The sequence below is a fragment of the Oncorhynchus mykiss genome, chromosome 15 (genome assembly GCF_057628025.1).
Source record: "Oncorhynchus mykiss isolate SJ-2025 chromosome 15, ASM5762802v1, whole genome shotgun sequence".
NCBI lineage: Eukaryota > Metazoa > Chordata > Actinopteri > Salmoniformes > Salmonidae > Oncorhynchus > Oncorhynchus mykiss.
In genome coordinates, this window is record NC_143036.1 from 68507923 (window position 1) to 68619208 (window position 111286).

At 45.0% G+C, this 111286-nt stretch overlaps 1 protein-coding gene and 1 pseudogene across 1 annotated transcript; one reads left to right on the forward strand and one right to left on the reverse strand.

Annotated features, from left to right (window-relative positions):
- Nucleotides 1-16930: 16930 nt before the first annotated feature.
- On the forward strand, nucleotides 16931-107066 carry LOC110499846 (protein O-mannosyl-transferase TMTC2-like). Its single transcript, XM_090200912.1, has 12 exons — nucleotides 16931-17417; nucleotides 60688-61309; nucleotides 80884-81778; nucleotides 82089-82203; nucleotides 82939-83024; nucleotides 84445-84629; nucleotides 85251-85329; nucleotides 88793-88914; nucleotides 96018-96099; nucleotides 98725-98839; nucleotides 100839-100902; nucleotides 105492-107066. The coding sequence occupies exons 1-12, from the start codon at nucleotides 17335-17337 to the stop codon at nucleotides 105672-105674; spliced, it is 2631 nt and encodes an 876-aa protein (XP_090057038.1). The 5' UTR covers nucleotides 16931-17334; the 3' UTR covers nucleotides 105675-107066.
- LOC149978162 (uncharacterized) lies at nucleotides 89467-93279 on the reverse strand (annotated as a pseudogene).
- Nucleotides 107067-111286: the final 4220 nt, after the last annotated feature.

A 111286-nucleotide genomic window follows, 5' to 3' on the forward strand; every position in this document is an offset into this window, starting at 1 on the left:
TGACAATTGAACTTTTACGTTCACTAATTCTCTGTTTGAGAGAATGAGAGGTTTTTCCTATATAATGCGGCCCACATTGACATTTAATCATGTAAATAACATGGGTGGAGAAGCACGTCAAAATGTCATTTATTTGGAACCGTTTTCCATATGTGGGTGGCAGAAGTATTCACAGTTCATTATATTGTTGCACTGTGCGCAGCCTCTGCATTTATAGCTACCATTCAGAAGAGGGCGTAAAAGAGCCTGGCTCATTTTCGTTTGTGGCTGGCAGTTGGCATGGACCAACTTGTCGCGTAAATTGCTACCTCTCCTATATACTATAAGTGGTGGGTTCTTAAATTCTGCTGGCAAAGCTGGGTCTGATGATAAAACATGCCAATGTTCCTCGACAGCATCTCCCACTTTGCGAGAGTTCAAAGTATCTGTGGAGCCCCACAAAAGGACATTATTACAGACAGACAAATACTCCTCAGCACCCCTCCCTCAGACAATCCTGCAGGTGAAGAAGCTGGATGTGGAGGTCCTGGATGTAATGCCAAATTCTCTCAAACAACATTGGAGGCAATTTATAGTAGAGCAAAGGAACATTCAATTATTTGGCAACAGCTCTTGTGGACATTTCTGCAGTCAGAATGCCAATTGCGCGCACCTTCAAAACTTGAGATATCTGTAGCAAAACTGCACATTTTAGAGTGGCCTTTTATTTTACCTAGTACAAGGTGCACCTGTGTAATGATCATGCTGTATAATCAGCTTCTTGATATGCCACACCTGTCAGGTGGATGGATTATCTTGGCAAATGAGAAATGGTCACTAACAGGGATGTAAACCAATGTGTGCACAACATTTGAGAGAAATAACCTTTTTGTGCATAGGGAACATTTCTGGGATAATTGTTCTTCAGCTCATGAAACATGGGACCAACATTTTACATGTTGCGTTTATATTTTTGTTCAGTGTATTTCTTTGAGAGGCTGTTGTGTCCATGCCTTCCTCTAAGTACATATGAACTACTCTGTATAACCTCTAATGACTGCCAACTAAAACATATTTGGGGGACAATGAAGTTGTATTGTATTGAATTTGAGGGACCAATATCTAGGGGCTGGTTAGGGGGGCCAGGATTCTTAGATTGGGATTGAACAGTTTACCCTCCCCCACCTGTCGCCCCTGATAGGGAGGTCTGGAAACCCCATCAGCCAGGTCCTAGCCAGGGGGAGCAGCGGAACGACTGAACAGAACAGGGGGCAAGAGGCACCCTCGACCCCTTTCAGTCCTCTGTCGTTTCCATCTTTTCATAAATCACTCCCGCTTTCCAGCTTTCCTTTTGAAGGCTGGTGCACTTCAGTACAGCCATGAATCAGGATAGTGGAAAGTACACATACACTTGAAGCAAAGGAACATGGACAGTAACCAGTAAGCAACAATCATTGCAGGATTACTGTGGTCCATTATAACTAGCCTACAGTATGTGTTTTTTACAGCAGGAAGGAATAACTGCAGCTAAAGTTATTAAATGAGGGGAGCTCATTGCTGGCTTCTTTTATTCAACATCCCCCAGTAAGACTTCAACACCAACCCCAGTAAGACTTCAACACCCCCCCCAGTAAGACTTCAACACCCCACAGTAAGACTTCAACCTCCCCAGTAAGACTTCAACATCCCCCAGTAAAACTTCAACACCCCCCAGTAAGACTTCAACACCCCCCAGTAAGACTTCAACCTCCCCAGTAAGATTTCAACAACCCAGTAAGACTTCAACACCCCACAGTAAGACCTCAACACCCCCCCGGTAAGACTTCAACACCACCCCCAGTAAGACTTCAACACCCCCCCCAGTAAGACTTCAACACCCCACAGTAAGACTTCAACCTCCCCAGTAAGACTTCAACATCCCCCAGTAAAACTTCAACACCCCCCAGTAAGACTTCAACACCCCCCAGTAAGACTTCAACTTCCCCAGTAAGATTTCAACCTCCCCAGTAAGACTTCAACAACCCAGTAAGACTTCAACACCCCACAGTAAGACCTCAACACCCCCCCAGTAAGACTTCAACACCCCCCCAGTAAGACTTCAACACCCCCCCAGTAAGACTTCAACACCCCCCCAGTAAGACTTCAACACCCCCCAGTAAGACTTCAACACCCCCCAGTAAGACTTCAACCTCCCTAGTAAGACTTCAACAACCCAGTAAGACTTCAGCACCCCCCAGTAAGACTTCAACCTCCCCAGTAAGACTTAAACAACCCAGTAAGACTTCAGCACCCCCCAGTAAGACTTCAACCTCCCCAGTAAGACTTCAACAACCCAGTAAGACTTCAGCACCCCACAGTAAGACCTCAACACCCCACCCCCCTCAGTAAGACTTCAACACCCCCCCAGTAAGACTTCAACACACCCCCAGTAAGACTTCAGCACCCCACAGTAAGACTTCAACACCCCCCCCAGTAAGACTTCAACACCCCCCCAGTAAGACTTCAAAACCCCCCAGTAAGACTTCAACACACCCCCAGTAAGACTTCAACACCCCCAGTAAGACTTCAACACCCCCCAGTAAGACTTCAACAACCCAGTAAGACTTCAACAACCCAGTAAGACTTCAACAACCCAGTAAGACATCAACAACCCAGTAAGACTTCAACAACCCAGTAAGACTTCAACACCCCCCCAGTAAGACTTCAACAACCCAGTAAGACTTCAACACCCCCCAGTAAGACTTCAACCTCCCCAGTAAGACTTCAACAACCCAGTAAGACTTCAGCACCCCACAGTAAAACTTCAACACCCCCCAGTAAGACTTCAACACCCCCCAGTAAGACTTCAACCTCCCCAGTAAGATTTCAACCTCCCCAGTAAGACTTCAACAACCCAGTAAGACTTCAACACCCCACAGTAAGACCTCAACACCCCCACAGTAAGACTTCAACCTCCCCAGTAAGACTTCAACATCCCCCAGTAAGACTTCAACACCCCCCAGTAAGACTTCAACCTCCCCAGTAAGATTTCAACCTCCCCAGTAAGACTTCAACAACCCAGTAAGACTTCAACACCCCACAGTAAGACCTCAACACCCCCCCAGTAAGACTTCAACACCCCCCCAGTAAGACTTCAACACCCCCCCAGTAAGACTTCAACACCCCCCCAGTAAGACTTCAACACCCCCCAGTAAGACTTCAACACCCCCCAGTAAGACTTCAACACCCCCCAGTAAGACTTCAACAACCCAGTAAGACTTCAACACCCCCCAGTAAGACTTCAACCTCCCCAGTAAGACTTCAACAACCCAGTAAGACTTCAGCACCCCCCAGTAAGACTTCAACCTCCCCAGTAAGACTTAAACAACCCAGTAAGACTTCAGCACCCCCCAGTAAGACTTCAACCTCCCCAGTAAGACTTCAACAACCCAGTAAGACTTCAGCACCCCACAGTAAGACCTCAACACCCCCCCCCCTCAGTAAGACTTCAACACCCCCCCAGTAAGACTTCAACACACCCCCAGTAAGACTTCAGCACCCCACAGTAAGACTTCAACACCCCCCCCAGTAAGACTTCAACACCCCCCCAGTAAGACTTCAAAACCCCCCAGTAAGACTTCAACACACCCCCAGTAAGACTTCAACACCCCCAGTAAGACTTCAACACCCCCCAGTAAGACTTCAACAACCCAGTAAGACTTCAACAACCCAGTAAGACTTCAACAACCCAGTAAGACATCAACAACCCAGTAAGACTTCAACAACCCAGTAAGACTTCAACACCCCCCAGTAAGACTTCAACAACCCAGTAAGACTTCAACAACCCAGTAAGACTTCAACACCCCCCAGTAAGACTTCAACCTCCCCAGTAAGACTTCAACAACCCAGTAAGACTTCAGCACCCCACAGTAAGACTTCAACACCCCCCAGTAAGACTTCAACCTCCCCAGTAAGACTTCAACAACCCAGTAAGACTTCAGCACCCCACAGTAAGACCTCAACACCCCCCCCAGTAAGAATTCAACACCCCCCCCAGTAAGACTTCAACACCCCCCAGTAAGAATTCAACACACCCCCAGTAAGACTTCAACACCCCCCAGTAAGACTTCAACAACCCAGTAAGACTTCAACAACCCAGTAAGACTTCAACAACCCAGTAAGACTTCAACAACCCAGTAAGACTTCAACACACCCCCAGTAATACTTCAACAACCCAGTAATACTTCAACAACCCAGTAAGACTTCAACAACCCAGTAAGACTTCAACACACCCCCAGTAAGACTTCAACACCCCCCCAGTAAGACTTCAACACCCCCCCAGTAAGACTTCAACACCCCCCAATAAGACTTCAACACCCCCCAGTAAGACTTCAACACCCCACAGTAAGACTTCAACACCCCCCAATAAGACTTCAACACCCCCCCAGTAAGACTTCAACACCCCACCAATAAGACTTCAACACCCCCCAATAAGACTTCAACACCGCACCAGTAAGACTTCAACACCCCCCCAATAAGACTTCAACACCCCCCCAATAAGACTTCAACACCCCACCAATAAGACTTCAACACCCCCCAGTAAGACTTCAACACCCCCCCAATAAGACTTCAACACCCCCCAATAAGACTTCAACACCCCCCCAATAAGACTTCAACACTCCCCGCAGTAAGACTTCAACACCCCCAGTAAGACTTCAACACCCCCAGTAAGACTTCAACACCCCCAGTAAGACTTCAACACCCCCAGTAATACTTCAACCCCCCCAGTAAGACTTCAACACCCCCCCAGTAAGACTTCAACACGCCCAGTAAGACTTCAACAACCCAGTAAGACTTCAACACCCCCCCAGTAAGACTTCACCACCCCCAGTAAGACTTCACCACACCCCCAGTAAGACTTCAACACCAGATTAAATCAGTGGAAACACAAGCTCCTGTCTTGGAGGAGTCTGAGTTGAGAAATAAATCCCAAGTGAACATGAGAAGATGAGAACACTTATTTTCCTCAGAGCAGGACAGAGTGAGCTGAGCGTTCACTATTGTCCTGAAAGACCAGGGTAATTTCCTTTACGTTGCCATCAACACTCTAATTTGTCTCTGTCCTCATAGCTCTGTCATCAGAGCTGCGTTCCGACTCTGTCTGCATCTTCAAATCCCAGGGCTTTATTTTCACCTCCGAAACAGATGAGGATGGAGAACCGAAGGCCTGTGGTATGTCTGTGCAGTGTTGAGGTCCTGCTCTGTGCACCGCGTTGACACTCCATACCAGTGGCCAAACCAGCTTACCCCGGCGGCCGTTGCTGGAGTAGTTCAAGATGTGAATGTGGCCGATTTATGACATCAACGTTGCAAGGTTCTCCGGGTTGTCTTGTGAGTCATGTTCTGTTGACCTGTCCTGCCACCAGCTCACACGCAACATGGACTGTACAGTATCGTACACACACACACACACACACACACACACACACACACACACACACACACACACACACACACACACACACACACACACACACACAGGAAACAGTCTCCATAAAAGAGAAATGTCTCAGTGAGAGCCATACCGCAATCGGCAATTGGTACAATTTCCTGACTTCACATGTAATGGGAAAGAGGAAAAAGGTTCAGGATATGGCGAAGGATGCACTGAGGACTACCGAGGGACAAAAATAGAGAGTGGATGGAAAACAGTCAAGACTCCCATCTCCGGCTGACTTTTCCTCTGTAAGATGGGATCAAGAGCAAACATCAGAGGAGGGAAAAATAGGGAGGAGACGAATGCATGCGCCAAGGATCTCTGTCACCACCTCGTGTCATCAACCATTCACACGCCACTGTTTGAGAAAAATGGTTCCATTTTAGTCACTTCTTGGCAAAACACCAGACACAAAGACCTGTCGACTCCTTCATTTGAAAGATCTGTTTGTGGTTCCTGCAGTGGAGCCACCTGCTGTGGAGTGGAGCCAGGATGCAACTTTGTTTTGCTATTGTCCAACCTCAGTAGCCTTTTCACTAAGTTTTGACAGTGTTGTTGCAATGTTTACCAAAAGACCTGGCTAATATAAATGTATTATGATTGAATGACTGACTAGATGGCATTTGTTACATTCAGTTACCTTCTCGGAGGATGATTCTGTTGCTCCATAGGGAGTGGGGAGAAGGAGGGGTTTCTGAGTGTGCAGTAGCTTTCGGGCTGTAGTTTTGATCTGGCCAGTGCTCTCATCTGTTCATAAAGCTGTATTGAATTATTCAACTGAAGATAATTGAAAAGGTTATACTACACTCAGAAGCTATCTCTGCTATTTGAACATCAGCCATTGACTAATATCGTCAATGTCAGACATCATTAGATACAGACCTAAGCCTGAACTGAGAATCAACATCAGATGAATGAAATATGTTGCTGACTACAGTATGAGGAGTCATCACCGAACTTGGTAAAATGTTACTTGACACCCAGCGTCATAACACATTATAACCGTATCATAATATGTCATAACAGCTGACATAACTTGTTATAACATGATCATAACACTGTCATGACACATATATTTAGATCTGTTGTGACACATATTGCATTATTTTATGGCTGGTTATGACACCTACTACACAAGGCAAAACATTCCATTACACCATAGCCTACGTGTCAACAGTATGTTTATGTTATATAACATCTTTTTTTAAATTTACCATATGAAATTACCATTGTAATTGCGCACACATTGATGACGGGATGCAATACCCCATAATGACATTTACATACAGTAAGTATTCGGTCCCTTTACTTTGTTGAAGCACCTTTGGCAGCGATTACAGCCTTGAGTCTTCTTGGGTATGACACTACAAGCATGTCACACCTGTATTTGGGGAGTTTCTCCCATTCTTCTCTGCAGATCCTCTCAAGCTCTGTCAAGTTGGATGGGGAGCGTTGCTGCACAGATATTTTCAGGTCAAGTCCAGGCTCTGGCTGGGCCACTCAAGGACATTCAGAGACTTGTCCCGAAGCCCCTCCTGCATTGTCTTGGCTGTGTGTTTGGGGTTGTTGTCCTGTTGGAAGGTGAACCTTTCCCCCAGTCTGAGGTCCTGAGTGCTCTGGAGCAGGTTTTCATCAAGGATCTCTCAGTACTTTGTTCCATTCATCTTTCTCTCGGTCCTGACTAGTCTCCCAGTCCATGCCGCTGAAAAACATCCCCACAGCATGATGCTGCCACCACCATGCTTCACCGTAGGATGGTGCCAGGTTTCCTCCAGATGTGACGCTTGGCATCCAGGCCAAAGAGTTCAATCATGGTTTCATCAGACCAGAGAATATTGTTTCTCACGGTCTGAGAGTCCTTTAGGTGCCTTTTGGCAAACTCCAAGCGGGCTGTCGTGTGCCTTTTACTGAGGACGGTCTTCTGTCTGGCCACTCTGCCATAAAGGCCTGATTGGTGGAGTGATGCAGAAATGGTTGTCCTTCTGGAAGGTTCTCCCATCTCCACAGAGGAACTCTGGAGGTCTGTTAGAGTAACAATCGGGGTCTTGGTCATCTCCCTGACCATGTCCCTTCTCTCCCGATTGCTCAGTTTGAGTGGCCAGCTCTAGGAAGAGTCTTGGTGGTTTCAAACATCTTCCATTTAAGAATGATGGAGGTCACTGTGTTCTCAGGGTCCTTCAATGCTGCAGAAATGTATTGGTACCCTTCACCAGATCTGTGCCTCAACACAATCCTGTCTCGAGCTCTACGGACAATTCCTTCGACCTCATGGCTTGGTATTTTCTCTGACATGCACTATCAACTGTGGGACCTTATATAGACAGGTGTGTGCCTTTCCAAATCATGTTCAATCAAAGAAAGAAAGAAAGAAAGAAAGAAAGAAAGAAAGAAAGAAAGAAAGAAAGAAAGAAAGAAAGAAAGAAAGAAAGAAAGAAAGAAAGAAAGAAAGAAAGAAAGAAAGAAAGAAAGAAAGAAAGAAAGAAAGAAAGAAAGAGAGAGAGAGAGAGAGAGAGAGAGAGAGAGAGAGAGAGAGAGAGAGAGAGAGTCAGAGAAAGTCAGTTTATTCTCAGTTTGGTGGCCAAATAGGAAGTTTGGCGGTGGAAAGAGCCATTTACAAATCAGAGGCCCTGACACTAGTATGCCTTACACACACACATATATGTCAACGCACACACACAGGCATGCACACATGTCCACACACACACACACACACACTTTCCCCACACACGCCCATCCCTAATGTCTTATGACATCTGCCTGACAGTAATCACGGTGCGTCGTCCTGTTTTCATTGTTAGGACTGGAAACATCCTTTTTGAAGACAAGCTCTGCCAGAAACCACCACAGAGGGAAGTCAAGAGAGACAAAAATAACTCTGCCGACCATCACACCTTCCAATCACACAAACTGGGCTATATGGAGCCAGATGTAATGGGTTGTTCTATGAGAGTGGATGTTTGGACGTATTTTGTGACAGACGTGTACGTCATGTTCTATCTCAGAATGTGTGTGTGCATTTCTCTGTCATCATTATGGGTGAAGTCAGAGTAGAACGAGACTAAGGCTGTGTTTACACAGGCAGCCCAATTCTGATCTTTGACCATTCAGATCTGACAAATATCTGATGTGAAACAAATCTGATGTGATTGGTCAAAGACCTATTAGTAGAACAAAAATATCAGAATTGGGCTGCCTGTGTAAACGTAGCCTACGATAAGGTACGCAGACACAAATGTTCTACCCACATTGCAACATACAACACAGTGACACGTGTGTAAGGAACTACAACACTGCAAGGTAAATATGTACTGCAGGCCAAGTCAATGTTTGAGTTTGAACCCTGTTGCCCTGAACAAACTTTGCTGAGTCTGAGCAAGAACATGCAGGCTGGACTTCATTATGGAAAAGATCCCGATAACAATATTAATGCAGAGGACAACCATCAAATATTTCCTAATCAAAATATTTACCCTAATTCACATTTTCCGTTCATCTCTCCATTCTCCTCATAACATGTGTTGAACATTCTTCCAGATGAATATCAAATTAAACAGATTTAAAGCATGGAAAATAGGGACCATCCGTCTTTATGAATGGTGGGGAGTTTATACATGTACAAACACACACACACACATACTCATACCACTTTGTATGACAAACAACTGCAGGAAATTGAACACACGAGAATTCCAATACCCCATATTCACTAAGCTCTTTAAATTCCACACATTGTTAAAGGGTTTACTTCCTGTGATTTGACCTATCAGAAGGAAGCTATCGCCTCATATTTCCCAGGGCAGCTGTTGTGTGTGGTGACACCAGAACTTGCTAGCCGATAGCCGTGGCTGTCTGAATATTACTGATAGGTACTTTAGCCTAATGGGCTGTTCTAAGTGTATCAATCTGTGGTTTGAAAATAGTGTCAAGTCTTATTGTTGGTGGTTATTAAGGTTTAGTGTTTCTCCTTGAATTGATGGAGAACACAGAGGTTCAGTGGATGTAATGAGGAGGGTTGGATTTCAAAAACTGCTCCTAATAAAAAATGGTAATGTGAAGTGTGCAGTACACATGGTGATGGAACAGGTGGGCTTTGGCCTGTATTTCACCATGACTTGGAAAATGACTGTGACATGTTGGCTCTGTATAATGATTTTTTAAAAGAGAAATATCCATCCTCAGACGTCAGACGGATAACACAGTTATTTTCTAACTATTTACCTTTATATTACAAAGAAAGTTTAACGGGAAAACGTTCTAAATTGAATTCGTTTGTGAAGGGAAAGTTTAGTAACTAAAACAAAATAAGATTGAGTTAGGGCTACTTTCCATGGATTTGCTTTTCTTTCGTGGAAGAAAAAGAACAATTCAAATAGAAACCTACACAGAAGATTTGACAGCTATAACTCAGAGGCTTTCAGTCATCCATTTAGCTCTAATTTGAGAAGTTATTTGACTACGTTATGATTATAAATGAAGATCAACAAAGCCTCAATTAGGAGCTTGATTTCTCTAAGCCAAATCCAAACAGTCCAAACAATCACAGCAGAGCCTTTTACACAGACGCATTTCTCATATTCATGTCAACGTTGAACGTAGGCTGTGTCACCTAGGTTCGGTTTAACTAACACCCTCGTCTTATCAGGCCCATAAAGGGAGGCTTGTTATTGGTGTGGAATGTAAACGTTCTGGACATGCTGTGTTAACGTTCTGGATATTATTCTGACTGTTTTGTTTTGATATTACTGATTTGGGTTCAGATTAATTCTAATTAGAGTTTAAACTATTTCTGTGAGGGAGTGGCTCAAGCTGTGTGGTTACGATTGTGATTTTCCTCTTTCCTGTCTGATGCTTATCTAGCGGGGATGAAAAAGCAGCAGTCTTGGACAAATAGCTAAAATACACATAGGGAAATTATCATTAGCCACTTAGGATGGGTTAAAAGAGAGGGGAAATCCTTAAAATAGGCTCCTACCAACTGCAATTAAAGGGATTTTAAACATAAATGGGAATATACAGTACTATGCTTATTTGTGTAAGGTTCTATTCCACCTTCCACTTTGTTTGATGTCCTTATGTATAAACGTGTTGGGCCTGTATTCAATAAGTGTTTTAGCATATGAGTACCGAGTAACTGCTATCAGACAAGGCTTTTAAATGATAATGAACAAGAGAGTGGACCTGATCCTCGATCAGCACTCCAACTCAGTCTGAGACGCTTTGTGAATATGGGCCCTGAAGACGTAAATACTGTACATGTCTGCCCTCTCTCTGGCTTACAGATGTTTGGTCTTCATGCAGGTGCATCATCTTTCTTTATATATCTTATAATAGTATACTTAAGCAATCAGGCCTGAGGAGGTGTGGTATATGGCCAAAATACCCACGGCTAAGGGCTGTTCTTAAGCACGACGCAACACAGAGTGCCTTGACACAGCCCTTAGCCATGGTATATTGGCCACATATCATAAACCCCTGAGGTGCCTTATTGCTAATATAAACTGGTTACCAACGTGATTAGAGCAGTTAAAATAAATGTTTTGTCATACCCATGGTACATATATATTTTACCTTTATTTAACTAGGCAAGTCTCAGACAAGTCCCAGACAGACTAAATAACTTTTATGCTCGCTTTGAGGACAATACAGTGCCACTGACACAGCCCCCTACCAAAACCTGTGGACTCTCCTTCACTGCAGCCGACATGAGTAAAACATTTAAACGTGTTAACCCTCGCAAGGCTGCATCCCCAGCCGCATCCTCAGAGCATGCGCAGACCAGCTGGCTGGTGTGTTTACGGACATATTCAATCAAACCTTATCCCAGTCTGCTATTCCCACATGCTTCAAGAGGGCCACCATTGTTCCTGTTCCCAAGAAAGCTAAGGTAACTGAGCTAAACGACTACCGCCCCGTAGCACTCACTTCCGTCATCATGAAGTGCTTTGAGAGACTAGTCAAGGACCATATCACCTCCACCCTACCTGACACCCTAGACCCACTCCAATTTGCTTACCGCCCCAATAGGTCCACAGACGACGCAATCGCAACCACACTGCACACTGCCCTAACCCATCTGGACAAGAGGAATACCTATGTGAGAATGCTGTTCATCGACTACAGCTCAGCATTTAACACCATGGTACCCTCCAAACTCGTCATCAAGCTCGAGACCCTGGGTCTCGACCCCGCCCTCTGCAACTGGGTACTGGACTTCCTGACGGGCCGCCCCCAGGTGGTGAGGGTAGGTAACAACATCTCCACCTCGCTGATCCTCAACACTGGGGCCCCACAAGGGTGCGTTCTGAGCCCTCTCCTGTACTCCCTGTTCACCCACGACTGCGTGGCCATGCACGCCTCCAACTCAATCATCAAGTTTGCGGACAACACTACAGTGGTAGGCTTGATTACCAACAGCGACGAGACGGACTACAGGGAGGAGGTGAGGGCCCTCGGAGTGTGGTGTCAGGAAAATAACCTCACACTCAACGTCAACAAAACAAAGGAGATGATTGTGGACTTCAGGAAACAGCAAAGGGAGCACCCCCCTATCCACATCGACGGGACAGTAGTGGAGGGGGTAGTAAGTTTCAAGTTCCTCGGCGTGCACATCACAGACAAACTGAAATGGTCCACCCACACAGACAGCGTTGTGGAGAAGGCGCAGCAGCGCCTCTTCAACCTCAGGAGGCTGAAGAAATTTGGCTTGTCATCAAAAGCACTCACAAACTTCTACAGATGCACAATCAAGAGCATCCTGGCGGGCTGTATCACTGCCTGGTACGGCAACTGCTCCGCCCATAACCGTAAGGCTCTCCAGAGGGTAGTGAGGTCTGCACAACGCATCACCGGGGGCAAACTACCTGCTCTCCAGGACACCTACACCACCCGATGTCACAAGAAGGCCATAAAGATCATCAAGGACAACAACCACCCGAGCCACTGCCTGTTCACCCCGCTATCATCCAGAAGGCGAGGTCAGTACAGGTGCCTCAAAGCAGGGACCGAGAGACTGAAAAACAGCTTCTATCTCAAGGCCATCAGACTGTTTTAAACAGCTACCTAACATCGAGTGGCTGCTGACTCATCTCTAGCCACTTTAATAATAGAAATTGATGTAAAAAATGTATCACTAGCAACTTTAAACAATGCCACTTAATATAATGTTTACATACCCTACATTACTCATCTCATATATATATATATATATATATATATATATATATATATATATATATATATATATATATATATATATATACTGTACACTATATCATCTACTGCATCTTGCCATCTTTATGTAATACATGTATCACTAGCCACTTTAACTATGCAGCTTTATGTTTACATACCCTACATTACTCATCTCATGTGTATATACTATACTCGATACCATCTACTGCATCTTGCCTATGCCGTTCTGTACCATCACTCATTCGTATATCATATATCTATGTACATATTCTTTATCCCTTTACACTTGTGTGTATAAGGTAGTAGTTGTGGAATTGTTAGGTTAGATTACTCGTTGGTTATTACTGCATTGTCGGAACTAGAAGCACAAGCATTTCGCTACACTCGCATTAACATCTGCTATCCATGTGTATGTGACAAATAAAATTTGACTTGATTTAAGAACAAATTCTTATTTTCAATGACAGCCTAGGAACAGTACCTTGTTAGGGGCAGAACGATAGATTTTTACCTTGTCAGCTCGGGTATTCGGTTACTAGTCCAACGCTCTAACCACTAGGCTACCTGCTGCCCCGATGGTCTGATGGTCTGATATACCATGGCGGTCAGCCAATCAGCATTCAGGGCTCGACCCACCCAGTTTATAATTGTCTTTAATAATGCAATGCCAATAGATCCATTGATGCTTTTGCACTACGCCCTCTGTGGGTGAATGTGTGCAGTTACAGTACTGGCTGTTTAATAAAAGGCAGCAGCAGCACCTTAAGGGTGGCAGGGTAGCCTAGTGGTTAGAGCGTTAGACTAGTAGCTGGAAGGTTGCAAGTTCAAATCCCTGACCTGACAAGGTACAAATCTGTCGTTATGCACCTGAACACTGACCCACTGTTCCTAGGCCGTCATTGAAAATAAGAATTTGTTCTTATTTAACTTGTTGCCTAAAGGTAAAAATAAAAGGTCCTCAAGTATGATTAAAGTGAAATGATGTTGCCACGAGCAGCTCCGCAGATATTCTGATGAGTGAGATGCCGGACAGTAGGACATGCTCTAACACAGTATCTGCCCATATGCACAGTTGGTTTCAAACTGTTACAGCGTGGTAGGTATAGGACCAAAACAGTGGAGAATTCTACCCTCGCTCTCCAACGCTCTTAGTTGTTGTGGAAATTGACACACTATGCTGTTTACTTTGTGCACCCATTGTCATATTGCTGAGTGTACCTTTACACCATATTGCTGAGTGTACCTTTACACCATATTGCTGAGTGTACCTTTGAGTGTACCTTTCCACCATATTGCTGAGTGTACCTTTCCACCATATTGCTGAGTGTACCTTTCCACCATATTGCTGAGTGTACCTTTCCACCATATTGCTGAGTGTACCTTTCCACCATATTGCTGAGTGTACCTTTCCACCATATTGCTGAGTGTACCTTTCCACCATATTGCTGAGTGTACCTTTACACCATATTGCTGAGTGTACCTTTACACCATATTGCTGAGTGTACCTTTACACCATATTGCTGAGTGTACCTTTCCACCATATTGCTGAGTGTACCTTTACACCATATTGCTGAGTGTACCTTTCCACCATATTGCTGAGTGTACCTTAAAGGGGGAGTGTTTGGTGAAGAACTAATGACTCTACACATGATGAACAATGATAGGGATACCTTTGGGCAAAACAAAAACAATATGTTTCAAAGATACGGAGAGCTTCTAGTTACCCGTCTAAAATGGTTGTCAGTCAGTGGTTTGAACAGAAGAAACCAGAGTAAGGTGAATGAATCAATGTAACAATTGTGTTTTAACAAGTGAAAAATAAAAGAGGTAAAAATATCACACACATGGTTTTAATGTGCAAATGTGGATTTTTTTTTGCGTGCAAATACTTGCAGATGTGGAAAACAATGTCTTTTTTGACTATGGCAACATCTGCCTTTGAGGACAGACTCCATGACCGCACCACATTCTATAGTGTGTTACCAGTAAAATGACAAAGAAAGAAAGAAAGAATGAAAGAAAAAAAGTATTGTTTTGCCTTCTACCAAAAACGGAGACTTAAAGAACAGACTGAATATTCATTAGCCCTGCAGGATGTAATTAGATCAGCGTGTAAACACCAGTAATAGTTTTTTTTCACCCTGGGCTGTTTACTTTCAGAGCAGGAATTGGTCTTTTTTTCCCCTCCACAAATCCCGTAATCACCCCCTTAGTCCCTATGGGGTTGTAGCCTATATAGTCAGGCCAGGTTGCTATGTTCATTTCCTTAAGTCCTGAATGTAGGCTTAGTTATTAAATATAATCTATACCGTTTTATTAGGGGGGCTAGACCAGTGGTTCCCTACTCCAGTCCTCCAGTACCCTCAACCGCACACATTTTTGTTGTAGCTCCAGACAAGCACACCTGATTCAACGTGAGTTTGTCCGGGGTTCCAACAAAAATGTGTACCGTTCGGTGTACTCGACTGGAGTTGGGAACCACTGGGTTAGACTCCTGCTTAAGCCTACTTCAGTTTCCACTTTCCTGCGGAGATGTTAACAGAAAATGTATTTGAGGGAAAAGAAACCTTCCAACCGGTTTGACTCCAGTCCTGGCATATCATACGATAAAAACACATGTCTGGTGGAGCCTAGAGGTCCACATATCCATGGTTTTTCATGGATGGTGTGTCTTCCTGAAAAATTAAAGGAGAGCTGCACACTCTAGGAGCTCAGAAGCAATCATTTTTTAACCAACGTTTTGACAGAAAAGCTGTCTTCATCAGGGTATGGTGTCTCTTCCTCTCTTCTTTCCAACCCAAAACCAGGGGCTGTGTCCCCTTCTCATGTGTCACATGGCTCCAACAGGGAATGATGGGAAAGAGGAAGCATCTCCCCATCAACTAGGGGCAAGGGAAACAAAACAAGGCTAAAGGTTCAACCGTAAAGGTTCTGTTGTGGTCAGGGGGGGTTGGGGGTCATGTTCAGGATCAGGGTCAATGGATGAGAGGGTTAGAAACCTTCTCTCTCTCTCTCTCTCTCTCTCTCTCTCTCTCTCTCTCTCTCTCTCTCTCTCTCCCTCTCTCTCCCTCCCTCTCTCTCTCTAACCCTCTCTCTTTAACTATTACGGTCCTTACAGTCTCCCCTCCGTCTCGTGCCATCTGTTTTCCCTCTCTTTCGTTCTTCCCTCTCTCTTTCCTGGGCTGTGGTGGATTTACACACACAGAGTTCCGACAGGAGAACAGGCCTGGGCCCAGCTGGTGCCCAGTGGGGCCTCGCCATTTGCAGCATGGTTTTCAAGCCACATGCTCGCCAGGATGAATCATATACAACAACAACGCCTCACAATATTGATCCTCCTCCTCGCCGCAGGGTGTTACTACAGTTCATTAATCATCACCTCTCCATCTATTCATCTACCACTCTTTTTCTGTCCCCCTTTAGCTCCCTCTTTATCGCTCATAGCTCTCTCTCTCTCTCTCGTGCTCTTCACCTTATATTTACCTCTCTCTACCTCCCTCTCTCATTTCCTTTTCTCCCTATCCATCTGTCTCTCTCCCTCTCTCTCTAGGGTTCCTCCCTCTCTCTTGTAGCTCCACAGGCGCCACTGTATAACCAATTAATCAATGCTATGCATAAACATACAGTAAAACAGGATCATTTAATATAGTGGGTCCATTTACATTGAGCAGAATCAACACTCTAGACTTTTGAACACACTTCACCATTAAAGGGGGTTGCAGGAGGCCAGACATCAACAGAGTGGGGCTTTGTCTGTTGTGGGGATAAGGCATAACTGTCATTAGTTAAAAGAGCCATTTTTTTTTTTTTACCTTTATTTAACCAGGCAAGTCAGTTAAGAACAAATTCTTATTTTCAATGACGGCCTGGGAACAGTGGGTTAACTGCCTGTTCAGGGGCAGAACGACAGATTTGTACCTTGTCAGCTCGGGGGTTTGAACTCGCAACCTTCCGGTTACTAGTCCAACACTCTAACCACTAGGCTACCCTGCCGCCCCAGCCATACATGCATGCTACAGCTTAGGCTATATATAAATCACATATATAGGCTATATTTGCTTAAACATATTCAATAAATCTCACAGTCAATCATTTTAATAAAAACATGACATTGGCATTGTTTTTGAATACATAGTTAGACAAAAAAAGATATTCCTATTTTACAAACTGGCAGCTATGGTATCTTTATATGACAGTGGGCTGGTTTATTTAGGCAGGCTAGCGCACTGAATATATGATTCGTGAGGCAAGAGTGCGTTAAATAAATAGCCTACGTATTTAAGCACCTATCACCTCTCTCAATGCTACGAGCTCGACCATTGAGAGCGGAGGAGGGGCTTTGCACATGCTCACGGTCTCTAAAACCACACGCGGCTCCTACCAGTGAGTATCTGTGACGCGGATGAGGATGCAAGCACAGAGAACAGCGAAATGCGCTCAGCTGTACGCTAACCAGGAGGCATGCCGCCCTAGTTTCGTCTCAAAATAGCCCTGACCCGACACGGCGCAAAATGGGTTAAAAGGAATATGGCGTGGATCGCGCAAACTTTCAGACACTTTGTTTGTACATGGGATTGGGTCTCTTAGTGTTGCGGAGCGGCCAAATGAGGAGAGGAGACAATACAGAAACGGAAATTCGCATCTAGTATTTTTCTTTACTTTCCCCCACCCTATTCTCTTTTTAAGACATGATTACAGAGTTGGTGTGTAGCGCGGTGGCATTGGTCCTCTATCTCAACACACTGAACGCGGATTTCTGCTACGATGACAGGTATGACCTCCCCTAGAGCCGTACCTATGGCAACATCATCAGCTCCACTTGTCTGTCATCTTTACAGTCTCAAAAACCCCTCGGGTGCAAGCAGTTTCTCGAGGTTCGCTGCGTGTCTGGGTGTTTGCATGTTCCATTGTCTATTCATGCTTATTTGTGTTATCCCATGAGAGCATTAGAGATAGAGTCATGGTTCACTCCCCTCAGAAAATGTCACTTTGTTTAATGTAAATGCGATTCTACTTTGTTTAATGCAAATGCTTTCTCCTGTTGCATTGAACAAACAAGCTACCCAAATAGGCTATAGAGGGGTTACTTGGTATTCCATTGTTATTGAAATCAATATACTGTCGCCTACAATGACGCATGAAGTGACACAATAACAACAACGGGGATATGTAGGTTATAAATTCATTATTATACATGCATGGTTCCTTCCTTTCTCTAATATCGGAGTAACCAGGACATGCAGCCTCTGTCATTCTGTGACAGAGTGAAGAAACGGGGACGGGAGCTTCTTTGTGTTGTCAAAGCACATCCCTGACAGGAGGAGAGGGATACTAACACGCTTCTTGCCCGGTTGTAATAATGCTGCTCTCTCCGGGGAAAATATCACATTTAAATGAAAAGACATGTTATAATTAGAATATATTTGTCGAGTGCAGCACGCTTGCATGGCTAAATATGTTGACACAATCCTGGAGTAGCCCATGCTTTCCAGGACTCATTGGAACGCTATTATCCAGAAAGCAAGCGGAGAGAACAATTCATTTGGATTGCAGAACGTTTGAGACTCCAATTTGGACATCCATCCACAATTGAGTGTAGGGTTAAATAGTCCAACTTTAGTTTTAGGCATTGGGGATTGTGATGAGAAATTAAAACTACAATAATCATTATCAGAATTGAAATTAGGCTGAAAAAACGATTGCAGCCTATACTGTACTTTAAGATGAGCAAGCCTTCAATGACATACTGGGGCAGCAGGTAGCCTAGTGGTTAGAGCGTTGGGCCAGTAACTGAAAGGTTGCTAGATTGAATCACTGAGCTGACAAGGTAAACATATGTTGTTCTGCCCCTGAACAAGGCAGCTAACCCACTGTCCCTAGTCCCTCATTGTGAATAAGAATTTGTTCTTAACTGACTTGCCTACTTTAAGATAAAAAAAAACCGACACACTAGTCTTAAGTTTTTTTTTCTCACTGTTTCTTGATTAAATCAATGTATCTTTGTGGCTCATCATGGGACCCTTGCTACTGGGTGAACTAAAAGCAGCAGGACTCCTACAGATGTAGGATCTTAATTTGATCACCCTGTTGTTGCAGGAAATGTCATTCACAGCAGGAAAGGCAAACTAAAATGTGTAGTCTATTCAAAGTTTAAAAAGGCTTCTAAATTTAGTAATTTCCACTTTCAAATGTCAGACTTGATTTGCCCTGACTAAACATGTATAAACCCTACAAAAATGTTCATTAATTATAATCAACACAATAATTCACATTCCCTGTTGCTGCAGGATTATTTTCCTGCTGTGAGAAACTGGTCAAATTAAAGCCCTACATCTGTATATGGGCATAAATTAGCTGGGCTCCTGGAATTCAGTGTAAAATCCCCATAACAAATCTATTTCTCTCTATTACAGCTCACACAGATAAATCATTGTTCCAAGTTTATACACATCATACCAACAGGTTTTGTCCCTGGCCGGCGACTCACCACTAGAGAGTTAGGAGCAGTTGGGGGCTCTGGTTAGCTTTACTAACACCTCCTTGGGGTCACAGACCCTTCACTGGTTGTCAGTACTGCTCGTTGAACCCTATGTGCAGCGGGTTGCACGGCCTACTCTGTTAGAGTAATGGAGTATCCCTCTGTGTGTGTGTGTGTGTGTGTGTGTGTGTGTGTGTGTGTGTGTGTGTGTGTGTGTGTGTGTGTGTGTGTGTGTGTGTGTGTGTGTGTGTGTGTGTGTGTGTGTGTGTGTGTGTGTGTGTGTGTGTGTGTGTGTGTGTGTGTGTGTGTGTGTGTGTGTGTGTGTGTGTGTGCGTGCGTGCGTGTGCGTGCGTGTGTCTCATGTGCAGTGTGCAGACACTCATCAAGCAAAACCTAGACAAATGTCTCGAGATGACCGAGCCTTGTGTGTGTGTGTGTGTGTGTGTGTGTGTGTGTGTGTGTGTGTGTGTGTGTGTGTGTGTGTGTGTGTGTGTGCGTGTGTGTCTGTGTGTGTGTGTGTGTGTGTGTGTGTGTGTGTGTGTGTGTGTGTGTGTGTGTGTGTGTGTGTGTGTGTGTGTGTGTGTGTGCGTGCGTGCGTGTGTGTTAATAAATGACGGAGAGAGAAAGAGAGAATTTGTTGGAGGGTAGTCTGTCTGTCTATTTGTCTGTCTGTCTGTCAGTCCAGTTACTCTCACATTGCTGTACACTTTTCCAGGATATGAGTGACTGTCTATATAATTACACAATTCTGAATGTACAAACAAAGCCCTCTACCGAAGCCCTCTACTGAAGCCCCTACTGAAGCCCTCTACTATGACTGCTTTCTATTACACTACCTGTATCTGACCATGTCACAGTGGAGTGAAGAAAGGCATCATGGCCCTCTCATGAGTTCATGACTAACTGTCAGTGTCCTAGCCACAACTCCCTGTGAGTCCACTCAGTGTAAGTTCAGCACTGGTGACCCTCTGTATCTATCAATGTCACTGTGATAATTTACACCCCTGGGAGAGAGAGAGAGACGGGAAGAGTGAAAGAGAGAGCGAGGAGAGAAGGAGAGAGAGACCGACTGTGTTCAGGCCCACTGCTCATGTACGGGGAAAGCTGAATACCAATCAGAATCCTGACCTCCATAGTCATCTATCAAACGGCTTCCTTTGACAGAGGTCAAGAGTCGCATGCTCCCTGGTCTCTCTCCCGATTGTTAGTGGAGAGAGCTGCATTTGTGTTTGTTAGGACAGGGCTGAAAGCAAGCAAGCACATCTGTCAAGTCTGCATTCTTGAGAAGACAGTCTTTGTATGTCTTCTTGACACTGTGCTGCTGTTCAGTTCTGTACAGGAGCGTTCTGGAGGCCGAAGAGGAGGAGGTGGAAATCACATGGTGGTTCTAGCTCAATGGGATGTTCTTGGTGCGTCTCTGTTTTCTCAATCACGTCAAATGTTTTTCCTGGGCACAGGGTTGGCCCTATGTCAGCCAATGGTAATATCAATAAAAAGCCATGTGTTTGAAATGACTGGAGTTTTACTGGCACGGGGGAAGAACGCGAGCCAATCATTCTTCTACAAGGGAAAATTGAGCTCAATTAGTATTGTGAGTATTCTGGTGTTCAGGAGCCAAGCTGAATGGTTTCTCTACAAACTAGATCAGGGACAGAACATAAAAAATACATTTGTATGTTATGTTTTTATTCTGTTGTCACTTATGAGGAAGGCCTTCCAGTACAAGAAGGAGGCAGGGTGATGTCTCAACAGGAGAAGATTGACAGCCTGAGAGCTGAGTTTATAGATTAGGAAACTCTCCCCTGAAAGCTCTTACAAAACGCATCATACTGTGGCACTTCCTGTATTTTGAAAGTTCTAGGTCTAGAAAACTTGATCGTTGACATGCAACACATCTTGGGACTGTATCAACAGGGGACTAAATCAACCAATACCAAAAGATAGTTTTTGAGTGGTATTTTCCTTTAACAAACAACATTGACAGCTGAGCTGGCATCACTAACAGACTGATCAAGTGGTATGTGTCTGAGGAATACGATAGTAGAGGAAGTCCTATTGACACCAAAGGTACAAGTGCGAATTGTTCTCTACAGACAAATGAAGCGTCTTCAGGAAGCATCCTGAAATGGAATGTCTAAGTGACTTTTAGTATTCCTAGTGATGTATCACCACACATCTGTGATCCCAATCGCGTCAGTCCCCCCCCCCCCCCCCCCTCCACCACCACCACCACGTAACCCAGAAATGCATTGTAGGTCCTTAGGGATTTGCAACAAAAACATCCCCCACACTTCTTTCAGAGGAGCAAAACAATTCAATCTGTGGGGAGTCGGGTGATGGCAGGGAGTAGTTTGGTGTGGCTTAACTGTGACCGAAATGGTTTCCATATGCATATCCACATGCATTTGGAAATTCTGATCCATATTGTATGTCGGAAGCCCTCTCTAACTGTTCTATCGTTGCCTCATGACACTGCCCCTTATTGGTGTAGGCTCCAATGAGTTAAGTCAGCCTCAATGATTGATTGAAGCGCTGTCTCAGGGAACAACAGAGGCATCGATGGGCCACACGCTTAGTCATCTCCCAGCACAGTTGGGCTTTTAATTGCGCAATTAATGACTCAACATTGCTTACTATGGAGCTCCTGGAATCATCGGGAGCTTTGTCACGGAATCAACTCCAACACTAGGGAACTCCTACTCTCACTCCCTCTTAAAAGTGCCAACAGTCGGACTTACGTCCATCGTAGCCCAGTCAGGGAAGGAAGTGGTGTTTCGTGAGGGCATTGTTGTGTCGGTGGGTGAGATTTACTTTAAATGTATCAGCGCCCATTGAAAAATGCAAAGGGCAAGAGAGTTATTTTCATCAAAACAGGGATGTATGAACTTGGTGTTCGCTCTATAACTTTGTACAGTTAGACTACCGGGTTTGCTTCTTTGTTGCTTTGTAAAGCAGGATACATTTGCCATTGATATGCCTCAACTGGTTGTTTGGGAAAGGCGTTCAATAGCCTTAATGGCACTAAGAGTCAGGAGTGTGACGGTTGCAGCTGCCTATTGATGAGTGTGATGGTTGCAGCTGCCTATTGATGAATGACGGTTGAAGCTGCCTATTGATGAGTGTGACGGTTGCAGCTGCCTATTGATGAATGACGGTTGAAGCTGCCTATTGATGAATGATGGTTGCAGCTGCCTATTGATGAGTGTGACGGTTGCAGCTGCCTATTGATGAATGACGGTTGCAGCTGTCTGTTGATGAGTGATGGTTGCAGCTGCCTATTGATGAGTGTGACGGTTGCAGCTGCCTATTGATGAATGATGGTTGCAGCTGCCTATTGATGAGTGTGACGGTTGCAGCTGCCTATTGATGAATGACGGTTGCAGCTGTCTGTTGACGAGTGTGACGGTTGCAGCTGTCTATTGATGAATGATGGTTGCAGCTGCCTATTGATGAGTGTGACAGTTGCAGCTGCCTATTGATGAATGATGGTTGCAGCTGCCTATTGATGAGTGTGACGGTTGCAGCTGCCTATTGATGAGTGTGACGGTTGCAGCTGTCTGTTGATGAGTGTGACGGTTGCAGCTGTCTATTGATGAATGACGGTTGCAGCTGTCTATTGATGAGTGTGACGGTTGCAGCTGTCTATTGATGAATGATGGTTGCAGCTGTCTGTTGATGAGTGATGGTTGCAGCTGTCTATTGATGAATGATGGTTGCAGCTGTCTATTGATGAATGATGGTTGCAGCTGCCTATTGATGAGTGTGACGGTTGCAGCTGCCTATTGATGAATGACGGTTGCAGCTGTCTGTTGATGAGTGTGACGGTTGCAGCTGCCTATTGATGAATGATGGTTGCAGCTGTCTATTGATGAGTGTGACGGTTGCAGCTGCCTATTGATGAATGACGGTTGCAGCTGTCTGTTGATGAGTGTGACGGTTGCAGCTGTCTATTGATGAATGATGGTTGCAGCTGCCTATTGATGAGTGTGACGGTTGCAGCTGCCTATTGATGAATGACCGTTGCAGCTGTCTGTTGATGAGTGTGACGGTTGCAGCTGTCTGTTGATGAGTGTGACGGTTGCAGCTGTCTATTGATGAGTGTGACGGTTGCAGCTGCCTATTGATGAGTGTGACGGTTGCAGCTGCCTATTGATGAGTGTGATGGTTGCAGCTGTCTATTGATGAGTGTGACGGTTGCAGCTGCCTATTGATGAATGACGGTTGCAGCTGTCTATTGATGAGTGTGATGGTTGCAGCTGTCTGTTGATGAGTGTGACGGTTGCAGCTGTCTATTGATGAGTGTGATGGTTGCAGCTGTCTATTGATGAGTGTGATGGTTGCAGCTGTCTGTTGATGAGTGTGACGGTTGCAGCTGTCTATCGATGAGTGTGATGGTTGCAGCTGTCTATTGATGAGTGTGATGGTTGCAGCTGTCTGTTGATGAGTGTGACGGTTGCAGCTGTCTATCGATGAGTGTGACGGTTGAAGCAGCCTATTGATGAGTGTGACGGTTGAAGCTGCCTATTGATGAGTGTGACGGTTGAAGCTGCCTGGTGATGAGTGTGAAGGTTGAAGCTGCCTATTGATGAGTGTGAAGGTTGAAGCTGCCTATTGATGAGTGACCATTGAAGCTGCCTATTGATGAGTGACCGTTGAAGCTGCCTATTGATGAGTGTGAAGGTTGCAGCTGCCTATTGATGAGTGACCGTTGAAGCTGCCTATTGATGAGTGACCGTTGAAGCTGTCTATTGATGAGTGTGACGGTTGAAGCTGCTTATTGATGAGTGTGACGGTTGAAGCTGCCTATTGATGAGTGACCGTTGAAGCTGTCTATTGATGAGTGTGACGGTTGAAGCTGCTTATTGATGAGTGTGACGGTTGAAGCTGCTTATTGATGAGTGTGACGGTTGAAGCTGTCTATTGATGAGTGACCGTTGAAGCTGCCTATTGATGAGTGACCTTTGAAGCTGCCTATTGATGAGTGTGGCCGATGCAGCTGCCTACTGATGAGTGTGACGGTTGTAGCTGCCTATTGATGAGTGTGACGGTTGAAGCTGCCTAATGATGAGTGACCGTTGAAGCTGCCTATTGATGAGTGACCGTTGAAGCTGCCTATTGATGAGTGTGGCCGATGCAGCTGCCTACTGATGAGTGTGACGGTTGTAGCTGCCTATTGATGAGTGTGACGGTTGAAGCTGCCTATTGATGAGTGACCGTTGAAGCTGCCTATTGATGAGTGACGGTTGCAGCTGCCTATTGATGAGTGACCGTTGCAGCTGCCTATTGATGAGTGACCGTTGAAGCTGCCTATTGATGAGTGACCGTTGAAGCTGCCTATTGATGAGTGACGGTTGCAGCTGCTTATTGATGAGTGTGGCCGTTGCAGCTGCCTATTGATGAGTGACCGTTGCAGCTGCCTATTGATGAGTGACCGTTGAAGCTGCCTATTGATGAGTGACCGTTGAAGCTGCCTATTGATGAGTGACGGTTGCAGCTGCTTATTGATGAGTGTGAAGGTTGAAGCTGCTTATTGATGAGTGTGAAGGTTGAAGCTGCTTATTGATGAGTGTGGCCGTTGCAGCTGCCTCTTGTTGAGTGTGACGGTTGCAGCTGCCTATTGATGAGTGTGAAGGTTGAAGCTGCTTATTGATGAGTGTGAAGGTTGAAGCTGCTTATTGATGAGTGTGGCCGTTGCAGCTGCCTCTTGTTGAGTGTGGCCGTTGCAGCTGCCTATTGATGAGTGTGAAGGTTGAAGCTGCTTATTGATGAGTGTGGCCGTTGCAGCTGCCTCTTGTTGAGTGACCGTTGCAGCTGCCTATTGATGAGTGTGAAGGTTGAAGCTGCTTATTGATGAGTGTGGCCGTTGCAGCTGCCTCTTGTTGAGTGACCGTTGCAGCTGCCTATTGATGAGTGTGAAGGTTGAAGCTGCCTATTGATGAGTGTGGCCGTTGCAGCTGCTTATTGATGAGTGTGACGGTTGCAGCTGCCTATTGATGAGTGACCGTTGCAGCTGCCTAATGATGAGTGACCGTTGCAGCTGCCTATTGATGAGTGACGGTTGCAGCTGCCTATTGATGAGTGACCGTTGCAGCTGCTTATTGATGAGTGACCGTTGCAGCTGCTTATTGATGAGTGTGACGGTTGTAGCTGCCTATTGATGAGTGTGGCCGTTGCAGCTGCTTATTGATGAGTGTGGCCGTTGCAGCTGCCTATTGATGAGTGTGAAGGTTGAAGCTGCCTATTGATGAGTGTGACGGTTGAAGCTGCCTATTGATGAGTGTGAAGGTTGAAGCTGCCTATTGATGAGTGTGGCCGTTGCAGCTGCCTATTGATGAATGATGGTTGCAGCTGCCTATTGATGAGTGTGACGGTTGCAGCTGCCTATTGATGAATGACGGTTGCAGCTGTCTGTTGATGAGTGTGACGGTTGCAGCTGTCTGTTGATGAGTGTGACGGTTGCAGCTGTCTATTGATGAGTGTGACGGTTGCAGCTGCCTATTGATGAGTGTGACGGTTGCAGCTGCCTATTGATGAGTGTGATGGTTGCAGCTGTCTATTGATGAGTGTGACGGTTGCAGCTGCCTATTGATGAATGACGGTTGCAGCTGTCTATTGATGAGTGTGATGGTTGCAGCTGTCTGTTGATGAGTGTGACGGTTGCAGCTGTCTATTGATGAGTGTGATGGTTGCAGCTGTCTATTGATGAGTGTGATGGTTGCAGCTGTCTGTTGATGAGTGTGACGGTTGCAGCTGTCTATCGATGAGTGTGACGGTTGCAGCTGCCTATTGATGAATGACGGTTGCAGCTGTCTATTGATGAGCGTGATGGTTGCAGCTGTCTGTTGATGAGTGTGACGGTTGCAGCTGTCTATCGATGAGTGTGATGGTTGCAGCTGTCTATTGATGAGTGTGATGGTTGCAGCTGTCTGTTGATGAGTGTGACGGTTGCAGCTGTCTATCGATGAGTGTGATGGTTGCAGCTGTCTATTGATGAGTGTGATGGTTGCAGCTGTCTGTTGATGAGTGTGACGGTTGCAGCTGTCTATCGATGAGTGTGACGGTTGAAGCAGCCTATTGATGAGTGTGACGGTTGAAGCTGCCTATTGATGAGTGTGACGGTTGAAGCTGCCTGGTGATGAGTGTGAAGGTTGAAGCTGCCTATTGATGAGTGTGAAGGTTGAAGCTGCCTATTGATGAGTGACCATTGAAGCTGCCTATTGATGAGTGACCGTTGAAGCTGCCTATTGATGAGTGTGAAGGTTGCAGCTGCCTATTGATGAGTGACCGTTGAAGCTGCCTATTGATGAGTGACCGTTGAAGCTGTCTATTGATGAGTGTGACGGTTGAAGCTGCTTATTGATGAGTGTGACGGTTGAAGCTGCCTATTGATGAGTGACCGTTGAAGCTGTCTATTGATGAGTGTGACGGTTGAAGCTGCTTATTGATGAGTGTGACGGTTGAAGCTGCTTATTGATGAGTGTGACGGTTGAAGCTGTCTATTGATGAGTGACCGTTGAAGCTGCCTATTGATGAGTGACCTTTGAAGCTGCCTATTGATGAGTGTGGCCGATGCAGCTGCCTACTGATGAGTGTGACGGTTGTAGCTGCCTATTGATGAGTGTGACGGTTGAAGCTGCCTAATGATGAGTGACCGTTGAAGCTGCCTATTGATGAGTGACCGTTGAAGCTGCCTATTGATAAGTGTGGCCGATGCAGCTGCCTACTGATGAGTGTGACGGTTGTAGCTGCCTATTGATGAGTGTGACGGTTGAAGCTGCCTATTGATGAGTGACCGTTGAAGCTGCCTATTGATGAGTGACGGTTGCAGCTGCCTATTGATGAGTGACCGTTGCAGCTGCCTATTGATGAGTGACCGTTGAAGCTGCCTATTGATGAGTGACCGTTGAAGCTGCCTATTGATGAGTGACGGTTGCAGCTGCTTATTGATGAGTGTGGCCGTTGCAGCTGCCTATTGATGAGTGACCGTTGCAGCTGCCTATTGATGAGTGACCGTTGAAGCTGCCTATTGATGAGTGACCGTTGAAGCTGCCTATTGATGAGTGACGGTTGCAGCTGCTTATTGATGAGTGTGAAGGTTGAAGCTGCTTATTGATGAGTGTGAAGGTTGAAGCTGCTTATTGATGAGTGTGGCCGTTGCAGCTGCCTCTTGTTGAGTGTGACGGTTGCAGCTGCCTATTGATGAGTGTGAAGGTTGAAGCTGCTTATTGATGAGTGTGAAGGTTGAAGCTGCTTATTGATGAGTGTGGCCGTTGCAGCTGCCTCTTGTTGAGTGTGGCCGTTGCAGCTGCCTATTGATGAGTGTGAAGGTTGAAGCTGCTTATTGATGAGTGTGGCCGTTGCAGCTGCCTCTTGTTGAGTGACCGTTGCAGCTGCCTATTGATGAGTGTGAAGGTTGAAGCTGCTTATTGATGAGTGTGGCCGTTGCAGCTGCCTCTTGTTGAGTGACCGTTGCAGCTGCCTATTGATGAGTGTGAAGGTTGAAGCTGCCTATTGATGAGTGTGGCCGTTGCAGCTGCTTATTGATGAGTGTGACGGTTGCAGCTGCCTATTGATGAGTGACCGTTGCAGCTGCCTAATGATGAGTGACCGTTGCAGCTGCCTATTGATGAGTGACGGTTGCAGCTGCCTATTGATGAGTGACCGTTGCAGCTGCTTATTGATGAGTGACCGTTGCAGCTGCTTATTGATGAGTGTGACGGTTGTAGCTGCCTATTGATGAGTGTGGCCGTTGCAGCTGCTTATTGATGAGTGTGGCCGTTGCAGCTGCCTATTGATGAGTGTGAAGGTTGAAGCTGCCTATTGATGAGTGTGACGGTTGAAGCTGCCTATTGATGAGTGTGAAGGTTGAAGCTGCCTATTGATGAGTGTGGCCGTTGCAGCTGCCTATTGATGAGTGTGATGGTTGCAGCTGTCTATTGATGAGTGTGGCCGTTGCAGCTGCCTATTGATGAGTGTGAAGGTTGAAGCTGCCTATTGATGAGTGTGACGGTTGAAGCTGCCTATTGATGAGTGTGACCGTTGCAGCTGCCTATTGATGAGTGACCGTTGCAGCTGCCTATTGATGAGTGTGACGGTTGTAGCTGCCTATTGATGAGTGACCGTTGCAGCTGCCTATTGATGAGTGTGACGGTTGTAGCTGCCTATTGATGAGTGACCGTTGCAGCTGCCTATTGATGAGTGTGACGGTTGTAGCTGCCTATTGATGAGTGACCGTTGCAGCTGCCTATTGATGAGTGTGACGGTTGTAGCTGCCTATTGATGAGTGACCGTTGCAGCTGCCTATTGATGAGTGTGGCCGTTGCAGCTGCTTATTGATGAGTGTGACGGTTGTAGCTGCCTATTGATGAGTGTGACGGTTGAAGCTGCCTATTGATGAGTGACCGTTGCAGCTGCTTATTGATGAGTGTGATGGTTGCAGCTGCCTATTGATGAGTGTGACGGTTGAAGCTGCCTATTGATGAGTGTGACGGTTGAAGCTGCCTATTGATGAGTGACCGTTGCAGCTGCTTATTGATGAGTGTGATGGTTGCAGCTGCCTATTGATGAGTGTGACGGTTGAAGCTGCCTATTGATGAGTGACCGTTGCAGCTGCCTATTGATGAGTGTGACGGTTGTAGCTGCCTATCGATAAGTGCATGAATCTATAGGGTTGCTGCCTAAGTATGCCATGAATTTCAAGAACGTGCAGCTTTTGCAAGGCCTTTCAAACGATATGTTTTGTTTAGACGTTTTGGAAGAGTTTCTATCCCTTTTTTGGTGTGAGAATATAATCAGAAGCCTAGTTGTTCATTTTTAGGAGAGGGGGTTTGGTGAATGCTGCCGATAAAAGTCAAACAGCAAAATACCCATTAGAGAAACCTGTAACGGCTTTCTTCCTGGGAAGGAGAGGCGGACCAAAACGCAGCGTGGTTAGAGTTCATGTTCTTTAATAAGAGACTAACTACAAGACAATAAATGTGAAAACCGAACACAGTCTTATCTGGTGCATAGACACAAAGACAAGAAACAATCACCCACAAAACCCAACACAAAACAGGCTACCTAAATATGGTTCCCAATCAGAGACAATGACTAAAACCAGCCTCTGATTGAGAACCATATCAGGCCAAACATAGAAATAGACAAACCAGACACACAACATAGAATGCCCACCCAGCTCACGTCCTGACCAACACTAAAACAAGGAAAACACAAAAGAACTATGGTCAGAACATGACAAAACCACAATACTCATCAGCTCATGTTCTTACAGAAGGGACTCCTCTCACACCCAACACTGTCTTTGAAGTGCCAGATCTGGTCTCGGTTACAGAGGATCTATGTTATGTGTCGCCTGCTCCTCCTTAACCCATTGTTGTGGCCCTGGTAAGGTTTCGGTTCATTATAGAAAAATGATGCCCAGAGTGAGTTTTTGTGCCCCCAGTACAGTTGTTGATAACCATCATTGAATACGGTCGACTTGACCACATTGAAACCATTATAACTAGACGCTCGGATCTAATACTTTTTTGGAGTGATGAGTAAGTGTTGGTTTAGTAAGTATTGGTTTAGTAAATATTGGTTTAGGACTATTGATTCAGTAAGTATTGGTTTAGTAAGTATTAGTTTAGGAGTATTCGTTTAGTAAGTATTGGTTTAGGAATATTGGTTTAGTAAGTATTAGTTTAGTAAGTATTGGTTTAGTAGTATCAAATGTACTTTATGAGTGAGAGGGCAGGTAAGTGAGCGTTCTTGTTAGTAGTTTGGCGACTGAGGGAGTAGGGAAGGGAGTGTTTACGATGGGTAATTTGAGATGGTTTGGAGGCGAGGGGACTTTCAACCACACCAGAGTACTACGTCAGGGATTATATGTTTTTTGGAGGGAAAGCAGGCGGGCCTGATGAAGTGTGGTTTTGGTGGTGAAAAACCCTCCGACTGTATGGCTATGATGGTGACGTGTTGCCATGGCTATAGCCATGCGGGTGGATATAGTCAAGAAGACTGGCTTCGAGCCTTAGGCCTTAAATGTCCTATCCCTTTGTTATAGAATTATAACACGTTTTTTAATTCATTGCTTTTCAAAAAAGTTTTCTCATTGATGTATGTGTATGTACACTCTGGGAGTTGGAGGGGGGAGGACATTAAATCAATAGGGGTAAGGCAGGGATGGAAAGGAGTAGAAGCCTTGATTACTTGCAGATTTACACTCGTAAGGTCTTAGTGGCCAGCTTCTCTGGGAAGTGTCAGCAAAGTCAGAAGATGTTTTTCAACCTGAAACATTATGAAAGATCATTTCGGGGCTTAAACACTTTGGATAAGTGTGGTAATGGAGTGAATTAGAGTTACTTAGAGTTAATATCAGGCTAGAAAACAGATTCCTGTAAAAGACAGATACAGTAGTAGCGAATGGTTGATCAGTTTTATTTGATCAGGAGCTGTGCTACATTATTGATGCTGTTTGAGTTACGCTGCCGTAACACCTCAAGCCTCCCACTGTTGCAGTTACGTGAGGTAATTACTCACATCCAAAGAACACTTTGTCACAGAAAGGGAATCTTTTATGACTGGACTTTGTGTGTGATGGGATTGAAGGTGGACATAAGAAGGAGATGAAGAGAGTCCTGCTGTTATATGAAACAGGCTCGGTGGAAGAAAGTTCTTCTGACAAGGCCGCCAGTACATTATGTTTGGTTTCAAACTACGTGAGATGTTGATGTTCCTAAAGTTCACATCAGCCATGACGTTCACAGCTGAACGTTCTCCCTCCCACACAGAGACATGGCTGCCTGGCAGACCACTGCAGTGATACACGGGGTTATAGAGGTCATTCAGGGGAGGGTTCGGGAGAGTAGGTGGGTGGTTGTGGGATACATTATGTCTTCTCACTTTTAGGCCTTTTTAGTGATAGTATATATTATTTATAAGAAGCCCTGAAGCATTGCACATTTAGATGAATCCTGACCTGAATATTAACAGGTTTGAAACAGCTAGACAACCACATTCACTCCGGTATCACAAAGTTGTTTCTGATCTTCTGATCTGTTTCTGATCTTGTTCTAGATGTTTTAGTTTGTTCACACTATGGTTACTAAAACCCAACCACCACAAATTGGTCCCCTTCTGTACATTGCATATAATGTACACAATGAATATAATGCACAGTAGGAGTTCACAGACCCTTTCCTCATGGGCCCCAGGCTAGGCACACATGGGGAGGAGATGGGCTCGTTTATTTTGAGGAGATCTTTCCTCATGCCATTAAACCCCAGTGGTGCGTGATGATGGGCAAGGTCCCTGGTAGCCCTTGGCTGGCCCTTATACCCGCAGGGCGTGGCAGACCCACCCATCTGCCAAGACCGCCCTCCCACCACCTTCCCAGTACACACAACCTACACATCGATGTGTACGTTCAACAGTGGTAACCATGGACAACCGGGCCCTGTGATTGTCAACAGCGCACACAATTCCCTCCACGGTCAGTCATGTGACCAATATGTCCCAATCAAAGCGGTTGCTGGTCTCACTTAAAGGCCAAAGGGTGAAACGCATAATTGGATATAATAGACTAGATCCTTGTAGTCGAGCCATACAAGTGACTAGCTGATGCAGATGATGTCTGGTTAACCACAAACGTTACTCTTATCCTCTCCTAATAGATGCAAGCCATATACTGTAGAACTGCATGCAGATGCCTGGGGTTGAATTTCTACCACGTAGCATTTAAGCTCTCCTGTAAGCAATGCTCCCTGTTCTGGTATTGCATTACACATTGGATCTGGCACCCACTTTCTCCCCTTTAACTACAAGGTTGGACTTCAAATGAAAAACACACAGCATTTGGGGCGTAATTTAACACGAGAAGCGATCCAGAGATCACGTGCCGGTCCCCGCAGTGGCCCCCATTTCTCTCCCTTTGTAATCGATAGTTGTTCTGTATCGTCTTTCAGCGACAGTGGCTTTTTTCCTCGCTGAACGACCAAACACTTTCTCTCTCCGGGCTTGACAAAGCTTCATATTACTCTGTCTCTCTAGCTAGTGTCAGATCCTGGGCTGAGTGGAGCAGTGAGGAGGAGAGCCACGTGGGCTGTGAAACAGACCAGGTCACTAACAGGCCCCAAGAGCACATGTGTGACAGTATGTTGCCTTTTCTCGTGGCGTAGATGCTGTCATTAGTCTACGGTGCAAATGATAGGGTAGAGAGAGGGGACTCGACGCTCGCCTCTGCGGTTCCTGTGATCTGCGATATGTGAATATGGGAGGTTGGTGGTGGGTGGTGTGGGTGCGGGATTAGGAGCGCTGAAACAAATGCCTGCTGTTTGAGTCACGCTGCTCAATCACTGCAGAGGTAGCACAGATCTAGGATCAGCTAAGGCTCCCGAATTCAAGCGTTAACAATTAAAGATGCACTATGTAGAAATCGCTCCCCCATTTCCTGGTTGCTAAAATTCTAATAGTTTGCCTAATTTCTATTTAGGTGACAAAACAAGCAAGTCTAGTGTAGAGAATCATTATACCATCTAAACCGCTGTGAAATATCTTTTCCATTACCAAAAATATTGTATTTCCAGCTGTTTGAAGCTGGTGTACAAAATCGAAAATACAAGAGGTAAAAATGTAAGTTAAGAACGGGAAGCCTAGAAATAGCGCACATAGAACAGATCTACCGCTTCTTGTACTTGCTTTCAATGAGAATGACAGATCTATACCACTAATTTCTATGTACATTTGGTTGGGTCGCCCATACGTAAAACATACGCACGCATGACTGTAAGTCACTTTGGATAAAAGCATCAGCTTAATGGCAAATATTATTATTATTATTATTATACTGTATATTATACTGCAGGTTTAAACTCAGCCTTTGGCGAGGAGCCTAATGTACCCTTTTCAGTCATTTGTCTCTCTGAAGACAGAGTGGAGTATCTTATACGTACAGATCATTGAGGGAAGATTCTGCTTACGTGAGAGAGAAATATTTAGGCTACTCCTTGTATGGTGTGATACATGAAGATAAGCTCAGTGGCTTTCAGCAAGGAGGCAATATAACGCTCACCTACAGTTATTCCTCACGTTCGAAAAGACACAGAGGTCATGGAGTGGAAAATTAATTCCTGCAAAATAAATATAGTAGCGAATGGTTGATCAGTTTTATTTGATCAGGAGCTGTGCTACATTATTGATGCTGTTTGAGTTACGCTGCCGTAACACCTCAAGCCTCCCACTGTTGCAGTAACGTGAGGTAATTACTCACATCCAAAGAAGCTCCAGCTCTGGACGTAAAAATACAAGAAGAGGCAACCCTAAAAGATGGAGGAAAATGTGAATTATTCATTCACGTTTCCAAGTAGATTTTTATTTAGCCAAAAGAGTTAATGCAGCGAGACAATTCATTATATGTATATGCCTTCCAAGTGAACTCTGTTGAGTCACTCTGCTCAATCACTGCAGAGGTAGAAATTTCCCTTAAGTTGAGCACAGATCTAGGATCAGCCAAGGCTCCGCAAATTCAAGCGTTAACAATTAGAGATGCACTCCTCCATTTCCTGGTTGCTAAAATTCTAATAGTTGGCCAAATTTCTGTTTATGTGACTAAACAAGCAAGTCTTGTGTAGAGAATCATTGTACCATCTAAACTGCTGTGAAATATATTTCCCATAACCAAAACTGTAGTATGTTCAGCTGTTTGAAGCTGGTGCACAAAACCTCAAATAAAAGAGCCAAAAACTACACTTAAGAACGGGAAGCATAGAAATTGCGCACATAGAACATATATTCCACATCTTATACTTGCTTTCAATGAGAATGACAGATCTATAACACACCTTTCTATGTGCATTTGGTCAGGTCACCCTGACCAAATGCGCATTAATTCACGTTTCCTAGTAGCTTTTTATTTAGCCAAAAGAGTTAATGCAGTAAGGCAATTCATTCTATGTATACGCCTTCCAAGTGAACTCTGTTGATAACGGCTGTAGGTCATTATGCTTGTCACAGCTCTATCTGCCTCTAATGTCATTAGAAGAAGGATAAAATAACCAGCAACGCACCACAGACTACAGAGTGTTGCGGAACGCTAAACCACAATGTAATGAAACGTTTTATAGAGCTTTTTCTTCTTCTAGGTATTTGGAGGGGATATGAGAGAATGGTGAAGCGCCCCGGGCTTTAAACGACAGTCTAACGGTAGAACCAGCTGCTCTATGAAACCAATAGAGAAACCAATGGAGATTCATTAGGCCTGGTCCAAGCACTGAACCTCAACCATACATGGCTCCGGTCAGATCCAGTTCCACGCACGGGCAACTGAGCCCACCCTTCTCACCGCTCGTAAAAGACACAATTATTCTGTAATAAAGGCCTTTTTCAGGTCAGGAGAGAACTCGTTTTGGAATGCCTGGTGTGTGGGGAGAATGGGTTTGTGCTTTGCACATAGTTAAAACCGGAGAGGGTTGGACTAAGCGAGGTGGTGCTTTTGAGGTTTTGGGGGTCTGAGGGGGATCCAATGACGGCCTAATAGGAGACCTGGGTAGACATAGGTATCCTTACAGTGTGTAATGTATTGAAATGTAGAGAGGAGAAGGGCTGTAACCTCTATCAGTGAAGTGTGATGTGAGAGGAGAGAGGGCTGTAACCTCTATCAGTGAAGCATATGGTGAGAGGAGAGAGGGCTGTAACCTCTATCAGTTAGGTGTGATGTGAGAGGAGAGAGGGCTGTAACCTCTATCAGTGAAGCGTGATGTGAGAGGAGAGAGGGCTGTAACCTTTATCAGTGAAGTGTGGTGTGAGAGGAGAGAGGGCTGTAACCTCTATCAGTGAAGCATATGGTGAGAGGAGAGAGGGCTGTAACCTCTATCAGTGAAGTGTGATGTGAGAGGAGAAGGGCTGTAACCTCTATCAGTGAAGCATATGGTGAGAGGAGAGAGGGCTGTAACCTCTATCAGTGAAGTGTGGTGTGAGAGGAGAGAGGGCTGTAACCTCTATCAGTGAGGTGTGATGTGAGAGGAGAGAGGGCTGTAACCTCTATCAGTGAAGCGTGATGTGAGAGGAGAGAGGGCTGTAACCTCTATCAGTGAAGTGTGGTGTGAGAGGAGAGAGGGCTGTAACCTCTATCAGTGAAGCGTGATGTGAGAGGAGAGAGGGCTGTAACCTCTATCAGTGAAGTGTGGTGTGAGAGGAGAGAGGGCTGTAACCTCTATCAGTGAAGCATATGGTGAGAGGAGAGAGGGCTGTAACCTCTATCAGTGAAGTGTGATGTGAGAGGAGAGAGGGCTGTAACCTCTATCAGTGAAGTGTGATGTGTGTGTTTATGATCCCATCTTGCCCAGGTACAGTATATTGATATCATTGGCTCAGATAGAAAAGGGATCCCCTGCATGCACCCTTCAGTATTGTAGTGATTTGGCAGTACTAATTTAATCTCAGTTCGACTGGAGAAATATACTAAAGTAACCCAAGACCAGCACGGTTAGTAACCACAGATGAAATACACCAGCCAACGAACCCCAGAAAACAGTCATTCATGATCAAGCATTCTCTCCATTGTGTCTCCCAAACCCTGTTCAGCCCTATGGGATTTTGAATGGGTAGTAGCCACACCAGCTTACATTTCACCCCCCTATTAAAAGTGATTTACAGTGTGTTATCCCATCTTTAGGGATGGGATAGTCTTTCTCCCTGTTCCTGTTTCCTCCAGATAAGCCCCTGGTAACTGTGTTAGGGGCCGGAGGGCCACAGCTGACACCATACACTAGATCACACAGATAGGTCAAGTAAAGAGGGTCATGAAGCCAAAATAAAGCTGTCTGTTGTGAGATTCTGGATACTATTTGGGGAGCGATGACAGTGGTTATTTTATGAAGGGAGGGGACAGTGATTATAGATGATGAAGGGAGGTTAACATTCACCAACACCAGAACTGGGATCCACCGTTATGATTCATCGTTCTTTGTTTGATGTGAGGAGGTTTGCCTGCATTGTGTCACCTGCCCAACGTTCCCTCTAAGCTTCCCGAGAGTTGCATGTGGCCAGCTGTGCACATTTGTTCATATTCTTTGCTAGTTAGTGAGTTACTAGCCCAGTTATTTCTAGTAAATAGCTTTTTTTATGTCTTAAAGAGGCAGTGTTGTATTTTGAGACGGTCTTGAATAAGCTAAGTAGCCAATATGCAGAGGGTAGCATCATTTGTCTAATTCTCTGTAATAATGGTATGGGAATAATAATACCTTTTATTTTGTTAAGTGGTTTACTGCATCAAACAACACAACATTTTCATTCACATCCCCTTCTGAATGATAGTGGATAAACAGGTTCATGTCAAGTCCTGTATGTTTTTTTACAAAAGTCTCATGGAATGTAGACCTACATTGAACACCACACATTGGCTGCTACTGTAGGCTGAATGATAGAACAGCTATTTCCATGTTAAAATGTTATGGGATGTATTTTCTCCATTGTTTTTGACGGTAGACCACTCTGATAGGCCTACATTATGGTCAAATAGCCACAGTAGCCTACTTGGCCACTGTTAAAACTAACTTAAAGTGAGTTCAGCCTCAGTGTTCACAGCAAACGCTCGCGGAAGTTGCACAGAATTTTCGCCATGTTCAAGTTTACGCTCAGTAGACGTGAAATTTGCCCAGTGCAGAATTTTTTGGGGAGGCAGCATTGCATCTGCCCCATTCACAATTGTAATGTCCTCCTCCAAAATCATATCTAAGTTTTTCGGCTGATGCTATCACCAAACCCTATATTTTACAGAATGCATTCTGCTACAATGGGGAAACCTGCTCAGTGTGCAGTTCACTGATCTTCAACAGACTAACATAACTATCCATTAAGCGCTGCTCAGTACTGCACTCGTCATGGGTTCAGTGACATCAGCCACCACTTCCCCCTGGGTTAGCCCTAGTGATTCCCTGATCACTAGCCCTAGTGATTCCCTGATCACTAGCCCTAGTGATTCCCTGATCACTCGCCCTAGTGATTCCCTGATCACTAGCCCTAGTGATTCACTGATCACTAGCCCTGATTGGAGGGATGCTTTAACCGCTACGCTACCTGGGGATGATCAAGATAAGGGGATCTGATTTAGAAATAAACACACGTAGTTGCCGTGATACACACTGTGGTTGCCGTGACAGTCACGGTGAACCTGATTGCTCTGATAAATAGAATGACTCTGAATTGGATACTGGGGTGGTTTCCCTCAGATTGTCTCAGTCAAAACGGGCGGCGACGTTGTTCTCTCTCCCAGGCTACTGGGGATTGTAACGGTTTTCTAGGTGTGAAGGAGAGTCGGACCAAAATGTGGCGTGGCTATTGAGATTCATGTTTAATAAAACAACGTAAACACGAATCAATACAAAAACAATAAACGTAACGTGAAAACCGAAACAGCCTAAACTGGCGCAAACTAACACAAGACAGTTACAAGGACACTAAGGACAATCACCCACGAAACACTCAAAGAATATGGCTGCCTAAATATTGTTCCCAATCAGAGACAACGATAAACACCTGCCTCTGATTAAGAACCACTTCAGACAGCCATAGACTTAACTAGAACACCCCACTAAGCTACAATCCCAATACCAACACACCACATACAAAAACCCATGCCACACCCTGGCCTGACCAAATAAATGAAGATAATCACAAAATACTTCGACCAGGGCGTGACAGGGATGTCATTCATTTCACCTCTTCTTGATATTCATGGTGGGCGGCTATAGGCGAGGTATTATCGTGATCCACGATGACTGTAGTCATTGCTTTTTCTATATTTTATATGTCATGAACAGATTCAGCATCACAAACAGATACTGTATATCTCTGACGTCTTTGTTTTTCTGCACTGAATCTCCCTGAATTATACATTTCTACTGTTTGATAAGAACACAGGCAGTTGGTATTCAGAGGGTTGTTCTGTGTGTCTGCTTTTTGATAAGAAAATGTACAGCTTGAATAACAGCTCTGTTGTCCCGCTTTAAAAGAAATAGGCCGCTTTTGGTTTCAGTTTAGTGTTATGTTGGAGTGTGAAGCCGTAAATGTTGATTTGGTGGCTTTTTAAACCAGCCAATAAAGACAATATTAGGGGAAACACTGTTTTATACAAAGCAGATGCCAGATTACAATGCATCTCTTCCTTTTTGATAAAAACAGACACAGTTAAAGTTATAACACTCAGCTGATCGGTTTTGGCACGAGGCGGCACTAACTCAACACACCAAGCAGGTGAGGCTGGGTTTCAACCAAATCAGCAAAGATGCTTTCTCCCAGGCTGGCTCACTACTCATCACCGTGGAAACCCAGAGTACATCCGTTACCCGGGGGAGCAGCCGACTGAGGCCAGACGATTTAATCTACACTCAGTCTCCTCTCCTGTTTTTTCTGCATCAACAGCACTTATTGACCGTGTTATCTGCGGGAAAGACAAAACAGCCACGTGACATCCCTGCCATCTCCATTCAGAGAGAGGAAGGGGTTGGTGGTTTGCCGGTAATGACATGACCTTTCCCACTTTCTCTCCCACTCTCTGCCTTTGTCAGAAGGTTTTCTGGAGGCTTCATGGTGTTTCTGGTCAATAACATTGATCGTACCGTGCTGTGCTCACAGGGGAGTCGAGCTCAGAACAGGTTGATCTATTTCTGTTTCTGTGAAGTGTCCAATTCTTCTCTGATGCTTCTCTATCAGTGGTGCTATTAGTAGACCTAGCTGTGGGTTTTTCCACAGTGCCTTGACAAAACTGTGAATCGCATGTCTTAACCAAATAATACATAGGCCCACTTGCAAACAAACTGTCATTTGTAAAAAAGTCCTTCATAAATACACAACAATGTCTTCTCTGATTACTGTATTATGTAATGTCTAGTTGCCCCCATGGCCCATTTCAAAGGGAGTATTGTACAGTTTTACTACTCTATATGATGTGTTTTATGGTTTTATAATGCTATATTCCCAGAGCGTTTAAAACGGGGCCTATATTTTTGGAACACCCATTGATAGTTTGACAAACTCGGTTAATATTAAACCCCCCTGCGGGGATATAGATTCAACATCCATTACGCTGAGTTCTGACGCCGTAATAATTTATTAGTCTCAGGCTCTTTAATCAATTGCGCTTGGATGTGGTTTGGTGGCGTAATTTATGTTGTCGGGGCGACCACGTGCTGTGTTTAGAACTGTGTCTGAAAACATTACTAGCCGTCAAATCCTTTGTTCCTCCATCCTGGTTTCCTCATTCCTCTCAAAGCTCATTGGAGGCTGAGGTTCGAGGGCGGGACCTTTGATCCTCTCATCCAGTGAGCTTTGAGAGGAATGGAGGAAACAAGGATGGAGGAATCAAGGATTTGATGGCTAGTTAGGTTTTCTGACACAGCCTGTGTATGAAAACAAGAAAGTTTGGTTTGGGGTCGTGGCTCGACTGAGGCCCTGTCATGGCCGCCGCGATGCCCCTAATGTTGGAATGTTAGAAGTGGTCACAGCAAACACAAAGAGGATTTGATACAGGGCTGTATGGTCGATTACCGCAGCCTGCTGGGGAATTAAACGTGGTATGAGTGTGTCTGACCATAGAGTGCTGTACACGCTCAGTTGTGTTACTGTTGTTGATAACGACTGATTGACATGGATTGAATCAGGGGATTTTTGGAGCCAATCTGAATCACTCTATCTAAAAATACATCTACCTCCTCTCTTGAAATAGCAGTGTTTTAATTTGATTTCTGATGACACATCAATTGCGGTGGAACAAAAAGCGACTCCGTGAGAGGTTGAGACAAAACACTCCTTTGTTCTCTAGCTGTTCCCCTGGCTAAGCCCACAACACTCAGATCCTCCATCGAGAGCTCCATTTGTCATCAGAAATGACACTTTTCCCCGTCTCAACCCTCCGACACAGACCTAGACCTAGAAGACTTCTCTCAAAAGACAGGCCAGATATCGTAAATCTGTATATTATATATAAAACATGGACCGCTCTCCTTTAATCCCCTCATCTTGGTGAAGAAATGGCCTGTTACCGTACCATGCCTTCATGTCTCACACTGTGTAGAATGTGTTACTTTATAGTGGAACAAATGGCAGTCAGATGTGTGTTACATTACTGTTTGACTAATTCAAACCGTTTCAGATCATGATGTAGCGTAGGCTGTCCGTGCAGCGAGGGAAAAGGGATGTGATCCCTTGGCAAAGGACAGTGGACACAGCTGGGTCCAGGGAAGAGACGGCCAAGTGGTGATTCCACTCTATTCCACTCTGTGCAGGGGCCCCTCTAGTGCCCAGGAGAGGAGAAAAGAGGGGGAATACTGTTGTCATGGAAGCACTTCAGAAAATGATGAATTGAATCAAGCTGCCCTCTCTCTATTTCCCCTGCTCCTGACTCGCAGGGTTTTATTTTGTGCTGTGTGTGTGGAGTGTGTGTGTGCCATGTGTGTGTTTGTTTTGTGTGTGTGTGGGTGGGTGTGCTGGCTCGCTGTGTGTCTGCCTGTGTGTAAGTCTGCTTGTGTGTGTACGCACCTGTGTGTTTGTGTCTTGTCTGTTTTGTAACCATTGGTCATTGCTGGACACTGGACAGACACGATATAGGCATGAAGACACACAGTCTGGCTGTTACTCTGAGCTATTTCTATCAGCCACTGTCTCAGTTAGTCTCAGTTAGTTGGCCTCAATACTTCAAAGCCTCCAGACTGATTCAAAGGGGGTTTTCCATAATGTCGTTACTGCAGGTGCCAGTTTTATAGGTCACTGTGCCACCAGCTTTCCATAAGTGGGCCAACGGGATGGATGGATAGTGGGGAGGATAGAGAGAGGAGGAGGAGGGAGAGTAGGAGGAGAAAGGAGAAGAGGAGGGAGAGTAGGAGGAGGAGGAGGGAGAGGAGGAGGAGGGCTGGCACCTGGAGCCAGAGAGAACTACTACAGCACTACTGTATTATGGTGGTTGAAGAAATAGTAGTAGTATTGGTAGTAGTGTTGATAGTAGTGGTGATAGAAGTAGTAGTAGTAGTAGTGGTAGTATTGATGATAGTAGTGGTAGTAGTAGTAGTAGTAGTATTTTTGTTAGTTGTAGTAGTAGTTGTGGTAGTAGTAGTAATAGTATTTATAGTAGTATTGGTAGTTGTAGTAGTAGTATTGGTAGTATTGGTAGTTGTAGCAGTAGTAGCTGGTAGCAGTAGTAGTAGTAGTAGTAGTTGGGGTAGTAGTAGTAGTTGTGGTAGTAGTAGTAGTTGTGGTAGTAGTAGTAGTAGTAGTAGTAGTAGTAGTAGTAGTAGTATTGGTAGTTGTAGTAGTGTTGGTAGTTGTAGTAGTGTTGGTAGTAGTAGTATTGTTGGTAGTAGTAGTAGTAGTAGTAGCACTATCTAGTAGTAGTAGTAGCTGGTAGCAGTAGTAGCTGGTAGCAGTAGTAGTAGTAGTTGTGGTAGTAGTAGTTGTAGTAGTAGTAGTTGTGGTAGTAGTAGTAGTAGTAGTTGTGGTAGTAGTAGTAGTAGTAGTAGTGGTAGTAGTAGTAGTAGTTGTAGTAATAGTGGTATTGGTAGTTGTAGTAGTGGTATTGGTAGTTGTAGTAGTAGTATTGGTAGTAGTAGTAGCTGGTAGTAGTAGTTGTGGTAGTAGTAGTAGTTGTGGTGGTAGTAGTAGTAGTACTAGTAGCTGGTAGGAGTAGTTGTAGTAGTAGTAGTTGTGGTAGTAGTAGGATTAGTTGTGGTAGTAGTAGTAGTAATATGTGTGGTAGTAGTAGTAGTATTGGTAGTAGTATTGGTAGTAGCAGTAGCCGGTAGTAGTAGTAGTATTAGCTGGTAGTAGTAGTGGTGGTAGTAGTAGCTGGTAGTAGTAGTGGTAGTAGTAGTTGTGGTAGTAGTAGTAGTTGTGGTAGTAGTAGTTGTGGTAGTAGTAGTAGCAGTAGTAGTAGCAGTATCTGGTAGTAGTAGTAGTGGTAGCAGTAGCTGGTAGTAGTAGTAGTATTAGCTGGTAGTAGTAGCTGGTAGTAGTAGTAGTATTAGCTGGTAGTAGTAGCTGGTAGTAGTAGTAGTAGTAGTGGTAGTAGTAGTCATTGTGGTAGTAGGAGTATTTGTGGTAGCAGTAGTAGTTGTGGTAGTAGTAGTTTTGGTCATGGTTGTAGTAGTAGTAGCTGGTAGTAGTAATTCTAGTTGCAGTAGCAGTAGTTGTGTAGTAGTAGCAGTAGTAGCAGTAATAGTAGTAGTACTAGTAGTAGTAGTGGTGGTAGTAATACTAGTAGTTGTTGAGGTAGTAGCAGTAGTAGTAGTTGTGTAGTAGTAGCAGTAGCAGTAGTAGCAGTAGTAGTAGTATTAGTAGTAGTACTAGTAGTAGTAGTAGTAGTTGTTGTGGTAGTAGCAGTAGTAGCAGTAGCTGGATGTGCTAGATGGTAGTTGATAGTAATAGTGATTAGCTAGAGTTCTGGTAGTCATAGTGCTGGGTATCTAGCAGTAGCAATATTTGTGTCATCATGAAAATGGTGGAATCTTTCCCAGTAGATGGGACAATAGCAGGAGAAGCAGCAATAGGATGAGGTATCCTGACAGTGATTTATATGCTGAGCCCGTGGATGGGGAAACTGCAGTGTCAGTTTTTAATCAAGCCTCTTGTTTATTACAGGAAACAATCCTAATTAGCCAGCCAGAAACACATACTGTAATTAACTGTTCAGACTATATGAGAGCCACTCTGAGATGCTTAATTGGATCGAAACACTTCAGATTCCGCCTCATTGTTCTGTTTGTGAATTATACCCTCCATGTCATAGTGGGGGTATTACTCCTAGTAGGGTGAAGTTGCCCCTAGACGCTGATCTTTTTAACATTTTTCCTGCTGGTGGTTAAGGTTGGATTGGGGGAGGGGAAGCTCATCCTAGATCTGTACCTACAGTAAGGGTAACTTCCCCCCGGAGCATACTAGTGAACAAGAGGTTGTTTGGTGGCTGGATTCCATGGGTGGGTTCTGGGTTGGATCTATGGTGTTAAAGTTGGCAGGAGACTGCCTCGATCGGTGGCCATTTAAATTCAATTTGATCTGGATTTGAGTGGAGCCAAGTATTCCAGAAACCCCATAAAACTCACAGCAAACTGCCCATTTAGACGTTTCTCTAAACATAGAGGACAGGTCTAATACAGAGGCCCTGACATTTATAGGGTGAGGAGTCCTCTTAAGTAGATCCACATACACGGGTTATTAAGTGCACTTCTCTAGAGGCAAGTGGGGGGTTACAGCACTCGTTGAGTTGAGTATGAGCACCCTAGTGCTTTTATGATCAGGTTCTGTTAGACTGTCTAGGGGAGGGGATGGGGGCAGTTCCTGGTGGTCTTGGGGTGTTGGAGGGGTGCAGAGTGAGAGTAGGCTGTCAGCTTCAGTGTCTCACTTCAACCTGCTCTCCTTCAGACATCAGGATATGCATGACTTTTTAAAGTGTAATATGCCTCGTGGAGTGTTACACTATGTTTTAACACTCCTTACACTTGAGGAAATACTTAACAATGGATATCCCCACTGAAAGCTGTTCCTTTAGTTTTTGATGTGGAGGAGAGAGGAGGAGTTTGGTTAAGATAAAATATCCCATATTATATTAGGTCAGGGCCTGTAGTCTCAAAGTAGGAGTTCTGATCTAGGATCAGGTTTGCCTATTAGAAAATGATGAATAGGATGACATGGACAGGGACACCTGATCCTAGATCACCAATCCTAATTTGATATGCTTTAAGAATATGGGCCCTGACACCATCTTTACGTTTTTAAAGGGCACAATCAGCAGTTGAAACAATAACAAAGCATTCTCCAAGAACCAGCCTGTTTTGGTATAAAGCTGAGGGATGGGGCAGGAGAAATATAACCACTCTCAAATTCATAGACAGAGCTATGGACGCAAGGACTGACCATATATGATATAACAATTATAGTTTGAACCAATAAGAAGAAGAGCCCAGTTGGGCTAATTAAAATACAGTAAATCAGCTTTGTAGAGGAACAACTACCAGTTTACCTTTCTCAGGCATAAACTTTATTAAGACATCTTGGTTTAGGGGAAAGTGCAAATTATGCCATGAAGTCTAAGTGCCGTCACTGCTCTGAGTAACTTTCTCACCATCCAGAATATTTACAGATGCACTTATTGACTGTTTATCAAGGTAACTATGTGAGTGTTTATCAAGGTAACTTTCCCACCGTTCTAAAAATACATACTAGGCTATGTAAGCAGAGGACAGCACTGGGCAGACAGACAGACAGACAGAGACAGACAGGATTTGCAGGATTCTATGCTATTAGAAAGGAAACCACAGGCAGTCTCTCAGCGACCTCAGATACCCTGCCTGTCTCCCCTCCCATCAACAGCACAGCATCCATCATTCAAACTAGTGGTGAGAGTCTCATACAGAGAGCTGGAGTGGTGGTGGTTAGGGTCCAACAGGCTTTTCATCAGAGAGCTGCCATTTCTAACGGCACACATGGAATGAGACAGAGCTATGGACTGACCATATACAGTTGAAGTCAGAAGTTTACATACACCGTAGCCAAATATATTTGAACTCAGTTTTTCACAATTCCTGACATTTAATCCTTGTAAAAATAGAGAGAATGATTTATTTCAGCGTTTATTTCTTTCATCACATTCCCAGTGGGTCAGAAGTTTACATACAATCAATTAATATTTGGTAGGATTGCCTTTATTTTTTTTTACTTGGGTCAAACGTTTTGGGTAGCCTTCCACAAGCTTCCCACAATAAGTTGGTCAGGTTTGTAGGCCTCCTTGCTCGCACATGCTTTTTCAGTTCTGCCCAAAAATGTTCTATAGGATTGAGGTCAGGGCTTTGTGATGGCCACTCCAATACCTTGACTTTGTTGTCCTTAAGCCATTTTGCCACAACTTTGGAAGAATGCTTGGGGTCATTGTCCATTTGGAAGACGCATTTGCGACCAAGCTTTAACTTCCTGACATCTTGAGATGTTGCTTCAATATATCCACCTAATTTTTCACCTCATGATGCCATCTGTTTTGTGAAGTGCACCAGTCTCTCCTGCTGCCACCCCTGTGCTTCACGTTTGGGATGGTGTTCTTCGGCTTGCAAGCCTCCCCCTTTTTCCTCCAAACATAACGATGGTCAATATAGCCAAACAGTTCTATTTTTGTTATATCAGACCAGAGGACATTTCTCCATGTGCAGTTGCAAACCGTAGTCTGGCTTTTTTATGGTGGTTTTGGAGCAGTGACTTCTTCCTTGCTGAGTGGCCTTTCAGGTTATGTAGATATAGGACTTGTTTTACTGTGGATATAAATACTTTTGTACCTGTTTCCTCCAGCATCTTCACAAGGTCCTTTGCTGTTGTTCTGGGATTGATTTGCACTTTCCGCTCCAAAGTACGTGTCAGCGTTCTAGGTGAATGGATAAGGCGGAGTCAGGCGCAGGACACAGGTATGAGTAACAATGTTCCAACAAGGATAAACATAAATATCCAGAGCACATAAATGGCACCACTTGACAACGACAATCACGCACAAAACAGAAGGGGAAGCCAGAGGGTTAAATAAGGAACACTGATTATGGAATGGAAACCAGGTGTGTACAATAAAATGAAGACAAAACAAAACGAAAAGGAAACATGGATCGGTGGTGACTAGAAAGCCGGTGACGTCGACCGCCGAACGAACAAGGAGAGGGACCAACTTCGGTGGAAGTCGTGACAGTACGTTCATCCCTAGGAAACAGAACGTGTCTCCTTCCTGAGCGGTATGACGGCTGCGTGGTCCCATGGTGTTTATACTTGCATACTATTGTTTGTACACATGAACATGGAACCTTCAAGCATTTGGAAATTGCTCCCAAGGATGAACCAGACTTGTGGAGGTCTACAATTTTGTTTCTGAGGTCTTGGCTGATTTCTTTTGATTTTCCCATGATGTCAAGCAAAGAGGCACTGAATTTGAAGGTAGGCCTTGAATACCTGAAAATAAAAGAGAGCCGCACACTCTAGGAGCTCAGATGCAAAAATGTAATTACCAACATTTCGACAGCCAAGCTGTCTTCATCAGGCCTTGAATACCACAGGTACACCTCCAATTGACTCAAATGATGTCAATTAGCCTATCAGAAGCTTCTAAAGCCATGACATAATTTTCTGGAATTTTCCAAGCTGTTTAAAGGCACAGTCAACTTAGTGTATGTAAACGTCTGACCCACTGGAATTGTGATACAGTGAATTATAAGTGAAATAATCTGTCTGTAAACAATTGTTGGGAAGATTATTTGTGTCATGCTCAAAGTAGAAGTCCTAACCTACTTAGGACCAAAACTATAGTTTGTTAACAAGAACTTTGCGGAGTGGTTGAAAAATGAGTTTTAATGACTCCAACCCAAGTGTATGTAAACTTCCGACTCCAACTGTATGATATCAACATTATAGTTTGAACCATGTTTTGAGGCTTTAGTGTTTGTTTATATTTACTCTAATTACAAACATTGGCGTAAAGCAAGCTTATATTTTGGGTTCTGATGGGCTATGACAGTTAATCTAAGCTCTTTAAAAAAACTAAAATGAAGCATTTTAAAAAATCAATGCGTACACCATTAATTTATTCGACCAAAAATGAATATGGCAACTGCAGATTGGACAATCGAATGAATCCAGGGTTCTATAGGGTGTGAAGTTCTGCTCCCTAGTCCTTCATCCCAGTGCTGTATTCCACTGTGTATTCTATCTGGTTTTGCCTTTAGAGAACATATCCCAGGGGCATTACTTTATTAGCTATTGATTTCCTGTCCCCTCTTCTTCGTGTGGCTGAGGACTCCTCAGGACTGTTTATAGACATCATCAGTCACAGAGCGGACAAGCGGGAGGGTCCCGGACCCCTTTTAGCTGAGGTGGCACGGAGGACATGGCATTAGCCTATCATCCGGTCCCGTTTGGTTGGATGCAGCTGGCTAACGTAGCTGATCAATCAGGCTCTGTGGTGAAGATAATGGCAGCGGGATTGATCTGATGAAATATAGATGATGGACCCTCACTCTCACTTGTTGTCTTCACCAGAACAGACCTCCTACCAAAAATGTAACACTGGGAAAGTCACAAAACAGCCACTCTACACTGCTTTTGTTAGGCCTGTAGCAAGGAAATTAGCCACTCATTACTTTAACATGACACTCCCAAATGATAACTAAAACAAGTCTATTTTAGGACCACTTCATGTTCATGTCCAATTGTCATTTGAAAAGTGAAAGAATATTCAAAGACTGTGTCATAGTTTCATGCACTGTACTGTTTAATGGTCACGTACACCGGACAGTAGTACGGCGCCCCTGGAGCAAATTAGGGTTAAGTGCCTTGTCGGCACGGGCACAACGCTCTAACTGCTAGGCTACCTGCCGCCCTGGCAGGTGCCCTGTGCAGAGTCCTTGGCCCTGGCTGTGCTGTGGCCTTGCTGCTAATCAGGAAACATGTTTTACGGGACATGAAAGGAGCCCCCTCTGACAAAGAGGAGACATCCACTTCCTGGCGCCTTCCTCCAGCAGTGCTTCCTTTGAAGCAAAAAGCCATCCGGAAATACATAATTTCCTCCGGATTGGTTGTTGGAGATGGCAGCTTTAAAGCCCCTGTAATGGGTTGTAGTAGTGGGGAGGGACGTGGACAGAGAGGGATAATGAATGTTAGTCACCACTGCATCCAGTACTAAGGTGTTAGTGAGAACAGCTGGGCGGCAGTGATACTGATGAATAATGTGTTGTGGAGTCTTTTGATCGTACACATTAACATTATTGATATCATGGCTGTGACGATGATGTGAACAATCTGGAGGATGATATATACACAGAGTTGTACACAGTGTCCTGTGACACAGAAGGAGTTGTGTGTGTGTGTGTGCACGTCAGTTGAAGACAACTCAGAATTCAGAGTCAAGTCTTTTGTCTCGTTAGTTCTCCAAAATCCAAAGGCCGTTAGAAATTGCAGCTGTCTGATGAAAAGCCTGTTGGACCCTAATTACCACCACTCTAGCTCTCTGTATGAGACTCTCTCCACTAGACAGGCAGGGTTATCTGAGGTCGCTGAGAGACTGCCTGTGGTTTCCAGAATGGTGGGAAAGCCTGCAAATCCTGTCCTCTGCTTTCATAGCCTAGTATGTATATTTTTACCCCCTTTTCTCCCCAACTTCGTCTTGTCTCATCGGACTCGGGAGGCCCATCCAAGTCGCACTGCTTGAAACACATCTAACCCGGAAGCCAGCCGGGTTAGAAATGCATACTAGGGGCCTCCTGGGTGGCGCAGTGGTCTAAGGCACTGCATCACTAGCTGTGTAGTGCCTTAGACCACTGCGCCACTTTTCATGTATCTTTTAGAACAGTGGGAAAGTTACCTTGATAAACAGTCAATAAGTGGATCTGTAAATAGTCTGGATGGTGAGAAAATTACTCAGCAGTGACGGCACTTAGACTTCATGGCATCGTTTGCACTTTCCCCCCAAACAAAAATTTCTTTAAAGTTTATGCCTGAGAAAGGTTAACTGGTAGTTGTTCCTCTACAAAGTTGATTTGCTGTATTTTAATTAGCCCAGCTGGGCTCTTCTTATTGAATCAGCAAAGTTAGCTAATTAGCCCACCCATTCAAGATGATGCTTGGATATACAGTCGAGTGGGACAATGCAGAAGCTGGATGGCTATTTTCAGTCTACTGCATGGGAAAGATGTACACAGTACACCCTCATTCATTACCACATGTCAGGATGGAAATATAGATTAGGCTAGAATAATATAGGTTAGACTGTTACGCACGCCTCCATGAAGAGGGAACGCAACACCCTGCTACAACTCACTCTCCGTGAAGTGAAAGAGGTATGGACTGTAGGTGTGAGTAAGGATGACAAAAGGCAGAGAATTGTACCGTTTGCAAGGAATTTATTCCGTCACACGGTAAATTTGGGGGAAAGGGGCAGGACGGAACCAAAAGAAAGTAAATATCAAAACCCCCTCTCCTACCTACCCACTACTTACCTTAACACCACCTGGCGCGCTAACCAGAATACAGGGGATGGTCCGCCCAGGTCTTTCCTAGTGTGCCTAGACAGTGAATATACTACAGGTATATGTATGCCCACGGGCCTCTTGCCTAAACACTCCCTAGGTGCCTTCCCCTTCCCCCCTGGGAACAAATGAAACAGAATACAAACTTCACAACAAAACCTGAGAAAAAAACTCAGGACATTAAAGAAGCTCTGACAAAGCAACAAACACAGAACATACCAAAGCTGCTCCCAACAACAGCTAACATAGTACATACCAACTCTGTTAGCAACAACCAACATGATATAACCCTCACCCATCAACCTCCTCTCTCAGCAATCATCTTCCAGCAATCATCTTCCAGCAATCATCTTTCAGCAATCATCTTTCAGCAATCATCTTTCAGCAATCATCTTTCAGCAATCATCTTTCAGCAATCATCTTTCAGCAATGAACTCCCACTGAGAACAACCAACACAGTATATAACCCTCAGCCATCAGCCTCCTCTCTCAGCAATGCTCTTTCTCTCAGTTATGATCTTTTTGCAATGAATCTCTCTCCTGAACAGAACACTGGCTTTAATATAGCTTCAGAAGGAGTCTAATCCGATACAGATGTTACTTGACGAGGGGGCGGGGTAAGCTCCAATTAGCCATGGAGTCGACCAATCAGCTGCTTGGGGGATTTTAGGAAGCCATCCTGAAACACACACATAACAAACCACAACACAGAAACTGGGGACGTAACATAGACTAATATAGGTTAGACTAATATAGGTTAGACTAATATAGGTTAGACTAATGGTTTAAATATATAGACAATACAGTACATATCATTTGAATGACTGTTATTTAATTCCTGCAAGACTAGCTGAAATGTCAGCCTACAGCTAAAACACTGTCAAATGTGCAGTCCCCTGTCTTTCTCCCCACACATCAACTACACTATGCTATCTTTTGATTAGCATCCAAGACCAGTTTATCATTTAACATTCCATCCTTTGAGAAGACAAACAACCATGTGTCGGAGTTGGCCGCCAACACACAAATTAATTTCACATTTCACACAAACCAGGAAACCAGAGAGAGAGGCTGGACTAATCTAATAATCTAAAAATAAACCCATCCAAGTGCTCTTGGCCCTCAGAAAGTGGCTGCGCCCCAAAGGGCACTCTATTCCCTATAATAATTCAAATATAATATTTTGACCAGGGCCAATAGGGCTCTGGTTAAAAGAAGTGAACTATATGTGAAATAGGGTGCCATTTGTGATGCATTAATAATTGTGTCAATGTGCCTATATGGATTTCTCTACTGAGTGTTTATACCAGTGTGGGTCAGACTGTGGGAAAGTGTTATGGCATGACTGGAGAGGGTATTGTTCTGCCCACGTCTTGTTGACGTGAGATGTTTAGACACACCCACGCCTGGCCACTTCCTGACTTGTGGGTTATTAGATATATAAACACCACCAGAGTTACAGTATGATGTATGATGTAAGGGGATGATGATAAGGAAAGGAAGACTGTGAGAGAGTACAGAAACATACAACATGGAGAAGAAGGGGCAGGCGGAGAGAGAGAGAGAGAGAGAAGAGAGAGAGGATTGCAACCTAGATAATACATTCAAGCAATCTAATATGCTAGCTGGAGAGTGACTATGCTAATGTTGCTATGCTAATGGTGAAGATATGTGGGCTTTGTGTAAAGGGCTCTCAGTATTCTGCTGAGTGGCCAGCCAAAATAGATGTCTGAGAAGTAGGTGGTACTCTGTGGCAGCCCCATCAATCAAAGGCCTCCATCTGCCCTCTTCTCTCTGCTGTGTGTGTTTGTGTGTGTGTTTGCGTGCGTATGTGTGCTTGCGTGTGTGTGTATGTTTTGCACGTGTGTGTGCGTGCGTGAGTTGATACCCCCCTCACCCCCACACATATGACGACTGTGTCGGACACATGCACATACCAAACCGCAGACCAGACAGCCAGTGAAGCAGTCTGGATCAGGGCTTTGCCAGACAAGTCTTTTCCAGTAGGCTAGGCAACAATGGCCTCCCTCCCAACAGCCTCAGTCCAGTCTGTCTGTCAACCCGGGTGAAGAGACAACAGGGTTCTTCTTTAGCAAGCTGGGTCATTCACTTGGCTTAGCCTGTGCCTCTGTACTTGCCATTAAGACTTAGTGCTCGTGTTTGGAATACATATTCTGCTGCTTCAACTTTAAAATGCCACTGTGCCCGTGTTTTATGTGTGTGCCTATGCACAAGTCACAACTAGGAATAAGGAATGTCACACACACACACATACATACAGATTTACCCCCCCCCCCCCTACACACACACACACACACAATTCCGCCCACCATTCCGCACACTATCACCACCCTACCCCAGTCGAGTCCAGAGAGCTTTAATCAGATTATAGGTTGACCTCTGCCCTCTGGGCAACGTCCCTAAAACACTGAGGGTCTATAATCACTCTCTAATCCTGTTAGGATTGGTTTAACTCAGAGAGAGGTGATATGGCCCCTGCGACTTGAGTTTGGGCCAGTCCACCAAGGCAGAACCAAAGGAGAAATCCATCAGTTAACTCAAGTAACTTCAAAGATCTATTGAATTAAAAGGGCTTTTGCCATTGAGGCCGAAGCATGCGTGTAGAGCTGATTGACATTTTAACTGTAGTGGATGGACAGACCTCTTTATTCAATGGATTGAAGAGGTGCATCTCTGCCATGTGTTTTATTGGAGACTGGATAGATGGTTGTTGTGGGGGTGTAGAATAGAGAGATGGTTGTTGTCGGGGTGTAGAATAGATTGTTGTTGTGGGGGTGTAAAATAGAGAGATGGTTGTTGTCGGGGTGTAAAAGAGGTAGATGGTTGTTGTGGGTTGTACAATAGATAGATGGTTCAGACAGGCTTTATCATCCGTTCAGCAGGGAGGCTGCTCATTTTAATGTGTAAAGCCATAGCTGTTTATTGCCCAATCCCTATATACACCGAGTATACAAAACATGATGAACACCAGCTTTTTCAATGACATAGACTGACCAGGTGAATCCAGGTGAAAGCTATGATCCCTTATTGATGTCACTTGTTAAATCCACTTCAATCAGTGTAGATGATGTGGAGGAGACAGGTTAAAGAAGGATTTTTAAGCCTGGAGACAATTGATTCATGGATTGTGAATGTGTGCCATTCAGAGGGTGAAATATTTAAGTGTCTTTGAACGGGGTATGGTAGTAGGTGCCAGGCGCACCGGTTTGTGTCAAGAACTGCAACACGGCTGGGTTTTTCACACTCAACAGTTTCTTGTGTGTATCAAGAATGGTCCACCACCCAAAAGACATCCAGCCAACTTGACACAACTGTGGGAAGCATTGGAGTCAACATGGACCAGCATCCCTGTGGAACGCTTTCAGCCCCTTGTAGAGTCCATGCCCCCATGAATTGAGTCTGTTCTGAGGGCAAAACGGGGAGGGGTGCAACTCAATATTAGGAAGGTCTTCCTAATGTTTTGCCCACTCAGTGTACTCTCCCACTCAAGCACAAAGCCTGGGAAACAAATCACATAGGGATGATAATGGTGTGGAGGTAGATTTTTATCAGTTGTTACATATGGAAGCTTCACTCATTAATGTGGGAAGCTCTTTATTACTTTACCAATACACACACACACACACACACACACACACACACACACACACACACACACACACACACACACACACACACACACACACACACACACACACACACACACACACACACACATGCACAAACACAGAGATGGGAGTTATTTCCCTTTGGCTCTGTGATTAGCATAGTGTGAATAGGCTGTCTGTCCACCTCAGCTCTATCTATGTGGTTAATTAGCTGGCCTTGTTTGCCATAAGGGGAGAGAAATCTAATAGAGTTGGACAGATGGCGGTATTCTAAAGCTTGATGTTGGGACTTTGTGGCCAGGCTGGAATTAATATACCAGACAGACAGACAAACAGACAGACAGACAGACAGACAGACAGACAGACAGACAGACAGACAGACAGACAGAGAGCATAAGAATTATCCTATAGTTGTTCAGCAAATCAGCAATCTGTTCGCTAGTTCACCACTCAACCTGTGTTGATTTACAGTTTGGTCCAATCAGAGTGCCGCGTGTGAGTTTCACTAGCTAATCTGTTGCAGGTTTTTTTGCAAGCGTGATGCTGTGGCTACTGCCTCTGTGGCTACTGCCTCTGTGGCTACTGCCTCTGTGGCTACTGCCTCTGTGGCTACTGCCTCTGTGGCTACTGCCTCTGTGGCTACTGCCTCTGTGGCTACTGCCTCTGCCTCTAATCCACGTAGACTCTGTGCCACAAAATGAGTGACAAAACATTACAAAACTTGGCCAGATAATTTCAAGTCATCAGTCTCAAGTCAAAGTCGAGTCCCGAGTCTTGAAGCTCCAAGTCTAAGTCAAGCCTGAAGTTATTTTATTTTCTATCAAGTCGAGTCTCAAGTCATCAAATTTGTGCCTGGAGTCAGACTCGAGTCCAAGTCATGTGACTCTATACCACAACTCTGCTCTGTACACATTGGGATTCATCAGTGGTCCATGTGCAGGACAATACACTCTGTAGACATTCAGGCTGGCCGGAGGACCAAATATTTACAGAAGGCTGGAGTGGAGTGTTTAGCAACGAGATATTGATGAATGTCCCCTGTTTGTTTTATGGGGACATAAAGAGGAACGTACACTAAAGGCTAATCCATCCCCAGATCTAAACACAGCAGGTGTGTCGGGGTCGTTGGGGTTGATGCGTGTACTTGTGTGTTTGTGTGCATTTGTGAGCACACTTTCATATGTGTGCATGTGAGGGTAACCATATATGTGTGTGTGTATGTGTGGGTGTGTTTACTTTAACTAGATAGCAGAGTGTCTCCCCTCTCTCCAGTCTGGCTGGGTCAGCATGTTTACCTCGGTCTGGAGTCTTAACTTAATCACTACAGCCTTACACCTCGATCACACCGACAGCAGCATGACATTTTTGTACAGCAGAAGTACATTCATTTCCAATGGAGCGCTGCGTTTTCCCTGCAGCATTGTGTTACAGAGGCAGTTGCAGTGCGTTCTGTGTTCTGTGTGGTGTATACCTCTGATTGATCAAATGTGTGCATCAAACTGCATGCGTAGACTTGACAGAAATAGTAGCAAAAGGTGAATGTTGACAGGCGTGGACCTGATCCTAGATCAGCACTCCTACTCTGAGATGCTTTGTGAATGTGGGTCCATGTCTAATACACACTGCTGGCTCAGTCCACATCACAGCAATCAACACTGGCACTAAATCCGAGCCTCTCTCAGTCTCACCACAGCTTTCTCCTTCAGTTCAGCAATCAAAACTTCCTCTAATTCATTCATAAGACAAATAATACCAGATTTGCTGATGAGTGATGATGTTCATTAGTATGTTATGAATGGCTGGCTAAACTGGTGTGGATGTTTCATTAGTGTACTATAAATCAAATGGTTCATTAGTATACTATAGATCAAATGGTTCATTTCTCCCTCACCACTTTGTGTCTGTGCTGACCTCAGAGCTCAGTGCAGCCTGTCGTCGCGTGAGGCAGAGAGGGAGAATGCCTCAGTTTCCCAGGATTGTTTTGTCAATGGGAAAAACAAGCGTCAGTTTCTCAGGCTCTGCACTGCTGAGAGACGGACGGGGCTGGGAGAGGGAGGAAGACGGAATACTGCCAATTCCTAAGTATTCCCTGCTCCACATCATCTTATCTCATCACTCAGTTTGTACAGGATTCATCTCGGACCATACTAGTGTATCTTTACTACCTGTCTTTCCACAGGTTAATTCATATTAATACCGTATTTGTTCTACCCTATATTTTTGTGCCAACGTTACTGTGTGTGTGTGTTTGGGTCTTGCATTAAGTAGTACACTAACAAGCTCCAGTGTAGCCACCCTTTAACCTCCCCTGAGTCTTGGTCCGTCTACGTCTCAATCCTCACCGGAGATAAATCATTAAAATATTTAAATCAGAACCCCTACTTCCCCCACTTCCGCTCTTCTCTCCCCATTTCTGCTGGCTGTAAGGGTCTGGACAGGAGCTATAGGGATCCGTCGCAAATGAGACCCTATTCCCTACATAGTGCACTGCTTTTGAACAGAGACCCTGGTCATTTGGGATGCTGCCTAGATATTGAAGGGGGAGAGTGACAGTAGTGCTGACTGGCTGTGCTGATGGCTTCATTGTCCCTGTCTCTGAAGTGGGAAAGAGTGGTCTCCCGGAGCGACTGACTTAGAGAGGGCTCTTTTGTATTCTACTGTCGTACGTGAGGAGGGGGGGGGGGGGGGGGGCACTCTCTCAGGCTGACGGGCACTCTCTCCCCTCAATTTAAAATCCCCAAATATAAAAGGGGTGTTCTTTTGAAAAAATGTATCCTTTTTTTATTGAGTTAATTTTATGGAAGTGAGGATACAGGAGTGATGGGTTGTGGGTAAGTACAGAGGAGAGGAGGAGAGAAGGGGGTAGCCTAGATGGTGAATGGGTGTGATTAACAAAGGTACACAGAGTTCCAACCGTCTAAAACATGATGTGTGTGCAGCTGGAGGAGAGAAGGAGAGAAAGGGAGAAAATACAGACTAACCCACTGCCATGGGGATGAACTAACACATCAGAGCTCTCTCTCTCTCTGTCTGTCTCTCTCTCTCTACTGTTACGTCTCTCTGGATCTCTCGCTCTAGACATTTCACTCTCTCTCCCATCATTCTCCTTTCTCCACATCTTATCATGTCACTTTCCCTCATTCTCTCTCATCTCGCTTTCTCCTGCTGTCTTTCCTGACCCCTCTCTCTCTATTTCTCTCTCTCTCTCTCTCTCTCGCTCTCTCTTTCTCTCTCTCTCATTCTAATTCATCTAGTCCTTGTGCTGGCACCGAGTCCTAATCTCCTCACAAAGGAAGTCCTGAGCTGCGCCCGGTCCAATCTCTTTTACTCAAACACAATGTTTGACTGGCGCTTGAGAAAAACGGAGCCCCCCAAGTCAAACAAACCGTGAGACAGAGAGGGTCGCCACTGGATCAAAATGAACCCAACATAATAAGTACACACATATATGGACATGGTGTCACACACACACACACGGACATTGTCACACACACAGTCACACACACACAGTCACACACACACACACACACACACACACACACACACACACACACACACACACACACACACACACACACACACACACACACACACACACACCTAGTGATATATCAGGTTCAGACTCTGTTGTTCTGTGATAAGGGAACAGAGTATCTGGAACATCAACACTAATTGCCACGTCTGTCATAGCAACTATGGTGAACAAGTGGTGGCCCTCTCCTCCATCACACTAATAGTCAGGACTCTACATATTAGACTACTGCAGTAAAGACCAGTGTCTTCTTAGGTTTATAGTGTCCCATTTTTAACATACGTCTTATCTAATCCCCAAAAACTGACTGTTAGTTTGTGTGTACTGACAGTATACATTATGCCACGTTTTTAATGCATTTAGCTTAGATGAAGCAATGTATACAAACACTTATTTTACTCTCCAAATAAGACATGTATTTCACATCAGACACCACCACTATCTAAGGCTATCACTGATACAGCTAAAGGTTCCATGTGTGTCCCCAGAAGGCCAAATGGTTGTGATCTGTGGTAGATAGACTGTGTTGATTGAGCTAGCTGCAGTATGGTCTGTGGTAGATAGACTGTGTTGATTGGGCCTGCTACAGTATGGTCTGTGGTATATAGACTGTGTTGATTGAGCTAGCTGCAGTATGGTCTGTGGTAGATAGACTGTGTTGATTGAGCCTTCTACCGTATGGTCTGTGGTATATAGACTGTGTTGATTGAGCTAGCTGCAGTATGGTCTGTGGTAGATAGACTGTGTTGATTGAGCTAGCTGCAGTATGGTCTGTGGTATATAGACTGTGTTGATTAAGCTAGCTACAGTATGGTCTGTGGTATATAGACTGTGTTGATTGGGCCTTCTACAGTATGGTCTGTGGTATATAGACTGTGTTGATTAAGCTAGCTGCAGTATGGTCTGTGGTAGATAGACTGTGTTGATTGAGCCTTCTACCGTATGGTCTGTGGTATATAGACTGTGTTGATTGAGCTAGCTGCAGTATGGTCTGTGGTAGATATACTGTGTTGATTGAGCCTTCTACAGTATGGTCTGTGGTAGATATACTGTGTTGATTGAGCCTTCTACAGTATGGTCTGTGGTATATAGACTGTGTTGATTGAGCCTTCTACCGTATGGCCTGTGGTAGATAGACTGTGTTGATTGGGCCTGCTACAGTATGGTCTGTGGTATATAGACTGTGTTGATTGAGCCTTCTACCGTATGGTCTGTGGTAGATAGACTGTGTTGATTGAGCTAGCTACAGTATGGTCTGTGGTATATAGACTGTGTTGATTGAGCCTTCTACCGTATGGTCTGTGGTATATAGACTGTGTTGATTGAGCTAGCTGCAGTATGGTCTGTGGTATATAGACTGTGTTGATTGGGCCTGCTACAGTATGGTCTGTGGTAGATAGACTGTGTTGATTGAGCTAGCTGCAGTATGGTCTGTGGTATATAGACTGTGTTGATTGAGCTAGCTACAGTATGGTCTGTGGTAGATATACTGTGTTGATTGAGCCTTCTACAGTATGGTCTGTGGTATATAGACTGTGTTGATTGAGCTAGCTACAGTATGGTCTGTGGTATATAGACTGTGTTGATTGAGCTAGCTACAGTATGGTCTGTGGTAGATAGACTGTGTTGATTGGGCCTGCTACAGTATGGTCTGTGGTAGATAGACTGTGTTGATTGAGCCTTCTACAGTATGGTCTGTGGTATATAGACTGTGTTGATTGAGCTAGCTGCAGTATGGTCTGTGGTAGATAGACTGTGTTGATTGAGCCTTCTACCGTATGGTCTGTGGTATATAGACTGTGTTGATTGAGCTAGCTACAGTATGGTCTGTGGTATATAGACTGTGTTGATTGAGCTAGCTACAGTATGGTCTGTGGTAGATAGACTGTGTTGATTGGGCCTGCTACAGTATGGTCTGTGGTAGATAGACTGTGTTGATTGAGCCTTCTACAGTATGGTCTGTGGTATATAGACTGTGTTGATTGAGCTAGCTGCAGTATGGTCTGTGGTAGATAGACTGTGTTGATTGAGCCTTCTACCGTATGGTCTGTGGTATATAGACTGTGTTGATTGAGCTAGCTGCAGTATGGTCTGTGGTATATAGACTGTGTTGATTAAGCTAGCTACAGTATGGTCTGTGGTAGATAGACTGTGTTGATTGAGCCTTCTACAGTATGGTCTGTGGTATATAGACTGTGTTGATTGAGCCTTCTACCGTATGGTCTGTGGTAGATAGACTGTGTTGATTGAGCTAGCTGCAGTATGGTCTGTGGTATATAGACTGTGTTGATTAAGCTAGCTACAGTATGGTCTGTGGTAGATAGACTGTGTTGATTGAGCCTTCTACAGTATGGTCTGTGGTAGATAGACTGTGTTGATTGAGCCTTCTACCGTATGGTCTGTGGTAGATAGACTGTGTTGATTGAGCTAGCTGCAGTATGGTCTGTGGTAGATAGACTGTGTTGATTGGGCCTGCTACAGTATGGTCTGTGGTATATAGACTGTGTTGATTGAGCCTTCTACCGTATGGTCTGTGGTAGATAGACTGTGTTGATTGAGCTAGCTGCAGTATGGTCTGTGGTAGATAGACTGTGTTGATTGAGCCTTCTACCGTATGGTCTGTGGTAGATAGACTGTGTTGATTGAGCTAGCTGCAGTATGGTCTGTGGTAGATAGACTGTGTTGATTGAGCTAGCTGCAGTATGGTCTGTGGTAGATAGACTGTGTTGATTGAGCTAGCTGCAGTATGGTCTGTGGTATATAGACTGTGTTGATTGGGCCTTCTACAGTATGGTCTGTGGTAGATAGACTGTGTTGATTGGGCCTTCTACAGTATGGTCTGTGGTAGATAGACTGTGTTGATTGAGCTAGCTACAGTATGGTCTGTGGTAGATAGACTGTGTTGATTGGGCCTTCTACAGTATGGTCTGTGGTATATAGACTGTGTTGATTAAGCTAGCTACAGTATGGTCTGTGGTAGATAGACTGTGTTGATTAAGCTAGCTACAGTATGGTCTGTGGTAGATAGACTGTGTTGATTGAGCCTTCTACCGTATGGTCTGTGGTAGATAGACTGTGTTGATTGGGCCTGCTACAGTATGGTCTGTGGTATATAGACTGTGTTGATTAAGCTAGCTACAGTATGGTCTGTGGTAGATAGACTGTGTTGATTGAGCTAGCTGCAGTATGGTCTGTGGTATATAGACTGTGTTGATTGGGCCTTCTACCGTATGGTCTGTGGTAGATAGACTGTGTTGATTGAGCTAGCTGCAGTATGGTCTGTGGTATATAGACTGTGTTGATTGGGCCTTCTACCGTATGGTCTGTGGTAGATAGACTGTGTTGATTGAGCCTTCTACAGTATGGTCTGTGGTATATAGACTGTGTTGATTGAGCTAGCTGCAGTATGGTCTGTGGTAGATAGACTGTGTTGATTGAGCCTTCTACAGTATGGTCTGTGGTATATAGACTGTGTTGATTGAGCTAGCTGCAGTATGGTCTGTGGTATATAGACTGTGTTGATTGGGCCTTCTACCGTATGGTCTGTGGTAGATAGACTGTGTTGATTGAGCCTTCTACCGTATGGTCTGTGGTATATAGACTGTGTTGATTGAGCTAGCTGCAGTATGGTCTGTGGTAGATAGACTGTGTTGATTGGGCCTGCTACAGTATGGTCTGTGGTATATAGACTGTGTTGATTGAGCTAGCTGCAGTATGGTCTGTGGTAGATAGACTGTGTTGATTGAGCCTTCTACAGTATGGTCTGTGGTATATAGACTGTGTTGATTGAGCTAGCTGCAGTATGGTCTGTGGTAGATAGACTGTGTTGATTGAGCTAGCTGCAGTATGGTCTGTGGTATATAGACTGTGTTGATTAAGCTAGCTACAGTATGGTCTGTGGTAGATAGACTGTGTTGATTGAGCTAGCTGCAGTATGGTCTGTGGTAGATAGACTGTGTTGATTGAGCTAGCTGCAGTATATGGTTCATGTCCTGCATTTCACAAGTCTTTGACTGACTCTTCCAGGAAGCTGTTGTGTTAGAGGAGTCATTTATCATGCAGAGTTTGATATCTCTGGGGTGAATCATCTCGTTTGTCACAGTCTGTTAGTGTACATGTGTTCCCCTTAATTATGTGTTAATTGTGAGATAGTGGAGAGGCCTCAGGGGCCAATAATCACCTGACAAAGTGTGTGTGTGTGTTCACACCATGCTCCATCCATCACAGTTATTATCACATCAAGGTTCATCTGCGCCATTCTCTCACGGTCGCTACATCAATGACTACCACTTTATCTCTCTCTCTGACTGAAAACCCCTGTTCATCTAGATGGTATCCAAACTGACACTGATCCTCCTCTTTCTCTCTCTTTCTCTCTCTCTCTCCGACAGCCGTGCGATCAAGACCAACCAGGACCTTCTCCCCGAGATCCCGTGGACCAACGTCCTGTATGATGACTTCTGGGGCACCCTGCTCACCCACAGCGGCAGCCACAAGTCTTTCCGACCCCTCTGCACCCTCTCTTTCCGCCTCAACCACGCCCTGGGCGGCCTGCGCCCCTGGGGCTACCACCTGGTCAACATGGGCCTCCACGGGGCTGTCACAGGCCTTTTCACTGCCCTCTGTCGCCCCCTCCTGGGGGGAGGTCCGTGGAGTCTTCTGGTGGGGCTCCTCTTCGCCTCCCACCCGGTGCATACGGAAGCCGTGGCGGGGGTGGTGGGGAGGGCCGACGTCGGTGCGGCACTGCTGTTCCTCTTGTCTCTTCTCTGTTACACAAGGCACTGCGGGCTCCGCTCGGCCTACACGGCCTCTTCTAGGGACTGTCAGACCAGGGGCTGTGGTAGACTCCGAGCCTGGACGTGGATGTGGCTGCTGGGGAGCCTGGTCTGCGCAGCGTCCAGCATGCTGTGGAAGGAGCAGGGAGTCACGGTGCTGGCCGTATCAGCGGCTTACGACCTCTTTGTGTTCCAGCGGCTCCGGTTCCGCCAGGCGGTGGTCGTGCTCCTGGGGAAGGTAAACAACATTGCCCTCTGTTTACAAAGTGCCACTCCTCTTTGTGTCTCTGCGTGTATCCAATTTCCTCTTCCCCCTGCGGAGGGGAAACCTCAGCCGACCACAAATGGTTCCTGTGTGTGTATACAATTCAGATTGTTTATGGGGAAGTCGTGTGTGTGTGTGTTTGTTTTTCATTAAGAGTGTAATTTGAAAGCATTTATCCTACCACTACCATGCGCACAGCTGAGGAATGAAAAATAAGTGAGTTTTTTCTTCCTCTAAATGGAAATCAAATATATACAGAGGAGGAAATGAGGGACAGAATCCAACAGTTTTGTCAGTTTCCACCGAGTCCTCCTCACTGAGGTAAACAGTTACACTGAAACATGCGTCTGGTTCAGAATCTTTCCCCGATGACGTCTGTCTGTGTAAGCTTGTGTGTGTGTGTGTGTGTGTGTGCTCCTGTGAGCTTTCTACGTGTGTGTGTGTGTGTGTGTGTGTGTGTGTGTGTGTGTGTGTTCCTGTGAGCTCACACACACACACACACACACACACACACACACACACACACACACACACACACACACACACACACACTCACACAGAGACACATAAACAGACATACAGATACACAGACAGACACACACACTCACACAGAGACACATAAACAGACATACAGATACACAGACAGACACACATACACACACTGCCTATTCTCTGTGAGAAAACACCCATCTAGAGCTGCTACATACAGGATGAGGACAGGCAGGGTGCATGAAAGACACAGTGACATACTGTATCTCACACAGGCACTCCTGCTCTCAGATCTATATAGCAGCCCTTGTAAAAACATCATGATAGGAGAATAAAGATTATCCTTGAGGTTTTACTGGGCAAGGACAGTCTGGTCCGTGTGTGTGTGTGTGTGTGTGTGTGTGTGTGTGTGTGTGTGTGTGTGTGTGTGTGTGTGTGTGTGTGTGTGTGTGTGTGTGTGTGTGACTGTGTGTGTGTGAGCGAGAGAGAGAGAGTGTTACCTTGTAACTCTGTGTAAGTGTGCTTACACACCCTGTGCTCTGATGCAGCTTTGCTGTAGTCCTCTTTGGCAGCTTGCTATCCTAAAGCTGTTATTAGGGGATTTTAGTGAGAGGCCCAGAGGATCAGAGTGAGGGAGGGAGGCAGCGTGAAGTCTCTCTGCTCAGCAGGAATGATCTGGTTGTGTATTCACAGCCAGTGGACCCTAGCAGAGAAACAGATGTACTTTAGCATCTGTCCTCAATTAAGACTGATACGATGGCATCTATCTACAACCCTTAAGGTTTTAGAGGAGACACACACATACATATATACACATACATATATACACACACTCACACACATACACTCACACACAGTACCCTCCTCCCCCTCTGGCCACATTCCTTGTTAATCTATTCAATAGTGCAGCAGGTATTTTCAACAGACAGTACCCTCCTCCCCTTACCCTTATACACAATGGACCTGGCCAGTCTCCCAGATCCAGCTGACAGATCCTGGTGCCAACCCCGCACCTCCTATTTCGCCTCCTGCCAGCACATCTGGCACATTTATCACCCTCGCCTCCTTGCCGTGCCCTCCTCTTCCTCCTCTCCCTCTCACCCCAGTCCTCCTCTCCCATGGCACCCCAGTCCTCCTCTACCATGGCACCCCAGTCCTCCTCTCCCATGGCACCCCGTCCTCCTCTACCATGGCACCCCAGTCCTCCTCTCCCATGGCACCCCAGTCATCCTCTCCCATGGCACCCCAGTCCTCCTCTCCCATGGCACCACAGTCCTCCTCTACCATGGCACCTCTGTCCTCCTCTACCATGGCACCCCAGTCCTCCTCTCCCATGGCACCCCAGTCCTCCTCTCCCATGGCACCCCAGTCATCCTCTCCCATGGCACCCCAGTCCTCCTCTCCCATGGCACCACAGTCCTCCTCTACCATGGCACCCCAGGCCTCCTCTCCCATGGCACCCCTGTCCTCCTCTCCCATGGCACCCCAGTCTTCCTCTCCCATGGCACCCCAGTCCTCCTCACCCATGGCCCCCCAGCCCGCCTCCTAATCTCTCAGATGCCGGGGCTGCGACCACGAGGCTATTGCTTGCCGATTACGACCCCAGACACCTCAAAAACAAATGTGTGGGAACACAGAGAGAGAGAGAGAGAGGAAGAGAGAGAGAGAGGTATAGGAAGGAAACTATGCTCTCACTTCCCCTCTTTTATCTGTGTCTCTCCACTCATTCTCACCCGCTGTGCCAGGAGAGCCCCTCACCTCTTTGTCTGCCCAGTCAGTGTGGTTTTACTGTGATGGCAGAATAACAATAATTCACTTCTGTTATTGCATCATATTGGGCAGTGAGACACTGCATTCCCATTCTATGTTAGCATTTGCTTAGCTATTTCCAAAGATTTCCTGACTATTTTAACTGATTGTGTTATTTACTCTGCAGTGAGATGAAAGGGAGGGGGAGGTAAAACCCACCCTTTCTTATTACCTGACTTATTAGTGACTCTCAGGAGTGAGGGTTGTGAACGATTTTGCCGGTGCTCCATTTCTCATCCTATTAGTTCTGTAATCAGACTGAAATGAAAGAGGTAGAGGGGCCTTGGGGATAGAGAGTGAGAGCGAGAGAGAGAGTGAGAGACAGAGAGAGCGAGAGAGAGAGCGAGAGAGAGAGACAGAGACACAGAGAGAGGGCGAGAGAGAGACAGAGAGAGAGACAGAGAGAGAGAGAGAGAGACAGAGAGAGAGAGAGAGACTGAGACACACACAGAGAGAGAGAGAGAGACAGAGAGAGAGAGAGAGACAGAGAGAGAGAGAGAGACTGAGACACAGAGAGAGACAGAGAGAGGGCGAGAGAGAAACACAGAGCGAGGGCGAGAGAGAGACAGAGAGAGAGACGGAGAGAGAGACAGACAGAGAGAGAGATACAGAGACAGAGAGAGAGAGAGAGAGAGAGAGAGACTGAGAGAGAGAGAGAGAGAGAGAGAGAGAGAGAGACTGAGAGAGACAGAGACTGAGAGAGAGAGAGAGACTAGGGAGAGAGAGACTGAGAGAGACAGAGACAGAGACAGAGAGAGAGAGAGAGACACAGATAGAGAGACAGACAGAGAGTGAGAGACAGAGACACAGAGAGAGAGAGAGAGAGAGAGAGAGAGAGACTGAGAGAGAGAGAGACTGAGAGAGAGAGAGAGAGAGAGAGAGACTGAGACACAGAGGGAGGGTGAGAGAGGGCGAGAGAGAGAGAGAGAGAGAGAGAGAGAGAGAGACTGAGAGAGAGACTGAGAGAGAGAGAGAGAGAGACTGAGACACAGAGGGAGGGTGAGAGAGGGTGAGAGAGAGAGAGAGAGAGAGAGACTGAGAGAGAGACAGACAGAGAGTGAGAGAGACAGACAGAGAGTGAGAGACAGAGACACAGAGAGAGGGAGAGAGAGAGAGAGACAGAGAGAGAGACAGAGAGAGAGAGACATACACAGAGAGACAGAGACACAGAGAGAGAGAGAGAGAGAGAGAGAGAGAGAGAGAGAGAGACTGAGACACAGAGGGAGGGTGAGAGAGGGCGAGAGAGAGAGAGAGAGAGAGAGAGAGAGAGAGAGACTGAGAGAGAGAGAGAGACTGAGAGAGAGAGAGAGAGAGAGAGAGAGAGAGAGACTGAGACACAGAGGGAGGGTGAGAGAGGGTGAGAGAGAGAGAGAGAGAGAGAGAGAGAGAGAGAGAGACTGAGAGAGAGACAGAGAGAGAGTGAGAGAGACAGACAGAGAGTGAGAGACAGAGACACAGAGAGAGGGAGAGAGAGAGAGAGACAGAGAGAGAGACAGAGAGAGAGAGAGAGACACAGAGAGAAGGAGACACAGAGAGAGGGCGAGAGAGAGACACAGAGAGAGGGCGAGAGAGAGACAGAGACACAGAGAGAGGGCGAGAGAAAGACAGAGAGAGAGAGACAGAGAGACAGACAGAGAATGAGAGCCAGAGACACAGAGAGAGGGAGAGAGAGAGAGACAGAGAGAGAGAGAGAGACACAGAGAGAGAGAGAGACACAGAGAGAGGGCGAGAGAGAGAGACACAGAGAGAGGGTGAGAGAGAGACAGAGAGAGAGAGAGAGAGAGAGATAGAGAGACAGAAACAGAAAGAGACAGAGAGAGAGACAGAGAGAGACAGAGAGAGAGACACACACACACGCAGGCACACATGTCCAGGAAACAACAGTCTGTGGGTCAGAGGTTGGAGTGTGTTTTCCAGTCAAAGTGGTAGAGCCATATAGCTTCTGTATTCTCCTTCTTTTTCCCGTTCTGTTCCACCTGTCAAATACAAACAATCAGCAGAGAATGATGGATAAGCACAGGAAGCAAATCAAAATAAAAGTGTGTGAAATGAAGGAGTGAAAGAATGACTGGTGGACAGGTGATTCAGGCGTCAATAAGAGTGTCAACTGCTTCCGAGCCCTTTATCAAAGCTTCAGAGGGGCTATCTTTTGGTTGTGCTTAAGCCTAGGGCTTAGTTCTTTCTGACCACGTCACCTGACCAGGAAAACTATTGTCCCTAGTCATAGCCTGTAGTTACAGTGCCTTGCGAAAGTATTCGACCCCCTTGAACTTTGCGACCTTTTGCCACATTTCAGGCTTCAAACATAAAGATATACAAATTAATTTTTTTGTGAAGAATCAACAACAAGTGGGACACAATCATGAAGTGGAACAACATTTATTGGATATTTCAAACTTTTTTAACAAATCAAAAACTGAAAAATTGGGCGTGCAAAATTATTCTCTATAGTAGGTCTCTATAGTACTGTAACTAGGGTCTCTATAGTACTGTAACTATGGTCTCTATAATACTACAACTAGGGTCCCTATAGTACTGTAACTAGGGTCTCTATAGTACTGTAACTAGGGTCTCTATAATACTGTAACTAGGGTCCCTATAATACTACAACTAGGGTCTCTATAGTACTGTAACTAGGGTCTCTATAATACTGTAACTAGGGTCCCTATAATACTACAACTAGGGTCTCTATAGTACTGTAACTAGGGTCTCTATAGTACTGTAACTAGGGTCTCTATAGTACTGTAACTAGGGTCTCTATAGTACTGTAACTAGGGTTCCTATAATACTGTAACTAGGGTCCCTATAATACTACAACTAGGGTCTCTATAGTACTGTAACTAGGGTCTCTATAATAATGTAACTAGGGTCCCTACAATACTGTAACTAGGGTCTCTATAGTACTGTAACTAGGGCATCTATAATACTGTAACTAGGTTCCCTATAATACTGTAACTAGGGTCTCTATACTACTGTAACTAGGGTCTCTATACTACTGTAACTAGGGTCTCTATAATACTGTAACTAGGTTCCCTATAATACTGTAACTAGGGTCTCTATAATACTGTAACTAAAGGTCCCTATAATACTTTAACTAGGGTCTCTATAGTACTGTAACAAGGGTCTCTATAATACTGTAACTAGGGTCCCTACAATACTGTAACTAGGGTCTCTATACTACTGTAACTAGGGTCTCTATAATACTGTAACTAGGGTCTCTATAGTACTGTAACTCGGGTCTCTATAATACTGTAACTAGGGTCTCTATACTACTGTAACTAGGGTCTCTATAATGCTGTAACTAGGGTCTCTATAATACTGTAACTAGGGTCTCTATAGTACTGTAACTAGGGTATCTTTAATACTGTAACTAGGGTCTCTATAATACTGTAACTAGGGTCTCTATAATACTGTAACTAGGGTCTCTATACTACTGTAACTAGGGTCTCTATACTACTGTAACTAGGGTCTCTATACTACTGTAACTAGGGTCTCTATAGTACTGTAACTAGGTTCTCTATAATACTGTAACTAGGGTCTCTATAGTACTGTAATTAGGGTCCAGAGTTTTTATCATTTCCTCGTTAGGTCATGTGGTCAGGAGAAACTCTGGGCCCTACTTAAGAGGATGCACGGGGCGAAGGACCCTGCATATGGTTGGATGTTCCCTTTCTTGGCATGTAATTAAAGTGTGACAGAAACAGTAGATTCCCTCGTTTGTCTCAATGAGGCCCGGGGCTGCAGATTAGCACGACGGCGGTTGACGACCGCTTGATGAATGCCGTGGCAATTATCCTCCACAGAGGCGTTCAGCTGTGAAATGATGCCTGCGGTGGTAATTCCCTCTCACTCACTCGCTTTCTCTCTTTCTCGCTCTTTTTTGATCTGTGTATGTGTTTGTTTGTGCCAGAGCTGAGGAGTCTCACACGTTCTGTATTTAGTGGCATGTCTACAGAAGTGGGGAAGGCTACTTGTTTTTACAACTACAACAATGTGCATGAAAGAGCAGTGTGTCATCAGTTAATGTAATGTAACAATCTATCTGCTGGCTAGTAGGTCTAACAAAGTGTCATATCTGAAGTAAAGTGATGGATAATGTTTGGCTTCCCTTTAGTTGCCTGACAACACTGGTTCAGTCTCTCTATTGCTCTATAGACAGCAATCCCAGAGAGAAGCAGGGTGGTCCAGAGGTCCCTCCATCCCAGTGGGGGACGTGAACCTATGACCTGTCCCATTATGTGTCCCCGTGCTAGTGCCACTTCAGCCTTTATAGTGAGTGGTATTCAGTAATAAGGTCCCTTCATCAACACTAACTCAAAAAAGTTCTGGGACACTGTAAAGTCCATGGAGAATAAGAACACCTCCTCCCAGCTGCCCACTGCACTGAAGATAGGAAACACTGTCACCACTGATAAATCCACCATAATTGAAAATTTCAATAAGCATTTTTCTACTGCTGGCCATGCTTTCCACCTGGCTACTCCTACCCCTGTCAACAGCACTGCACCCCCAACAGCAACTCGCCCAAGCCTTCCCCATTTCTCCTTCTCCCAAATCCATTCAGCTGATGTTCTGAAAGAGCTGCAAAATCTGGACCCCTACAAATCAGCCGGGCTAGACAATCTGGACCCTTTCTTTCTAAAATTATCTGCCGAAATTGTTGCCACCCCTATTACTAGCCTGTTCAACCTCTCTTTCGTGTCGTCTGAGATTCCCAAAGATTGGAAAGCAGCTGCGGTCATCCCCCTCTTCAAAGGGGGGGACACTCTTGACCCAAACTGCTACAGACCTATATCTATCCTACCATGCCTTTCTAAGGTCTTCGAAAGCCAAGTCAACAAACAGATTACCGACCATTTTGAATCTCACCATACCTTCTCTGCTATGCAATCTGGTTTCAGAGCTGGTCATGGGTGCACCTCAGCCACGCTCAAGGTCCTAAACGATATCTTAACCGCCATCGATAAGAAACATTACTGTGCAGCCGTATTCATTGATCTGGCCAAGGCTTTCGACTCTGTCAATCACCACATCCTCATCGGCAGACTCAACAGCCTTGGTTTCTCAAATGATTGCCTCGCCTGGTTCACCAACTACTTCTCTGATAGAGTTCAGTGTGTCAAATCTGAGGGTCTGTTGTCCGGACCTCTGGCAGTCTCTATGGGGGTGCCACAGGATTCAATTCTTGGACCGACTCTCTTCTCTGTATACATCAATGAGGTCGCTCTTGCTGCTGGTGAGTCTCTGATCCACCTCTACGCAGACGACACCATTCTGTATACTTCCGGCCCTTCTTTGGACACTGTGTTAACAACCCTCCAGGCAAGCTTCAATGCCATACAACTCTCCTTCCGTGGCCTCCAACTGCTCTTAAATACAAGTAAAACTAAATGCATGCTCTTCAACCGATCACTACCTGCACCTACCCGCCTGTCCAACATCACTACTCTGGACGGCTCTGACTTAGAATACGTGGACAACTACAAATACTTAGGTGTCTGGTTAGACTGTAAACTCTCCTTCCAGACCCATATCAAACATCTCCAATCCAAAGTTAAATCTAGAATTGGCTTCCTATTTCGCAACAAAGCATCCTTCACTCATGCTGCCAAACATACCCTTGTAAAACTGACCATCCTACCAATCCTCGACTTTGGCGATGTAATTTACAAAATAGCCTCCAATACCCTACTCAACAAACTGGATGCAGTCTATCACAGTGCAATCCGTTTTGTCACCAAAGCCCCATATACTACCCACCATTGCGACCTGTACGCTCTCGTTGGCTGGCCCTCGCTTCATACTCGTCGCCAAACCCACTGGCTCCTTGTCATCTACAAGACCCTGCTAGGTAAAGTCCCCCCTTATCTCAGCTCGCTGGTCACCATAGCATCTCCCACCTGTAGCACACGCTCCAGCAGGTATATCTCTCTAGTCACCCCCAAAACCAATTCTTTCTTTGGCCGTCTCTCTTTCCAGTTCTCTGCTGCCAATGACTGGAACGAACTACAAAAATCTCTGAAACTGGAAACACTTATCTCCCTCACTAGCTTTAAGCACCAACTGTCAGAGCAGCTCACAGATTACTGCACCTGTACATAGCCCACATATAATTTAGCCCTATCAACTACCTCTTTCCCAACTGTATTTAATTTATTTATTTATTTTGCTCCTTTGCACCCCATTATTTTTATTTCTACTTTGCACATTCTTCCATTGCAAAACTACCATTCCAGTGTTTTACTTGCTATATTGTATTTACCTTGCCACCAAGGCCTTTTTTTGCCTTTACCTCCCTTCTCACCTCATTTGCTCACATTGTATATAGACTTGTTTATACTTTATTATTGACTGTATGTTTGTTTTACTCCATGTGTAACTCTGTGTTGTTGTATTCTGTCGAACTGCTTTGCTTTATCTTGGCCAGGTCGCAATTGTAAATGAGAACTTGTTCTCAACTTGCCTACCTGGTTAAATAAAGGTAAAATAAATAAAATAAAATAAAAAGTCAGCCACTGAAGGCCGGACCCTAGTCCTGTCTGATTAACTGGGGGAATGTACCTAGTCAGGACCAAAGGCCCAACGTGTTAAGAGAAGTGTAAATGGCCTGGATGTCCCTGGTTGATGACATCAGAGTTCCATCAAAAGCATTGGCCCATGGACTGCATCAACACAGAGGCGATACTCCGGGTGAAGTTTCCCCTCGGTACAGATCTAGGATCAGCTTTCTCCCCCAATCCTTACCTTAAAGTGATGCTACAAAAGTTTTGTATCATTTCTGCCAGTAGCTTTGAAAGTAAGTCCCCTAAAAATTGTACACAATTGTGTAGAACGTCATCCATCCCATATGATATGTTACGAATTACAATTCGTACAATATGTTATGAATTTGTAAGTGCTTAAGATCCCGTTCAAATCAAATCAAACTTTTTTTGTCACATGCGCTGAATACAACAAGTGTAGACCTTACCGTGAAATGCTTACTTACAAGCCCTTAACCAACAGTGCAGTTCAAGAAGAGTTAAGAAAATATTTACCAAATAAACTGAAGTAAAAAATAATAAAAAGTAACACAATAACATAACAATAACGAGGCTATATACAGGGGGTACCGGTACCGAGTCAGTGTGGAGGCTATATACAGGGGGTACCGGTACCGAGTCAGTGTGGAGGCTATATACAGGGGGTACCGGTACCCAGTCAGTGTGGAGGCTATATACAGGGGGTACCGGTACCGAGTCAGTGTGGAGGCTATATACAGGGGGTACCGGTACCGAGTCAGTGTGGAGGCTATATACAGGGGGTACCGGTACCGAGTCAGTGTGGAGGCTATATACAGGGGGTACCGGTACCGAGTCAGTGTGGAGGCTATATACAGGGGGTACCGGTACCGAGTCAGTGTGGAGGCTATATACAGGGGGTACCGGTACAGAGTCAGTGTGGAGGCTATATACAGGGGGTACCAGTACCGAGTCAGTGTGGAGGCTATATACAGGGGGTACCAGTACCGAGTCAGTGTGGAGGCTATATACAGGGGGTACCAGTACCGAGTCAGTGTGGAGGCTATATACAGGGGGTACCGGTACCGAGTCAGTGTGGAGGCTATATACAGGGGGTACCAGTACCGAGTCAGTGTGGAGGCTATATACAGGGGGTACCAGTACCGAGTCAGTGTGGAGGCTATATACAGGGGGTACCAGTACCGAGTCAGTGTGGAGGCTATATACAGGGGGTACCAGTACCGAGTCAGTGTGGAGGCTATATACAGGGGGTACCGGTACCGAGTCAGTGTGGAGGCTATATACAGGGGGTACCGGTACCGAGTCAGTGTGGAGGCTATATACAGGGGGTACCGGTACCGAGTCAGTGTGGAGGCTATATACAGGGGGTACCAGTACCGAGTCAGTGTGGAGGCTATATACAGGGGGTACCGGTACAGAGTCAGTGTGGAGGCTATATACAGGGGGTACCAGTACCGAGTCAGTGTGGAGGCTATATACAGGGGGTACCGGTACCGAGTCAGTGTGGAGGCTATATACAGGGGGTACCGGTACCGAGTCAGTGTGGAGGCTATATACAGGGGGTACCGGTACCGAGTCAGTGTGGAGGCTATATACAGGGGGTACCAGTACCGAGTCAGTGTGGAGGCTATATACAGGGGGTACCGGTACCGAGTCAGTGTGGAGGCTATATACAGGGGGTACCGGTACCGAGTCAGTGTGGAGGCTATATACAGGGGGTACCGGTACCGAGTCAGTGTGCGGGGGTACAGGTTAGAGGTCATTTGTACATGTAGGTAGGGGTGAAGTGACTATGCATTGATAATAAACAGCAGTGAGTAGCAGCAGTGTACAAAACAAATGGAGGGTTGGGAGGGTCGATGTAATACTCCGGTGGCCATTTGATTAATTGTTCAGCAGTCTTATGGCTTGGGGGTAGAAGCTGTTAAGGAGCCTTTTGGTCCTAGACTTGGTGCTCCGGTACCGCTTGCCGTGTGGTAGCAGAGAAAACAGTCTATGTCTTGGGTGACTGTAGTCTCTGACAATTTTATGGGCTTTCCTCTGATACAGCCTATTATATAGGTCCTGGATGGCAGGAAGCTTGGCCCCAGTGATGCACTGGGCAGTACGCATTACCCTCTGTAGCGCCTTACGGTCAGATGCCGAGCAGTTGCCATACCAGGCGGTGATGCAACCGGTCAGGATGCTCTCGATGGTGCAGCTGTAGAACATTTTGAGGATCTGGGGACCCATGCCAAATCTTTTCAGTCTCCTGAGGGGGAAAAGGTTTTGTCGTGCCCTCTTTACGACTGTCTTTACGCAGTCGTGGGTGAACAGGTAGTACAGGAGGGGCCCCAGTGTTGAGGATGAGGGTGGCAGATGGGTTGTTGCCTACCCTTACCACCTGGGGGCGGCCCGTCAGGAAGTCCAGGATCCAGTTGCAGAGGGAGGTGTTTAGTCCCAGGGTCCATAGCTTAGTGATGAGCTTTGTAGGTACTATGGTGTTGAACGCTGAGCTGTAGTCAATGAACAGCATTCTCACATAGGTATTCCTTTTGTCCAGGTGGGAAAGGGCAGTGTGGAGTGCGATTGAGATTGAGATTGAGTCCAGACTTGTGGAGGTCTTGGCTCATTTCTTTTGATTTTCCCATCATGTCAAGCAAAGAGGTGGTGCCTCAGAAAAAAAATTGTAAACCTCCACAAGTCTGGTTCATCCTTGGGAGTAATTTCCAAATGCCTGAAGGTTCACATTCATCTGTATAAACAATAGTATGCAAGTATAAACACCATGAGACCACGCAGCTGTCATACCGCTCAGGAAGGAGACGCGTTCTGTCTCCTAGAGATGAACGTACTTTGGTGCGAAAAGTGCAAATCAATCCCAGAACAACCGCAAAGGACCTTGTGAAGATGCTGGAGGAAACTGGTACAAAAGTATCTATATAAACAGTAAAACAAGTCCTAAAAAAGCCAGGCTACGGTTTGCAACTGCACATGGGGACAACGATCTGACTTTTTGTAGAAATGTCCCCTGGTCTGATGAAACAAAAATAGAACTGTTTGGCCATAATGACCATCGCTATGTTTGGAGGAAAAGTGGGAGGCTTGCAAGCCGAAGAACACCATCCCAACCGTGAAGCACGGGGGTGGCAGCATCATGTTTTGGGGGTGCTTTGCTGCAGGAGGGACTGGTGCACTTCACAAAATAGATGGCATCATGAGGTGGAAAACTAGGTGGATATATTGAAGCAACATCTCAAGACATCAGTCAGGAAGTTAAAGCTTGGTCGCAAATGCGTTTTCCAAATGGACAATGACCCCAAGCATACTTCCAAAGTTGTGGCAAAATGGCTTAAGGACAACAGAGTCAAGATATTGGAGTGGCCATCACAAAGCCCTGACCTCAACTCTATAAAACATTTGTGGGCAGAACTGAAAAAGCGTGTGCTAGTAAGGAGGTCTACAAACCTGACTCAGTTCCACCAGCTCTGTCAGGGGGAATGGGCCAAAATTCACCCAACTTACTGTGGGAAGCTTGTGGAAGGCTATCTGAAACGTTTGACGCAAGTTAAACAATTTAAAGGCAATGCTACCAAACACTAATTGAGTGTATGTAACGTCTGACCCACTGGGAATGTGATGAAAGAAATAAAGGCTGAAATAAATCATTCTCTCTACTATTATTCTGACATTTCACATTCTTAAAATAAAGTGGTGATCCTAACTGACCTAAGACAAGGTCTTAGATTTAAGATTTAGGAATTGTGAAAAACCGAGTTTAAATGTAGTTGGCTAAGGTGTATGTAAACTTCCGACTTCAACTGTATGTACGGTCACTGTGGGGACAATGTCGTCGATGCACTTATTGATGAAGCCGATGACTGAGGTGGTATACTCCTCAATGCCATTGGATGAATCTGTGAACATATTCCAGTCAGTGCTAGCAAAACAATCCTGTAGCGTCATCTGACCACTTTCATATTGAGCGAGTCACTGGTACTTCCTGCTTTAGTTTTTGCTTGTAAGCTTGGAGTAAAGGTGGTCTATAGTTTTTTTTCCTCCTCTGGTTGCACATGTGACATGCTGGTAAAATTTTTATTTAAGTTTCTGAAAACTGATTTAAGTTTCCCTGCATTAAAGTCCCCGGCCACTAGGAGCGCCGCTTCTGGGTGAGCATTTTCTAGTTTGCTTATCGAGTTGGCCTTATAGAGTTGGTTGAGTGCGGTCTTAGTGCCAGCATCGGTCTGTGGTGGTAAATAGACGGCTACGAATAATATAGATGAGACTCTACCTCAGGCAAGTAATACCTCGAGACTAATATTAGACATTGCGCACCAGCTGTTATTGACAAAAAGACACACACTCCCACCACTCGTCTTACCAGACGTATATTCTCTGTTCTGCTGGTGCATTTAAAATCCCTCCAGCTCTATTTTATCCGTGTCATCGCTCAGCCACGTCTCAGTGAAACATAAGATATTACAGTTCTTAATGTCCTGTTTTTTTGTTGTTAACTTTTTTTTTTTTACCCCTTTTTCTCCCCAATTTCGTGGTATCCAATTGTTGTAGTAGCTACTATCTTGTCTCATCGCTACAACTCCCGTACGGGCTCGGGAGAGACGAAGGTTGAAAGTCATGCATCCTCCGATACACAACCCAACCAGCCGCACTGCTTCTTAACACAGCGCGCATCCAACCCGGAAGCCAGCCGCACCAATGTGTCGGAGGCTACACCGTGCACCTGGCAACCTTGGTTAGCGCGCACTGCGCCCGGCCCGCCACAGGAGGGAAACAAGGACATCCCTACCGACCAATCCCTCCCTAACCCGGACGACTCTAGGCCAATTGTGCATCACCCCACGGACCTCCCGGTCGCGGCCGGTTACGACAGAGCCTGGGCGCGAACCCAGGGACTCTGATGGCACAGCTGGATCTGCAGTACAGCGCCCTGAACCACTGCGCCATCTGGGTAGGATAATCTTAATCATAGGTCATCAATTTTATTTTCCAATTATTGCATGTTAGCAAGTAGAATTGATGGCAGTGGGAGTTTACTTGCTCGCCAACAGATTCTCAAAAGGCAGCCCGATCTGCGTCCTTTTTTCCTCCGTATTTTCTTCACGCAAATGACGGGGATCTGGGCCTGTGCCATCAGAGTATTTTCTTCACGCAAATGACGGGGATCTGGGCCTGTTCCCGGGAGAGTAATCCCGGTTCTGATGTCCAGAAGTTATTTTCGGGAATAAGAGACGGAAGCAGCAACATTATGTACAAAATAAGTTTAAAAAAATAAGTTACAAACAACGCAATTTAAAAAAAAAAAAAAAAAGCAAAATTAGTTGCAGGCATGTAAAACGTCAGCCATCCTCTTCAGCGCCATCTTAACAGTCTCTGAGTAGTGGAGAAACGAGGGACAACTTCATCCTACACCCAGATATAGTGGCAGCGATGCCATGTCAAGCATTGTAAGCATCTGGCTAGGGATAGGAGTGCAACAGTGGCCTGGATATCATACCCAATGTTACTGTTTTAACTCTAACTAAAATCGTATGGTCCAAGAAGGCCCAACCAAGGCTCATATACAAGGAGGATTTATGAGGAGGATGAGGAGTGTAAACGGGACATGACTTTATAGAGGAAGTCCATAGGCTCTTTCCCCCTGCTGCTTTCTGTCAGTCCACAGGCAGCTTTATGGGAGTCAACTAATGTCAACCTAATCCCGCTGTGTCTTCAAACACGTATTGAACAGCGCCAACAGACACTAATAACAGTACGATGGGTATAAGAGGACCACACGCAGCAGAGGACAATGTTTGAACATGGCTAATGATGAATGACAAACACAATGAGGAGATAAGAATGGGCTGGTCACCATGTCGTTTTAAAAGAGAGATAGGGAGAGAGGGAGAGAGAGACAGGGAGAGGGGGGGACAGAGGGAGAGGGAAAGAGAGAGACAGGGAGAGAGAGGGACAGAGGGAGAGGGAAAGAGAGAGAGAGAGACAGAGAGAGAGACACGGAGAGAGACACGGAGAGAGAGAGAGAGAGAGACACGGAGAGAGAGAGGGAGGGAGATGGAGGGAGAGCGAGAAAGGGAGAGGGAGGGACAGTGCCCATGCGGATGGAAAGCAGAGAGGTCTTATGTAGTGAAGAGAGCAGTAATAATCCACAGTGTGTGAGATCTGTGGAGAGCGCAGGGTTTAGATGAAAGCCTTTGCCCGAGTGGGACTGCAGCTTTGACATGCTGCAGGGGATTATTCTGGCTCTTTTAACCAGCCACAGAGCTTATGAGCTCCAATGAGAGAGCTGCTCTGACGCTGGAAATAAAGTAACTCTAACTCAAACAGATAAATCATCAATGATCCTAGCATTGCCCTGGGTGACTTCGACTGTACCTCTAGAATCCAATCACATCAAATCAATCCACATAAAATTAAGTCAAATGTTATTTGTAAAGTTATTTTTGCAAAGTCATTTTTCACAGAATAGCCAGATGAGTTGTGAAATAGAATGATACACAGAGAAAGATTGAAGTTCGTAATAGAAAAAAGTGCAGGTGAGTTTATCTTCATAGTGCTTTAGAGGAATTTGGTGGAGTTTCAGACTCTCACTCAGAATTTAAGGAAAATTGAGCGACCATTTTGTCTCAATTTACCCTGATTGAGGAATCGCCATCAACGTCGACAGACCGCGGCTTTGGCCTTTTGAGTCCGAGATTGATCTTCAAGTTAATTAAGGCAAGATTGGGGAATTGGGAGAGGAAACCTACTGGAAGGTGAAATGGAGCCAGATTGAATTTTTCATACAGCATTTTCCCCAGACAAGAAGAGCAAGACGATCCCATCAATAACCTCATCTCCTCTGTGTAAAAATACATAGCCTCTTCCTTTGTGTGTCTGCTTTCTGGTTCAGAAATCAATATACAATTCTTCCCTCTGATTTTCTTAATCCCTTCAGACCAAAAATCTTCAAATCTCCCCGGTCATATTTGATATGTTTCCACAGAAAGAGAAGACTGAAAACACAGATTTTCTGTAATTGGTTTATCTCACAGTCACATGTACCTCATCTCAAAGGAAATCTTCTCCTCCTCAGAGAGATGAAATTGTCTCACACTCTCAGTTCTGAAGTGAAGGCCCAGCAAATGAAGCATGTCTATTGTCCAGGACAAGTCAATCCTAATAAACTCCTTAGTCCTGATTTAAGGGTAATTGGAAATGCAGGTTTCAAAAACTCGTACGCACTAGTATGGTCATAACCTTCGTTGAGCAGGACTATTTGAAAATAGTTTCTCTCTGAGCTCTCTGTTGAGAGTTAACTGGGGCTATGTTTATGTGCTTATGAATATATCTGATTTGATATACTGAGTGTACGTTACTTCCAGCTGAACTGTAGGCTACTGACACTTTTAAAGGGGATTTTCTCTGTTTACAGTTAGGAACACATTGACATTGTTTGAGAAATAATCCATCAGGTTTAAACTGTACAACATCATTCTTTGGCAATGAGACTAACCATTTTCATACTGCCGTGCCAACCGGAGTCATACTGTTCTGGCTCTGATCCTTTCTGTTCACATTGACCTTTGCAGCGTGACAACCGTAACTATGGTAGATGCGTGACCAGGCCAGTGCAGTAGAGCTCAGCTCGGAATGGCTCGGCTCGGCATGACTCGGTGCGGTTTAGGAGTGTGAAAAGAGGATGAGCACTAGAGACCTAGGCTGTGCAGCTGCCTGGCTGCCTATGTCATGCTGGGGATAACACTCATACTCAGTCTACTCATCTCTGTGGTGCTCTGAGATGATTTTATATTTACTTTGTAACCTAATTTAAAGTAGGGAGTAAATTAGGTCTGTAATTGCGAAACAGCCTGAAATGTTCAAAGGCCTGGTGAGATTGTGATGAAAACACTTACACACACAGACACACACACACACAGCTCTCATGCCAGCCCCACAGGTTCAGCCAGAGTTCACTGGAGGCTGGTGTGTGGATGGAAGCCACACTCTCTGTCTGTACTGTACAGTAGGGAGAAGAGAAGACTCCCTGGTCTCTGTGTGGACAGTAGGAAGCCTATATTATATTTTAAAAGCATCCATACAGATTCATCCAAATGAATGACATTTCTTCTTTAGACCATCAGACCAATGGATTATGATAAACTGGATTATGAGATCACAATACATCATAAGGGCCATGCATGCTTATGACAAGTCTTATAATGCATTCAGACTGCATCATAATGCGTTATACCTGCAGGCTTGAAGTAAATAGTTTCCCCAACTTTCTCCTGAGAGAGAGCAATATGTTCTGTTCAACTGGTATATGTGTCAATACATTCCTTTCACAGCTGCAGCCTCTCTCTTCCGGACTGCGGTGACCCCTAAGTCTAGACAGATGTGATTTAATTAGCCAGAATTGGGGGGGGGGGTCAAGGATGTGACCGGACAACCTTCTGTAACCATAGCAACGTAACTCTAAACTTTAAAGTGTTGCTGACCTGTCCGTATTCACAAGGTATGAGTCAGAGTGCTGATCTAGGATCAGGCTCCTCCGTGTCCATATAATCGTATTCATCATGATATAAAAGACTAAACTGATCAGCACTCCTACTCTGAATATGGGCCCAGGACTGTGACCCTGTAAAACAAAGTGAAATAATATTTGCGCTATTCTCTACTTATCATACAGTTCTCTACTTATCATACAGTTCTCTACTTATCATACAGTTCTCTACTTATCATACAGTTCTCTACTTATCATACAGTTCTCTACTTATCATACAGTTCTCTACTTATCATACAGTTCTCTACTTATCATACAGTTCTCTACTTATCATACAGTTGTCCCCTGGCTGCTTTCTGTTTCAGCCTTTTTTGATTTGAGTAGTGCTCTAATCTATTCATCAAAAAATAAAATTCCCAGATTTTTATGAGCCTAACATGCCAAAAAAGGTCTTAATTCCTATGCCAGATATGTATTCATAAAGCCATTAGGAACTGTAAAAATAGCAAACAATCTCTCTTAAAGTCCATTTTCCTCTGAGAAGTTCATGAGGGGATGGGTTAGTAACATTTGGCAGTAGTAATGAAGTTTTGAAGTTACAAGTCCTGGTCTAACTACAGTAAGGTCCCTGATGGAGCTGAAAGCTGAACGTGGTGACAGGCCAGTGGAAGGTGTTTAATAAGGAACCTGATGCTGATCATGCTACGGCATTAATCCTCTTATAGCTGTAAACAGAATCTACATACCGACACAGTGAGCTCTGAGCTGATTAAACATCACTCTCCACTCTACTGAAATGGGCCAACAATCTGAATCAGGCCCTCCCCGCTCTACTTCTCCCAGCATGCACTAGGGCAGAATCTGACATGGCACCCTATTCCCTACACTATGTATGGATTAGGGTGCCATTTCGGAACCCACCCAAGGCCTGAGTTGTGCAGTCAAATTGCACTCAAGGGACTTAGCTAGTCTAAACACATAGCCTATTTGGGCATACAAGACACCATGCTACAATACATGGACAGATCTGTTCTAGATCTAATTTAGAGGCATTACTTTACAGGAAGATGGATGAACGGAATAAGAATGAGAGAAACACAGTGCACCCGTGATGTCATCGTATGCAGTTGGTAGTAGGGTCCAGTGTCGTGGTCTATTGGTCACGTATAGTAGGTGTTCTGTTTATTTGACATGTCTTTATAGGGGCAAAGGAAACTGTTAAAAACTCCACTGGCACCAGTGCTCCAAAATGTTAGAGGTCAATTGATCTAAAGTAGTGCGTGGGGAATGGTGAGGTAGTGGTTTTCTCAGCTTGTTCATTTGTATTTAACCTTGATTTAACCAGGAAAAGCCTGGTTCAATTAAAAGGAATGAATTGAAATGTATATTTGAATGTGCATAGGCCTAACTGTAATTAATGTAGGTATGAGTTTAACACACATTGACATTGCATTTCACAGCTACTTTATTGGGTAATAGCATATCAACCTGGAGTTGACCTAGCCTACCAGTATTTCTCATCCCACCCGTCAAATGAGAAGAATCCTTGTCCTTTAGGGCATTATTCTATTAAATCAAACTGAAACATATGAATAGAGGTGACACCAACATGGAGGGTCATTTGATAAAGATTCCCACAATTCTGTTTTCTGATGAATGTGAAGTGTTAATATGCCCCATTTAGTCTCTCAGTGCTATCAATGCTTAATTTCTCAAAAAATGCTTTCTGTGTTTGTGTAGCAACAGAGCCATATTATTTCTGGCCGTCGTAGATACTCTTTTCAGAGGACTTGCCAATAATACCCAGAGCGCTTGGCTGTGTCAATTGCACATGAAAACGGCTTGTGTCCTGGGCAACTTTTGCAAAAACATTCCTTCCATTTCATTCCTCATTTCTAAACAGTTCTATTCTAGAAATTCCTCGCGATGTGAAATCATAGAGGTCATCGACCTTTCACATGGTCGAGATTTAAATCAAAATTCTACATTTTGCACTGATGTATATGAATACACACCAAATAAACCAACACCAAATTCTTCTGTGTTAAAGAAAATATCTACTACTTTGTCTAATAGACTTTACTTAGTATTAGCCCAATAAACTATTTCTAGTTACCAATACATTCCCAGAATGAGAGCAGGAACGTTTTCAGAATGCTAAAGTTTTCTAAAAGTTTCCTGAACATTTCACACAAGTCCCATGGTAGTTCCCATAGCATTCCTATAATGTTTTCTCTCTCCTACAGAAGAGGAACACCACTGTACTGCTGAGTCTGAGTGTGTTGATCTCCTGGGGCGTGCTTCTCCTGGCTGCTCGTCTCTACTGGATGGGTAACAAGCCCCCCAACTTCTCCAACTCAGACAACCCGGCGGCCGACTCGCCGCACCTTCTCACGCGAACTCTGACCTTCCTCTACCTGCCCGCCGCCAACGCCTGGCTCCTCCTATGCCCTGTCCAGCTCAGCTTCGATTGGTCCATGGACGCTCTACCGCTAATCAAGACCTTTGCTGATTGGAGGAACCTTCACACCGTGGCCTTCTATGCTGGATTTACTCTCCTGGCCTGGTATGGCCTCCGTAGCAGTAGCAGCCCCGACTCCAAGGCCAAGGAGACCAATGGGAAAGCTCACTTGGCGAACGGGAAGGCCCTCACCAATGGGCACAGCTACCATCCTCCAGACGGCAACCACAACATAAACTCAGAGCAGGGCTCTCCAAAGACCAATGGGAAAACCACCCTCAATGGGAATGGGTTCACCAAAACCTACCAATGTTCCCCTCGGACTACCCACCCCTCCCTCCCCTCCCTTGCCACCCTCCCCGCCACGGAGAACGTGGTGGTCTTCTCCCTGGGCCTACTCTCGCTGCCCTTCCTCCCGGCCACAAACCTCTTCTTCTATGTGGGCTTCGTGGTGGCCGAGCGGCTGCTGTACATACCCAGCATGGGCTTCTGTCTGCTGGTGGCGGTGGGGATCCGGGCCCTGTACGTCAGGCTGAGAACCAGGGGCCCCAGGGTCGTGCTGCTGGGTCTGTGCGCGGGCCTGGTGCTGCTTTACGGCATCAGGACGGTGCTGAGGAACAGGGACTGGAGCAACGAGGAGATGCTCTACAAGTCAGGGATCAGTGTTAACCCCGCTAAAGGTAGTGTGGAGGAGACTGTTGACTAACCAACACATTCTGGAATATGGGCCTTTGGTTTGGTACTTTAGTCCCACTGTGATAAAGTTAGGCCTGAGAATTACATCACTCTCATGTAGATTAGAACATTTTTCAGTTCTATATTATTCTAGGTCCAGGACTATGCTTAATCTATGGCTGACAAACTGGCCCATAAAGAATAAAGTATATGTCATAAATGATTTGTAATCTTTCCTCATAAATGCAAAACTCAAGATCTTTCCATTACACAATACCTGTATGCACTTGACAGACACCTGTCTCTCTTTGTTAGCATGGGGCAACTTGGGAAACGTCCTGAAGAACCAGGGCAAGATGGCCGAGGCGGAGAGGGCGTACCGGAATGCCCTGTATTACCGGGGAAACATGGCTGACATGTTGTATAATCTGTGAGTGTGAGATGTGTCATCTCTGCATCTCTCCACTACCTCAACAAGGATGAAGGGCCATGAAAGCTACCATCCATCAATACTGCTTAGACAGACAGGGAGAATAACAGGGGATAGAGGGAGAGGGGGAGAGGCTAGGGGCAGAGAGAGAGAGAGAGAGAGAGAGAGAGAGAGAGAGAGGGGGGGGGGGCTAGGGGCAGAGAGAGAGAGAGAGAGAGAGAGAGAGAGAGAGAGACAGAGAGAGAGAGAGAGGAAATGGGTTGTTTTATCCCCAGATGGGATCCTGTTCCCCTTGACAGTGATTTCATTCATCATGATTTGCGGGGCTCTGGGAAAACATGAAGGCAGTTCTAATACCCACATTAACCCTCTGAGTGTCAAAGGTGCCAAGCCTCATAACCGGCCCACATTTCCCGCTCACCTGACAGTGTTTTTCTTCCCCTCTCTCTACTCCCTGTCCCCCTGTCAAGAAACAGGAAGAGTCACCTTTGTCAACAAACACATTTCTGTGTTTACATGACATGACACACCTTTAAAGAAGGTGTCGTTCTGAGATTAATGATGGTTAACAAATAAACCAAATAAACCGAGTGTCACTAAACACCGTCTAATGTTAGGCTGCAATTAGATTTAAAACCCAAACAGTCAGAGTTGCCAGATGGTTTCCCTGATTGCCCTGTAGACCTCTCTTTCCTCTGCTTCATTCAACCATAATTCTGCTCTTCTTTCCACCAGGGGTTTGCTGCTTCAAGAGAACCACAGGCCCTCAGAGGCACTGCATTACTATAAGCTGGCCATTGGGAGCAGGCCAACTCTGGCGTGTAAGTATTGCTAAGAGACCATTTCCTAAAATGGCGTATATTGCGGGGCTGAAGTGATTGTGATCGGGGCCTGGCCGGTGGAGATGAAAGGAGCTGATCTGGGACCTGCCTAATGGGTTGTCTCTGGCTTTGTTTAATTCAATTACATGAATGGAATGTTACATTCAGGTTTTCATCACGGCCCAGTGTTAATGTTGAATTAGTTGTCATGCATGCGTCTGTCTGGCCCATTTCAGAGGTCTATCGGACCGTTTCAGCCCACAGTCTAATGGAAGTCAATCTCACTCTTGACTGCTCACGTATGTAATGTGTAGACATATTTCACTGTATCAGACTCTAGCAGAGGACGGGAAAAGCAGGGGATTTGGGTTGCATGAGTTACTTGTTAATTCCTCAGTTTTTCCCATCAACCTCTCTTTCAACCTCTCTGGACCCTACCCACACACTCACACATACTACACTGACACTCAAATACACACACACACACACACACACACACACACACACACACACACACACACACACACACACACACACACACACACACACACACACACACACACACACACACACACACACACACACACACACACACACACACACACACACACACACACACACACACACACACACACACACACACACACACACACACACACACACACACACACACACACACACACACACACACACACACACACACACACACACACACACACACACACACACCCCCCCCCTCCCTCCGGAACTGTCATTATGCACACCTGGTCCCTATTCCCATTGATTAGTAATTGTATATGTGTGCCCTTTGTTCACCATTGTCTGGTCGATTATTGTTCCAAAGTCCGTTGGTCGTGCGAATACCTGTGATGTGTTGTTTTGGCTTTCGTGTATTGCACAGATGATTACGGGTCTCGTCCCACGTGGTATCATTGTGCGATTGTGTATTTATTCGAGGTACTCCTCGCTCTTTTGTTTGGGTTTCTACCCTGTGTTTTGAATATGTGTTTGTTTGATCTTCGTTCCTATGCCTTTACACGGCACGCTATCATTTGGGAAATAAAAACCCATATTACGCATTCCTGTACCTGTCTCCCGACCCTTTATACCAACGTGACAGTAAGTAAGCATTTCACTGTAAAGTCTACACCTGTTGTATTCAACGCATGTGACAAATAAAATGTGATTTGTTTTCTTGTCCCTAAACCTTTCCCTGCTTCTATCTATCCCCTCTGTTTCTCCATTTCTACCCCCCTCTCTTCCTGCTCTAATCCTCCACCTCTGCCCCCTCTCTTCCCCCATTTCTAATCCTCTACCTTCTCTCTCCCTCATTCCTCTTCCTCTATCCTCCCTTTCCCCCTCCTCCACCCTGTCTTCTCCCTCTGTTCCTCCTCCTCTGCGCCCTCTCGTCACCCCACAGCGGCCTACTTGAACACGGGCATCATCCTGATGAACCAGGGCGGTATGGAGGAGGCCAAGAGGACCTTTGTAACCTGCGCTGAGATCCCAGATGAGAATCTGAAGGACCCCCATGCCCACAAGAGCTCCGTCACCAGCTGCCTGTACAACTTGGGCAAGCTGCTCCACGAGCAGGGCCTGCAGGAGGTATGATACTACAGTACTCTACACTACAGTGGAGACAGGGCTGAGATGTAGAAATGCAATGGATAGAATCTATAACAGTACACTTCAATACAGTACATTAGAACCAGAGCAATGGCAGAGATGTAGAAATAAAATGAATAGCATGTATAGAGGTGCACTACACTACAGTACAGTGGAGCCATGGCAGAAACATAGAAATATAATGTATGGAGGTGCACTACCGTACAGTACAGTGGAGCCATGGGAGAAACTTAGAAATCCAATGTGTAGAATGTATAGAGGTGCACTACACCACAGCACAGTGGAGCCATGGCAGAAACATAGAAATACAATGGATAAGATGTATACAGCAAATGTAGTTTGATAGCATACTGTGATAGTGTACTTAAGCTCTTGAGAAAACTAGCTGTCTGAAAACTTGCTTAAGCTTCCGGCCTTGGCTTTATATGAGCTCAGCCACTGCTCAAATGAACTAAGTCTTCATCTATGACAAAATGACAGAGCCGACTAAAGACTCATCTTCCTGAAGCCCTTTCCATTAGACAGTGAGGAAGAGGCTTTGTGGATGGTGACACACTGATGAAACACACTGTGACTAACTGCCCTCCCCCTCCATGACAGGATGCTCTGTCTGTCTATAAAGAAGCGGTGCAGAAAATGCCGAAGCAGTTTGCACCTCAGAGTCTCTACAACATGATGGGTGAGTAATAGCAGGAAAACATTTATTTTTTCACTAATATTTTGGGGTGATTCTTCCCCCCATCTCTACTCACCAAGTTCAATAAACACAGCACTTTACAAAACAAACACAGTTCATTCATTCCCATACATCAGCGTTACTCGACTCTTACCCTACGAGGTCCAGAGCCTGCTGATTTTCTGTCTTTCCTGAAAATGAATTGCACACACCTGGTGTCCCATGTTTAAATCTGTCCCTGATTAGAAGGGAAGAATGAAAAAATGCAGTGAAACTGGCTCTGAGGTCCCGGGTTTAGTTTGAGGGTCATATATCATCATGTACTGTATTGTTATCATCCGAGAATCTGGTGAAAGGGAACGAAGGAGGAAAGGTGAGCATTTTCAACCATGGGCTCACCATGGGCTCAACCATGGGCTCAACCATGGGCTGAAAATGAAAGTTTCCAGTGAAAGTGTTTCCCAGGATCAAAGCCAGGACCAACCCATGTCCAGGAGACTGTTTCTGTTTCCTACCCCAGCTCACCATATCACTCTACCCTAGATCACTCTCCACTCTATCATCACTCTACCCTAGATCACTCTCCACTCTACCATCACTCTACCCTGGATCACTCTCCCATCACTCTACCCTGGATCACTCTCCACTCTATCATCACTCTACCCTAGATCACTCTCCACTCTACCATCACTCTACCCTAGATCACTCTCCACTCTACCATCACTCTACCCTAGATCACTCTCCACTCTACCATCACTCTACCCTGGATCACTCTCCCATCACTCTACCCTGGATCACTCTCCACTCTACCATCACTCTACCCTGGATCACTCTCCACTCTACCATCACTCTACCCTAGATCACTCTCCACTCTACCATCACTCTACCCTAGATCACTCTCCACTCTACCATCACTCTACCCTGGATCACTCTCCACTCTACCGTCACTCTACCCTAGATCACTCTCCACTCTACCATCACTCTACCCTGGATCACTCTCCACTCTACCATCACTCTACCCTAGATCACTCTCCACTCTACCATCACTCTACCCTAGATCACTCTCCACTCTACCATCACTCTACCCTAGATCACTCTCCACTCTACCCTTGATCGCTCTCCACTCTACCATCATTCTACCCTAGATCGCTCTCCACTCCACCATCACTCTACCCTAGATCGCTCTCCACTCTACCCTACATCACTCTCCACTCTACCATCACTCTACACTTGATCACTCTCCACTCTACCATAACTCTACCCTAGATCACTCTCCACTCTACCCTAGATCGCTCTCCACTCTACCATCACTCTACCCTAGATCACTCTCCTCTCTAGCCTAGATCACTCTCCACACTACCATCACTTTACCCTAGATCACTCTCCACTCAAACCCTAGATCGCTCTCCACTCTACCCTAGATCCCTGTCTAGCACAGTGTTCTGCAGGGCTGACAGTCAGGAATTGAAATGTAGTGGACAGGTATCTCTGGTATTCTGTTCATGGGGAAGCAAACTAATTTGTCCGCTGAGGTAGATTTAGTTTGACAGTCTATCTGGAGCCATGTCAGGCATTTGACTTAGCCAATTACTGAAGGTGAAAAGCTGGGAAGTGGCAACAACTTTGCTGCGTGACGTGGAAGACTTGGCACAGGGAGACGACTTTAATCATCCAAATGTCCTTCTTAATTCCCACCTATCACATATGATAATTCTCCTCATCTTTGATTAGTGTAATTGAGGAATATGTGTTTAGAATGACTCGTTCTGGTGGTAGTAGAACAACCTGCTGATGGTCTTCAGTTTCCCCCCCAAAGAAGAGATTTCCCCATATTATCTCCATGAAACGAAGCTATTTGATGTGCTTTAAGCAGATTGGTTTCATTCCATTCCAACACCACAGCTCCAAAATAGGCAGGCAATCCTAATGTAGATGTGTATCAGGATTCGAAGGGAATTCAAACTAAGCTGGCTATAATAAGTCATGTCCCATGTTGTGTTATTCTATCACTAATTGCATTATTAGAAGCCCTTCCTGATTGCATGGTTGAGATTGCTGTGCCGTGTCGGCAACATTCTTGGGATGACGCGTGGTGGGGGCCTGAGAAGAGGGAGAGTGTTTGTTCAGGTGAGAGGGGGGTTGTCATCAGGGCCCCGGGGATCGGCCCCGCTGCGCTGGGATCAGATCTGGGATTCTCACGGCTTTGAGAACAGAGACATTCTCCGAGAGAAACTGGTCACGTTCCAACTGAAATTGGTGTCAGGGGTTTAATTAATTTAACGGAGGAATATTTATTTTTTATTGGTGGAATGACGAGTGTTTTTTAGGAATGGAGGGCTGGAAATGGGTCGGTCTCCATCTGCCTTGTTATCAGCCGTGCACCTGTTGGAGATCTATTATAGAACTCTATTCATCAGACACTGGGAAGCACTGGAGCATGTCATCATTCATGTCAGAGGTCACAGGCAGGGAGAGAGCAGTGGAGAGGTGGCGTCCATGCAACCAGCAGTTTTTACATTGTGCTGTGTAAATACTCTCTTGGTTGCATGGAAGGTAGTGGTGACTCTGCTCTTACCCGACTCACTGTCCCTCCACTCTCCCTCCCTCCTCTGAGAAAAGGGGACAGTCTTCCAGCTGATGGGGAAACTTTTGTCTCGCTGCGTTATTTTTTGCCCTATGCACCAATTAATGTTGTTACTCCTATGACCAGAGAAAGTGAAATATACCTCGATATTTAAAAAAAAACACAAGCAGCTAATAACAACGCAAGGTCATAGAAACAAATTGCTATACTCATTAAATGCAGCTGCAGTACTGGTTTTAGCGTGAGTGGAAGTAGGGAGAACATATTTTATGGCTTATGAAAGTGTTGAACAAAGTTTTGGCAGTGCTGAGTAACAACAAACATGAACTTACTCATAAAAACAGCCGCTCTTTGCTCTCTATCTAGTCATGGTTTTGAAATGTCACAGTATCAACTCTGAGGTATTTGATTGGGCAACGGTAGGCCTATAGGTGCACTTGATTTGCTCTCTAGGCTTGCCAGGTAGACGGAGTTCTACATTCACACACATGAAATGGTTCAAAATGGGAACACTTTACCTTCCCGGGGCTAGGACTGCTGAATCAAGTGCACCAACAGCGCAAAAACAAAAAATAGGAATACAAGGGTTTATCGTTGGGTTTTGTACAGAAATGTTTGGTGATCGACTAGGAATGCCTTGGATCGCAATGGACCGATTGGTGACCAATGCACTAGATAGATCGAAAGAAAAGTCCCAGAACCCATCATACCACATATTTGATACAAGTCTTCCTCTTATTATAAAGTGTCAGAGAAGCCATTGAGGTCATGGGTCTCTCTACGACCCCTTTCCTCTGACCTCTGAATGTTGACCCCCCCCCCCCCCTCATACAGTAGGAGAGGCAGTATCGCCCATGACCTGTGACCTTTGACCCCTAACAGGAGAGGCCTACATGAGGCTGAATAGGCTGGAGGAGGCGGGCCACTGGTACAGGGAGTCGCTCAGGGCCAAACCCGACCACATCCCCGCACACCTGACCTACGGGAAACTCCTGTCCATCATTGTAAGTCCCTCCTCTACCAACCTCTTTAAGGCCAGACAATTCCTCACATTTTTTACAACAGAACACGACAAAAGATAACACAGAAACTAGAGATGCACTGATGTGAATATTCTGGGATATTTCTTTGCAATATCAACCAATACAGACATTTCTGTTTCATTTGATGTCTTTTTTTGCCATTCTAGTACAGATACAAACACAATGTCTATGTTCATAAGGTTAATAAGAAAATGTGTAAAATAGCTTAAATATGGGAAAGGAGTAATCTATTTTCATAACAAAGTGGAATGTTCAGGACAACTCAAGGAAGAGCATCAGGTAATATTGCGTATGATCTGATGTGTAGAAAATAAGATTTGCATTCCTTTCAGATATGCATTGAAAGATATGTGACTGGTTACAGGGTCTGAGGCGTTTGACGCTAGTTCCTACTTACGTCAGAATACTTTCAAAGTAGAATTCAGAAATGTTACATTGCCATGGAAACCATATGAATACAATCCAAATGAGAGGAACCAGATGCTTTGTGTGACCCCCATAGCATTGGAAATGTTCGGTTCAACAGCACCTTGACCCTCTTCTATCTCTGCCTCTATGAGAATGATCCTTGTATAATATAATGTTGAGATAATGGAGAGAAAATGATGGTTGGACAGCATTAAGATTCCCATGGGGCAGTGCGTACCTCGAGGACATACTTTTCAGAAAACATTATTTTATTGAAGAATCGGACTTCGACCCCGGGAGAGATGGACATGTCAGACCTGTAGGTGTAGATATCATAATCTGGGTCTGTGTCGTTGTCCACCTGTTTAGTGAACAAAACAGCCCACTGCCATGTGTCATAATAAAATGTATGTTCAATTTTGTTCGAGGAGTAGAATCCAACCCAGGTGTAATAGAGTTTGTTCTTCCAATCAGTGAAGGTCTTCTTGATGAACAGGCGAGCGCAGGCGTGGCCATCTTTAGTGTAGAGCTGCAGACTGACATCAGAGTCAAATGGAGGTATGTTAACAGGAATCCTCCGGTCAGAGTCATCATGATGACAGAGTGCAAGTTGATGAGGAGCCTGACCTGCAGGCCGGGGTTTAGGTATACATTGGCGTCGAAGCTTCCGTAGCTGCACATGCCAAGGGGGGTAACAGAGGTCATTTTATTGTCCGCGTAGAGGGCTACCATCATCCCCACACCCAGCAGACTCCATGGGACGTTTGCACATCTAATTCTGGCGTGCCCGTTGTTCCAGTTTTCAGTTGATCTCACCTCCAGCTTGATGTCAAGGCACTCCATGTGGTTAGCAACCTGAGTATGTTGAGTATTTGAAAATGTACCCCCACACAGCTGGTTAGTGAATTCCCTTATGGAGTATGTCTCTGAGAAGGATCTGGAGTGTGTATTGTAGCCGGCAGCATACAGAAACACAGACACACTGTCCCCCCAGTTGTTAGATCGGCTCTGGGTTCCTCTCAGGAGGATGACACTTAAGAGGAAGGTGTTATCGGGGTCGTACTGCTTGCTGCAGGGGTCATCTTGTGGGTAGTGCTGTGTTATGTAGACTGCCTCCACCACATTCCTCTGCATTTTGAGGATGATTCTGTCCCTATTGTTCTCTATGGACCAGGGCATGAGGTAATAGCTTTGAGTGACGTAAGGAGGTAGGTGCCAAGCCCTCGTGGAGACTGTCTGTGTGTTGAGATTCCCTACCGTGTAGGAAGCCTGTTCCTTCAGGGAATGAAGCACCTGTTTAGCGTTATCGTAGCACTGGAAGCCCCAGTCTCCCCTCGATGGCACAAAGAGTGGTGTGATTAGGCTGTTGCTGTTGGTGTTGTTTTTTCCAATGAGGACATTGTTAGCAAAATGGTGGAGTAGCATCAGGCCATGGCGTGGGAAGCTGTGGCCAAATTCAAAGTTCCTGCAGTTACTTATAGAGTTGAGAGTTGGCAGATCTGCAGAGACCAAAGCCAGGGGAAGCAACAGGTGGAAAGAGCAAATAGGCTTTTTCTCTCCATGGTGAACGTGTTAGAAGGAGAATGACTGTCGAATGTCTGTCTCAATCTACAGAGATGAGTGGGAAGTCCTGTAGGTCCAGTTTATATTGGGAGTGTGCTATCCCTTTCAAGGGGCAATCTGCAGCTCAAACAATAACACATCAGTCAACCCACCACTGTTTTGGTAAAGGGAGTGGCTGTAACCTATTTCAAAGCCATAGACAGAGCTGTTGATGCAAGGACTGGCCATCCATGATATCAAAATGATAGTTTTACCCATGTGTTGAGGCTATACAGTGTTTGTTAACAATTACACTGTTTATAAACATTGGAGTAAAACAAGCTTATATTTTGGGTTCTGATGGGGTATGACAGTTTAACTAAACATGAGGCATTTATACAGTAAGTTATATTCTTTAATTTAAAATCCCAAAACAGATTTAGTAATCGCAGATTGCCTCTTTAAGAAAGGCCTCTTCAGCGTTAACCACTAATTACAGTAGCCACAACACAACGGATACAAGACCAATGCTGTCTGATGGAAGTGACTATCCAACTCTTACCTGTTCCTTGTGAACTACCTCAGAATAGCCCTTAACTTCTTCTCTCAGTTCTAAACAAAATGCGGCTCGCTTATACCACACAGGCACACACGGTCTCACCAAGCCAAAACTAGTCAAAACTGTGCTTTGCCGCACAGGCTACTCAGGTGAATGCCGCACAGTGTTTCCTTTGGTGCGGCTGGTTTCCGGGTTGGATGGCGCTGTGTTAAGAAGCAGTGCGGCTTGGTTGGGTTGTGTATCGTAGGACGCATGGCTTTCAACCTTCGTCTCTCCCGAGCCCGTACGGGAGTTGTAGCGATGAGACAAGATAGTAGCTACTAAACAATTGGATACCACGAAATTGGAGCGAAAAAGGGTTTAAAAAAAATATATATATATATATATATATATATATATATATATATATATATATATATATAAAATATAGCCTATATGCACTGAGTATACCAAACATTAGGAACATTTTCCTAATATTTATCTGCACCCCCTATTGCCCTCAGAACAGCCTAAATTCATTGGGACATGGACTCTACAAGATGTCGAAAGCATTCCACAGGGATGCATTCCACAAAGAAGGCTTAAAAATCCTTCTTTAACCTGTCTCCTCCTCTTCATCTACACTGATTTGAAGTGGATTTAACAAGTGACATCGATACGGGAGCATAGCTTTCACCTGGATTCACCTGGTCAGTCTATGTCATGGAAAGAGCAGGTGGTCATAATGTAGGTATTGTTAACCACTAGACTACAACACTTTTTAACACTTTTAACAGAAAGAGAAACGTCCTGCAGCTGTAAATGGCCTCTAACATCATTGCCAATACCATCAATGTAACTACAATCTGCCTCTATTCCAATCCATTCACTTCACTCTTTGTCCTCCAGTGTCCTTCCTGACTGTCCACACAATCTCAAATAGGCTTTGGCTCACACAAAGTGTGATGAAGCAAAGCAAACTGTCATGTTGGTAATAATCACAGGGGTTACGTATAATTAGACCTAGGCCCGAGGGCTGATGAATAGTGAGTGAGTTTGGGCCCGGCCAGTTCATTCCATTGATTTCCCTGTCTGGGCCAGAGGAGCTGTGATCATTGTAGAAAGCCTGGAAGTTGATAGATCGAAACTGAGCTGCGTGTTGAGCAGACAGTGGCCCAGCTCTAAAGCCATTTTGGACTTGTTGAACCTTGATGGGTAAATTAATGCTTTTGTCTTTGGTGGCCTAAAGGAAAAAGACACCTAGGATAATGGTATGCAAACACAAGATGGGTTTTTTATGTTAGGCTAATTGCAGTTTTTTGAGATATTTGAGGTAAAATAGCAGAGAGACCAACTTCTGCCACTATAAACTTTAGTGATATGACAACCAAGGAGACAATGGATTGAGGAATAATTATTGTCTTATGGTACAAGCTTGGAAAAACAGACCTGTCAAACTATCAGGCTCTCCGCTGGGTGTGTGATTGTCTCAAGGTCACAGCCATAGGGAATGTCTTTATGGGGAGGTGTGTGTGTGTGTGTGTGTGTGTGTGTGTGTGTGTGTGTGTGTGTGTGTGTGTGTGTGTGTGTGTGTGTGTGTGTGTGTGTGTGTGTGTGTGTGTGTGTGTGTGTGTGTGTGTGTGTGTGTGTGTGTGTGTGTGTGTGTGTGTGTGTGTGTGTGTGTGTGTGTGTGTGTGAGAGAGACATTATTAAATGTGTGTGGTGTTATGAAGCTCACCAGCTAGGCCTGCTGGGTCCAGTATTTTCTTCCCAGACTTCTCCCCTACAGGTTTGGCTGTTTGTTCTGAGGTGCACTCTGCCCCCCAACCCCCTTCCATCCACCTCTCTCATTCACTCCCACAGTGTTTTGGGGAGAGAAAAACGTGCGTGACAACATGTGTTCACAGCTGACTTGGGTTAGTTAGGAGGACTTTATGGAGAGGAACCCTGTTAGAACCCACTGAACCAGTCCTGCTGAGCCCTTGTGAGGAGTTTGACCTTCTGTTCTTCCCCTTCCACAGCCTGAGGTAACTGAGGTACTAGGAATCTACAGGAGGCTTTGCTCTTCAGCGTACCACATCACCCATCCCATCTCTCCTTCTATCCTCCTCACTGATATCGGAGGGGTTACAGCTGCACCCCTAGGGGTCCAGTCTGGGCTGAGGAAGGGTCTCGCTCCCAAACTCACTAATTTCCCCTTTTCCTAATCTGATTTGAGTTCCATTCCCCCAAACCCCCACCCCCAGTCTCCCTGGGTTCAGACCCAAGTCACCCCAGCACAGCTGGACATCTGCTGGGTCCCCCAGGTCCCTACATCCGGGGCCCTGAGCCACGAGTGGCCCCTCATAACAGAGCCCTTCAACAACAGGAGATTAGGACACGAACAGACCCGGAACAATGGGCTGCCGGACAGGACTTAATGCAATTACCCCGCTTCCTTATTAAATCACTCAATCAGGGAGAGATTTTGGGCCGTCTTGCCACGGCGGACCTACGTATTGATAATGCAGCTAGCTCATAAGGAGTCAACCGACTCGGGGAAAGGGTCAAAGTGTCAAACTCAAGTCCCGCCTCACCCTGACGTGTACTACACTACGTGACTTCACTGTTTCATTCATAAAGAGTCATGTACTTTAACGGGGTTAGTGAGGTTGTATAGATTTGTGGTTTGTTCTTTGTTCAGTTTGGCTTTGAACTCTTCGTTCACAGTAACCAGGTGTCTAGACTGAGTCTGCGTCAGAAATGCCACCATAATCCTGATATAGTGCACTACTTTTGACCAGGGCCTTTCTTTAGGACAGAGCCAGACATGAATAGAAGAGCCCTATTCCACCCGGTAACCCCCAGTTCCTGTCTCAGATCATCTCCCTTGGACATACATCACAGGAGAGTGTTGTCGTCAGGCGGATAATTACACAGTGCAGAGTCCTGACGTGTCTTACCAAGAGCTAGGCACCGCTCTCTGTTGGAGGGCCTCTCTCCCGTTGCTGGCGCTGATGTTATTTACGAGCTCTGTGGCTGGCTACACTCGGAGCCGGCGCTAACGCTAACCGCTAAAGCCCTCTGTGGCTGGCTACACTCGGAGTTGGCGCTAACACTACCCGTTAAAGCCCTCTGAAGCTGGCTACTCCCTCCCAATACAGGCTTGAATATGCTAGATAGGAGTGTCAGAGGAATAAAAAAACAACCTTATCAAGAACTTAGGATAAGACCCAGATCCAGACAGCTAGAGTCACAGATGTTTATTGACCCAAACAGGGGGCAGGCAAAAGACAGGTCAAAGGCAGGCAGAGGTCTGTAATCCAGGGCTGAGTCAATAAGGTACAGAACAGCAGGCAGGCTTGGGGTCAGGACAGGCAGAGGTTCGTAAATGGGTCAGAGTCAGGCAGGTACAGAACGTCAGCCAGGCTCGGGGTCAGGGCAGGCAGAATGGTCAGAACCGGGGAAACTAGGAAACAGAACTAGAAAGAGCAATGAGATGGGAAAACACGCTGGTGAGACCTGACAAGACAAGATGAACTGGCAACAGACAAACAGAGAACACAGGTATAAATACATAAGGGATAATGGGAAGAGATGGGTGGAGACAAGCACAAAGACAGGTGATACAGATGTGTGTGACAAACCTAGCATTCATGTACATTTAACGTTGCGCACCTCTCGCAATCCTACTAATGCGACACGGCCCAGTCCATTGAAGGACCACAGTATTGTGTTCAACAGTCCACCTTCTGACTGCGTCTGGGAAAGGAGCCAGGGAAAATATGGCATAAAGTCATCTGGACAATTAGTTGTCTTCATCTTTCATTTAGAGCGAACACGGGCATGAGAAATAGTTAATGAACCTAACCTAATATGCCCAGTCCACTTATTCTATGTAGAATGGCAAATCCATAGCCAATATGGAAGCAATCAGTGCTGAAGCGTGAACAACGGGGGGGGGGGGGGGGTACACACAGAGGCAGCGGTATCGCTTTCAGTTTGTTGCGAGGCTATAGTGCGATACACACTCTCTGACTGAGAAAAAGTGATAGTGTGACACACACACACACACACACACTCTGCCGCTGGGGGAAAATGGGGTTTGAAGCGTTCTCTATGGAGTACAGTTTCCTGGTTTACAGTTGAGGCCCTGCTACCACGTGTCAACTCATGCATGAAAGCGTAGGAAAATAATCCGTAGCAGATGCAGAGTAAACGCAGAGGATTGTTGTTGCCCTACAGGATATGCTGATTGTTTGAAACAACCTGGCACATCAGGGGCATCTGGAACGCTTGTTCAAATTTACTGCTGATTTCCCCGTACACATCTCGACTGAGAAATATTTGCTAAATCTCATTTACGAGGAGAGTGGGTGGTTTCTGGTTTCTCCTGCATGTTCAATCTTCTACCATATGGCAACTCACGTCTGTTTTGGGTTTTGAGTAAATCTAATTGCAGCCGCACAATTACGCCCGTGCCAGAAACAGGAACCACTGCGAGAGCTCGAACATCAGCTAAATCGCAATTAACGACTGAGGACGACTTGTAACTGATCTACAGTAGCTAATCAAACGTTCCTGTTTTGTCTCCTAGGGGCAGAAGACTGAGGCAGAGGGTTACTATCGAAGAGCCATTCAGCTGGACCCTTCCAAAGGAAACTGCTACATGCATTATGGTATGTACCAGAACTCATATGAAGTACCGCGCACATTGCTTCATTTGAGCCAGATCCTGCCGGAACAGGATCCGGCACCTCTCCGTTTTGGACTGATTTGTTCTGGAACCTATTTGCCTATCCGGTACCTCTCATGGCATGAAACATTTACTTTTTGTAATGTACTAATTTGAGTTGCCTCTTCGTCAATTCTACTGCCTGATATTCTAATAGTTGATTCGGGTTGCGCCGGCCTGAATTTACAGTATGGATTGTGCATCATTGTATCCTATGCTTGAGACCAACTCGTGGCTGTGTGAGATGCGTGCCTGTATCGCTCACAGAACTAGAATGAGATTCACTTTCTATGATCTCTCTCCCTCCCTCTGCTCTGATAGACATGAGCCTGCAACTCTCACCTCTCCAGCGTTGCACTTCATCATTGATTTCCTTATAGAATCATAGCCAGACGAAGGGTTCTGGAGGAGCTGCAGCACCCCTGATACATTGAAATACATTTGCCAACGTTATAGAATTACTGCTGTCTGTTCAGAAAGAATTGAAATCATTCAGAATAGCCTACTACACCATGAAAATGACTATATTTTAGTCACAGAGGATCAATAGCGTCATTAAAAACGTGCCTAGCTGTGGATTGTGTGTAGCCCAATAACAAGGCATAGCCTACAGTGCGGAACACGGCAAACCTGTCAGTAAACAGCATGCAGACAAGACATTGACTTTCACTATATTTCAAATACAATCGCAGGGAAACACAGGTTGGAAAGAAAATGGCTCCTGCTGAAAAGAGAGGACTCTAATTTGTCTACTGTAGGCTAACAAAATATTGGATTAACTTCCAAATATTGTTTTACAAAGTAAAGCAAGAGAGATATGTCGGCTTCTGGTAGGAACGCATCGGCTATCACCGGTGAGAGAGCTGAGCATCGTTGGGTCAGTCGATGACACTGGAAAGCATTTTTAGGACTAGTGTCCTCCTCATATTATAGCCTACAATATGTCTCCACACACCTAGGCCTAGGCTATTGATGGATTCAACACAAAGTCCTTTTTATTTATCTCAGATTCTCAGTTTGTCAGTGTCAAAGTAGCCTGTCATTTCCATCATTTATGCAGCATTAAAAAATATTCAGCCACACATACCATTAAACTACTCCATGTAGGGACTTCCTACAGTAACAGTGTATTGTAGCTTGACCCCACCATAAGAACTTACCTCAGGCAGTTTGATAAAGACACCTTATCCACAGTACTCTACAGTACTCCCACATAGCACGTATAAAGTGCTTGTTAAGTGTAAAAAACATGTCCTGTAGCCACTTTTAAAGCCGCTCTAGTTAGCGAAAGAGATATGCCTGCCATTAGTTTGGTTTGCATTTGGTATCAGGTTGTATGAGGTCATACATACAGTAGACCTAATCTCCACATACTTCGAGGAAACCGGATCGGACTACACCACCACCAATAAGGATGCTGCCTTTCACTGATTGAGGAGAAACGCTATAAGTCGGTTAGTCTGAGCGCGCTTCTGTAAATGCTGCCATTCATATCGGCTCTCCCTCTCTCCCTCCCTGTGTCTCTCTCTCTGTGTATCTCGGTCTCGAGTCTCGGGGTTGTGTTTGGGTCCTGGCGGGCCGTGTTGCTTTCTTTGGACAGAGTAATTTGCCCTCTCTCTGCGATCTCCTAGCCTCTTTTCAGAGGTTTATTTTTACTGGCCCCCAACACCTTATCGTAATCGGGCCGCTACAGCCATTCCTCCTCCACTGTGACTGGACTGACTCCAGTATGTTGTTGGTGAGACTGTATGAATGTGCTTACAGACTCTCTGAACTGTGGGACAGGGAGGGCGAGAGCTGACATGAGAGGTCAAGCCTCCTTTCCTGCCATTGTTCAGACTAACACATGCTCTGATGCAGGGAGAATGCATGTGTCACGCTACATGTGACCCGTAGCAACCCTCTGCATTCAAGTGATGGTTATTGCTGACTGACACCCAATGAGGTATGACATCCGAGACATAGGAAGACTATTTTTACAGATTCTAAAAACCCGTGAAAGAGGATACCTCACGTATGCAGACAAACACGCACACATGTTGGAACACGCACCCACACAAACACACACACTGATTTGTATGGGGAAACCTCTGCATAATACCTCCAACATAATATACCATCTGCGTCCCAGACATAGTAGTAATGTATTCCTCCTCAGCAGACTCCTGTGGAGGTAGAGCCAGTTGGTCCTGCTCCCAGGGGACATACATGAAACTCCATCGACTCAGCTGGACTTCCACAAATCACTGAGCATGACAAAAACCCTCACTGTCTCTCTCTCCTCTTTTCCTCACTCTCTCCTTTCTGATCTTCTTTCTGTCCTTCTTGCTGCCCTGTCCCCTGAACCCATCTTTTTGCTTCCTATTTTCCTCTTTCTTTCTTTCTCTCTTTCTCTTTTTCCCTTTCTTTCTTTCTTTCTTTCTTTCTTTCTTTCTTTCTTTCTTTCCCCTCGGTGTCTCACTGTCTCTCTGTCTTTCCCTTTTTTTGTCTCCTCCCTCTCTCCCTCTCCCTCCCCTTTATCTCTTTCCATCTCTTTCTCGGTCTCTGTTTCTCTCTGTCTAATGGACAGGCCAGTTTCTGCTGGAGCAGTCTCGTCTGGCGGAGGCAGCCGAGATGGCAGAGAGAGCTGCAGATCTGGACAGCTCAGAGTTTGATGTGGTCTTCAGTGCCGCTCACATGCTCAGGTGGGTGTGACAGCGTATGAAAACGGCATTACAGTGTTTGGTATTTTCGTAAATGCTGCCCAATCATACTTTAACGAGTATCAATCAAATGTGTTTATAAAGCCGTTTTTACATCCACAGTTGTCACAAGGTGCTTGGCAGTAACCCGGCCTAGACTCCAAAGAGCAAGCAGAATTAGAAGCACAGTAGGCAGGAGCAACTCTCTGTAAATAAGAAACCTAGAGAGGTATCAGGCTCTGAGAGGAAGCCCAACCTCACTACAGTAAAATAACAGAAAATACCTTACTACATTTCCTTACAATACTGTAGGTCTTCAGCATATGTAGAGTTTCTGTTGGATGTACTCAGATGTCTTAGTCATGAAAATAGCAGAAGGTGTCTCTGAAGGTTAATTCCTTGGAGATAGAGAGTTGGTTGCCACGGCATTTCATCATTCACGACTCAATCAATATTGCATTGTGCCCGCTAACACACTCAAAGACACTTCAGGTCTGACGTCTAATAAGATAATGGCAGTTTGCATGGAAACGGTCCCTTTTAAGTCGTTTGTATGGTTCAACTGGTTTTATAGTTAATATACAACACATGGAAACAGCGGTTGTAGTTTTGATTCATGCTAGTGACGTCTCAGTCCAGGGCTTGTAAAGAAACACAGGCATACCTCGGGAGAATTTGCCGTTCGGCTTGGCAAGTGTGAGCACAGACAGCACATACATTTTATACGTTTGAAATAGGGGACTGCAAATCCTCTCAACTCACTGCAACTGGAGGAAGTATCGGAAACGACGTCTCTTAATTCCTTTTTGCTCTTCATATCTGGAAAAGTAACTGAAGCTACAGCATCCTTCATCCAAAGTGTAGTGCTGCAGAGGATTTGAGAGTTATATGTCGACTGATCGACAAGGGGAGTGCTGCTTGGCTGTGGAGAGTAAAAACAGAGAGACAAATCATCATATTCTGGCCCTCTTCGATATAAGCCTACTGCATCGAGGAAAAAACACCATGACATACTCACTCAACTAATCCTGTAATACGACACTCTTAGGGCTGTGCTGAGACATTCTGATGCAGACATGTCTTTGGGTGTATTAATGCTGGTCAAAATGCACCTCTTACTCTCTGTTCTGTACGGCAAATAAATAACTATTTGACACTTTGGATGCCACCAAATTATTGTCAACATCAAGCATTAGACTAGGAAAACGTACTTTGTTCTGAAACTCAGTGATCATCGGTCTTCATCCAGACCGTAGAAGTGGTTTGCCATATCCTTGTACACCCCGTGGCTCTTCTTGACAGAGACCAATAGGGTAGCACCAAGTTTGGACCCGTGAAAATCAAAGTCAAAGTCCTTACCTGTTGCGTAGTGTCAGCGTTTCCTTCTCTTTGAAGAATTGTTCAAAGCCAAGCTCCAGATTCTCCCAACGTTGTAGATTGTGTAGATTCTCTCAGATGCAGTGGGAAACACCAGCGCCTTCGAAAAGTTGACAAAAACAAGAGCAAGGAGTAAGTTAAAGACGTTGTTGAATGGATGGAGAATGGATCTGAAGAGTCAGGCAGGAACTTGATATGAATGAAATGATGAAGCACTACTAGCTAGTATTCCCAAGGCAGACTTTCCTTAATGCAAAGTTAATAGAGATTTCCCTGAGTCATACACCTTATGAATATGTCTGGAAAGACTTCTGCCTTTATCTAATTAGCATTAACATACTAAGTGCAGTTAGTATCAGAAATATATGCAGCATAGTGTTTCAGAGTCATTTGAGGGAGTATTTTTCAGCATCAAAGTGCCCTCAGGATCTCAATACTTTATGGGAAATATTAAATTATAATGAAAGAATGCTTCTCTATCCAATACATAACTCCTTCTGCCGTCATGTCACGGTAATACTGTCAGACTCTGTGTAAGCCATGTGTAATGATGACCTCTATTGCCCTTCCTCCTCTTGCCATGCCTCCCTCCCTCATCTCTGTATTTCACTATCTCCCTCTCCAGACAGGCCAGTCTAAACAAGGCAGCAGAGCGGCATTATGAGCGCGCGGCAAACCTCAGACCAGACGTGAGTACCTTGGCCCAATGAGCCTTTCTTACTCAAACTGGTGGACATGCACACACACACATATACACACTCCACCATTACACACAATCAGCCCTAGTCCACCATGAATGCTCCATCAACGCCTCCCATTGTTTGTTAGAACTGGAGAGCAGGATCTCTGATTCTATGGTTAGAGATGAAGCGCATCAATCAGTCCCTTCAAAGGGAGTGGATGCGTGGTGGAATGCTATGAGAGAGAGGGTAATATAGAGTCATAAGGACGTGTGTTTTAGACAGGAGTAGATGAGGTCTCCCCTGGTCATTTGCCACGCTAACTGACTTATGCGCCATTTTGAGTCACGAGAGTTAGCTTGGAGGCTGTTTGAAGTCTGGAGAGTTAGCTTGGAGGCTGTTTGGAGGCTGTTTGGAGTCTGGAGAGTTAGCTTGGAGGCTGTTTGGAGTCTGGAGAGTTAGCTTGGAGGCTGTTTGGAGGCTGTTTGGAGTCTGGAGAGTTAGCTTGGAGGCTGTTTGGAGTCTGGAGAGTTAGCTGGAGGCTGTTTGGAGTCTCATCTTTTGTCATTGTTTTATTTAACCCTTATTTTAAGTTGACTGAGAACACATTCTCATTTACAGCAACGACCTGGGGAATAGTTACGGGGGGGGAATAACCAATTGGAAGTCAATGGAGGGACTGGGTAGGCTGTGTTATTCGTTTACCAGCCATTTTGGAGGGAGTTTTCATAGGGGATTTAAGTTGATATCCTCAGACAGTAAAGCTTTGTAGAAATGGTAAGTGCAACAGCTGTCCTTGGCACACACTCTTTCAATTGTTTCCTATAAAATCATCTTGTCTGTATGTCAGTATGTCTGTGTGTCCTTCACAATCAGTTTGTCTGTAACAGAAGTTAGTCGGTATGTCCGTGTCTCGGTGTCCTTCACAACAGTTCCCAGTCAGACAGTTGTATTTATTATTCAGTGTAATTCACAGAAAGGCCAAGGTCCTCTAATCCACACTCTCCAACAAGTCAAGGGTTTACACTCAGTCATTATTCGGCAGTAAAGCCCCTCTTGTCTTTGACATTTCGCTGTGCCTGTCTGCTTAGCCAATGTCAAGTCCTCAAATATCAACTTAATCCAAAAGGGTTTCGGGTCATGAAAAATTCAACATCTGTGGCCAGACGTGCTGGGAAAGACAATTTGTCAAAGGAGTGTACCTTCGAGAGAAAAACCAAAAACTTCAGAGTGCAACAGAGAATGACGGACAGAGTTACCACACGTCCTAATTCCTAATGGGCCGTTAGGTTTGAATGCATTTGTGTTTCGTTTTCTCTGTTCCTTAAACTATTCACAACCGCAAAGTTACTATCCCTAAACGCAGTACATACATTGTAGTTTCAAATAGAGTGTGATTAATGTGACAATGCCCATATACTATATTATCAGCTTTAGATTTGAATCTGTTATAACTTAAGTCTCTGTTCCACTGTTCCAGTCACCAGTTCAGTACATTTCCTCTGAGTAGAGAGTAGCGAGTGGCCCTATGGAAAACGTATCAGAGTTGAATCGTGGAGCTCATGTCCATAACACTGTGTTAATATGCAGTTCAACCACCACCCACTGAGAAAGACCATACTGTGTGTTGGGGAAATGGTGGGCAGCTTTTGCTGGGTGAAACAGAGGTCAGTTGGACTCTGAGGGTGCCACAATGAAAGATCATTGTTGACCGTACACAGAGTGGTTACCATTTCTTGTTAGGCAGTTGATATTGGGTTTACTGAATTACTATGCGATGCAACACTGTTGAGTTCAGGCCACTTTCATTTCAATTCAGTTAGCTTTCTCCATCGTGCAAATCAAATTCCAAATTGAATGGAATTTAGATTGAAAATTATACTGTGGATATCCATTTTGAGGCAATGATATGTCCTGTGTGGCTCAGTTGGTAGAGCATGTTGTTTGCCGGCCAGGGTTGTGGGTTCAATTCCCACGGGGGACCAGTACGAAAAATGTATGCAGTCACTCTGGATAAGAGCGTCTGCTAAATTACGCAAATGTAAAAAATTATGTAATTGAGACTTGCCGAAATAACCAAGGTCAACAGCTACTGTCATCCTTGGGTAAAGGTTTTGTTTGGCTGTGTTTGGATCCGACCAGCCCCACCACATTATTCACCGCCTCAGCTTTAAGAGAGAGCGATCTCTGGCATGGGTTTCTGGCTCCAGTGAGTGTACACATGTAAACAGAGGACCCTGTAATGACTTTCTGGGGCGTCTCCTGTGTCTCACCCTGGGTGCTGTTTACAATGCTAGAGGACGTTAATCTATCTCCACCAGCCTCTGTCTGCTCAGCCTATAGAGAGCCATGGTGTCTCCTGACCTGGAGTAGGAAGTTAACAGCCAAAGCAGAGTTTGTGTCTGGGTTCTTTATGAAGCCCTGTCTGGAAAGGAATAGGGCAAAGACTAGTTAGTGCTACAGTACAGATGCCTTATTGGTCTTTGGAGTTGTTAAAGTATGATCAAGAGAGTCAAACTTTGTACAAATAGAAAACTCACAGTAAAAGCTAACCAAACTTTAGTTGCATCTCAACTCCTTCAACCCTGACCCCACACTCGGGTTCACAGGCATGTGGAAATGTCCAGTCTGGAGGGTGCTGGAGAGCCAGAGGTGAGACTGGGATCTGGGTGTGTTTGCGGTGGCATACTGCAGGGCTCCGGAGCCCAGGCTAGAGATCCCTTCCCTCCATACTCAGTTACGACTCGTTGGTTTCACTTGGCCACATCAAAGGGCCATTTGATTAAATAGCACCCTTAAAAACACAGATACTGTACATGTGCTCACTTTCACTAATACACAAGCACTTACACACAGGTACGTGTGCATACACACACCTACACACACATGCGCGCATACACACATGCACACTCAAACACACACATGCACGCATGCACGCATGCACGCACACACACCGACTAGTGTATAAGTTCCTGGTGAGAACTGTAGCTCAAGACAAAATGAGTAACCTGCTCTGTTCCCATTAGCTTAGCTTAGTTGACGGCTGGAGAGACAGACTTTTATGGAACGATGAGCTTCAAGGCATATTGGCATAACCCTCTTTAACTCTGCGGAGAGAGACCAAAGTTGGAACCGAGTACAATTGAGCCGAATATTATATAATCTATCTGTGTTATGAGATTTCATACTGTGCCATGCAAGAAATTTCTGCATCCAGTAACATCCTCTCTGTCAAATAACCCTTCCTTCATACTGTATCTTCAACAAGTTCTACTTTATGGGAAATATACTGCTCTGTACTCTTCACAACATGGCGTCCAGCCCAACACAGACATCAAAACAATCTGTACTACTAACTTTTTATTAATTCAGTTTCAAAGGTCATTGCACCACAGCTCCGTCAAGGTAAAAACTCTTTCTGAAATCAGACCAGCTACTGCGAGGTCAAATGGGATAATTTAATGGCCATTTAATTAACTCAGCTTCAAGTCAAGTTAACAAATCCTCGCTTTTAATCCATAGCAAAAACCTGGCAGGTCTCCTGTAAAACGTCTTGCATATGAGAATCTGCATTAAATAGAGGTCTTATGGGAGGGTGAATTTGTAAGAGTATGCCAGGAGTTGAATTCAAGGGCATGTACTGTCTGAGACTACCTGATCACTATACTGCATCTAGACCTATCCAGTAGGGTTATCACGAAGGAAAACACAAAGCAGATTAAACTATTTGGTCCTTTAAAAAAAAATGACTGTATGTAACATTGTTAGCTATAGCTTAGAAAAGAAACATGATTCTGGGTGACAACATAAGGTTGCTTGTTTCCAACTGTTCCGACTGTTTTCCTCAAGACATTAAGTATGGCCAACTTTTGAAATATTTTGAAATATATAAAAAAAAAATATTTATTACCAAAAACACAAGGAAGGGGTAACATTAAAGTATTAGAACATGAAGGACAAACAATACAGCATCAAGACACTATCAAACATGTATCAGTCTTTCCGCAACAGAGCCATCCTTATGTGAGAGTGCGTGTGCATGATAGTGATATAAAATATATGTCAACCCGAAACCCGAACCCTCCAAGATTCCCCGACAGTTCCCCAATCACATTCCAATTATAAAACAGGGGGGGGGGGGGGACAAAAAGGCAATTTCAGAATGTGGGGGAGATGTGCCCCCCGTCTCCAGTGAAAGTTGTACCCCTGGCTTCATGTTTTGTTTCCTTATCACGATACCGTTGAATTTAGTGATACTGGTACCGTGACAACCTTACCAACCAGACAAACAGTCTATACTGCATCTAGACCTATCCATCGTAGAAGAGAGCCTCCCACTCCTTAGGGACTTTGCTAACATCATTATAAATGTTAACCCGGCATGACATAAACACTTGGCATTTGAGCAAACTCCGGAAACCACAAACATCAACAAGAGTTTGACCCCACCAGCCACATTCTTTTGAGCAACAGCAATATCTTTCTAAAGACTTCATTTTGTCAGAGCATCACCTAATCCACAGTGTAACACACAAACGTTAATCAAGTCCCTCTCCCTTTCCTCTCTCCCTCATTTCCTCGGTCTCCCTCTTTCCCAGTACCCGGCGGCCTTGATGAATCTGGGCGCCATCCTCCACCTGAATGGGCGGCTGCCTGAGGCGGAGACCAACTACCTGCGGGCGCTGCAGCTCAAGCCTGATGACGTCATCACCCAGTCCAACCTGCGCAAGTTGTGGAACATCATGGAGAGGCAGGGTCTGAGGACCACGCAGGGGCCTTGAACCCTCAAAGACACAGGAAACCAGGAAATTGCCCCAAGTGAGGTCCCCTTAATAGGAGTGAAGGACCTAAAAAGAGGCGGGAAACCCCAGGAATGGAGCAAATAGAGACCAGGGGATTGGTGTGCCTCAGGGATGAAACACCGAGGCCAACCCAATCTGTTTGAGATCAGTAGTCTCATTGGAACGGTAGTAAGGGAAGGCCTGAGGGTTTCTAGGGTCGATATGACGACCTGAGCTGGGTCGAAGCACAGTCAACACAGCAAGGATGACAACCCTTGGCTACTCAGAGGCAGTTTTACTGAGGTCACAGTGCAAGGACTGGGATAGTCCTCATTAGACAACAAAAAACATTCCTAAGACGAAAGCTGAGGGGTTACGTGATGACTCGTATCTCTGGGCCCATTTTTATTTATTTACTTTAATTTAAAATTCTCCCTCCGAGACATGTGTCTATTCCGAAATAACTTCATTTGAGTTAGGATGTGACTACGGAACAGAAGTCATAATTCTACTCCATTTGATGATATCATGAGGGTTTTGGGGGCCAAACATTGTACATGCTGTTGATGCACGATAAACAAGTTGGCCTGAATATTTGCGTTACATACAGTATAGTACGGTCTGGGTTTAATGCTGATTGCACATAAAGTTGCCCTGCGCTTATCACGACAGTGATAAATTCAAGAAAAATGTCCAGTCAAATCCATAGAATCCAATAAGACAAAACTACAACTTATTCCATCAAGGATGCCAACATATCCAAGGCACAACATTTATTCACGCCCAACAGTAGCTATTTTTAGACTGTGCTAAAGGTGTACATTGTCTTATGTATCAGGATATCCAGCAGACAAGTTCTTCCTGATGCATGTTATCTATTTTCATGTAATATAATTAAGAGGTTTTATTTCATTTCATCAGATTATTAACTTATTGATTTGCGTTCACTGTCTGTGTCAGCACCAACACTGTGCCCACACACACACACACACACACACACACACACACACACACACACACACACACACACACACACACACACACACACACACACACACACACACACACACACACACACACACACACACACACACACACACACACACACACACACAGACACACACACACACACACAGGTTGATCTAATTCTACAGAAAAAACAAGTGGAGTTCTTAAGCAATTTGTCCCTGCTCAGGGATATCAGGTGGTGTGCTACTGTCAACCAATCTCTGCTAGCAGTGAAAGAGTTTACTAATTGATGGTAAGAGTTCTTTAAAAAAAGATGGTTGTGTTTGTTTAAAAGATGGGGGATTTGTAGATTTCTGTCCTGTTCATTATTATATAATTCATGTTCCCTGTATTCCATAATAAAAAAACACCTTCAGACCTTGAGTGGGTTAATTAATTGTGGCATCATCAGATTTTGTCTAGAGATTTAACATTTCACATCTACATTTTATAGAAAGGACACCCATTTCACATCTACATTTTATAGAAAGGACACCCATTTCACATCTACATTTTATAGAAAGGACACCCATTTCACATCTACATTTTATAGAAAGGACACCCATTTCACATCTACATTTTATAGAAAGGACACCCATTTCACATCTACATTTTATAGAAAGGACACCCATTTCACATCTTAATTTTATAGAAAGGACACCCATTTCACATCTACATTTTATAGATAGGACACCCATTTCACATCTACATTTTATAGAAAGGACACCCATTTCACATCTACATTTGAGTTGGTCCCAATAGATACTGGAATTCTGTCTAAAATAGTTACAATCTTCTGACTTCAGAGGGAGGGGAATCTTGTGAATAATTTAGTAATACATCTCTCTATCTACACTTATCTTGACTACTCTTAGTTTCCATGGAGACCTCTTGACAGAGAGGAGAGAGTTAGGGTTGAGTAGAGATGATTCCTATCTCATCCATTTTAGAGAACATCCTCTGGTGTGTTAGTTTGAGAGTATACATGCAGCTCTTCAAAATATGACAATATGTTGACCAACACACACACATGCAACTCTGAACACAGAAAGTAGACAAATCCATGTGAAAGCAAACTATTGATGAGGACTACTTTTTGGGGGGCAATCTCCATTTCTGCCAGGGCTTGAGCTACTGACGAATCAGACAAAGATCAAAAGGGGATTATGATAAAGTGCCTGACTCTGAACACACCAGGGTGTAAATATTTAACAGGGTATGACTGAGTCAGGAGACACTGTCATTAGGAGTGGTAGAGTCAGACTGAGAGACACTGTCATTAGGAGTGGTAGAGTCAGACTGAGAGACACTGTCATTAGGAGTGGTAGAGTCAGACTGAGAGACACTGTCATTAGGAGTGGTAGAGTCAGACTGAGAGACACTGTCATTAGGAGTGGTAGAGTCAGACTGAGAGACACTGTCATTAGGAGTGGTAGAGTCAGACTGAGAGACACTGTCATTCGGAGTGGTAGAGTCAGACTGAGAGACACTGTCATTCGGAGTGGTAGAGTCAGACTGAGACACTGTCATTAGGAGTGGTAGAGTCAGACTGAGAGACACTGACTGCCATTAGGAGTGATACAGTTGGACTGAGAGACACTGTCATTAGGAGTGGTAGAGTCAGACTGAGAGACACTGTCATTCGGAGTGGTAGAGTCAGACGGAGACACTGTCATTAGGAGTGATACAGTTGGACTGAGAGACACTGTCATTAGGAGTGATAGAGTCAGACTGAGAGACACCGACTGTCATTAGGAGTGGTAGAGTCAGACTGAGAGACTGCCATTAGGAGTGATACAGTTGGACTGAGAGACACTGTCATTAGGAGTGGTAGAGTCAGACTGAGAGACACTGTCATTAGGAGTGGTAGAGTCAGACTGAGAGACACTGTCATTCGGAGTGGTAGAGTCAGACTGAGACACTGTCATTAGGAGTGATACAGTTGGACTGAGAGACACTGTCATTAGGAGTGATAGAGTCAGACTGAGAGACACCGACTGTCATTAGGAGTGGTAGAGTCAGACTGAGAGACTGCCATTAGGAGTGATACAGTTGGACTGAGAGAATGCCATTAGGAGTGATACAGTTGGACTGAGAGACTGCCAGTAGGAGTGATACAGTTAGACTGAGAGACTGTCATTAGGAGTGATACAGTTGGACTGAGAGAATGCCATTAGGAGTGATACAGTTGGACTGAGAGTCTGCCATTAGGAGTGATACAGTTGGACTGAGAGACTGCCATTAGGAGTGATACAGTTGGACTGAGAGACTGCCATTAGGAGTGATACAGTTGGACTGAGAGACTGCCATTAGGAGTGATACAGTTGGACTGAGAGACTGCCATTAGGAGTGATACAGTTGGACTGAGAGACTGCCATTAGGAGTGATACAGTTGGACTGAGAGACTGCCATTAGGAGTGATACAGTTGGACTGAGAGACTGCCATTAGGAGTGATACAGTTGGAATGAGAGACTGTCATTAGGAGTGATACAGTTGGACTGAGAGACTGTCATTAGGAGTGATACAGTTGGAATGAGAGACTGTCATTAGGAGTGATACAGTTGGACTGAGAGACTGCCATTAGGAGTGATACAGTTGGACTGAGAGACTGCCATTAGGAGTGATACAGTTGGACTGAGAGACTGCCATTAGGAGTGATACAGTTGGACTGAGAGACTGCCATTAGGAGTGATACAGTTGGACTGAGAGACTGCCATTAGGAGTGATACAGTTGGACTGAGAGTCTGCCATTAGGAGTGATACAGTTGGACTGAGAGACTGCCATTAGGAGTGATACAGTTGGACTGAGAGTCTGCCATTAGGAGTGATACAGTTGGAATGAGAGACTGCCATTAGGAGTGATACAGTTGGACTGAGAGACTGCCATTAGGAGTGATACAGTTGGAATGAGAGACTGCCATTAGGAGTGATACAGTTGGAATGAGAGACTGTCATTAGGAGTGATACAGTTGGACTGAGAGACTGCCATTAGGAGTGATACAGTTGGACTGAGAGTCTGCCATTAGGAGTGATACAGTTGGAATGAGAGTCTGTCATTAGGAGTGATACAGTTGGACTGAGAGTCTGCCATTAGGAGTGATACAGTTGGACTGAGAGACTGCCATTAGGAGTGATACAGTTGGACTGAGAGTCTGCCATTAGGAGTGATACAGTTGGAATGAGAGACTGCCATTAGGAGTGATACAGTTGGACTGAGAGTCTGCCATTAGGAGTGATACAGTTGGAATGAGAGACTGTCATTAGGAGTGATACAGTTGGAATGAGAGACTGCCATTAGGAGTGATACAGTTGGACTGAGAGTCTGTCATTAGGAGTGATACAGTTGGACTGAGAGACTGCCATTAGGAGTGATACAGTTGGACTGAGAGTCTGCCATTAGGAGTGATACAGTTGGACTGAGAGACACTGACTGCCATTAGGAGTGATACAGTTGGAATGAGAGACTGTCATTAGGAGTGATACAGTTGGACTGAGAGTCTGCCATTAGGAGTGATACAGTTGGAATGAGAGACTGTCATTAGGAGTGATACAGTTGGACTGAGAGTCTGCCATTAGGAGTGATACAGTTGGACTGAGAGTCTGCCATTAGGAGTGATACAGTTGGACTGAGAGTCTGCCATTAGGAGTGATACAGTTGGAATGAGAGACTGCCATTAGGAGTGATACAGTTGGACTGAGAGACTGTCATTAGGAGTGATACAGTTGGACTGAGAGACTGCCATTAGGAGTGATACAGTTGGAATGAGAGACTGCCATTAGGAGTGATACAGTTGGACTGAGAGTCTGCCATTAGGAGTGATACAGTTGGACTGAGAGACTGCCATTAGGAGTGATAGGGTAGGTACATGGAATAAAGGAACATTACATATTTATTATCTATTGTGTAACATCATACCTTTGAAGGAGCGAAGGATCTCCACTGAGGATTAGCATTGTGGCTTCGTCCAACTTGAACAACTTGAACTGGGAAATGTAAGGTAACGGAGCTATAGCCCTTCTTTTCCATGGGAAAAGGTTTAGCTAAAGTTCAAGACTGAAAGGCAATATGGGTAGAAAGTGGAGGAGGCCAAGAAAAAACAAACAAGAGCTGGAAAAAAGTCATCAAAATGTCAGAGATACAGCTAGTAGCCCAAATATATATATCACACACACAAAATAGTGTCTTCAATGTGATAAACTATTCAGAGTAACATGAAAGTGTCTCCCGACCCCTGTAGAGAGAGGAAATAGAGTGGTCTAGTTCTCTCAGTGTGGCTCCATCTCAATGTGAATCTGTGTTTCCCAGGTTACGTGAGTTCAGCTTTGATGCACTCTCTTCCTCCTTTCCGTGTGGCTGACCTCACTATGTGAGAACGGGAGGAGCCATTTCCAGTCCAACAACAGCACTTCAAACACAGCAGCAAAAACGGTCTGGTAATGTAGAAATGAGGATCCTGTTCAAGGTGAATTTCATGCTGAATGCCATGTTGCATCGACACTGATAATAAGACTCTACAGATTAGGTTTACTCTGTGTCCGGGAAACCCTCAGTCCTGGACTGAAAAGCATCTTCAATGGAAACTCTCCATTTATTGAGGTTTTT

Bases quoted from the DNA above. Each gene is read 5' to 3' on its own strand.
- LOC110499846 (XM_090200912.1), top strand. From the start codon at position 17,335: ATGATTACAGAGTTGGTGTGTAGCGCGGTGGCATTGGTCCTCTATCTC. The intron at 82,204-82,938 runs GTGAGTGTGAGA...TCTTTCCACCAG, and splicing joins GCTGACATGTTGTATAATCT to GGGTTTGCTGCTTCAAGAGA. The intron at 83,025-84,444 runs GTAAGTATTGCT...GTCACCCCACAG, and splicing joins GAGCAGGCCAACTCTGGCGT to CGGCCTACTTGAACACGGGC.